This window comes from Eleutherodactylus coqui, chromosome 1, assembly GCF_035609145.1.
Source record: "Eleutherodactylus coqui strain aEleCoq1 chromosome 1, aEleCoq1.hap1, whole genome shotgun sequence".
Classification (NCBI taxonomy): domain Eukaryota; kingdom Metazoa; phylum Chordata; class Amphibia; order Anura; family Eleutherodactylidae; genus Eleutherodactylus; species Eleutherodactylus coqui.
In genome coordinates this window covers 264,434,518-264,578,696 of record NC_089837.1, presented here as the reverse complement: position 1 = coordinate 264,578,696, position 144,179 = coordinate 264,434,518, and the positions used below count along the sequence as shown (strand labels likewise).

The following is a 144,179-nucleotide window of genomic DNA, read 5'->3' as shown; positions in this document are numbered from 1 at the left end:
TTGATCCAGAGGAAGGCAAAAAAAATCCAATGAAGTAGAAGCCATTTTTCCCCTGTCATAGTCCATCGTACCACTACTAGTGGTGACTGACTGTCTATGCAATAAACCCCCAGACCATAACACCAATTGTGTTGTGTACAGTTTTGGGCACCAGTACTCAAGAAGGACATATCAAAGCTTGAGTGGGTTCAAAGGCAGGCAACTAAAGTAATAAATGGAATGAATGGGCTACAATACCCAGGGAGATTATAAAAATTGGGGCTATTTAGTTTAGAAAAAAGACGGCTAACTGGTGACCTAATAACTATGTATAGATATATCAAGGGAGAATACAGCGATCTCTGCTACAACCTATTTATAACCTGGACTGTGAATGTAACAAGGGGGTATCCTCTACGTCTAGAGGAAAGTAGGCTTCTACACCGACATAGAAGGGGGTTCTTTACTGTAAAACTATTGAACTCTCTGCCTGAGGATGTGGTGATGGTGAACTGAATAAAAAAGTTTAAGAGGGGTCTGGATGCCTTTCTTGAATGTTGCAATATTGCAGGTTATAGTCATTGATTACTTCAGAAGGGTTGTTGATCCAGGGATTACTTTGATTGCCAGATTGGAGTCGGAAAGAAATTTTGGGGTTTGTGCCTTTCTTTGGATCAATATTGTGGGCTGAACTGAATGCGATGATGATGATTATCAGTTCAGTCGCATCCGACCCTCGGTCACTCCATGGATCAATGTTGTCTACACATTTCTGTCTTTCATGGCTTCCTTCAATTCCATGATTGACATGTTGTGGTGGCCTTGATTGTATCTAGCCATCTTGTTCTTTACCATCCTGACCTTCTCTTTCCACTGACCTGGCCAAGCATCAGTACTGTTTCCAGTGAGTTAGCATGCATCACGCTAACTCACTGGAAAGAGAGCCGCTGTTTGATGATTTTGCCCTCTAGTGATATTTTTGGTTTGACATGATCAAACACTACCTTGTTCGTTTTCATGGCAGTCCAAGGTATCCATAGCATTCTTCTCCAGCACCACAGTTCAAACGCATCACTTTTCCTTCTGCCTGTTTTTCTGAGCGTCCATATGCTGTTATGGGAAAGACAATTGCATTTACCAGTCTGGTTTTTGTTGCAATGCTAATATCCTTGCTTTTCCAGACCTATTCCATATCTTGCATTGCATTCCTACCAAGTGCAACCCGTCTCTTGATCTCAGGTCTAGATTGCCCGTTGCAATCGATTTTGGATTCAAGGAAGATGAAATCTTGTACTGTCTCGACTTCTTTCTTATTAATTTTTTATGTTCACTGTATCGTTGCCTACCGCGTCCCATGCGTTCGCTTTCCTTTTGCACTCATTTGATAAGGTATTCCAGGTCCCTTTCCCTTTCTGCAAGCAGGCTGGTGTCATATTGGAGGTTGTTGACATTTCTGCCACCAATTTTGAGTCTGATTTTAAATTTGTCCAAAATGCATCGCCTCATGATCGTTTCTGCATACAGATTGAAAAGGACTGGTGATAGAATAGAGCCTTGACGTACACCTTTCTCAATTCTGAACCAATCCATTTTCCACAAGCTGTCCGGAACTGAACGTACATAATTTTTTTTTTAGACTAACATACTATGTTAGTTCATTATTATTGGATATACATACATAAAAATGAACCAGAGTGTATTATGAGTTAAAGGCAATATAACAGTATAAATAGTATATTTGTAGAAAAGCATTGCAAAAAATAACCAAACTATTTTATTTTTGCAATGGGAGTAACATGCTACACATTTCAATAGGATATTTCAACAGCTCTTTGGATGGAATACTATGTAATAGTCTGCAGACCTTATTAACAGCATAATCAATTTATAGCAAATGTGTTTTAATGCCTCTTTACATTAGTTTAGAGACTAATAACCATATTTTTTAATGCTCTACATATAATGCCTGCTGGGCCCTATTGTAAGGGAATAGCAGAGATATTGTAGATAATAAATTATACCTCAAAGGTGTTTCAGATCATGAAACATGTTTCCAAATACTATGGTGTCTTTGTATGGTTATTGTATTGGAACTGAACTGTACCTGAACTCTGAGTTCACATTGAGAATTAGTGATAAAATAAACATTTGTTCCATTGCTTAAATTGTATTTGGCAACACTTAACTTTGAAAGTTAAAGTGAAATGTTCACTGCCATATAATACTGCTTTTACACTTAAATTAGGCCTAATTTCAGTGTTTCTGTCTCTCTGCTCTGTTTTTGAGGAGAGAAACTGTAATAAAACTGAAAAAAACAGATTTGTTTTTTCCCCATTGATTTCAATAGGGTATAAAAAAACAGAAAGCAAACGGAAAGGCGTTCATTTGCTTCTATTCTGTCTGGTTTCCATTTTTTAATGGAAATATAGCACAGTCTGCTGCTTGAACAAAAAGTAAAACTTAATGGAGTTGTTATATTAGGCACCTGGCATCCCCTGCAAACAGCTGATTTTCATTGAGGGGATCATGGCCAACCTGATATTTTCCCTGAAATCTACTGGAATATATATATAGTGGTTCAAATGTATGAAGACATCTGAGTAAATGGAAAACAGTAGTTGGGAATGTGATTCTGTGAGTTGCATGTTGCTACGGGCAAGGGTACAAGTCTGTGAGGGTAGGTGTTCAGCACAGTAGTCATTTTGAAAGTTTTTGGAACCAAATCAATATTCTAAAATGGGAAGGTGTAGATGTGACATGTGTATCTGATAGAGAATTTGACAAGGAATCCAAATCCATACTTGAATGTCATGTACCTTTATTCCTGCCAAAGTTAGACACCATGCCTCACAGATTTGCCACCTTCCCTTTAGCAACATGCCACACACAGGATCGCATTCCCAACCACCGTTTTCCATTTATTCAGGTGTTTCCATACTTTGTATATAAATATATCACCCTGTATATATATTTTTATGCATACACCTTTTCACACCCATTCACATCTCGTAATGAAATATGTTGGGCTGTAGCCTTTTCTCTGCTGAAAAGGTAGCCTCACACAGCAGTGAAGACAATTTGGTGTTTAAGGATTATTCAAAGTAAGCATTCCATGGCCATTGAGCCCTGTAGCAGTTATAGCACTACAGCAGAGCTGTGAGGAGGGGTGCACAGTACACACTAAGGCATTTTAACAGGCAACAGCTCAGGGGCCTTTTGCAATGACAGGAAGAGGGTGGCACATTGTCTGTCATTTGTAAGTCCATGTTAGTGGTGAGGAGGACCCTTGGGCCCTCCTAACTCATGGGCCCCACAGTTGCAACTCCTGTGACCCTGGTTACTATGTCACTGCTCTAAACGTCAACAACACTTTTTCATGTATGGTAATAAACTTAGTGTGGTTGTACTCAGTAAGAGAAACCAAGTTATCTTGTAGATATGATACGTTTTAATGGTTAACAAAAATACATGATATTATAGCGAGCTTTTGGACCTACTCAGGGTTCTTCCTCAGGCATAATGAATAATCAGTAAAGATTATGAGATATGAGAAACCCAGAGCAGAAGTAACAGGCTGACATGTTGACTCAAAAACATCAATGTAGAGACCATAAAACTTTCACATTCTTTGTCACTAGACTAATGAAGTATTTACTGTTATGCTCATCCCTTCCTGGTATTTATTTAAGTGCTATTAATCACATCATATCTGTGCCCCTTATCCTGTTCTGGAATCCGTTTCAAGTGCAAATTAAGAACACCATGTTTGTGCCCTCCCATGCCATGCACACCTCGAGGCCAATGGGGTTGCATCTAAATCGGTGTTACTACTCACTACAATCATCCTCACACACGATTATTTCTCCTTTGGCAAAGAGATATTCCTGCAACTCACCAGAACTGCCATGGGCAGTAAAATGGCACCACAATATGCCAACCTTTTAATGGCAAAACTGGAGAGTGACGTTCTGTCCTTCTGCTCCAGCAAACCATTGCCCTACTTTCGCTACATTGGTTACATCATAATCATCTGGACCAATACCAAACAAGAACTAGTAAAATTCCATGAGCGTTTCAACGCAATTCACCTCACCATAAGCCTGACATTAAGCTACTCATACACAGAAATCAACTTTTTGGACACCACCGTAGAAATTTCAAACAACTTGTTAGGGAAATTCAACAGTTTCATTCATATGCTGTCTGGCTCTAAATTAAAGAGGTAACTGACCGGTCAGGAGGATGCACACACATACAGAGATGATGCCATGTGTAACGCATTCTAGCTTTATTTACCCTATGCGCTGATTCCTATAGTATTCTGAAAAGCGAGTGGCTTTATGTCAAATACAATTAATATACATACATAGCAGTTTCTTATCAGTTGTCTTCTTCTCTGCAGATGTTATACCTTGAGTTACTTCCTGACCATCTCTTTAGTATGTTTTTGGCAACAAACATCTTAACCCCTTAATGACATGGCCTATTTTGGCGTTGAGGACCAAGCGATTTTTGGTATTTTTCCATCTCCATTTTTCAAAAGCCATAACTTTTTTATTTTTCTGTCGACACGGCCGTATAAGGGCTTGTTTTTTGCGTGGCGAGCTGTAGTTTTTATCGGTGACACTTTTGGGTACATAGACAATATCGTAAAACTTTTATTATTTTTTTTATGATAACAGGGAGAGAAAACGCATCAATTCTGACAGTTTTTTTTTTTTTTTTACAGCGTTAATCATGCAGCATACATGACACTAAATTTTTTCTGCGGGTCGGTACAGTTACAACGATACCAAAATTGTTATACTTTTTTAGGTTTTTACACTTTTTTGCAATAAAAAGCCTTTTTTTTGGAAATCTTTTTTTTTTCTCTATAGCTGCATTCAAAGTCCTGTAACTTTTTTATTTTTTTATGTATGGAGCTCTATAAGGGCTTATTTTTTGCGAGATGAGCTGTAGTCTTTATTGGTACCATTTTGGGGAATGTACGGCTTTTTTGATCACTTTTATTGCATTTTTTGTGAGGCAAAATGCTAAAAATTAGCATTTTGCCTCTGTTTTTTAGCGTTTTTTTTAACGCTTTTTGTTGTACAAAATAAAAAGCATATTTAACTTTTTGGACACATCGTTATGGACGCGTCAATACCCAATATGTGGGGTTTTAATTTTTTTCTACCTTTTTTTTATGCTAATATTAGAAAAAGCATAAAAAAGGGGTTTTTTTTACTTTTTTTTTTACATTTTTTCTTTTTTTTACACTTTTCTTTTCTTTTTTTTTACACTATTTGAGTCCCTCCGAGGGACTTGCAGCACTGTGCCTATGATTGCTGTCATAAGGCATGGCAGAGCTACTGCTCTGCCATGCCTTATCGCTTATACAGCGATCATAGGCATAGGCAATACAGGACGCCAGTGTCTGGCGTCCTGTTGCCATGGTGACAGGCCGGGCTCTCGTGATGACATCGCGAGAGCTGGCCGGAGACACAGAGGGAGCGCGATCCCTCTGTGAACTCTTTTCCTGCTGCGATCTACTTAGATCGCGGCAGGGAAGGGGTTAACAGCGGGGGGCACATCTCCGATGTCCCCCCGCTGTTGCAGGGGGACGCCGGCTGTGACTGACAGCCGGCCCCCGCTGCGGGATAGCGCGAGGTCAGTCATGATCGCGCGCTATCCCGATGACGTACCGGTACATCATTTTGCACGAAGTTCCAGGCTCCCATGATGTACCGGTACGTCATGGAGCGGGAAGGGATTAAGATAAGATAACAAGACAGGAAACTTTGTGGTGGCCCAATTAGCATCCCCAGCTGGATATTTCAAGGTATAATCTAGCATATATGTAGGTGAAAGTTAAAAACCATAGAAATATATATGTGTGTAACTAAGTATTATAACATAAGAGAGAGACATCATGGAGTCTTTTTAGGCCGCCTTTTAGGCCTACTGCCTTCACAAACTCAATACAGACATCTCTATACTGAAAACCAAGTGATCGGCCCACATACCTCAGATGAGACAGCTTCCATCCTAAACACATCAAAGAGTCCATCGTCTACAGCCAGGCCATGAGATACAACTGGATCTGCTTCAACCCAACAGAAAGAGAGGAACATTTATACCACCTTAAAAGGACATTTTTAAACCTGGGCTACCATCCCACCTCAATTAATGACCAAATTACCAGAACCACCAAGATACCCAGAAATCAACTGCTCCCATACACAGAGAAGGAAGGAAATGGTTGTGTACCTCTATTAGTGACCTACAACTCACAGCTAGAGGTACTAAGGAAAACTGCAAAGAAACTCCATCATGCTCACATGTATTGACCACAGACAGGATACAAATCCCCAACACACAAAGGGACTACAAGATCCCTGGGACATTTAAATGTTCCATGTCCAATGTTGTGTATCTGATCCTGTGTAGTGAATGTACTGTTGGGGGCCTTTATATTTTGGGAAACTGGACAAAAACTGAAAGCCAGGATCGCATTCCCACATGATTAAAGAGAGAAAGACAGAATTACCTGTGGCGAAGCATTTTTCTATAGCCCCTACCTTTTCATATCCACTCTAATGCATTTTTATTGGAAGTCCCTGAAGTCCCATAAGGTGGCAGCGTACATAGACGACTTTTCTTTCTTTCTGCACCATGTACTTCTCGCCTAATCTTTTGGTGAATTACACAGATATGCTTCTTTGTTCAATTTTAAAATAAATTACCAATTGTCTGAGGTGCTTAACGCCTACCTCCCTCATTTCATGGTCATAGAATTAATAGGCTACTTTTCTTTCTGTTGGTCTACAAATCAGATTAAGTATCTAGGTATCTATTTTACTGGTGATATATCTTGCCTCTATGTGGTAAATTACCTGAACCTCCTATAAGGTATTAAATCTGATTTAGAAACCTAGACCTAGGGGACTTTTCATGGTTTGGAAAATGTTCAATATTTGAAATGAACATCTTACCACATTTATATTTCTTTCAGGCACTGTCTATTAACGTACCTCAGCTATTCCTTAGAACCCTACTCTCCATAGTAATTAAATACATTTGTTTGCTACATACTCTTTACCCTTAAACTGGAAGGTGAGCTTGAAATTCCAGATTTTGTATGTTACTACCAAGCTTCCGATTTCATTGACTGGTACAGACATAGGAAAGTGAAACAATAAGTTTTAGTGGAGCAGGCCTTCCTTACCATGTCTCTTTCAGTAACTCACTAACTTCATACTTCTGGAAATAGCTCCATACTTCCCAGGAAGCACACATACACCCTACTGTGAAAGTATTAAGGTGATTTCTGTGTTACACTTGTTATTCAAAGGTTAATCTGACTGAGCTATCCTTGTAGTGGGGAGGGGGGCTGTAATGGTTCCTGAAGAACATATTTAGTCATTGTATCTGCATTTCTTTACTCCTCTAAAGTAATTACACATTGTGACATTATTGTGTCAGTGTTAGGGTGGACACCCACTTGCTATGCAATAGCTTTGCAATGCGTGAGTGAGTGAAAATGCATGATAATGAAACCAATGATTTTCAATGGTTTCATTCTTATTTGCAATGTTTTCACAGTAATCTCACATAGCAAAAGAGAATGGTCGATATCACCCATTGTTTTCAATGGGGCCAGCGGCAGCAGTGCTAGCCCAATTGAAAACAATAGAGAGAGCATTGCGCTCCCCTGACACAGCTGTGGCAGAGGACTCCTTCATCCCCGCGGGGTGATTGAAAATTCCCCGCCTCCAGAAAGCGCTGCCTCTGATTGGCTGAGCGATGTGGCCAATCAGAGGCAGTGCCCAGCTGTCATTGATTGGCTGAGGAAACTTAATAGCTGTCCACATATATATGAAGGGTTGTCATAGTGCAGAGGGATCAGCCCTATTCTCATTTGCACAAAGAAAGACTAGAAGCAGTGGGATGAAACTGAAAGGGAGGAGACACAAATAAGATATTAGAAAAAACTTTGTGACAGTGAGAGGAACAGCGATCATTGAGTGGAACAGGTTACCAAGGGAGGTAGTGAGTTCTCCTTCAATGGAAGTGTTCAAACAAAAGCTGGACAAATATCTGTCTGGGATGATTTTGTGAATCCTGCACTGAGCAGGGGCTTGGACCCGATGACCCTGGAGGTCCCTTCCAACTCTTCCAGTCTATGAGTCTATATATATACGCACTTAGTCATTCACCACGTGATCAATGCTGTTAGAGCATATATCCCTTCATTGTGGAGAGGTTACGACACCCCTCTTGACCCACATCACAGGCCACTCACCAGCCAAGCCAGAAACCTACTGCACACTGATGAGGAGCAAACACCTTGAAACAGCTTTCTGTGTACGGTTTTCTGGCTTGGTTTCCTATTCCCAATCATTGTTTTACAGACTTGTTAAAAGGTGTACATTGATTCGAAGGAATGCTGTCATCCAATGAATGGTGCTGCAGAGGTATTTTTTCATATTCCTTATTGCCATTCATTGTGGAGACAACTTTCCCTCCATCAATTTTGTTGTGGCTCAACAAAATACAGGACATCATGAGGATGCAGGATTTTACAGCTTCTATTAACCCGTTGGTGACTGCCCCATAGTGTTTTTACATCCTGGCTTTGTGGGCTTTAATCCCCAGGGCCATAAAAACATGGTGCTGTTGTTAGGGGTGGCCTTGCAAAGGAGACCAAAGTGCTGATGTCGCCTGGGTCCAAATTGGTATAAGCAATCAACGAGCGCTCGGAGAATACACGCTGACCAGACAGAGTGTGATCAAAATGGCTTCTAGTTTATTCAAGAAAAATACATTACATTATATAGACCACAGACTCTTATCTAGTCAGGATGCGCTTGTCTCTTGGTCAGCATTTTTATTACATCAACACATTCTTTCTTAATGAACTACTGAGAAGAGAAAACTGGGGGCCAGGACAATCTGTGAATGTACCATAGATAAGCAGAAACCTTGAACAATTCAGAGGAGTCATTTCTGGCCACCTGGCCCCCTATCTTTCTTAATCAACGCACATTTTGTATTTCAACTATTTATTCGTATTTTGATAGCTTAGCAATAGAGATGAGCGAACGCGTTCGTCCGAGCTTGATATTCGTGCGAATATTAGGGTGTTCGGGATGTTCGTTATTCGTAACGAACACCATGCGGTGTTCTGGTTAATTTCACTTCCTTCCCTGAGACGTTAGCGCGCTTTTCTGGCCAATTGAAAGACAGGGAAGGCATTACAACTTCCCCCTGCAACGTTTAAGCCCTATACCACCCCCCTGCTGTGAGTGGCTGGCGAGATCAGGTGTTCGCCTAATATAAAAGTCGGCCCCTCCCGCGGCTCGCCTCAGATGCCTGGTGAGTTAGATGAGGGACAGTGCTGTTTATACCGGAGCTGCTGTAGGGAAAGAATTGGTAGTTAGTGTAGGCTTCAAGACCCCCCAAAGGTCCTTATTAGGGCCACTGATAGCTGTGTGTTGGCTGCTGTTAGCAGTGGCATTTTTTTTTCTCAAAATCGGCTCTGCAGAGCGTTGCACCTGGCATTAGGGACAGAAGTGCTGCATAGGCAGGGAGAGTGTTAGGAGTGAGTGTAGCCTTCAAGAACCTCAACGGTCCTTTCTAGGGCCATATTTATCCGTGTGCAGTACTGTCCAGGCTGCTGTTAGCTGTGCTGCATTTTTTTTGGGCTTCTCAAAATCGCCTCTGCAGAGCATTCCACCCTCCATTGATACTGCAGGGAAAGAATTGTATAGGCAGGGCCACAACACAGTTATTATTCATAGAATATACGCAGTGCTGCCTTTTGGTGGAAAAACAAGTGAAAACAAATCTATTTGTCCTGCCTCTGTCCGTCCTAACGCCGGTGGACACGTGTGAGCTGCGTGAAAAACATTGCTAAATCATACGCACCCAGCTACGCTTTACTGCTGGCTTCGCCATTTGCTTTCCTTAATTGGGAAAAAAAATACCTGCTCTGCCAGAGTTATAATAACTCTGCTACCCTCACGTTCTGTGACACATTAGCAAGGACACAGCACAGTTATTAAACTTCTCATGTTCATTGAATATACGCAGTGCTGCCTTTTGGTGGAAAAACAAGTGGAAACAAATCTATTTGTCCAGCCTCTGTCCGTCCTTACGGGCGGTGGACACGTGTGAGCTGCGTGAAAAACATTGCTAAATCATACGCACCCAGCTACGCTTTACTGCTGGCTTCGCCATTTGCTTTCCTTAATTGGGAAAAAAAATACCTGCTCTGCCAGAGTTATAATAACTCTGCTACACTCACGTTCTGTGACACATTAGCAGGGACACAGCACAGTTATTAAACTTAGATTATTCATTCACTAGAGGCAGTGGGGCCTTTCGTTTTCCAAAAAGGGAAAAAATTATATTTGGCCTGCAGTCTTGCGCCAATTTATTTCCTGCCTGTTAAATCAAATCACTGGTAATACAGCATGCTGAGGGGTAGGGGTAGGCCTAGAGGACGTGGACGCGGCCGAGGACGCGGAGGGCCAAGTCAGGGTGTGGGCACAGGCCGAGCTCCTGATCCCGGTGTGTCGCAGCCGACTGCTGCGCGATTAGGAGAGAGGCACGTTTCTGGCGTCCCCACATTCATCGCCCAATTAATGGGTCCACGCGGGAGACGGTTATTAGAAAATGAGCAGTGTGAGCAGGTCCTGTCCTGGATGGCAGAAAGTGCTTCGAGCAACCTATCGTCAACACGCAGTTCTGCGCCGTCCACTGCTGCAAATCCGAATCCTCTGTCTGCTGCTCCTCCTTCCTCCCAGCCTCCTCACTCCACTACAATGACACCTGCTCAGGAGCGGGAACACTCCCAGGAACTGTTCTCGGGCCCCTGCTTAGATTGGGCAGCAGCGGTTCCTCTCCCACCAGAGGAGTTTATCGTCACTGATGCCCAACCATTCGAAAGTTCCCGGGGTCCGAGGGAAGAGGCTGGGGACTTCCGCCAACTGTCTCAACAACTTTCTGTGGGTGAGGAGGACGATGACGATCAGACACAGTTGTCTTGCAGTGAGGTAGTAGTAAGGGCAGTAAGTCCAAGGGAGCAGCGCACAGAGGATTCGGAGGAAGAGCAGCAGGACGATGAGGTGACTGACCCCACCTGGTGTGCAACGCTTACTCAGGAGGACAGGTCTTCAGAGGGGGAGTCAAGGGCATCAGCAGGGCAGGTTGCAAGAGGCAGTGCGGTGGCCAGGGCCAGGGGTAGAGGCAGGGCCAGACCGAATAATCCACCAAGTGTTTCCCAAAGCGCCCCCTCGCGCCATGCCACCCTGCAGAGGCCGAGGTGCTCTAAGGTCTGGCAGTTTTTCACAGAGACGCCTGACGACCGACGAACAGTGGTGTGCAACCTTTGTTGCGCAAAGCTCAGCCGGGGAGCCAACACCAACAGCCTCACCACCACCACCATGCGCAGACATATGATGGCCAAGCACCCCACAAGGTGGGACGAAGGCCGTTCACCGCCTCCGGTTTGCACCCCTGCCTCTCCCCCTGTGCCCCAACCTGCCACTGAGATGCAACCCCCCTCTCAGGACACAGGCACTACCGCCTCATGGCCTGCACCCACACCCTCATCTCCGCTGTCCTCGGCCCCATCCAGCAGTGTAGTTCAGCGCACCGTTCAGCCGTCGCTTGCGCAAGTGTTCGAGCGCAAGCGCAAGTACGCCGCCACGCACCCGCACGCTCAAACGTTAACCGTCCGCATAGCAAAATTCATCAGCCTTGAGATGCTGCCGTATAGGGTTGTGGAAACTGAGTCCTTCAAAAGTATCATGGAGGCGGCGGCCCCGCGCTACTCAGTTCCCAGTCGCCACTACTTTTCCCGATGTGCCGTCCCAGCCCTGCACGACCACGTCTCCCGCAACATTGTGCGCGCCCTCACCAACGCGGTTACTGCCACGGTCCACTTAACTACGGACACGTGGACAAGCACAGGCGGGCAGGGCCACTACATCTCCCTGACGGCACATTGGGTGAATTTAGTGGAGGCTGGGACAGAGTCAGAGCCCGGGACCGCTCACGTCCTACCCACCCCCAGAATTGCGGGCCCCAGCTCGGTGGTGGTATCTGCGGAGGTGTATGCTTCCTCCACTAAAGCACCCTCCTCCTCCTCCTCTGTCTCGCAATCAAGATGTGTTAGCAGCAGCATGTCGCCAGCAGTCGGTGTCGCGCGGTGTGGCAGCACAGCGGTGGGCAAGCGTCAGCAGGCCGTGCTGAAACTACTCAGCTTAGGCGATAAGAGGCACACGGCCCACGAACTGCTGCAGGGTCTGACACAGCAGACCGACCGCTGGCTTGCGCCGCTGAGCCTCCAACCGGGCATGGTCGTGTGTGACAACAGCCGTAACCTGGTGGCGGCTCTGCAGCTCGGCAGCCTCACGCACGTGCCATGCCTGGCCCACGTCTTTAATTTGGTGGTTCAGCGCTTTCTGAAAAGCTACCCACGCTTGTCAGACCTGCTCGTAAAGGCGCGCCGGCTCTGCGCACATTTCCGCAAGTCCCACACGGACGCTGCCACCCTGCGCACCCTGCAACATCACTTTAAGCTGCCAGTGCACCGACTGCTGTGCGACGTGCCCACACGGTGGAACTCTACGCTCCACATGTTGGCCAGGCTCTATGAACAACGTAGAGCTATAGTCGAATACCAACTCCAACATGGGCGGCGCAGTGGGAGTCAGCCTCCTCAATTCCTTTCAGAAGAGTGGGCCTGGTTGGCAGACATCTGCCATGTCCTTGGTAATTTTGAGGAGTCTACCCAGGTGGTGAGCGGCGATGCTACAATCATTAGCGTCACCATTCCTCTGCTATGCATCTTGAGAAATTCCCTGCAAACCATAAAGGCAGCTGCTTTGCGCTCGGAAACGGGGGCGGGGGAAGACAGTATGCCGCTGGATAGTCAGGGCACCCTCCTGTCTATTTCTCAGCGCGTACAGGAGGAGGAGGAGGAGCATGAGGAGGATGAGGAGGAGGGGGAAGAGACAGCTTGGGCCGCTGCTGACGGTACACCGGCTGATTGCCTGTCATCCTTTCAGCGTGTATGGCCTGAGGAGGAGGAGGAGGAGGAGGAGGAGGAGGATCCTGAAAGTGATCTTCCTAGTGAAGACAGCCATGTGTTGCGTACAGGTACCCTGGCACACATGGCTGACTTCATGTTAGGATGCCTTTCTCGTGACCCTCGCGTTGCACGCATTCTGGCCACTACGGATTACTGGGTGTACACACTGCTCGATCCACGGTATAAGGAGAACCTGCCCACTCTGATTCCCGAAGAGGAAAGGGGTTCGAGAGTGTTGCTATACCACAGGACCCTTGCGGACAAGCTGATGGTAAAATTCCCAGCCGACAGCGCTAGTGGCAGAAGGCGCAGTACCGAGGGCAAGGTAGCAGGGGATGTGCGTAGATCGAGCAGCATGTACATCCCAGGCAGTGCAACAGTCTTTAAGGGCCTGGCCAGCTTTATGGCTCCCCACCAAGACTGTGTCACCGCTCCCCAGTCACGGCTGAGTCGGCGGGAGCACTGTAAAAGGATGGTGAGGGAGTACGTAGCGGATCGCACGACCATCCTTGGTGACGCCTCTGCCCCCTACAACTACTGGGTGTCGAAGCTGGACATGTGGCCTGAACTAGCGCTGTATGCCCTGGAGGTGCTTGCTTGTCCTGCGGCTAGCGTGTTGTCGGAGAGGGTGTTTAGTGCGGCTGGGGGAATCATCACAGATAAGCGTAGCCGCTTGTCAACCGACAGTGCCGACAGGCTAACACTCATCAAGATGAACAAAGGCTGGATTTCCCCAGACTTCTGTTCTCCACCAGCGGACAGCAGCGATACGTAAGCAATACGTAGGCTGCACCCGCGGATGGAAGCTACGTTCTCTCTCACCATCCAAAACGGGGACATTTCTGCTTCATCAATCTGTGTCTAATATTCCTCCTCCTCCTCCTCCTGCTCCTCCTCCTGAAACCTCACGTAATCACGCTGAACGGGCAATTTTTCTTAGGGCCACAAGGCTCACTCAAATAATTTTTCAGAACAATTTTTATAAGTTTCAATGCGCTTAAAAGCATTGGAACTTTAACTTGAACCAATTTTTCGTTACACTGGGCTGCCTCCAGGCCTAGTTACCACTTAAGCCACATTAACCAAAGCGATTAATGGGTTTCACCTGCCCTCTTGGCTGGCCATGGCCAATTTTTGGGATGTACATTAGTACTGTTGATACAGCAATTTTTGTGGGCCCTCGCCTACAGTGTAATCAAATTAATTTTTAGGCCACCTGCATTACAGCTGACGTTACCTCAGCTGTGTTGGGCAATGCAATGGGATATTTTTGTGTACCGCCGGTGGGTTCCAGGGAGCCACCCATGCTGTAGGTGCACACTGAGTTTTTAATACATCTGTACACTTCTAAAGAACCCGTCTGACTGGGGCATGCAGTGTGGGCCGAAGCCCACCTGTATTACGCACGACATTACTACCTCAGCTGTGTTGGGCAATGCAATGGGATATTTCTATGTACCGCCGGTGGCTTCCTGGCACCCACCCAGGCAGTGGGTCCACAGGGAGTTTAACCTACATGTGTCCACTTGTAAAGAACCCCAGTCTGACTGGGGCATGCAGTGTGGGCCGAAGCCCACCTGCATTAAGCACGACATTACTACCTCAGCTGTGTTGGGCAATGCAATGGGATATTTTTGTGTACCGCCGGTGGGTTCCAGGGAGCCACCCATGCTGTAGGTGCACACTGAGTTTTTAATACATCTGTACACTTCTAAAGAACCCGTCTGACTGGGGCATGCAGTGTGGGCCGAAGCCCACCTGTATTACGCACGACATTACTACCTCAGCTGTGTTGGGCAATGCAATGGGATATTTCTATGTACCGCCGGTGGCTTCCTGGCACCCACCCAGGCAGTGGGTCCACAGGGAGTTTAACCTACATGTGTCCACTTGTAAAGAACCCCAGTCTGACTGGGGCATGCAGTGTGGGCCGAAGCCCACCTGCATTAAGCACGACATTACTACCTCAGCTGTGTTGGGCAATGCAATGGGATATTTCTGTGTACCGCCGGTGGGTTCCAGGGAGCCACCCATGCTGTGGGTCGACAGGGACTTCACAATAGGGAGTTGTACCTGCCTGTGTCTATGAATTAAAAAGCCCGGTCTGACTGGGGCATGCAGACACCTTGACAGAATGAATAGTGTGTGGCACATAGGTTCCCCATTGCTATGCCCACGTGTGCAGCTCCTGATGGCGGTGGCACAGGATTCTATTTCTCATTGCTTCTGTACAGCATTGTGGGCTATCGCTCCGCCACTTTTAAAGAGGGTCGCTGCCTAGCCGTGCCAACCTCTGCAGTGTGTGCCTGCGGTCCCTCGTCATGGCAGACGCAATTCTAAATAGACATGAGCGTGGTGTGGCATGAGGGCAGCTGAAGGCTGCCCAGGGACACTTTGGTGTGCGCTGTGGGGGGGGAGGGGGGGCGGTTGGGCAGCATGTAACCCAGGAGAAGTGTCAGTGGAGTGTCATGCAGGCAGTGATTGTGCTTTGTTGGAGGTAGTGTGGTGCTTAGCAAAGGTATGCCATGCTAATGAGGGCTTTTCAGAAGTAAAAGTTGTTGGGAGGGGGGGGGGGGGGGGCCCACTCTTGCCGGTATTGTGGCTTAATAGTGGGACCTGTGAACTTGAGATGCAGCCCAACACGTAGCCCCTCGCCTGCCCTATCCGTCACTGTGTCATTCCCATCACTTTCCTGAATTGCCCAGATTTTCACACATGAAAACCTTAGCGAGCATCGGCGAAATACAAAAATGTTCTGGTCGCCCATTGACTTCAATGGGGTTCGTTGTTCGAAACGAACCCTCGAGCATCACGGGAAGTTCGTTCCGAATAACGAACACCCGAACATTTTGGTGTTCGCTCATCTCTACTTAGCAACTAAATTAACCCTCTACATCTCCCCCATTCTGGACATAGGGTCCACCATCATGCTAGGTACTTCACCCGAGTGGTGCCGGCTCCTGCCAGATTCCCTAGAGTCATGTGGTGGTCCCAAGGTCCACCTGGGTTAGAGTTTAGCAAAAGCCTTTTCACTACATTTGTTAACACATGAGATTACAATTTTTATAGCTATATATATGCATAATAGAATCATCACAATTTGTAATATACTTTGTAGAATCCCCATGAACCAACCTCCTAGACCAGAAAACCAATTTGCAGGATTAAGGAAACTGAACCATTCCTGGTCTTTATCTTGTTTTATGCTGGCATTCCCTAAGTTATCGATTCTCTGATGTATGGATTCTGAGTGATCAGAGAGGTTAAAACAACACATCCCCTCAAATTCCTCACATCCGTGGTTTAGTGTAAGTAGCAAGGAATCTATGGTGGCCCTGTTCTATAGGGCTGCTTTTCTAACTCCTTGTATATCTAATAGGAGAAAATCCAAAGCCTGAGATGTGGCATTCAGACCTTTTACCATATCACATGCTAAGCCATTGATTACTCTTGCGTTATATTGGGCCAGCCCGGGAACACCCACAATACTGGCAGTAAGTGCCGTATGTTCTGAAAAACTAAGTAAAGGGGGTGGTCCTTCACACTCGCTATCTAGCCCCTTCACTTCCCGTCTTTGTCTATTCATGGATCCTGGGCTGTTGGGTTTTTGGTACATTAGTATACTTAGTCTGGCCAATGCACACGGTCCACCTGAAATATTACCAGGGATGTATGTATAAGTCAGGTTGCCACAGGACAGGACCCATCCTAACGGCAGCTTGACATGTCTAAAATGGCTGGGACTTCGGACTGTGTAGTTGCAGAGCATAGGGGTCTGTACTCTCCTGCATTGCTCAGTTGTACGGTTACAAAGTATCTGGGAATCATTAGTCACTATATGCCCCGGCGCACAACCTCCAATATACTTTTTATCACATGTGAAGTCATAACACACCTCAGCCGGAGCAACATTTCTTACCCGAAACCGAGTCATATTTGACCAAAGTGTATGTTCAATAGCATCGCAATGGGGACAATATTCATATACATTAAGGAAGGTATTTTCTTGAAAAACATTACCCTCTTCCACATCGCTATCATTATGCACTATTAAATATACTATATCGCGAAGTGTCTTTATGGGAGTGGGGATAGACAGTAAACAAGTCCGCAAAATATCTTCCCCACTCCGAAGGTTGGGCATGCACATGTGGGAAATATTTAATACGTCTTTTGCAAGGTATTCCCACGTGTTGGGGTGTCCTTCCGCCCATCCAGTCCATCTTTTTCCAATATTGATCGTTGGTGAGGGGGCATCCCGATGAAAGAACAGTCCAATAAGACAGAGTGCAGATATCAGAGTCAAAGTACACAGTGTTGCCCACCCTGGCATAAATGCAGCATCCCACCCTGGTCTCCTGACCGCAACCCTCCCTCTCATTTTGTAACAGGCTCGGGCACTTTCTTACAATGGGAGGCGTGAATCCAAGTGGCCTTTCCTTCAAGTTTAACTGAAGTGGGAGTGGTCAGCAGCACTTGGTATGGTCCGTCAAAGCGGGGTTCCAAAGTCTTTCTTACGTGTCTTTTTACGACCACCCAATCTCCAGGCTGCAAGGAGTGAGTCCCTTCTAGGTTATCAGGGTCTGGAATTGAAGAAAAAACTAGATCGTGTGTTATTTTCAGCTTACGGCACAGTTCTTGTACATATTCAGTAACTTTATCATATCCCTGCTGAAGGGCCTGTGGGTGGTACAGGCCTAATCTTGGCACTGAGCCAAACAGTATTTCATATGGAGAAAGTCCTGTCTTTCGATTGGGGGTGGTACGTACAGAGTAAAGGGCCATCGGAAGACACTCTGGCCATGGCTTCCCTGTCTCAGCCATGGCTTTTTGTAACTTCAATTTCAGGGTACCATTTAGTTTCTCAACTTTCCCTGAACTTTGTGGATGGTAGGGGGTGTGGAACGCTTGTTCTACCCCCAAAGCAGCCATTACCTGCTGCATTACTTCACCAGTGAAGTGAGTTCCTCTGTCACTTTCAATTGTTTCTGGCACCCCAAATCTACACACCAATTCCATCACCAGTTTCTTGGCGGTGGCTTGAGCGGTGGCGCTTCCCATTGCGTAGGCCTCAGGCCATGCAGAGAAGAGGTCCACACATACAAGCACGTACTCATACCTTCCTGACCTGGGCAGTTGGATGTAGTCAATTTGTAGTCTCTGAAAGGGGTACAAGGGCCGAGGTGTACATTTCTTGGGAGTTTTAACAACCTGCCCTGGGTTGTGTAATGCACACACTTCACATGCTCTGACACATGCCTTTGCCATCCTGTCAAACCCTGGAGCGTACCAAACCTTGTCCACAAGAGCTACCATGGCATTGCGAGAGGCGTGGACCTTTCCATGGGCTAGGGACGCCAAACTAGGGTAGCCAGCCGCCGGTAAACATGCTCTCTCTCCCATCATCCACACATCCTGCACTTTCTTCCCTCCTGCCATGGCCCATCTCTCCTCTTCTCTCCTGGAGGGTTGTAGTACCACCTTCACCTCGGTAGGAGCAGCAAAAGAAGAAATGCTGGCAGGTACCCCGGTGTCCTCCTCAGGTGGGCAGGATCTTTGCCGGGTACTGACCATGTATACATGGCCCTCTCTATTCAGCAGAGCTGCAGCCTTGGCCGCTGTATCTGCTCTCTCGTTGCCCTTGCTCTCCAGGGACTGACCCTGAGTGTGTGCTTTAACTTTTACTATAGCCACCTGTTCTGGCAACATGATGGCTTCCATTAGCAAACTTACAGCTTTCCCATTCTTAATCGGCTTGCCTTGAGCTGTGAGGAAGCTCCGCGCGCGCCAGATAGGCCCATAGTCATGCGCCACACCAAACCCATACCTGGAGTCAGTGTAGATGTTGGCAGCTACGCCCTTGGCTAGTTTACAGGCCTCAGTCAGAGCGCACAGTTCCGCTTCCTGTGCTGACACGTGTGGGGGCAATGGTCGACTTACCAGTACCTCATGCAGAGTTACTACAGCAAAACCTGTCACAAAGCTGCCCTTCTCATTCAGGTATCTAGATCCATCCACAAACATTTCAAGGTGGGGGTTTAGGAGAGGTTTGTCAGTGACATGTGCGAACCCAGCTGTCTCCTGCTCCATGAGCGCTGCACAATCATGCTGGTGTTCTGTGTCAAAGGCCTCTCCTTCCTCAGTCAGGGAATTTGCAAAAAGCTGGTCCCCTGTACTTACTCCCCCCTTTGAATCAGTGTCACCTAATGGTAATAAGGTGGCCGGATTCAAAGTGGTGCAACGTTGAAATGAGATATTGGATGAAGAGTGTACCGCAAGTTCCATTTTAATCTGTCTAGCAAGAGACAGATGTCTACGGCTCACTTGTGTGAGGATTCTGTGTACATCATGGGGTGTCAGAACCACTAGAGGGTAGTCTAGGAGCACCTCAGAGGCTTTCTCAAGTAGTGCTTGTACTGCCAGAACTGCTCTTACACAGGAGGGTGAACCCCTGGCTACTGCGTCAAGATGTGCACTGTAGTATGCTACAGGGCGCTTTTTGTCACCATGCTCTTGTGTGAGGACGGCAGTAGCATGTCCCGCCATCTCAGTCACGAACATTTGAAAGGGCTTGTCATAGTCTGGCAGGCCCAGTGCCGGAGCACTGGTAATCTGTATTTTCAGCTGATGAAAAGCTGACTCGGCTTCCGAGGTCAAAGCAAATGGCTTAGAACCCAGGCAGTCGTACAGAGGCTGCAGGGTCATGGAGGCAGAGCGAATCCACGGCCGACAATATGAAACTAGCCCCAGAAATGTTCGCAACTGAGCATGGGAGGTAGGGAGTGGCATGTCCTCCACCACCTTGGTACGTTCTGGTGTGAGGTGTTTTGTACCAGGACCTAGGCAGTGACCAAGAAACACAACATGAGATTTGCAAAACTGCAATTTGTCTTTAGTGGCTTTACATCCGCTGTCTGCAAGGAAACAAAGAAGGCTCAGGGAAGCATCTATGCATATGGACCTGTCCAGTGCACAGAGCAGTAAGTCATCAACATAATGTACGAGGGCCACTCCGGGTGGGGCGGCCCAAGCGTCGAGCACTAACATCATACATCTGGTAAACTGATTGGGACTATTCTGCGCCCCTTCGGGTAGAACGGTCCAACAATACTGCTTCCCTCGGAACGTAAATGCAAACAGATACTGACAGTCAGGGTGCAATGGAACGGAAAAGAAGGCGTTGGCAAGATCCAACACTGTATACCAACAAGTTCCGGAAGGTATAGTTGACAACAAAGTATGTGGGTTGGGAACCAACGGTGTTTCTAAAACAGTTACTTTGTTAATTTCTCTTAAATCGTGAACCATACGGTAGGTGTCTGGTTCGCCCTTCTTTCCTTTCTTTTTTACGGGGAAGAGTGGCGTGTTAGCGGGGGAGACACAAGGTTTTAAGGCATTCAAGGCACATAATTCTGTGACAGTGGTGGCTATTGCATCTTCTTGTGCCATGGCAAGAGGATACTGGCGAATCATGGGAGCTTTTTCCCCATCTTTGAGGTACACCATGACCGGGGGCACCTGGAGACGCCCCAAGTCCGTCTTCCCCCTTGCCCATAGAGTCTCTGGTACTATTGAAAGAGCCTGTGTATCTTCTGGGGTTAACATATAGACAGCACAAGAAGGAGGCGGAGTGACCAAGTCTGCTGCCATGAGACAGAATACCTGGTGGTCGGCCGCAGTGGTGCTGACATGAGCCTCACCCGAAGGATGAAGCTGTATGCAGCACCCCAGGGGTCCCATCACATCGGTTCCCATGATGCAATCCCCAGCAGGTGACACCACGAAGTGAGTGAGGACTCGTGACCCTTGAAAGCAGACTTCCACGGGCTCCGTTTCTCTCATCGGGGTGGGATCGCCAGAAATACCAAATGCCACATGTATAGTATCAGATAATGGTAGTTGAAGGTCCTGGACTTTCTTTCTACTTATACAAGACTTAGTAGCCCCCGTGTCTATCAAAAAGGGCACCTCCTCCCCCGCTACAGTCAGAGGTTGAAAAACTTGTATTCCACATTCAGCCGCTGCCATAAGGGCTATGGGGGCAGGATTGCCGGACCTTCATTGATAATTTACATAACCTCCTGGGGCTGACGGAGGTGGTGGCATGTCCGGTTGCTGGGGTGTGGCGACGGGCGGCTGTTGATTTCGCGGGCGTTTAGGGGCTCTACATTTACGTGCTAGGTGACCGGGTCTCCCGCAATTGTAACATTTACGGGTCTCTCTCTGTTGGGGCTGGTCACTTATGCATACTCGGTCACCATTCGTAGTATAATTTTTAACTGCCACACCACCGGATCGTTTATCATCCATGGAAAAGCCCACCGCTTTCTTGTAAAGGTCGCGGGGCTTGGCCTGACGCCAATCAGGGGTGCAAGCTTTGATCCTATCGGCCAGGCTCTTTTCTATGCCTTGCATAAAGGCTTCCGTAAACAAGGTGTCACGTATGTTATCAGGACAATCTTGTAGATTCATGTCTCTAGCACTCTATTCTAGCCGCCCATACTAACAATCAATAGTCTCATTTTTCTCTTTCTTACAGGTGGTTAAGGCTACCTGTCTGTCTCTTGCTTGTTTTTCTAGCCAGGGATTTAGGTGGTCTAAGAATGCTCTGCCGCTGTCAAGGGTGCGTGTATCCCGTGGCGGGCTGTCTAGTTTACAATGGGTGGAAATGTTAGCATACAACCCATCGGGACATTTAGTGCGCATTAGACAGTCCATGTCTGTCCACGCGGCATTGTAATTTTTCTGTATTACTTCTAATTTTCTACGGAAGGCTGCTGGCTCAGTCTCAGGGTCTGGTAACTGTTGGCATAAGGCCATTTGGTCCGTGACTGACCAGGGACGCCATGACGAGACAGTTTTAGTCTGTTCAGTCTGTGTAAAGGAGGGGGAGGTCGCTCCCCCTGCAGCTCCTTTTTCAACAGCAATAGCATCTACGTTAGCTGTGACACCTTTTCCCGTGGTAGTAGTGGAGGTTACAGGGAACATTTGGTGGGTAACATTAGAAGGGGGTCTATTGCCGGGGACACATTGTCCACGGGGTCTGGGGCCACCACAAGCAAGACAATCTTCCCGATAGCAGGGATTCTGCTGCCCGCATCTGAGACAATCCCAAGCCGGACCCCTAAAAGGATTATTGTCTGGTCCTGGGGGAGCCGTAGAAGATGCGGGAGTTGGGTAGGCAGGTGGGAGTTCTTCTGCAAGGTTTGGATAAAGACCCATAGGAATTGACGGGGTTGGTGGACGGGTCAGAGGACGATAAACAATTATACCTTCCCTGGCCTCCGTGTCCCAGTGTTCGTTTTGGGCTTTTCTAGATAAGTCTATTATGGCCTCGATACCTTTTTCCAGTTTTAAATCACGTAGCATTTTAGCATTTTTATCTTTAAATTGTTACCAAAACTCATAATTGAAAGTTCCCGCCTTTTTAAGTCCTATTTGTTTGTATATCTTATAGGCTTGTTTACCGATATCCTCCCCTTCCCTCTCTCTTATTATCTCTCTAGGGGTAAAATAGTTTTTAGACTGTTTTGCCCCCATCTCAATGTGCTCACTATTCTTCACTAAGTATACAGGACACTATATCACACAGTACTTTTATAGGAAGACACACAGTTTTCCTTGTCCTGGAATAGTTTTACAGCGTCTTCCAGCAATCACACAGATTACTTCGGAGGGTTAAGGGGAGATCACACTTCAGCTCTCAGGGAACTTTTGGTGATGTTATAACAAATCCAACAAAAACAGATAATTGCCAACGTGATGCAAACAATCAGTACAGAAACTTCAAGAATTTCCTCAGGCGACATGGCGTAAAACAACAGGGTATGAGTTCTTCTGTCTATTACAGTTTTATGAACACACGTTAAAACATGGCGGAGTATTCTTATAAATACATGCAGCGACTAACCTTCTGTCAACAATGAGCCCAAAAATCACTGGAACCCAGAATCAAAGTGGCAAGTCAAAGGCTTACCTTTCACCGGTGATTTTTGGAGTCTGGGGTCCCGTGATCCTGGTCCCGTGGCGTTGGCAGTTGGCGTCATCAGATATCGGCTGCAGGTAATGAATAAACTCCGTCCCACGTTGCTGGCGCCAAGTAACTGTTAGGGGTGGCCTTGCAAAGGAGACCAAAGTGCTGATGTCGCCTGGGTCCAAATTGGTATAAGCAATCAACGAGCGCTCGGAGAATACACGCTGACCAGACAGAGTGTGATCAAAATGGCTTCTAGTTTATTCAAGAAAAATACATTACATTATATAGACCACAGACTCTTATCTAGTCAGGATGCGCTTGTCTCTTGGTCAGCATTTTTATTACATCAACACATTCTTTCGTAATTAACTACTGAGAAGAGAAAACTGGGGGCCAGGACAATCTGTGAATGTACCATAGATAAGCAGAAACCTTGAACAATTCAGAGGAGTCATTTCTGGCCACCTGGCCCCCTATCTTTCTTAACCAACACACATTTTGTATTTCAACTATTTATTCGTATTTTGATAGCTTAGCAACTAAATTAACCCTCTACACTGTCATGGGGGGCCCTGGAACTACTCACCTTCCAGGCCTGACGCCGTCTTTTGTGCATGTGTGCTAGACGTAAACATCAGGCGCATGAGCAGAAAGCCTGGTGGCCCAGGACATTTAAGATTTCCTTGCTTCTAGCTAGCATGAGTAGCCAAGAGCAGGAAAATGTGACTGGGGACTGCTGTATGGGGCTCCCGGCACATGATCGCCGCTATCCAATGGATAACAGCGATCATGTAAAGTTAAAAAAAATGTGAAAAAAAAGTGTAAAAAGTTTAAATTTCAACTTCCCTCACAGATCATATTGATGAGGGGAGTTGAAATTACATAACTAAGGCCCCTGGATCTATGCATGAACCCTACCTTGGCTTCTGCGCATGGGTCCGTCTCGCAGAAACAGGTGCAAAAGTCACGAACTGCTGGGGTTATTTAAAATCTCCCTGCTCCTGGGTGCCTAATGAAGCCGAGAGCCTGGAGATTTCACGGGGGGCCATGGTATGCAGTCCTTGGTCACATGATCGCCATTATCCAATGGATAACAGCGATCATGTAATAGAAAAAAAGTTTAAATTTAACCTCCCGTCACAGATCCGATCCATGGGGGAAAGTGAAATTTCTTAGTTAAGGCCTCTGGCGATATTCCCCGATGAGATCTTTCTCCGTGGACCTTTCCCCAACTTCAGTGCATGCACCCTTTGGCGAAATGGCAGACATAAATGCAGAAGCTGGGGAGGGCCTGGGAATTTTAAAATATTCTTGCTCCTGGCTACTAAAGGCAGCCGAGAGCCTGGAGCAGTGACCGAGGCCCCTGGTGAGCTGTCACGTGATTGCCAAGTTTATCCAAGTTTAATACTCCTTTCAGTTTGGGGCCCATTGTACATACGGACATAAGATTATGGCCACAATGGGAATGTTTCTGAACACAAGACAAACAGGGGTATCAATTTTGGGGTGAAAGTCTTCATTCATATGTGTGCTGTACAAAAAAAACAGTTTTTAAAATGACACGTGTCAAAAAAATAAAAATCATAATACTTTCCTATTGCTTTGCTTAGATTCATTCAAAAACTGTGAGGTCAAAATATGCAGTGCACCCCTAGATGAATTTGTTAAGGGGTCTATTTTTTAAAATGGGGTAATTTGTGGGGATTCTCTATCGTTTGGCCGCTTAAGCGCTCTACAAGCGTGCTATGGGGCTTGGAGCACCTTCAAGCAAAATGTCTGTTCTGAAAGGCATTGACTGCTCCTTTCGGTTTGGGCCCCGTTGTGCATACAGACATAACATTAGGGCCACAATGGGTATGTTTCTAAACACAGGACAAATAGGAGTATCAATTCCGCTGTGAAAGTATTCATTCATATGTGTTGTACAAAAAAAACTATTTTTAAAATGACACAAGTGCCAAAAAAATGAAAATTGTACTTTTTCCTTATGCCTTGCTTAGATTCATTCAAAAACTATGGGGTTACAATACGCAGTGCACCCCTAGATGAATTCATTAAGGGGTCTAGTTTTTAACATGGGGTAATTTGTTGTTTTAGCAGCTCAAGGGCTCCAGAAGTGTGCTATGGGGCCTAAAATGCTTTCAAGCAAAATGCCTGCTCTGAAAGCCACCGGCTGCTCCTTGACGTTTTGTGCCCTGTTATGCATGCATACATAATATTACGGCCACAATGGGTATGTTGCTGAACACAAAACAGGTGTATCCATTTTGGGGTGCAAATCTTCATTTTCATGTGCACTATAGAAAAAAAAAAACCTGACTTTAAAATGACATATTTGCAAAAATATGAAATTTTATTTTTTCTCCTCTAAATTGCATTAACTCCCAAAAAAGAAACTGCAGGGTTAAAATAGTCATGACAACTCTCAGTGAATACACTAAGATGTGTATTTTTTAAATGGGATCATTTTGTGGGGGTATCTATCATTCTGACACCTATGAGCCTTTGCAATCTTGGCTTGGTGTAGGAAAACAAAATGTTCCTCAAAATGTTAAATTTGTATGTCTCCTAAATGGTTAAAAAATTGAAAGTTTTTCCAATGTGCTTCCAGAATAAAGTAAACAGATGGAAATATATATCTTATCAAAAATGTATACAGTATGTTTGCACATATTTGACATATTGCAGTTGAAATAGTGAAAAAATGATAATTTTTTTCAAAATGTTCACAATTTTGGCACTTTCTATAGGTATACACAGAATTTATTGGTCTATTTTTACCACCTAAATGAAGTGCAATATGTGGTGAAAAACAATGTCAGAATTACTTGAATATACAAAAGCTTTACTCTTATTCTTTGTTAGGCCTTAGTCAGACGGGCGATTTTTCGCGCGATTTGCGCATGCGCATGCGTCCGGCGATTTTATAAAACCATTGCTTTGCAATGGTATCGGACACATGAGGCGCTTTTTATGCGCTCGTCCGATAAATTATTGAACAAAAAAATCGCAAATCGCACCTATCTGCGATTCCTGTTCTCTTCTCTATATGTGCTCAATGGGGCCGGCGGCAGCAGCGCCAAACCCATTGAGAACATATAGAAGACAAATCATTCTTCTCTGCCACAGCTGTAACAGCTGTGACAGAGAAGAACGATGTTTGCCCATTGAATTCAATGGAGCGGCAATACAGCCACTCCATTGAAAGCAATGGGCTGCCGGCGTGCGCGGGGTGAATTGTCGGGAAGGGGTTAAATATATAAACCCTTCCCTGCAATTCATTCTAAAATGTGTTAAAATAAAAAAAAATTGTATACTCACCTTTCCGCTGCAGCCGGAGTCCAGCCGCGGCCGCTGTCAGTTCTCCTGAACTGCTTCTTGGCACTATTCAGCCGGCGGGGCTTTAAAATCCCCGCCTGCTGAATGATCTGCCTCTGATTGGTCACAGCCCTGACCAATCAGAGGCTGAAAACACTCACACACCCATTCATGAATTCATGAATGGGTGAGTGACTGCTGCCTCTCAGCGCTGAGCCAATCAGGGGCAGGTCTGACTCACATCCATTCATGAATTCATGAATGGGTGTGAGTGAGGCATGCCTCTGATTGGCTCAGCGCTGAGCCAATCAGGGGGCAGGTCTGACTCACACCCCCTTCACACCCACTGCAGGACGGCCTCGCGGAGCTCCGGCTGCCGGGAGAAGGTGAGTATACAATTTTTTTTTATTTTAACACATTTTAGGATGGATTGCAGGGAAGGGCTTATATATTTAAGCCCTTACCGACAATTCATCCCGGGCTCGCCCGCAGCGCATTGCTTTCAATAGAGACGGCTGTATTGCCGTCTCCATTGAATGCAATGCGCTGGACAGCTCCGGCCCGTTTCTAATGAAACGCGGCTAGGAGCAGATTTTCGGGCGACTTGCGCGCACCGGTCACGCGATTTGCGGATGCGCATCCGTCATGCGATCCGCAAATCGCGCGAAAAATCGCCCGTCTGACTGAGGCCTCAGAGTAATACATGTCAGATTTCCAAAATTTGGCCTGGTCAGTAAGGTGCAAACAGGCTTGGTCACTGCGGGATTAAAGGCACTTGTGTTAAATGTTTGAATCTTGGCATTACTGGATTCATTTTTAAATTTCCCCTGAAAGGAGATCCCTGTCTATTCACTGCCGTTATCCAGGCTTTTCCTTATAATTCCTTCAATCCCTCGTGTTTGCTCTCATCTTCCCCCCTTTGTTTTTCTCCCACGTCGTTTCACTATTTTTTCTCTTTATTGTTCCTTTTTAATGGAGCTACATTTTTCTCAGTGGCTGAAGAATGTACTCTTTCTGACTTACTTTCTGTCACATTACATATGGTATTATGTATTTCACTTGGTACATTTCATCAATCAATGTGGCCTGCATGCTGACATTTTCATAGGTTTATTTCCTGTATATGCATATGTTAAACTAGCTGATATACCCGGCTTCACCCGAGTTAATTTGGTACTGGTGTTTATCTGGTGTTCACACGGAAAATCTTATGAAGTCGTGGTTACTTTAGAGATACCTGAAAAACATATGTTCACCATTTTGCATAGTTCTCTGCGTTACCCAGGAAACACCACGTGGAGGTAACCATGCGATGTTTCCTTTATATAAAATGACATCAGGAAGTGAGAGAATTAGATTCCATACGTAAAATTTGGACACTAATTTTTTTGCACTTAGAATTGAATAATCGAGTTGGGACCCATTAACTTTTCCTATGTATGACATAATCAATGCCCGTGCCAAATTTCAAGTTTCTCTGACATCGGGAAGTGAGAGAATTAGATTTCGTACGTAAAATGTGGACGCTAATTCTTTTACACTTAAAATTGAACAATCGAGGTGGGACCCATTAACTTTTCCTATTTATGACATAATCAATGCCCGTTCCAAATTTCATGTTTCCATGACACCAAGAAGTGAGAGAATTAGATTCCGTATATAAAATTTGGACGCTAGTTCTTTTGCGCTAGAATTGAATAATCGAGTTGGGACCCATTAGCTTTTCCTATTTATGACATATTCAATGCTTATGGCAAATTTCATGTTTCTATGACATTGGGAAGTGAGAGATTTAGATTATGTACGTAAAATTTCGACGCTAATTCTTTTGCGCTAGAATTAAATAATCGAGATGGGACCTATTAGCTTTTCCTATTTATGATATAATCAATGCTTGTGCCAAATGTCATGTTTCTATGACACCGAAAAGTGAGAAAATTACATTCCGTACGTAAAATTTGGACGCTAATTCTTTTGCGCATAGAATTGAATAATCGTGTTGGGACCCATTAGCTTTTCCTATTTATGACATAATCAATGCTCGTGCCAAATTTAACGTTTCTAAGACACTGGTAAGTGAGAAAATTACATTCCGTACGTAAAATTTGGATGCTAATTCTTTAGCGCATAGAATTGAATAATTGAGTTGGGACCTATTAGCTTTTCCTATATATGACATAATCAATGCTCGTGCCAAATTTCACGTTTCTATAACACCGGAAAGTGAGAAAATTACATTCCGTACGTAAAATTTTGACGCTAAATCTTTTGCATATAGAATTGGATAATCGAGTTGGGACCCATTAACTTTTCCTATTTATGACATATTGAATGCCCGTGCCAAATTTTAATTTTCTATGGGAGAAAATTACATTCTGTACGTGAAATTTGGACGCTAATTATTTTTTTGCACATAGAATTGAATAATCGAGTTGGGACCTATTAGCTTTTCCTATTTATGACATAATCAATGCTCGTGCCAAATTTCACATTTCTATGACACCGGAAAGTGAGAAAATTACATTCCGTACATAAAATTTGGACGCTAATTCTTTTGCGCATAGAATTGAATAATCGAGTTGGGACCGATTAGCTTTTCCTATTTATGACATAATCAATGCTCGTGCCAAATTTCACGTTTCTATGATACCGGAAAGTGAGAAAATTACATTCCGTATGTAAAATTTGGACGCTAATTCTTTTGCGCATAGAATTGAATAATCGAGTTAGGAAGCATTAGTTTTTCCTATTTATGACATAATCAATGCTCGTGCCAAATTTCGAGTTTCTATGACATTGGGAAGTGAGAGAATTAGATTCCGTATGTAAAATTTGGACGCTAAATCTTTTGCGCATAGAATTGAATAATCGAGTTGGGACCCATCAACTTTTCCTATTTATGACATATTCAATGCTCGTGCCAAATTTTATGTTTCTATGTGAGAAAATTACATTCCGTACATAAAATTTGGACGCTATTTCTTTTGCGCATAGAATTGAATAATCGAGTTTGGACCCATTAACTTTTCCTATTTATGACATAATCAATGCTCGTGCCAAATTTCGAGTTTCTATGACACCGGAAAGTGAGAGAATTAGATTCCGTATGTAAAATGTGGACGCTTATTCTTTTGCGCATAGAATTGAATAATTGAGTTGGGACCTATTAGCTTTTCCTATATATGACATAATCAATGCTCGTGCCAAATTTCACGTTTCTATGACACCGGAAAGTGAGAAAATTACATTCCGTACGTAAAATTTTGACGCTAAATCTTTTGCATATAGAATTGGATAATCGAGTTGGGACCCATTAACTTTTCCTATTTATGACATATTGAATGCCCGTGCCAAATTTTAATTTTCTATGGGAGAAAATTACATTCTGTACGTGAAATGTGGACGCTAATTATTTTTTTGCACATAGAATTGAATAATCGAGTTGGGACCCATTAGCTTTTCCTATTTATGACATAATCAATGCTCGTGCCAAATTTCACATTTCTATGACACCGGAAAGTGAGAAAATTACATTCCGTACATAAAATTTGGACGCTAATTCTTTTGCGCATAGAATTGAATAATCGAGTTGGGACCCATTAGCTTTTCCTATTTATGACATAATCAATGCTCGTGCCAAATTTCACGTTTCTATGACACCGGAAAGTGAGAAAATTACATTCCGTACGTAAAATTTGGATGCTAATTCTTTTGCACATAGAATTGAATAATCGAGTTGGGACCCATTAGCTTTTCCTATTTATGACATAATCAATGCTTGTGCCAAATTTCACGTTTCTATGACACCGGAAAGTGAGAAAATTACATTCCGTATGTAAAATTTGGACGCTAATTCTTTTGCGCATAGAATTGAATAACCGAGTTAGGAAGCATTAGTTTTTCCTATTTATGACATAATCAATGCTTGTGCCAAATTTCGAGTTTCTATGACATTGGGAAGTGAGAGAATTAGATTCCGTATGTAAAATTTGGACGCTAAATCTTTTGCGCATAGAATTGAATAATCGAGTTGGGACCCATCAACTTTTCCTATTTATGACATATTCAATGCTCATGCCAAATTTTAAGTTTCTATGTGAGAAAATTACATTCCGTACATACAATTTGGACGCTATTTCTTTTGCGCATAGAATTGAATAATCGAGTTTGGACCCATTAGCTTTTCCTATTTATGACATAATCAATGCTCGTGCCAAATTTCGAGTTTCTATGACACCGGGAAGTGAGAGAATTAGATTCCGTACGTAAAATTTGGACGCTTATTCTTTTGCGCATAGAATTGAATAATCGAGTTGGGACCTATAAACTTTTCCTATTTATGACATATTCAATGCCCGTGCCAAATTTTAAGTTTCTATGACATTGGGAAGTGAGAGATTTAGATTATGTACGTTAAATTTCGACGCTAATTCTTTTGTGCTAGAATTGAATAATCGAGTTGGGACCCAATTACTTTTCCTATTTTGGAGATAATCTATGCTCGCGCCAAAATTCATGTTTCTACGACATCGGGAAGTTGGAGAACGTTTGGCGAGTCAGTCAGTGAGTGAGTGAGTGAGTCAGTCAGTGAGTCAGTGAGGGCTTTCGTCTTTATATATATAGATTAGAGAATTTTTAAAATTTTGCTATTACTAAATGTAGAATTATTAAAATATGCATTTGACTATATCTAGACTTAACCCAAACTATCCACCCTCGAGTACCACAGCAGAGAGAAAGAAGAAAGTAACCGTTCCAGGTTTCAATTCAATATTACTAAGCTGGGAAGCAGGCGATTCAGAGGTCTGTAAGCAAAATGGAACTCTAACCGATATAAATGAATATGCAATTAGTACAGAATTTTGGATCAAGAAAAAGCTTAACTTTTAATTATAACAATTTGAGTTAGACTTTTTATGAGCAAATGAATAGTGTTTTACTAAAATGCCCTGTCTGCTGCTTGGGTTATATGAGTATTTATGTTTTTTGTGAGTAGCACAGATTCATCAATTGATCTTTTTGTACTTGTTTTTACTATAGTTGGTTTGATCAGAATTGTCTTTTACATTTCACCACCTCTTCTAATAAAATGTTCAAGATATAGCAATACCTTCAAATACGTAGCTACCTAATAAAGATTAAACCGAGCTCGGGATGGAACACGAGCTATACTCCCTTCGAGAAGCTATGCTGTGCCACGGAAACCCCTAGACACACAGTCTCAATACTGTACAATCAGTTACTGGACGAGAACCTGGGAAGTCATCAACCCAGGTGGATAAGAGCCTGGGAGGAGACGCTGGGCAGGCCGGTCCCCGAGGAGCTCTGGAGTAGGGCATTCCAACGCACACATAAAATGTCTGTCTCCAGTAGGCTTCAAGAGCTAAATTTTAAGATCATATCACGATGGTACATGACTCCAGAGAAGCTACACGCATTGTTCCCCTCATCCCCGAACGTATGCTGGCGTTGCCGGGCAGGAGCGGGCTCAATGCTACACATCTGGTGGGAGTGCCCTATGGTGGCACCCATTTGGCAGGACATGGAGCGCCTGTTTGTAGCAGTAAGCAGAGAACCACTCACATTAACACCTGAGCTGGCGCTTCTATCCATTTCATCAGGTGACGCTCCATCACTCCAAAAAGGTTTATTGAGATTCTTCATCATGGCTACAAGGCAAGTGATACCGAGATTCTGGAAACAGAGTTCAGGTATACCCAGAAGCGCTTGGGTGGGGGCGATGGATGAGATAGAATGCATGGAGAGACTTAGGCTGGCGGAGGAGGTGACAGGATATGACCAGTTCTACCGAATGTGGGCAGCTTGGATAGATATACGCAACACCCCTAGATTCCTGAGGTGGTTAAATACCGGTTCATGTGAGTGACAAGGATAAATCATGAGTACCTACGACAAAACAACGTACACAAGCTAGTGCCCTGGCACTAACCCTGCCCCCCCCCCCCCCCCGTTTGTCTTCCCCTCTCCCTCCTACCTCACTAACCCCGTCCCCTATTGCAAAAGTTAACTGCAAGTTACAGCAGACGAAAGAAATTGGATGTTATAGAAAGTTTATTATTTGAAGCAGACAGATATATTACAGTTTAATCTTCATAAGTTGTATTTTCATAGCGGTATCTAAGTCAGTTGAAAGAATTGTATAAGTGATGTTAACAAAAAAGCAATAAAAATACTTTGAAGAAAAAAAAAATAAAAAATAAAAAAAGTTGTATAGATCAAAAAATGGTACTTTTGTAAAAGGAATAACTTGGCCCCCGAAAAAAACTCAGCCCTGTTGATGCAAAATGTTTGGGGTCTTTGAATGCAGTGATAAAAAAATGTATATTTTTAAAATATATTTTTTTCTAAGTGTAAAAAGTAGCAAATAAAGAAAAAAAACTATATAATTTTGGTTTTAACGTAATTGTCCTAACCCGCAGAATTAATTTAACATATTATTTATACCACACAGTGAAAATCTTTAGAAAAATAAATAAATAAAATGCCGTTCCAGAATTGCAGGTTTTGTTAAAAATGGAAAAGAAATTTGGTATGTTCCCAGAAATGGGATAAATGAGAACTAGAACACATCCTGAAAAAAAAAAAGCGAGCCCACAATGAGCTCCTGCAATGAAAAAAATCAAAATGTTACGGCTCTTGGAAAGCAAGCGACTGGGGATGGGCGAGCATGCTCGGTGGGGCTGGCTGCTCGAGCTAGTGGTGCCTTGTTTGGGTGCCTGCCTGCTCGTCTCTGGGGATTCGGGTGCCGGCGGGGGGCAGGGAGCGGCGGGGGAGAGCGGGGAGGACCGGAGGGGAGATCTCTCTCCCTCTCTTCCCCCCGCTCCCCCTGCTCACCGCTGCAACTCACCTCTCGCCCGTGCCGGCGGCCGGGTCTTTGGGGACGGGCAGGCAGGTGCTCTGGTGGGGCGCTGCTTGCTCGGGTGGTTTGCCTTGTCGAGTGTGCTCGCTCATCTCTACAAGCGACATATAAGCACGTCTTTAAAAAAAAAAGGGTTTTAGTGTACAAAATATCAAAACATAAAAAAACTGTATAAACTTGGTATTACCTGAATCCCCCTAAAAATAATAAGTTAGTACATTGTATAACTACAAAATGATGCCATTAAAAGATACAACTCATCTTGAAAAGATAAGCCCTCACATGGCTATGTCAACAGCCCTAGGAGTAGGATGATGACAAAAACTGAAAAATTAGTTGATCATTAGGACGCAAATGGGCTTCGTCACTAAGGGGTTTATCTTAAACAAATTTAGGAAATTTTGTTCTTTTTTTCCCTCTAATTTTCAATGTCATGATCAATAAAAAAAAATCCTAATGTTCTGCAAAAAAAAAAAAAATGTTCAAGATATAATTATTTATGATTCATATGAAAGATTAGGCTTTGTTTGGTTGAGGACACATTTGCTTGTGTGCTTTATCATTCAGTGCATTTTCAAAATCTTTGCACTGAAGTTCAAATCTGTTTTATGTTCAAAATCTTTATTGTCCAGCTTTTACATTCAAGACGAGATAAAGAAAATGATATCAGCTGGTTTTTGCAATTACAGACACATCACTGGAATAAAAGATTTTTTTGTAGGTCTTTCATCCGATACTGGTGCATTATGCCTCCAACGGATGTATGGGTGGAGACATGGGTTGGCCGCTGTCAGTTACAGGGAACTCCCAGCCCACGCCCCGCTCGGCTGCAGTGGATCTGTGGAGCCTTTGCTGGCCGGGAAAAGGTGGGATGAGTGGGAAACTGCAGGGTGAGAGCGGTGTTTACGGGTCTCAGTGAGCCACTGGGGAAAAGGTGGGGTGAGCTGCGCGATGCAGGGTGAGAGCGGTCTTTGTGCCGGCGGCACAGCGAGTACACTGACAGCACCGCCGGGGGGACAAGGTCAGAGAGCGATGTTTGACAGCAGTGACATGCAGGGTGACAGCGGGAAGGAGAGTGGCACTGGGGGTACATGTACAGAAACAGCATCCCCCTCCATCTGTACCTGTACCTATACCTATAACGTGCTAGCTTACAAACATGATCGAGCCCCTTGGCATAAGCCTTCTCATTATGACTCCTTTCCTTGACTACGTAAAAACCTGTCGGTAATGTCTTCGGCTGCTTTCACACGGCCGCAAAAATTGCGCAAGATTTGTGTGTTGCAAGACGTACAAATTGCACATGAATATGAACCCCATTCTTTTGACTGCGATCATACACAGGAGCGTTTTTTTTTTTTTTTTTTCTCTGCATCGCATGAGAATATGATGATGTGATGTGAGCTGGTTGTAACACAACAACCCCTCACATCCGCGGGGACGGCACACGTTGGCGAGTGTGATAGGGGGCAGAGTTTCACGGCCCAATATCAGACTCACTTGTGTGAAATTAGCCTAAGGCCGGCTGTACACAGCTGGATCTGCATTCTGAAATATGGAGCGGGCGTCCGCCTACGGATTCCGCAGTATGTACCGCCCATAACATGCTATGGAAAAGCGTTTTTTCCTCTACACGAGCGGAAAGCAATTGCGGTTTTCCGCTCACAGAGGAAAAATCACGGCATGCTGTATTTTAGTGCAGATTCTGCCCGGACGGTCTCCGTTGAACTCAATGCAAGCCGTGCGATCTGCTGCCCTGACATTGCGGAAAAGTCGCAGGCTCACGCATCATCTCCTAGCGACGGCGCTGGAAAGTCAGTGATTAAAAGAAAAAAAAAACTACTGTATACCAGCTGCACATATATAATTATATACAGGAGATACACAGGTTACACCAGCATGGTACATATCACTATATACAGGACGTATATCCCCCTGTATATAGTGGTATGTCCTATGCTGGTGTAACTTGTGTATCTCCTGTATATAATTATATATATACAGGAGAGGTATAACTTATACCAGCTGCATATATATAATTATATACAGGAGATACACAGGTTACACCAGCATGGTACATATAATAATAATAATAATCTTTATTTGTATAGCGCCAACTTATTCCGCAGCGCTTTCATATACAGGAGATACACAGGTTACACCAGCATGGTACATATAATAATAATAATAATCTTTATTTGTATAGCACCAACTTATTCCGCAGCGCTTTCATATACAGGAGATACACAGGTTACACCAGCATGGTACATATCACTATATACAGGACGTATATCCCCCTGTATATAGTGGTATGTCCCATGATGGTGTAACCTGTGTATCTCCTGTATATAATTATATATATACAGGAGAGGTATAACATACCAGCTGCACATATATAATTATATACAGGAGATACACAGGTTACACCAGCATGGTACATATCACTATATACAGGATGTATATCCCCCTGTATATAGTGGTATGTCCCATGATGGTGTAACCTGTGTATTCCCTGTATATAATTATATATATACAGGATAGGTATAACTTATACCAGCTGCACATATATAATTATATACAGGAGATACACAGGTTACACCAGAATGGGACATATCACTATACATAGGACGTATATCCATCTGTATATAGTGGTATGTCCCATGATGGTGTAACCTGTGTATCTCCTGTATATAATTATATATATACAGCTGGTATAACTTATACCAGCCATACATATATAATTACAATTCCTTCTCTACTCACCTCTGCAGCAGTCTCTGGGCAGCCTGTAATGGAAAGTCCCCTGTCTTTTGATCACATGACCAGAGCCTGGTCATGTGATCTGCAGCCACAGGTCCTCTCCCAGGTCCTGTGCATCCAGCGCTCCGGAGGTGAGTAGAGCCGCATCAGCCCCCCCCCCCCGGTAATCGCTGGTCGGCAGAGACTGATAGACTGCAGCTGTGACCATTCACAGCTGCAGCCTATCAGTGGGAGGGCCGCGCCGTGGGAGTCTGCAGCCTGTAATTGGCTGCCGACTCCAGTTGTAACAGCCCTCCCATCTGCTCTTGCCGACCTGCGGCGCTGCCTCCCGTCTCTCTCCTCTCCCTCCTCCCCTCTCAGCCATCATGCGGCCGATGGCGCCGGTCCCCTGGGCCCCCTCAGCTCAAGGGCCGGGTCGCGGTTGCGACCCCTGCTCCCCCCCACCGTACGCCAGTGGGTATGAGTGTCGTGGCGGGGGAATGTCAGTGCAGATGGGACTCCGGTGGGGACATGTGTCAGCTGCCACAGCCATGGGGGGGCTAATAGGCTGTTCTATAAGGACATATGCCTTTTTTCAGCCTAATATATGCATTAAGATCATATAGAGCACCTACCCTGACAAAGGTGACCCCATACAGAAGCCTCATCCTGTTGTATCCTCCACGAATCACTAAAAAATGGGGCCAAATGATCGTAGCATGGCTGGGATAATGGAATTAAATTTTACTTTTTATTAAAGTAAGTACATAATAACATATTACACTAGGCTGAAAAAAGACAAATGTCCATCCAGTTAAGCCTGTTTCAATAGCTCCTCCCACCCCCAAGTTAATCCAGAGGAAAGCAAAAAAAAAAAACAATGACGTAGAAGATAATACCCCATTTTGGGAGAAAAATTTCTTTCCACCTCCATAATAGCAGTCAGAATAATCCCAGGATCAACACTCTACAGAGAAAAGTTCCTTCCTGACACCAAGTCCGGCAGTTGGAAGATCCCCGGATCAACAAAGTGTTAAGTTTCAGAATGCAATAAGTGTATGTTTCTTACCTTGTATTGGACTATTGACCCTTAAATAGAAGACTAAAACCTATGCTTTGTAGTGCCGGGAACTAGGATTTTAAGATAAGAAGTCAACAGACAAATTAAATAAGGCTAAGCTATGTTAACAGAGAAGACACACAACTATTGCAGAAATGTTGTCTAATGCAACAGCAATATCCTGACTTAGGTAATTTCTATGTCTGAGATGGGCCTTAAAGGAGATGTCCCGCGCCGAAACGGGTTTTTTTTTTTTTAAACCCCCCCCCCCCGTTCGGCGCGAGACAACCCCGATGCAGGGGTTAAAAAAACCACCCGCACAGCGCTTACCTGAATCCCGGCGGTCCGGTGACTTCAATACTTACCGCTGAAGATGGCCGCCGGGATCTTCTACCTTCGTGGACCGCAGCTCTTCTGTGCGGTCCACTGCCGATTCCAGCCTCCTGATTGGCTGGAATCGGCACGTGACGGGGCGGAGCTACACGGAGCCGCTCTCTGGCACGAGCGGCTCCATAGAAGAAAGCTGAAGACCCGGACTGCGCAAGCGCGGCTAATTTGGCCATCGGAGGCCAAAAATTAGTCGGCTCCATGGAGACGAGGACGCCAGCAACGGAGCAGGTAAGTATAAAACTTTTTATAACTTCTGTATGGCTCATAATTAATGCACAATGTACATTACAAAGTGCATTATTATGGCCATACAGAAGTGTATAGACCCACTTGCTGCCTCGGGACATCTCCTTTAAGAGCTTTGAGAATATTTGGTAGATGTCAATAAGTCTTATGATCAATAAGTATTTTCACCTTTGTAACAGTAAACTACATAACACTAATCTTTGTACCAAGCAACATTTAGATACGCCCTTGTCTTTCTGTATAAGAGTTGGCAATGTTGATAATAAAATAGAATTTCATTGATATTCTCACTGGAGAAGTGTCTTGACATAACATGGAGTGATTTCATGCTATTGATAGATAATTGCTAGCAAATCTTCTCATCACGGGCTTCCATATCTACCAATTTGGCACCTGGCAACGAAGTCATCAGATCGGTACCGGTGTGGTCCGATAACACAACCCTTCTGACTATTTAATGTCTATAACCTGTTATGTCATAGTACTCTAAAAAGACGTCTAGTCCCTTCTACCCAGCTACACACGTTTTCACCCAGACCGAGCTGTCTCATTTCATATATTAACCTTTTATGCAGCACGGTGTCAAATGTTTTAGAAAAATCCAGATATACACGATCAATAGACTCTCCCAGGTCCAGCCTAGAACTTATTTCATTGTAGAAGCTGATCTAGTTAGTCTGGCATGATTGACCCCTCCTGTACCCATGCTGATGAGAAGTTACACCATTGTTTTCCTTGAGGTACTCCAGGATGTTAGAAACCCTCAAATATTTTTCCAATTATTAAAGTGCGACTTACTGACCTGTAATTACCAGGTTCTTTTCTTGACCCTTTTGTATATTGGAACAATGGCAATGTGCCAATTCAGTGGTACAACCCTGGTCTCAATAGAGTCCCTAAATATAAAAAATAGCGGTCTGTGTATCACGTCAGTTAATTCCTTTTAGAACCCTTGGTTGTATTCCATCTGGACCCAGCGATTTGTCAATTTAATCATTTTTAGCTGGCTCTGCTCTTCCTCCTGAATGGTTTCTCCATGAATTATTTGTTTAAGTACTTTCAGTGCAAATCCTTTTACCAGTTATATAATTGCAAAATAGTTTGGGGTTATTTTTGCTCTCTTTGGCAATCAGTCTCACTGCCTCCTCCTTTGCAGTTGTTATCTTTTTCTTACATAATGTATCTTTTTCCCTGTAAGATTTTAGTGCTTCTTCACTGCCTTCTTGTTTTAGTAATTTAAATGCTTTCTTTTTTTCAATTATCGCTCCCCTTACAGTCTTGTTCAGCCACATTGGTTTTCTTCTATTTGTAGTTCTTTTATTTTTGAAGAGTATGAACTGTTCACATGAGGTGTTTATAGTGTTTTTAAAGTTCTCCCATTTGTTGCCTACAATGTTATTTTTGAGGACATTGTCCCATTTAATGTTGCAGAGAGTAATTCTGAGCTGATCAAATTTTGCTTTACTAAAGTTTACTTTTTTTTCTTACTCCCTGATAGGGCTTCCTATTGAATGACAACTGGAAATTAATTATATTGTGGTCACTATTTCCCAAGTGTCCCTCCACCTCCACCCCCATGATTCTGTCTAGTCTGTTGGTTAATGAAAAGTCCAGAATGGCCCATCCTCTAGTTAGCTCCTGTACAAGTAAAGTAGTTATCTTTAATTATTCTCTCTTATACATCCAGAGCCAATGCGACATTTCAACAGATAAGCTACCTTTTTCTGTCTAAACGTCAGGCCATGTGAAGCTGCACCCAATCAGCCAATGAACAATCAAATGCTCTTTCATCAGCTGATCGCAGCTGAAAAAATGATCATTGTTAGCAGCACATCTGCCTCTGTGAATGGGTGACTTGGACAGCCAGGACTGTATGGAGGACAAATGATCAAATGTTTGACTAATTATTCCCTGTATATTCAGAATCAGTCTTGGTGAAGACTAGATAAACCAGTGTCAATCTTATTAATTAGTGCTCATCATCATCATTATAATTTGCAGTGTAAAAACACCATAATGGCCCTTCTACATGAGCTGACAGTCATTTAAACGACTGCACAAGCGCTGAAGTCACCGTCAAGGTCATCAGCGGTCGTGCAGAGCGTTTAAAAAGAGAGACTTGCTGTTTTTCCCTCAGCGTTTCACCTCGTATATGAAGTGCTGAGCAAGGAGCGTTTAGGCCTCATGTCCACTAGGAAATTCGGGCCCGGGCGGATTCTCCATGCAGAATCCCGCAGCGGGACCCTCCTTTCCCAGGGACATGAGGCCTGAAAAATGATTTAACTTACCTGTCCGGACGGTGCGAATGCGCCGTGCACTCATTTTTTCTTTTGAACTCCTGCTCTCCCGCGCCGGAGAGCAGAAATTCAGCTGCGGGTGTACCGCGGGACTGGATGGCTTCCATAGGTGTCTATGGAAGCCTGCGGGAGACCCACAGAAAATGGAGCATGCTGCGTTTTTTCTCCCGCATGTGAGAAAACACAAATCCATTAAAATGCCATCCGCGGGTGCAAATTTCAATTAATTTGACCGCGGACGGCTAATGATTCCCTATGGGCAAAATTGAATGCGGATTCCGCAATTCAATTTTACTAGTGGACATGAGGCCTTAGACATGATATAAAAGCCAGTGAGCCAACAATGTTTTCTAAGCTGATGAAAAGTCAGCTTAAACTGCATACTAATAGTGTGCAATTTTTGTGCATTTACACTGAACCATTATGGCCGCCTGCAGACGGGCGGAAATTCTGCGGCGGGATTTCCGCCCCTGGAAGCTGCTATAGGATTGCGTTAACAAACGCAATCCTAGGCAGACGGCCGCGATTTGGCCGTGCGAAATCTCGCACGGCAAACAAATCGCGGCATGCACAGAAATGTCACTCGCCGGTCGCTGGCTCCGCTCTGCGCATGCGCCGGCTGCCCAGCAGCCGGCACATGAAAGAGCCAGGGCCGCGGGAGCAGGTGAGTGACATGCTCCTCTCTGCAGACGCTCGGGTCAGGTCCCGCTGCGAGAATTCTCGCAGCCGGATCCGACCAGGCCGTCTGCAGGCGGCCTATATCCCTCAAATTTGTTCGTTTGGCAGCGGATCACACTATTTACAAGAAGTGATTGGAACAGCTCACCCCTACCCCCATCCCTGCACACCAACCACTGCATAGGTCACAGAACAAGCTCAGAAAACTCTTCTATAGAAGTTAATGAACAATTACAACACACCAGTTTTCTCTGTTTATGTGGCAGAATTAAAGCAAATCTCTGAATTGCTGTTCACAGCTCATAATCATGTAGAGAAAATAAAATATACAATCAGAAAATAAAAACAGTTAAAATAGTTTCAGTATCTGGTTTTAATTACTCAAAATAGATTACACATCTCCATTAAAGCCATTGTAAAGATGCATTTAAAGCAAAATAAGAAAATTAAAACATACTGTATGTGAACTTGCATTATACAATTGAAGAATCATCACTGAAACATCAGTAGTTACAGAAAATAGGAAGAAAAATAGGAGGCTGTTCCTAATGAGCATGAACCTTGTGAACCATGCAGAACAAATTAATTAACATGATATAATAAACTATGATGTAGTTAGTTATATTAAAATCAACATGACCTTTTTAGCTAAAAACTGTGTACCGGAAAGGGATTAACAAAAAACTGCATGTATAAAACTAATATAATTCTTGTAATGTCAAACGAGAACAAAATGTCATAAAAACAACTAAATGAATTGATGCTAAGTACTTCATTACTGTATTTTCTAATCCTTATCTACAGTTATCATGAGTGGGGGGTTCACTTTCTATTGTTTTTATAATCACTTGTAATACATTTCTGAACCAGAGCTCAGGAATAAGAAGAAAAGGCTGATAAATGGTAAATCGGGGTAAACTGAGGTAAAGACAAAATCAGGGTATGGTTTTAATTAACATTTTTTGTTTCTTTAGATTTCCAGTCAAAATGGTTTCAGATGACTTTCTGAAATAAACTGACGTGTTTGCACCTGAGGAATAACATTATTTATGGTCATTATATGATTTTTATCCTGTATTTTCACCAGTTTTCTCCTATGCAGGCTCCACCTCTAATTCTCAGTTTACCTGAGCTGGTTGGAGGAGACTGCTGCTATGATTTCATTGACTGCACATGGAGAAAAGGGAAATGCTGATTCTAACTCGGTCAGAAGAAGCAGCACCACCACCACATAGGACATTCAAAGGAAGTTCTAAATAGTATTAATATGAATAAAGTACTTGCAGTGAGATAGAAAACTCACATTAGCTGCAGCAGCCCACCTTTTTTTGTGTCTCACTTGGCTCCTCTTTCTCCTCCTCCATAGACATTTATGGGCAGTTTGTTATATAATCTGCCAGTGAGCTGTTAAGGCCCATTTAGATACAACGATTATCGCTCAAAAGCCATCTCTTGAGCAATAATCGTTGCGCGCTGATGTGCCCACCTTTCACTTTTCTGCCGAACGAAGAATTTCAGTTCCGCATGAAATCCGCCACTTGGCAGAACAGCTGATAAGACGGACTGCACGCTGTGTTCTGCCCGGGGAGCGCTGATAACATTGTCTCAGCTGTCCACCCCGTGGAAGAACAAAGGGAATTTATTAATAGAGCAGTGGGTGGTCTGTTCACTAAATACAGCTCCCAACAGCTCACACAGCGCTAATTGGTATTAATGGGCATTAGTGCTAAGTAGTAGTTTATAGAAAATGATCGCTCAAAAACCATCTTTTGAGCGATTATCATTGTGTGTAAATGCACCTTTAGTCTGTCCTGTTTACAAAACAGATTTTAGTACTTTGTCAGAGTGAGTGAACAACAAATTGCCTAAAAATCTGAACAACTAAGTGTAATTCATAATTATCAGCATTAATATGTTCAATCAAAAACAAATCACCAACTTGTTTTACACAGCCTCAAACTTGTACTGATCCTCCATTATGCTTGACTGATGGTTGTAGTCATACATTATAAGGGCAAAACTACATTGACACCCCAACTAATTATTCAGTTTGGGTGTTTAAGTCACATATTGCAGATTGGTGCATAAAATGAAGCACATAACCATGCAATCATTAGAAAAATCGCATGGATTCGTCCCCGAGACAGAGCTCAAATCCTATCTACCAATTACCTATTGAAAGAGACACTTAAACTCTGGGACTCGAAAATACAAAAGCAGATCCTATCAAGGCTAGATAGTCTCCTCACACTACTTTTCTCCAACCCAGCATTCCCACCAGGTAACAGCCGAGATCGCTTCATGGGGTGGGAGGCTAGAGAGGACCCCCGGGTTCGCAGTGTCCTTGGTGGCCCCTCGGTGCCTTCCTTTCAAGAATTAAGATCTAGGTTTGGTGAACTGAATCTCTCCTGGTTTGAATTTCACCAACTTCACTCTTTTCTTAATACTCAAGGGGATAGAAACACTTTCCTAACAACCCTCACACCTTTTGAGAGTCTCTTTTCAGGAGGGTCCCCTCCGACACATGTAGTATCCCTAATATATGGTCTGCTGATCCAAGAAACATATACCACAGATCCTGGTTTCAAATGCGCTTGGGAACAGGAAATTGGAGTCATGATTTCAGAGAATGAGTGGCAGAAGGCATTCATCTTTACTCAGAAACTGTCTATGGCCTGTGCTGCACATGAAAAAAATTAAAAAAGTCTTACAAGATGGTATAGATATCCTACCCGCCTCCATGCTATATTCCCTTCGGTGTCTGAGATGTGTTGGCGCTGTGGAACCGATAGGGGTACAATGATGCACATCTGGTGGAGCTGTGACTTGTTGAGACCTTTTTGGGACAAGGTATTCTCCACATATAACTTAATCAGCCGGGTAAATATTAACAATAATGCCCAAATTGCTCTCCTATCCATACTGCCGGGCTCAATAGGTTCACAGAAAAAGGGTTTACTCAGGTTCTGCCTAGCAGCAGCAAGAGCAGTCATCCGGTGCCATTGACGTTCCCCACAAATTCCTTCCATGACTGAGTGGCTTCAGGAAATGTCTCATCTGTGCCGTATGGAGGAATTAAAGGGGTTGTCCCGCGGCAGCAAGTGGGGTTATACACTTCTGTATGGCCATATTAATGCACTTTGTAATGTACATCGTGCATTAAATATGAGCCATACAGAAGTTATTCACTTACCCACTCCGTTGCTGGCGTCCCCGTCTCCATAGCTCCGTCTAATTTCAGCGTCTAATCGCCCGATTAGACGCGCTTGCGCAGAAGGGTCTTCTCCCTTCTGGTCGGTCCCGGCACGAGCGGCGTTCTGCCTCCACCCCCTTCTACGCGTCATCATGTAGCTCCGCCCCATCACGTGTGCCGATTCCAGCCAATCAGGAAGCTGGAATCGGCAATGGAACGCAAGGAAGGAGAAGAAAATCCACGGTGCACCGTGGGAGAAGACCAGCGGCGCCATCTTTAAAAGAAGAAAAGAAGAAGCTGCAGAACCCTGATGCAGGTAAGCGAAATGCTATTTTTAAAAACTAACCAATGCTTTCTTTTTAACAGGGCAGAATGCGGGGGTAAGTGAAAAAAAAAATTTTGATTTCCCCGCGGGACAACCCCTTTAAGTGCAGAACGTAATAGAGAATCTGAAAAATTTCTGTCGGTATGGCAATTGTGGATCGACTTTGAATCTTCTTCAGAGCTTCGAGCGCGGTTTCCCTAGTTGCTCCCTCCCCGCGGGGATAAGACGGGTTATTAAAAGGTAGTAATCCGGATAGTAAACACGCCCGGGGGTGGCCCTGGATTTCCCCCCTCCCCTTTCCTCCCGCTTCCCTCAACCAACTATCTACCCCTTCTTTTACCCAACCTTTTTTTATTCACTTATTTAGATGTATAATTTATTTTTATTTATTCATTTTACCTTCTTGCTCTTCCTCTTCCCATAACTCATCTTCTCTCTTTTCTATATCTCATTTTTGTTTTCACTGTTGCAAGAGGATAAGGCCTCGGGCTTCTTCCCGAAGAATACAGACTGCAAACATTTTATTCTCAAATTGCATGTTCGGGTATTATTATTATTATTGGGGTCACCCTCTAGGCCCCTCCAAAAGTTTTATTTAGATGGATATTTTCAAGAGGCCGATTTATATATGTTATTTCTTTTGTTGTTATACATGTTTTATAGGTCCTGTGAGACCTTTTTGAGATTTGTATGTTTTGTAACCTATCCTATTGAAAATTTCAATAAAAGCGGATTGAACATCAGTAGAAAAATAGTAGTATTAGGCTAGAGCACACAACTGTAAATGAGAGTTGTGCCAGAAAAACAACTGAATGTGTGCTCTTTAATCTGCATGGACCTTGCAAGTTGGAATGAAAACATACAGGAATAGGACGTGCCATGAGATTTGTGCATGTGAAAAATTGTTTATGTGTATAGCCTCATAGGCTATGATGGGGCTCTATGCTGTCCGTGAAATTAAACGAATAGCTCAGCTGGATAATATATCCATGTTTAGCCCTATTATGAGTTGCATTGAAGTGCACACTTTAAACTTGGCACTGTCGTAGAATCCCTACTTAGAATCATGTCAGTTTGTAAAATTTCTAATGTGCTGAATATGCCCCCAGACAAATGTACTATTGTTTTGAAGTGGAGGTGTCTGGAAATAACAGCAGCACAACGTTCACAAATTCCAGAAGCACATGGCACCTAAAAATCACCTATCCTCTATTGTATTGTATAAGGGTGCATTCACAGGAGCGTGTGCATAGATAGGTGCGCACAAAACCGCGCAGCCACGTACGTGCACAAACACACGTGAATGCAGGTCTGTGCAGCATTGCTTTCAATGGGGTCGCTAGCAGCCCCTATTGACAGCAATAGGATGCCAGCAACCCCTTCAGTGATTTTCAGAGAAATATAAGCCCTTCCCTGAAAATCTTCCCTGGTTTGTGTAAAAAGAAAATTATATATGATATACACACACACACACATACATTATATATATATATACATACATACTTACCTCTCCGCCACTGCCGTGTAAATATTCCCTGCGGGGAGTGAAGAATCCCCTGCCACAGCTGTTACAGCTGTGGCAGAGGATCGCGATGTTCTCCCATTGCTTTCAATGGGACCGACAAATTCAATGAATGGCCAAGCACTGCCTGTGATTGGCTCAGCACTCAGCCAATCAGATACAGCCCTTTCAGCAGCCGGGGATTTTAAATCCCTGGCTGCTGAGATTCAGAGCACTGCAGGGAGAAGAAACGGCTGAACACACCTGAGCCCCGGCAGCTGCAGAGAGGTGAGTATATAGTTTTTTTTATTTTTAACACGTTCAAATGATGATTTTCAGGGAAGGAATTATGTTTAAAGCCCTTCCCTGAAAATTCCTGCAGGGCTTGCCGGCAGTCCATAGCTTTCAATGGGGCTGCAAAAGCGCCAGTCCCATTGAAAGCAATGGGAGAACATCGAGATCCTAGAAAAAAGACGGCTAAGGGGTGATCAAATAACCATGTATTACATGAGGGGACAATACAAGGATCTCTCCCAAGATCTGTTTACACCCAGGACTGCGACGGTAACAAGAGGACATCCGCTACGATTAGAGGACAGTAGGTTTCATCACCAACATAGAAGGGGATTCTTTATTGTAAAAGCAGTTAGACTGTGGAACTCTCTGCCGGAGGAAGTGGTGATGGCAAAATCCATAGAGGAGTTTAAAAGGGGACTTGATGTCTTTCTGGAGGAGGACATTATAGGATATAAATCTTAGGTTAATTGTAAATCCGGGTATATAGGCAGGTAGGAACTATTAGGGGTTGATCCAGGGATTAGTCTGATTGCCATTAGGGAGTCGGGAAGGAATTTTTTCCCCAAAAGGGATAATTGGCTTCTGCCCTTGGGGTTTTTTGCCTTCCTCTGGATCAATACAGGAGGACAGACAGGCTGGACTAGATGGACATTGTCTTCATTCAGCCTTATATACTATGTTACTATGTTATCCTCTGCCACAGCTGTGACAGGGGATTCTTTACTCCCCGTGGGGATGAAGAAATCCTCTGCCACTCTGTGGCAGGGGATTCTTTGCTTCCCGCGGGGATGAAGAAATCCTCTGCCACAGTTGTGCCAGCTGTAGCAGGGGATTCTTTACTCCCCGCGGGGATGAAAAAATCCTTTGCCAGAGCTGTGACAGGGGATTCTTTACTCCCTGCGGGGAGTCTTGTCACTGAACGCTGTGACAGAAGAGGACTCCTCGCTGGGGAATATTGACATGCACCACAGACCTATCGTGCACCCATGTCCTGACAGAAGAATCCAAAGGATTGAATGGTCAGGAAGCGAATAAAATGTAATTTCTTGGCAATAACTAAAAATTCACCTTCTGGCCAAACCCGTGGAGTGTAACATGAAAACCAAATTTAGATTGACGCTAATAATGATTTCATGATGTCCTTTACTGAAGCTGCAGCATGAACCACTTGGGAATATTGGAATATTTTTAATTCAATAATTTTATAATTAGAACAATTCTGTCCAAATCAGTGCTATTTACTGAATACAACAGTTTCCGCCTAATTTAGTAAATGGTACGGTTTTAGAAGGAGCCACAAGACTGTACACTGCCATGGGGATTGTGGAAGGATGTGGGGGATGCCAGGGTGCATATATCTATATTACTCCCCAAATGCACACCATTCGCAACTTGATTGGTTGTTTGGATTTACTCATTCCCGATGATTGGTTATTTGAGTTGCCTGATCCACGGTGATTGGTTGCTTAGCTTGGCTCCCATAGCAGTGGGGAGTAAAAAGCTAATATGCTGCCAGGACCGCATCAACAGGAAGTTCACACCAGACTCCTGGGGGAGTTAGGCATTTGAATGTACAAAATAGTGCAGCTATAAAAGGTCTTTTTTTAATTCCACATTAACAAAAATATGTTAGTGGCCTACTAGATTAGCTTTTTTTTATATAAGAAACATTTCTTTATTAAACATTAAACTAAATACAGTGGCAGAGCACTGAATTAGAGCAATTTCCATAAATATCTTATCTTTTGAAAGCACACCTGCATAAAATTTCTTTTAAAATCTGCAAATGTCAGTGGTCGATCAGCAGGCAGGCCCGTCTCTTTAGGCCGGATTGTTAGCATAAACCCTGCCCAATTTTGTTGCAGGGTTCAGGTCACCTACGGGAGTGCTTTGATCTTTTTTTTTTTTACACAGATTTGTAGCTTCCATCTTCGGATTGGTGCATGCGCAAACTTCTGGTGCATCTGAGAGGAATCAAAGCACTTCAGTGGATAACATGAACTCCGCAGCAGTAGGGGCTTATGCGATCAACTCTGGTCAGAAGAGATGCTGCAAGCCTGCTCGCAGGACCTAGCCAAACACATTTTCATACACATTTTCATACAGCGCTGTGAGATAAATCGCGGTGAGATAATGCTCTCCTGCGGCAGTATATATAAAAAAAAAAAGTTAATATTGCTTTTCAAAAAAAAAAAAAAAAAAAATTGGAAACCCTAAAATGGCATCAGCAAGTCTGCAAAAATCTATATTATTAAAACCGTACACTATCCTGCATACTGAATTCCATTAAAAAAAAATAATTACACAATGCCAGAATTGTGTTTTTCGTTAGCCAATCAGTCCCGTTTCACTATAGGCATTAGGTTCTATTGAACCTAGTAGCTCAATGTACATGCTGCGGAATTCCGTGGCATGTCCTATTTGCCGCGGGAGTATGCGCGGACGGCTTCCATTGTAGTCAATGAAAGCCGCCCGTCACACTATACTTCCGCTGTAGCACAGCGGAAGTATAGCGTAAATACGCGACCCGTCGCGTCATGCGCTGTACTGCGCATGCGTGCTGGAGTGTCATGCGGGACTTCGCGCAGTGGATCCAGAGGTATGGGGTCTTTGGGGGGCAATTCTGTTAATCTTCTTTACCTTTCTTATATTCTGGAGTGCCAGAATGGAATGTACTTAAAGTGTAATTAAACTTTCAACATATTTATTTAGACATGTCATAGTGACCTGTCAGAAGTTTTGATCAATGGAGGTCTGGCTGCGGAGCCTCCAGCGATAACCAGAAGAAAGGGAAAGTAGCATTTATTTGATTGCTGTACTGACCTGCCCTTTTTTGCAGTATAGGAGCGTAGTAGAACCACTGCCAATAGTGAAGAGGTCTGCTCCTGTATTTTAGTGATTGGAGATGTACTTCGTACTTGGATCAAGTCATCTGACATGCCACTAAAGTTTAGTTACACTGAGGAGCCTGATAAGTCCTTACTGTCAGATTCGTGGAGGTGCTGGGAGCCAAGGAAGCATACCATTTGTGCTATAGTTCTGTCACTTAGAGGAGTCTCATTCTGATTCAGGGGCTGGTAAACAGTACCTTGCTCGAGATAGCATCATAATCAGTTGTTCATATAATAATAATCTTTATTTGTATAGCGCCAACTTATTCCACAGCGCTTATCAGCAGTGCCCATCGATGGCTGGGCACACTGACCTAGGGGGTGGTATACAAAGGCTCCCGATAAAATAAGCGTAGTAGTACTAATTGATGCACTGGCTACTGCTGTCATACAATATCACAGAGTGTGGACAGAGCAGACACCGAGATCTTTACGGAATAAAACTGCCTCCCTGCTTGTCCACTCTTTACACTGCCTCACATCCTGCCCTTGACTGAAGTGAAGACAGCCCTCCCAGCATGGATCCGAGTACTCCCCTTTATACACCTGCTAACTCTGGTTTATTAAGCGGTACTGCAGTGTACATAAAAGGTACGTTTGTTTCTACATGTAATACAATGGGACTGAGACAGTATTTATTAGTAAGCGCAGCATCAATGTGGCACATTATGGAGTCCAACTGCCCACATAGCACATTTTATGATGAACTAGCTTACCCGTCGCGCGTTGCTGCGAAGACAGACATACATTCATTTGTTTTTATATATCTAGATAACAACCAATCACAGCGCAGCTTTCATGTTACCTCAGTGGTATAATATATAACAACCAATCACAGCGCAGCTTTCATGTTACCTTAGCAGTATAAAATATAACAACCAATCACAGCGCAGCTTTCATGTTACCTCAGCAGTTAGAGAAATAACCAATCACAGCGCAACTTTTATTCTGCCTCAGCAATATAAAAAATAGCAACCAATCACAGCGCAGCTTTCATGTTACCTCTGCATTATTATATATAGCAACCAATCACAGCGCAGCTTTCATGTTACCTCAGTGGAATAATATAAAACAACGAATCGCAGCACAGCTTTCATGCAACCTCAGTAGTATAAGAAGTAGCCACCAATCACAGCACAGCTTTCATGTTGCCTCAGCAGTATAAGAAATAGCAACCAATCACAGCACAGCTTTCATTTTACCTCAGCATTCTCAATACCCAGCAATTGTCTTGCGAAACGTTCGGCGGTGCATCATTTTGTAGTTGAACACTCATCCCGTTGCTCGTAATGCCTTTTGCTTTCGTGCTTGAGATGGAAATCAAACGATCTTTGTCTGGGGGGCATAACTGTCGACGATGCTCGCACGCGCGGCACCTATCGTAGGATAGTTGTACTATGCCAGTAATCTTCGGAGGAGTGTACTCAGCAACTTCCCAAAGTCTCATGGCAATTGGATGAATGGTGTAGTAATGCATAAAGGACAGACAGACGTAGACAAACATTCATTTATATATATCAGGAAGTGAGAGAATTAGATTCCGTACGTAAAATTTGGACGCTAATTGTTTTGCGCATAGAATTGAATAATGGAGTTGGGACCCATTAGCTTTTCCCATTTATAGCATAATCAATCCCCGTGCCAAATTTCAAGTTTCTATGTGAGAAAATTACATTCCGTACGTAAAATTTGGACGCTAATTCTTTTGCGCATAGAATTGAATAATCGAGTTGGGACCCATTAGCATTTCCTATTTATGACATAATCAATGCTCGTGCCAAATTTCAAGTTTCTATGACATTGGGAAGCGAGAAAATTAGATTCCGTACGTAAAATTTGGACGCTAATTCTTTTGCGCTTAGAATTGAATAATTGAGTTGGGACCTATTAACTTTTCCTATTTATGACAATCAATGCCCGTGCCAAATTTCATGTTTCTATGACATCGCAAAGTGAGAGAATTAGTGGCAGTGATGGAAATCGGACAATCTACGTGGGGGTGGGGCGTAACTGTCGACGATGCTCACACGCGCGCCATTTATCATAGGATAGTTTTACTATGCCTATAATCTTCCCAGGAGTGTACACAACAACTTCCCAAAGTTTCATGGCGATCGGATGAATGGTGTAGTAGCGCATAACGGACGGACGGACGGACGGACAGACATTCAATTTTATATATATAGATTTACTACCAATCAAGAGGTGATAACATTGTTGTGGAGAAAAAAAAAAGGCATGAGCCTATAAACATTATAAAGTATATAAGGCCGTACTTTCCTGGCTACTTGGTATGGAATCCCTCCAAAAAACACAATATAAGCAATGTAATGTTTACAAGGCCATGCTTTCTTGGGTTGCAATGAGAATTTTATTAATCATTCCAATTAAAGTTGCAAGTTGTAAAAGGAGCTTTAGCAAGTTAAAACATACTTGCGTTTTATTATGTCTGAAGACAGGTTACCAGCTCTGGATATTTCATCCATGGAAAGAGAGTTGCCAGAAAACAAAAAAAGGGCGATTCTGCAGCAATAGATTCATTTTGCAGCAGCAAAGTCGAGGGAAAAAAGGCTTTGTTTAAATAATGAAAATTTGACTGTACAAGTGTATTCCCATTGTGTTATTTTCTTCTTTTTGGGGTGGGGGTGTTTGATCCCTGTTGGTCAAATTCCCTAAAAACGTTCTTTGCCATTGATATCTAAGCCCTGGATACTCTTACCCCTGTTGCTCTTCATCATACCTGTTAAAAAGTATGCGATCATTGACAGGCAGCAGGCACAGTTGGTACCAACTGTAACACATGGTGGTGTTTTGCTGCATCAGGTCTTTGGCAGCTTACCATCACAGAATCCACCATGTATTCTTCATTGTACCAGGTTGTGCTTGGAGAGAATGTGAGACCATCTGTCTGAAGACTGAAGCTTAGGTGGCAATGACCCTAAACCTACCAATAAATTCACCAAGGAATCGCTTGGGAAGGGGGGGTTCTTGGGTAAATTTAAATTCCATTAACATGGAGAATGAGGAGTCTCTTGTATGAAAAGTCAGATTTAAATTCAAACAATACAGCATAAAAAAAACATGTAGTGGGAGGCATAGGGACAGAATGATTTCTGGCAGATGTTAGATATGTATATCTAACAAAAGGGTATTCTGCAAGAGGAAACGCTACATCTGTAAAGATTTTGTTTAACGCAATATTGAAAAGTCAATGTATTGCTGTTTTTAGTTAAAGGGGTTGTCCCGAGAAAGCAAGTGGGGTTATACACTTCTGTATGGCCATATTAATGCACTTTGTAATATACATCGTGCATTAAATCTGAGCCATACAGAAGTTATTCACTCACTTGTCTCCGTCCTCGCGCTGTCTCTGTGTCCCCGTTGCCATGGTGCCGTCTAATTTCTTCCTCAGCAGTCTGTTTTAGACGCGCTTGCGCAGTCTGTACTCTCCCCGCTGTGAACGAGCCGCTCCAGCGTGCCCGCGCGATACAGCTCGTCTGTGTGGTCAAGAGAAGGGAGAAACAGCTGTTTGCTGTATTCTCCGGCAGACTCCACCTCCCGCTGTGATACGTTCTGCCGACCAGCCAATGGGGTGGCTGGATCAGCGTTTCATTCATTACAAGTGCACGCCTCCACCGATGACGTCAGTCACCTGCTCACGTGACCGGCGTTTCGGGAGCGCGCATGAAAGCCTCCTGGAAGCGCGGTGCACCGTGGAACGCACCCTGGGACATCACAGGCGCCATCTTAGATGAAGAACTTTATAAGTTATTATTTCTTCTAAACAGTAAGTAGGAAGCGGTTTATAACCACTTTAAAGGGCTGCTTTATGCCGGGGGGTGACAGGGGGAATGGGCTAATTGAAAATTTTGAGGTTTTGGCTCGGGACAACCCCTTTAAATCACCTTTATATACGGTCTGAATTTCTATCAAATATTGATAAGGGTAACATGGCTTATCACTACTTTTTCACATATATTGAGAACTACAAACAAATCCTTTTCATGGCTACAGTCCACTGCCTGCGAATAACTGCAATTAGATTACTTAGGCCTCATGTCCACAGGCAAAACTGAATTGTGGAATTTGCGCGGATGATCTGAAGTTCAATATGCCCATAGACCTTCATTGGGCATCCGCAGGTAATTAAATACCTGTGGATGTCATTTTTTTCCCAATGTGTGGATCGCAAGCATGGGAAAAAAATGCAGCATGCTCCATTTTATGCGGTTTTCGCACAGAGGGCTTCCATTGAAGTTGATGGAAGTCGTCCAATCCGCAGCACAGATCCATGGAAAAGCAGGAGATTTAAAAAAAAACAAAAAAAACAAAAAAACAAAAAACGGTGCATGCGTGCAGCATGCCAACCGGCGTGCTGAGCGCATCTGCCTTGCAGAAGAAAATAGATCCGGCCGCGACAGAGAAGACCAGCACGGCGGCCGAACAGGTGAGTAAAGCCTCATGGCTGCAGGCATGGCAGGAATCCGCTGCGTGCCCGTGCACATGAGGCCTTACTCTTCAGAATAAATGCACAGACCATTTGTTCCATTTAGGAACTTTAAAAGTAGAATATCAATAATTAATGTAAAAATATCCCATGAACCAACAAGCTGGGAATGATGTTACTTTACTGTACCTCAAGTTCAGATTGAAGGGAGGGGGCAAGAAGTGATTCTTCTTGAATGTGTATGCAGAATTTATTATTTTATTTATTTTACAAACCTGATTTTATTGTTCAACATCCCACCACCCTACCAATTCTTATCTCTGCACACTGATATCAAAGAATAAGGTAAGGCCCATTTACATGGAGTGATGGTAGGTCAAAGATCGCTCAAACCACAGTTTGAGTGACAGCTTTGAGCGATCATTTTGCATAAACTTTTAAGTAGCTACTCAGCTACTTAAGAGCAATTAAGTGTGCAAATGAAGCCTTAGCTGAAAGAAGTTAATAGCCGGAGGGCTCTTATCAGCTTTTAGTTTTTTTGTTCTCCAGCGGGAAACAATGCTATCAGCACTCTCTGTGTAGAACTGCCGATAAGGCTGAACAACGATTTTTAGGTTAGACTGAATTTAACAATCTGCTAGCAGTGCACAATGGCCGCGCGTTTAGACGCAATGATTATCGCTCAAACGATCGCTTTTTAGCGATTTTTGAGCGATCATCGCTCCGTGTAAATGGGCCTTTACTGAACTACAGGAATACAATGAGCCATAAAATATGTGAAATGACATGAAAAGGGACAATTTGTAAACTGGAAATAGTGTTAGGGAGCGGACTAAAAAGCATTTTGTTACCAAAAAATAAATTCCTTGAAAAGCAGGATCTTTGACATTCTTTAAGAAGCAAAGTTCAGCATTACATATAAAAGATTAATCAAACTATTCATATATATATAACGTACTGTATTACGACCTTCCACAGGCATGAAACATGCATACACCAATAGTTCACATCAATCCCTTAATAGCCGTGTTTTATCCAGCAGCTTCATGTGTTGATCCAACAAATATATCCATTTTCATGCTGAAAGTAACAAAGAAAAGTTTGCAAATTGTCCTTATTTGCACAGCAGCGAGAGGTTCTCTGGTAACGGATCTGATTCAGGACGTTCCTTGCCGTTTCTGTTGCTGGCTTCTGATGACGTCCAGCTGTTTCTTGCACTGCTGATAATATGTTGAAAGGCTTTTATTTTCATCTAAAAGCTTTTTATGCTCCTGTACCAGACGAGATGTATTTTGTTGGTCTTTTTCATCCTGGTCAAGTTCTGCTATCAGTTCTTGCCTACAACAAGATAGTAAAGTAAATGTATTTTGCATTGACACCCAACACCACGATGCAGGCAGTAGTAAAAACTCCCAGCTCTGTGTCAGGCGAGCTGCACATGACCGGGTTGGGTTCCGGATGCAGGATCCCGCAGCGGAATCTGACCCACTGTTCGGCTGGTGACCATGCGGACTTGTCTTTTCTGTGCAGCGTATGGTCCGGACGGCTCGCTGTCGGACATGCGCAGTACAGATTTTCCCGTGCCATCGCGGAATCTGTGACTTGTCCACAATGTCCCCCAATGAGACACACCGACAGACAGATGATGAATGAATGAAAACTGCAAATCTTCACATTTACTGACAGCAAAAAAAAGATCTTTAACAATATAAATGAGGGAGGTCTGCATCTTTATAATTTGATTTTTGAATTTCCCACCATTTTCATTTATATAAAAAAAACAAACAAACAAAAAAAAAAAAAAAACACACCTTAAGGCCAGCTGTCCACAGGCAGTGCGATATACTGCCGCAGGAGAGCATTATCTCACCGCGATTTTCCGTGAAGAACCTATCATTATGATAAGTTCATTACAGAAAATCACGGCAAATCATGGCATGCCGTGATTTTTATGCGCGATTTTCTGCTTGTGTACGTCAGGCTGTGCTTTTCATAGTTCTCCTATGGAAAGCGTTCAATGCGTTACCCACATGCGGATTATCACCACGGGTAAGGCCGCCTGCAGACGAGCGGAAATCCCGCCGCGGGATTTCCCGCGGGATTTCCGCCGCTGAAAGTCTGCATAGGAGTGCATTACAATACGCACTCCTATGCAGACGGCCGCGGTTTGGCCGCGCGAAATCTCGCGCGGCAAACAAACCGCGGCATGTTCTAATTTTCTGCGGGGCACGCACTCACCTGGCCGCCGGCTCCGGTCTGCGCATGCGCCGGCTGCGCGGCAGCCGGCACATCAAAGAGTCGGGGCCGCCAGGCGCGGGTGAGTACGCGCTCGTCCCTGCAGGCTCTGGGGTCGGATCGCGCGGCGAGATTTCTCGCTGCCGGATCCGACCCGCTCGTCTGCAGGCGGCCTAACGCAGTAAAATATCACCCGTGGACAGGAGGCCTTAAAAGCGAGTTATCAAACTTTACAAAAAAATAAAAATAAATAAATCTATATTTACAAGCAAGAAGCAGTGATGTTTCATGTGGCTGGTGACCAAATAAGAGGCTGCAGCAGACACATGCTGTACTCCTTGCATCAGGATTCTGGTTTACTGATGGTGAGGCCAGTAGCAGTCAAACGTGCCCCACCTGTGGAAGGTTGGGTGGACTGGCAGAAACAAGAGGAGAGTACTGTTTTGTCTTTCATTTCATACAAATGGCAGCGGTTTTTATGTATTTATTTTTAATCAGATAAGCCCTTTTAGTTTATTGATCATTGTGTGTATAATAAGTTCGATAGTTGTGGAAGTTAGAAATTTATCATGGGAACCTAAAGTTGCTGATAACAGCATAAAGCAGACCTATTACCCAGAGCGGACGTGCACTTACTTTCGTTGCAGTAATAATGCAATCTCTGTTTGAACTTTCATATATTCTTGTGCCATTTTGCAGTGCTGTTCAAATACAGCCATAGATTCTTTGGAGTTTGGACATGGCGCTAGAGGCTGAAAAAAAAAAAAAAAAAAAGAAGAAAGTTACATACAGATAAAACAGACTTCACAAATAATGAGGGCATTTCACATGCTATAAAGAGAAAATTATAAAGATTGACAAACTATACTTTTTAAAAAATAAAGTCAAGCACCTAGAAGGAGTTGTCAGAATCAAAATCAAAGTTTATATGTATGATTTCAATATTGATATAAGTAATTTCAATATCAGAATAGAAGGATCATTTATGGTGTGAAACTGACCCCTTGAAGGGAGGCTCTAGTATCCTGTTGGGCCGCATAAAGGCATGCAGATTCCGTATGGTATCCTACAGCGTATCTGTCCACATTTGCTGTAACTGAGCCTCTAGATCGTATGAACTCGTAGGCTGTTGAAGTTGACGTCCCAGATGGCCCCATACATGTTCTACTGGCGGTAAATCTGGCAACTGGGCAGGCCACGGAAGTGTGACAATGATGCAAGACCCTGGCTGTGTGTAGCAGAGAATCTTTCTGCTGAAAAATGCCTCTTGGAAGCCGCCATGAGAGACAACACATGTGGCGGCAGAATATCCTGAACATATTGCTAAGCTGTCTTTGTCTCTCGTACCACTATCTGGAGTGAACGACTGTCAGAATTGAGGCGCTTACACCAAGGTCTTCAGACACAAGCACACGTGTCATCAGTGCCCTAACTAAACCTGGATTTGTCCATCAAGACAACCCGATTCAACTTCATAGCAATGCAGTTTCCTCATTCACAACACCCCTGCAAACGGAAGCCACAGTGGGTATGTGTCAAAGACAGTAGAATTAATGGGCACCATGAGACCAAATGTCCTTCAGTCAAGCACCTGGAAATCGTTCCAACAGCCACACGCGCCTGTAACGATGGAACCACCTGTCTCTGAATGGCAACAACGAAACAGTTGGAGCTGTTTATCAGACAATCCTATCTACAAGATGGTCTGTTCCAGGGTGTTCTAAGCCTGGTCGCCTTATTTGCATGCCCTCAAGTGTCAACTGGTCCCAACACCTAACAGTCTGATGTGAATGACCCAGGTAGTGGGCAATTCGTTAAGACCATCTAGCCTCATGCACCCCAATAATGCGCCCCCTCAGACTGTGGTAACTGGGCAAAATCTTTTTGATTACATCGTAGAGGCATCTAGTGGTCAACAAACTCTACACAAGCGTAAAAATAGGTCCACTACACACAAGTAGCCTTTGAGAGCCTTTTTATAGGCCAAGAGTGGAACCACTATTAGGACCCCAGAGGGTAAGACTGTTCATCTAATCACACCACAACTCTAATCATTTGTATATCGGAGATGTAACTGCGTGGAGTTTTGCAGCGAAACGACAACTTCTAGGAGCTTAATTTTTTCTTGACAAATAGTGTATATACATTGGCATTTTCGTAACTGCTATGGGTTTACATTAGTCATTAATGATTCAGTCTGCTGATCAGTTCAAGTAGAATTAAACTTTAAAAAACTTTGATTGGTGGGGATCCGGGTGGTCATGCACACTGACCACTCTGTACTCCTGGCAATGACAGGAGAACTCAGACTTCATATTCTTTCTATGGAGCCCCTAAACGGCTTCGAGCAGTGACAAAAACAGCCAAACAGTACAGTGCTCAGAATACAGCTTCTGCCCATTAGTTTTAACGACTGGTGCAGGTCTGGAGCACCTGGAACTCCTACCAATCAAAACTCCAGAAACAGAGGTTTATAAGAAGTTTAGTTACCCTTTAACAGTGTGTTTAACGGCTACTTTAAAGATAATGGTATGTTTATATAGTGTAATTTTGTGTGCTTGAAAAAGGCCAGGCGGATGTAATTATTTTTAATACAAAGATTCCTGTGTGCTGCTTATGAAGTACCCTATGCTATAACTTTACGCTGGATTCTAATGAAGTCAGGATCCATCTGGATTGCTGGTTGTGCTTCTGGGGATCACTTTGAACATTGGATGTCACTATTTTGATATGTTTTTCCCCAATTCATATTTAAAATTCACATTGTGCAAAAAAACAAAAAAAGGCAGAGTCACTTTTCGTTTTACATGTCGTTTTTTTGCCATATAAATAAATGGGATTTCAAAATACCCGCTAAATGCATGTCAAATGCAAAAAAATGCGCCTAGCAGTATTTTTTCAGCCCCATCAAATACTCTGTGTGAACATACATTTCCTCTTCTGTACTGTTAGCGTAACAATTTTGGAATACTAACTTGTAACTGATGATCCAGAGTAAGGTATGCCATTGGTATTGAATTATCTGATCCATTGGTGTCTGAAACATAAATGTGGGGAAAATGTTTATATAATAGAAAAAACAAAAACACAGTTCAATAAAGACATCTCAACATAAGTGAGCCGAGTGTGAGCTACCATATTTTGGGAATCTTTACAAACTTTTGCAGTCTTTAACGTTCAGACCATGCAATTTTACAAAAGTTTACAGAAGCAGCCACTGTAGTGAGCACATGACAAACACTGTCAAATTTACCAGTTAAGAAAATGTATATTATTACACACATGTAGTAGTGAAAATCCAAAGCACCAACTCACTCATGTAAAATCAAGGTAAGAGACTTCAAATGACTTCTGCTTTTATTGTGTCTCATGTGGATCCCATCCCATATGGAGCAGACACTTCTTCCATCCCTAAAGGGGTTTTCCGACCACTTAAAACTGCTTCACGACCACTCTGTCCTCACTGGTTCCTGCTTACCAGGACCTCTGACTGCTACAACCAATCACTGGCTAAAGCAGTGACCATTTACTGCCAGGGATTAGCTGCAGCAGTCACATGCCCTGGTCAAAGAGCAACTAGGAAGAATAGAGCGGTTGTGAAGAAATTTTAAAAAGTAGTGAGAAAACCCCTTTAACTCCTTGAGTTGCATGCCCGGAAATTTTCACATAAGCTGTGGCATTGTGCTCTGCCTGCACAGTCCCACACAGAACAGTGCAGGACTTTGAAAAAAGAAGCAGGAAGATATTACCGATCTGTTGGCAACTCCCCGCTTCTATTTTCAAACTCCTGCACTGCTTTTTTCTATAGGTTGTCACGGAGACCATCAGCCGATGGTCTCTGTTGCAGGGAGAGCTGGTGCTTGGCTGTCAGAGGATAGCCAGGCACCAGCTCTTACACAGCGGAGAATGAAAAAAAAACTTCGATCTGTGTTAACCCTTTACATGACGTGGTCTAAGGGCTATCACTATGGGACCCCCGGAATGTGATCAGGGGGTCCTGATGGGTCTCTGTGAAAGTCCCCCAAATGAACAAAAATAACAAAAAGTTAATTAAAAAAAAAAACAAAAAACAAAAACACTTTTCTCCCTTTCTTTGCAAAAAATTAAAACAAAGTTACACGTGTGTTATCCCTGCGTCGTAATGACCCAGAGAAGGAAGTTAGTACATTATTTAACCCCTTAATGACACGGCCCCTTCCCCGCTCCTTTTCGTTTTTTCCTCCCCAGTTTGAAAAATCATAACTCCCCAATTTATTTATTGACGTCGCTGCATGAGGGCTTTTTTTGCAGGACTAGTTGTATTTTTCAATGGTGCTATTTAAAGTACCATATAATGTACTGAAAAACGTTTACAAAATTCGAAGTGGAGTAAAATGAAGAAAAAAAAAAAAAAGACATTCCACCAACTTTCAGTGCATTTTGTTTCAACTGCACACAAACTGCAACAAAAATTACATGATAACTATTCTATGGGTCGGTGCGATTACTACGATACCAAACCTGTACAGTTTTCTCTTTTAGCTGTAGTACTTGTATTTTTTTTTCAAAGATATTTAATTTTTTTACATTATTTTCTGCTGCATCTTAACTTTTGTATTTTTCCGTCAACGTACTTGAGCAAAGGCTCATTTTTTGCGGGATGTCCTGTAGTTTACATTAGTACTAATTCGGAATGCATACGACTTTTTGATCGCTTTTTATTGCATTTCTAGCAGACAAGGTGATTGAAAGTGCTTTTCGGGCGGTCTTTATTTTTTTTTTCTACGTTTACCGTGTGGGGTAAATAATGCGATACTTTGATAGATCGGACTTTTACGGATGCGGCAATACCAAATATGTATTTTTCTTTTATGATTTAGATTTCTTTATTATAGATATGGCAAAAGCAGGGTGATTTAAACTTGTATTAGTGGGTGCGAGAGTAACTGATCACAGATACAGATATATTGCTTAAGAAAGAGCAATATCACCTGGTTCAGCCTTCAAATATTCTGACCGGGATATCAGTTATAACAGCAGCTTATCCCAGAGTCAGGAGGTACATTTTTCTTTACTTTGATATTGGCCACATTACGCCACTACATACGGCCATGTAGTTTATCTTAGTGCCATAGCAATCCTCAGAGCCTCAACAACGTAAAATCAAGTAAGCAGTACCCCAAATCCACAAAATTAGTGAGATGTACCCCTCCACTTCTTTAGACCCCCAGGAACAATCAAATTAGTATGAAATATTATTCCCAGTTTTCTGTCGTCTAAACGTGCGGGGTCTTATAATTCCAAAAACACGGTAATAAATTGTATAATTTTAAGTCAACATATACAGCAGCATTTTGCAAGTCAGAGGGTACATGGACAAAAATCAGACATTACGTAAAGTTTAAACTAAGAAACAATCTACAAGAAAAGAGGGGCGATACAAGAGGTAGCAGTGCGTGTTCTGTACAACGGTCCAGACGTTAGTTTTTTTTTTTTTTTTTTAACATCGTGGTATACATAAAGTTGTACAAGCGGCTCAGCAATCAATATCTGTATGTACAGGTATGAAGTATGATACTGTGATCAGGTTCTGAGGAAGAATGTAGAAATAATGGATAATGAGAAATGTGGCATGCTCCCCTAAACAGACATGTTTTTAAGGCATGTTTAAAATTGTGGGTGTCTGGGTTTAACATGATTGTCCGTGGTAGCACATTACAAAGAACAGAGAAAATTTTTGTATTTCCTTTGGACTATTTTTAAAGGAAATTCAGAAATAATTATTGCATTCGATACTGCATGAATCCTGCCTCTCAGAAATGAAATTACTTAATATTGTGCAAAGCGATTGACAAATCAAAGTCTGCAGACTGACAGGCATTGTATACAGTCACGTCCATACAATGGAAATTACTCATCATCCAATTCTGTGATATTACTTTGGCTCCATAGCATAGCTGTAGAAAACATTACAATGGGTGTTTTGCTTCAGGAAAAAAAATAAAACAAGTAAAACATGAAATTTCAATTCTACCTGAATCATCAGGAACCCATGGAATACCACGTGCTGGCTTGTCAGGGGTTGGTCCTGAGGTAGTAATCATCCTCACGCTAGGACTTGAGGATCGGCTGCTACTTCTACTTTCCTGAATGGTTTGGGAAAATATAGGAACAAAGTTCAAGTATTTTGTCAAGCATCAGAGTTAACAATAGTTTACCAAGCGGTGTATTGAAAAGCATTATTTACCAAACTACTATTGCTGTAAAAAGTGAATGTCCATCTTTCAATAGTAGGAAATATTGTAGTTTTCTACCAACTTCAGTAATCACATAATAAAAGCATGCATCAAAAGTAGGTCATATTTTTTCCTTTTACAAGGGTTAGACAATTTGTACATATGCTGAGACCTACTTTAGAGAGTCAGTCCAGCTAATCCAAGTCTAGTTCTTTAGCAATTAGGTCACATGAAAACCAACACCCAAAAACAAATACTTCTGATGGAGGCTCCTTACCTGATTGGATTCTGTTCCGACAATTCTGAGGTCCTGGACAGAGCTGCGCCTCGGCTGTCCGTTGCCTGCTGAATATCAAGCAAGAATGAATTTACCAAACTCTGCCCTCATATGTAGCTGAAGGGACACAACAGGGAAGCTTGGTATTTGTACAAGTCCATAGGCAGAAAAGAAGGGAATGAGACACAGCTGCAATGTTTTAACTTGAGAAGCACTGGCCAACAGAAAGTATGTACAAAATCTATGACCATTGCTATTACACGAATAGCAGTTCTATATTCCATCATCTACTGCCATGTGTTTTAATAGGCTGAATATTTGCTGTCCAAGGCTGATGACGGCATCTATTTCCAGGGCCTTACATAATATTGTTTCTACAGCAGGATTGCTGACCCAATAAGCCAGTTGGGAACTTCAGCACCTCTGCTCAGCTTTACAATGCCCACCTTAATAGATTCATGACAAACACTGGTCTCATTTCTTAAGCTCTCCAATAAAGCCAGGCATTGAGTTGCAAAAAGAAACCTTCAACATTGTACTCTGCCACTCCCCACCTTAATTCTACATAACCAACCTTGGCATCAATACATCACAAAGAACACAGTAATTATTCTCTCCAGCCGGACAGAAAATAGTTGCTTTCAAAAGGACAAATTCTAATCGGTTTAGAAGAATATGTACATGTGTCAATTACAAGTTCGTTTCTTGACTAATACCTAAATGTTTACACTGGGCATTAACATATCAGTTGACCATAAGGAAATCCCGAGACTGCTGAGAAAGAAACAGCTGAGAAAATGCTTGACATTCTTGGTTCACCATACTGGATTACATAACATTTCATTATTGAATATACACGACAGTTGCTGCAAGGTCCAATGCCCTGTAGTAGCAGTTTGTAAACAGCCTCACTTGACGCGTGTGTAACAAGCCAAAAAATTAATGACCACCACCAACTAAACCTACGCAACCAAAGTGAAAGGCTGCACAGAGACCATAAACCTGTGTCGGGCAGCCCATTCCAAACATCATATAAAGAATCAAGCCAACATCTCTAGATATCTTTAGTCAACTAGAGCAGATCATGATCGCAGAAGCAATAAGTTCCACCCTTGTTTTCGAGTTTGAAGAAAGACTGGAGCCTTAAAAAAAAAAAAAAAAGGAACCAGCTTTTGGTGAAAAACAACTTTTAGAGAGTGGATATGAAATATACACGTATATACGTACTAGAATCCACCACAACACTGTCACAGAGCACACCAGTTCACAACTCACCACCCATCATGCTGTGTTATAAACGGACATGTACAATGGGCTCCTCTACTGCCAGGTATAAAGAACACCAAACCTGCCCTAACAGTCTGACACTTCCCAATGGATGCTAAACCAAAAGGTTTAAGGGTACTGAGGGTACTGAAGTGCTAAATAAGCTGTGCCAATAATGTGTCATCCTGCTACTGTCTTTTCTTAAAAAAAAAAGAAAAAAAAAAAAAAGAAAGGGAAATCAGGTCGCAAGCCATGCTTTTTTTATCATATGATGTGAACTGGGCCTTACTGTAGCAGAGTGCCAAGGTAAATTAGTTATATAGTGGATCAATTCAGCTTCTACCCTTGTTTCATTGGCATTTAAAGGATGTTGTCCTTCTAACTAATCACAGCAATTAAAACATCATGTTACTACTTATTTAGCAAACGTACTCATTCAGCAACAACATCGATCTAAACTTAGCAAGAAAAAAAAATGTGGCAGAAATATTTATCATTCTTCGTTCAATACAGCAGCACTTGTGCACAAGGTGGAATGGCATGAGAAATGAAGTCAATTATTAGGGAGGTAGAAAAGTAAAAACCAGTGACATGAAGTTGGCTCACAAAAAATCTTGATCCACATCATTAAGAACAAACCAATAATAAGGGGAGTGCACGGAGACCACCACCAAGCCGGGGTCTCAGGAATGCAATGTGAAGAAAACAATGTCTACAGCTCTAGCACTTCTCATTAAAAAGAAAGAAACGAAATAGAAAAATCCTTATAATAGCCATAGAAATGTAAAGCTGCACACGTGTGCGAACAGGGACCTACACGTTTCAGCAAGAAACTAAGCCTTAGGCTGCATTCAGACGACCGTATATCGGCTGGGTTTTCATGCCCAGCCAATATACGGCGTCTCTCTCTGCAGGGGGAGGAGGCTGGAAGAGCCGGGAGCAGTGCCCTGAGCTCCCGCCCTCTCTCTGCCTCCTCTCCACCTCCCTGCACTATTTTCAATGAGGAGAGGTGGGGCGGAGCTAATTCCTGTAACTTAGCCCCACCCCTGTTCCGCCTCCTCATTGCAAATAGTGCAGAGGGGCGGAGAGGAGGCAGAGAGTGGGCGGGAGCTCAGAGCACTGCTCTCGGCTCTTCCAGCCTCCTCCCCCTGCAGAGAGAGACGTCGTATATCGGCTGGGCATGAAAACCCAGCCGATATATGGTTGTCTAAATGCACCCTTAATCCTAGTTTATAGCCTGTACAAGAAGCAAGTAATTTAAAAGGTAACAGGATATGAAATAACAAAAGCATGACCACGCCTACTAAATAAATAAATGTGGAAATTAAGAAGAAAAAAAAACCACAACATGCATAGGAGAATAGTATCCATTGTTTCCAATGGGTTCATTCACACTTTCGCTTTTGCATGCGTAAAAGGAAAGAGAAAAAAAAACCTAGGGGGGTGGGGTGGGGGGTTTGGTTGTGTCACCTGAACCCCATTGCAATGCACTGTGCAATTTTGCAGGGAAATCAAAAAACACCAGGAACTAATTGGGCTGCACAGCCGTTTAAATTACAGTGCGGGTGTGTCCCTCGCCGATGTAAGCGCAGAAAGTACAGTAAAAAGACCAGATATGCGCGCAGTAGCATGAATTTTTGCAATGTGAAGGTCACACTATCTTGACTGTTTCTGGGCTAACGTGTAGGTCCCTGCTCACACGTGAGAGATTTTACTTTTCTGTGGAAATATTCAAATAAAGATTAATTATTATGAGACGTTATAATTATGAGACGTGTTGGAGCTATATACACATGCTAATTTTTTTACAACATGAAGGGAAGGCAAGGAAGATTAATTAGCATGGTTAGTGGAGGACGATTATTTTAGAATAGGCATGCATGTTATTTTAAACACTCCTAAATTCCACTAATAACAGAAGCGTAAAGAATCAACATCAAATGCTCGTTACTCCAATTATGCTGCAGTCACAGATAGAATTGTCAAACATGTAGTAAAGTGCAGTAAAAGCTGTAAAAAAATGTTATTTTAATGCGAGATGACTAAAACATTTGAATGCTTTAGATTTGAATTCACTATGTAGTTTTGTCCTTTTGGCTATAGCTAAAACTAGCAAATACCCTTTTCTACTGCTAGTCACATTTCTGAAAAGACGTCATCTAAATGGAACGGGCCTAGATGTACAGAAACAAGACTGCAATGCTGTGCAGATTGCACACAAATCCCCCGATCATTGGAGCGCAGGAATGCAGAAACACACAAAAGGACGACATGTGGAATTGGTTGATCATCGTGATCTATGATGGTACTAGGCTTCTCCAATATGCAGGGGGGGGGGACGGGGGGGGGGGACTAAGCTTCCATTCATGGGAGGCAGGAGGGACACAGGTAGCGTATCTCCTACATGTAGGGGTTTTTTTTTGTAGATAAACCCTGAAGACTTTTCAAAATGTGCAGATCACTGCTGAGTGGGATGCAACACAACTGAAGAGGTACAGGATTGCTCCCTAGCAATATCATTGTTCTAGTCAGGATACTGGACAGTTTGGAATATAGGAGTACCGTATATACCGGCGTATAAGACGACTTTTGAATCCCGAAAAATCTGCTCTGAAGTCGGGGGTCGTCTTATACGCCGGTAATACAAAAAAAAAAAAAAAAAAAGTGTCAAAAAAAAAAAAAAAAATCAGTACTCACCTCCCCCAGCGTTCTGTCGCGCTCCAGCAGGCTGTCGCTCCCTCCTGGTCCCCGGCAGAGCATTGCTTTCTGAATGCGGGGCTTGAAATCCCCGCCTCCAGAAAGCTAATACACACGCCGTCAGCCAGTTACAGCCATTCAATGACATCATTGAATGGCTGTGATTGGCTGAAGGCGCACGTGTGTTAGCAATCACACCCATTCAATGATGTCATTGAATAGTGTGATTGGCTGAAGCCACGTGTGTTTAAGCCAATCACAGCCATTCAATGATGCCATTGAATGGCTGTAACTGGCTGACGGCGTGTGTATTAGCTTTCTGGAGGCGGGGATTTCAAGCCCCGCATTCAGAAAGCAATGCTCTGCCGGGGACCAGGAGGGAGCGACAGCCTGCAGCTGCGCCGCAGAACGCTGGGGGAGGGGAGTACTGATTTTTTTTTTCTCCACTGTATTACCGGCGTATAAGGTGAAAGTTGGGGGGTCGTCTTATACGCCCCGTCGCCTTATACGCCGGTATATACGGTAGGTGAAAAAACAAAAATAGCAAAATGAAGAATTTTCCCTGATTTCCCTACATGACATTAGATGGAAACAAACAATTTCCAGATTGTGTAAAGAAAGAAAAAAAATTAGTACCTGTAAAGTTATTGCATGCATACAATGGCACACTGATGTGAAGTTGTTGACAACTATCCAGGTTAAGAAATTGGAGCAAGAAGCATTAATTTGATTTGCTGTCATTAACCTTTGCCTCAAGATTATCATCCTGTAGTACCTGTTATGATGATCTCAGGGACATCCAGAATATTGCCAAATGAAGCAGTTTTACGGTGGCCTCGTTTAGGCTTGATATAGGCTGCAAAAACACATACACATGCAAACAACTAAAAGTGGTACAGGGCACAATTCACAAAAGCATGGAAGTGTAAAGCACAATGATGTTAAACAATGGAAAAGCATGCAGAAAAATAACTGTACATGCTATGGACATGTAAAATGAGAAGAGGCATAAATGAACATGCACAGAGATCACAACACTGAAGGTCAGAAGTTTTACAACTTAATGTATACTTGGTAGGGGTTAATTGGTTACTAATTTAACTACATGCAACTTATTGAAGTATATAGCCCTGTAGGGTTACAAATGGATTGTCTTTAACTAATACAACAATCCTCCTAAAGAAAGCATAATAGAACACTGGCATTCTTTGTGTGAAATTTGATGGCAAAAGTTAAGTAAATAGTTGTTCAGATTCATGACGGAGAATGATAGATTTTATATCACACACACACGCACTCACGCACACACGCACACAGTAATGAATAGACAAATGAAGAGGAGGTGGCAGCTTTTATGACATGCCCTTGTAAAAAATACTTGTATTCTTCATAAAATACACTCATGGACTTTAAAAGAAAAAAAAAAAAAAACACCTAGAAGTTGTTAAAAAGTTGAATAACTGCACAATGCCTGAACTTATTACTGAGCTGTCATTGTCATTCATACTGCTGTTATGGGTGACAGACTGTCATATAAAATGGACCTCACCCCCACCCCCGGACCATCGAAGCAGCACTGGGGGCAGTATGCTGCTCCACAGCAAGGGCAGGATTAAGGCCCTCAACCCCCTAGGTCTCCAGGCACAAACATAGCTGTTAGCCATGCCCAAGCTAAAGCTGAATTTATTGCTGCATACAACCCAGTTAACCTACATAGCAGTCCAGGTTATCATTTACAATACCCGCGAGACGATCTTCTCTATAGCTGGTCTGTTGAGGGTGTCCCGAGCCCATTACCTTGTATGTGCCCTCACACATCCGCTGGTTCCAACGCCTTCTAACAGTCTAGTTAAATATCCCCGGTAGAGCGCAATTCATAGATATGAACATTCAGCTTCTCACATTCCAATAATGCGCCCCCTCTCAGACCCTGTTAACAGATCTAAATCTCTGCAATTGAGCAAAGGAGGCAAGTCTGGTGGTCAACAAGCTCTACAAAAGTGGAAAAAGGTCCACCATACAAAATTAGCCTTGGAGAGCCATTTTATAGACCAATGGTGGAACCACTTTTAGGGCCTCAGGTGGCAAGACAGTTTATCTAATCACTCCACAACTCTAATAATTTGCATATCTTTTGCAGCGACACAACTCTTAGGTGTTTTTTTTTTTTTTTTTAAACAAAGAGTAATTCTAGAGTATATTTTTTTCAGACTTGTGCATTGAGCTATAATAATAGTTGGAGGTTATCATTGCCCTCTGTCCATGGTGTAGTTTCCTACATAGTCGGATATTGTCCAATTGGTGCTGGAAGTTTAGAGGTATTTAGAGATGTACAGTTAAACCAATGGGAATGGTAACAACCAGTTGTGAATTTAGTCACACATTTCCAGCAGAAATAACAAAGGAACAGCACACTGCAGAAAATGTGCTCCAGGATTGTGGGGCACACATTTACAAATATACTAAAACAGACATGACAGGAAAGCGAAGAATTCATCTTTTAGAAAGAAAACAATGGAAACCTTTACATAAAAGCAAGACAAGTGTGTTAGAAAGCTCAACACAGCAGGTTCTTGAGTCAGAATTGGGCAGGTTTATTGATTCCAATGCTGTGAACACGTGTTTAGCACATATGGGTGATTTGGATAGAAACGCAGACCATTGAATTTTAGTGTAGAAATACAAGTAGTAATCATTTTTATTTAGCACTGTGCTGCAAAAAACTTTGAAAAGCAGAAAAATGCCAGTAAAAATAAACTAAATGACTCCTCTTTAAAGTAAAACTCCTTTCATTATTTTTGTAATTTACAGAATAGACGGTAAGCATTTTTCGCAATATGCTTAATCAGCTTATTCTATACATTTTCAGTAGAAAACCTCCTGTTTAAGTTACAAGACGTATTGCTAAGGAAAGACGTCTTCAGCTACCTGCATATGTAGAATAAATATGGAGCTCTGTTCTTCAGTGTGCCTGCACTGTTGTCTGTAGTGCAGGCACTGCAGTTTACATAGAATAGTTTATTAAGTTCTGCAGGTTATGTGATTTATCTACAAATTTCCCCCAACATATGTTCCCCTCTTCCTGCTGCTGGTCATCGATGCTGTGTGAGGAGAAACAGTCGCATGCTGCATATGGCTTCTCCTCCTCACATTGCATCTTATGCGTGCCGGCACCCAACGCACCATGTGAGTATTTTAGCACATCAGGTGTAATATAACCCATTGCACTGAGACACCGACAGTGCATTGGGACCCAACAGGGAGGAAGTGCAACATGAGAAGGAGAAGCCATATGCAGCACGGGACGGTTTCTCCTCCCACAGCACCATTGGCCAAGCAGGAGGCAAAAAAACTGCCTAGCTGATTAGACGTTTTTTTATTTTGTTTTAAGTACAAATGTACAGAATAGGCTGATTAAACACATTTTAACAACAATTCTAATAATTGCCTGTTCTGTGCATTAAAAAAATAAAAATAAACTACAGTTACAAATTAAACTGTGCAACAATATATCAGCAAATATTACTGGAGCGCATCTCCGAGCCTGGTTTACTGCATTATATCGCAGAAAACTTGTCAGCTGCTTCCTATTATAGCAATACACTGTTGCCATTTTCACCTTTCATTGAACTCTGCAGAATTTATATCATAATATTACGTTTCTATTATACTCAACATCTCTGTGGGTTTATCTTTTACGGCAAATTAATGGCACTTAAGTGGTAGTTTGCCATAACAGCTCTTTTGTGTTTTAGGCCTGCTTTTTTTTTTTATTTTTTAATTCTTTTGTTATGGGATCTATAAGTTTTTCATTAGATTTGTGTATATGTGTTACACTTTATTTTTGTTCTACACCACCCTCCTGCCTCGAATATATGCCAAAGGGTATATTACACTTAGATGTACTTGCCATATGAAGCAAATGATAAAAATTAATAGCTTGGTAAAGTTAATTACCAGTAATAAAATAGGCATTAGGTACAAAAAACTGCAACAAAGCTTAAAATCTGTGGGAAAAAAACCCCACTGGAGTAAAATTAAGATTCTGATATTCAGCAGTCTAAACTTATCACCTTACTGATAAGATACTACTATGATGGTTTGTCCATCACTTCTACATAATCTTCAGCCAATAGTAGTGTAGGCATAGTCAGCTCTAGTTTGAGAGTTTCCTCGAACCAGTTCTATTAATGTTATTTTTCCTCTTTACCTGTACTTGCAGAAATCCTTGCTTCTAATTCAGACATGTCTGCACTCATTCGTTTGTTTTCAGGTGTGCCCAGCATTGAAGAGGGCTTTCCTCGTGTGTCCGATAGGCTTTCTACGCTGCTTCCCCGAGAAGGTGGCAAACTCAAGCGTCCTGGTTCACCCTGCATGAGAAAAAAAAATTTCCAGTAGAAAACTAAGACTTAATAAGCTATGTGAAGAAAAAGTTAAATACAAGGCTTTTTCTAATATTTACAGCAAATTTAAAAAAAGCGCCAAACCTTTATGTAATTGAAAGTTTATTTATGCGCTTATCCAATTTCTAACTATTTTCAAGATATCTGCTTACAGTTAATGAATGGAGAGATTCTTACAAACATCCAGGAAGTTGAAAAACCTTTTCTAATAATTCTTTTGAAAGTTTCTACTAAAAGTCGTACATCCATCATGGCTCAGATACCAATACTCCACTGTACAGACAGTATAAACCACCATTGGTGTTGTCTGACATGCATTTTTTATGCACAGAGGACAAAAACTGCAGCATGTCTTATTTTGGTCTGTATTACAGACCAAAGTCTCCCATTTGAGTCTATGGGCGGTTTTTCTTTTGTACGCATTAAAAGCGTAGTGAATATGCACAAAAAAACCCACATGTGCACATATATGCTCAGTGAAAAGAGTGTGATTTTCACGCACCGTAACTGCATAGCCCATGTGAATTGACTTAAGGATCCCACAATACATTTCTAGTATTCAATTTTACTAAAAATGAAGTATATGTAATACAAAATAATTGAACTGAACTCTTCTACTTACTCCCTGCTTTGACTGATTTTTCAAATGTGCCAATTTGGACTCTATTCGTTTAATTGTATCATCAGCACTAGCTTGGATATCATCACTCTTATTGCTGGTATTTGTAGAAGTGATGTCAATGCAAGAGCCTGTAGAAGAAAACACATTAAGGTCATGTTTTATTCTGTTGTGACAGTTCATTTCTATCACCGAACAGCAAATCTTTACTTCACTAAATCAGGTTCTGAATGGCTCCTATTAGTTGCTTGCACGACTACTGACACTTAGATACCGCTTTACTAGTCTGTGCACACCCTCCATTACCAGGAATACTGGGGAGCACATAGTTTGGCTTCTCCCTCGTGCAATTGTGATTATTATGGGGACTTTAACTATCCGGAAAGTAACTTGAAACCTGCGGATCTCATGAAGATCTCATCAAGATTCTGTTAATAACTAACAATAATCACCTCACCCAACGTGTACAGGACCTGACTAGAGGGATGGCCATTTTGGACTTAATATTAACCAACAGACCTGACAGCATAACAGGGGTGGAAGTTGATGGGCACCTGGGCAAGTGACTAGACTATAATAAATTTCCACTTTTTTCAATAGGGTGTTTTATTGGGGGAGCTACAAAAATACTATATTTTAAGGCAGGAAAATTTTGTTCACCTCAGAGATGACCCTAACCTTACTGACTGGGACAATGTCCTCAAAAATAAGAGTACAGACAATAAAAGGGAAAGGTTTCCAACCATCTTAAAGAGACTATCACCATCTTTTTGTAGTCCTCACTGAGAGCACCATAGAGGTAGTGCTTCTCACAGTTATATGTATGACATGCGTATCTTTTGGGAAACTTTTTACCAGTAGCAGACACAGAACTAGTCCTGCATACTCATGAGCTGCAGCCTAGCCACATCCACCTCCACTCTCCAGCCAATGGTTGGCAGCTCTCTCAATATTTGCAGAGGATACAAAACTGTAATTTACACAAGAGTACACAATTGCAAATGGATCTGGATAAGCTGGAGTCTTGGGCTGAAAAGTGGCAAACTAGGATTTAACACTTGCAGTAGCCACCGGCGCTAGGCGAGGACGCGGATCCTGCAATACTTCCACAGTGCTCGCTGCGATTTCCATGCTGTGATTTATTCTCCGTAAGGCGGAAAATCACGAATCGATTTACGCATGTGGAGATGAAAATCGCGATTTGCCATAGCATGCTATAGGGCGATTTTTGCTGCGGAGGCGGACGCCCACAGTGGACTTTGCAGTGCAATTCCACCCGTGTGCAGGAGGCCTAAATGGAAAACCACTGGGTAAAACGGACATGGAAAAGGACCAACTGTAAACTCAACTGGAGCAACCAGTTTCAGGCAGCGGCTGCCAAGGCAAATAGGATCATGGGGTGCATCAAAAGAGGTCTAGCGGTATGTGACAAGAACATGGTTCTTCCTCTTTACAAATCTTAGTTAAACCACACACGGTCAATGGTACTCAAGGCCGTGTCGGAGAAGTTACTGATTTTGCAAATATGTCAGTTCTCAAATCTGCAGTGACTTGGAAAAGAATACAAGCCATACAAGTCGTGGCAAAAGGTTTTGAGACCAACACAAATTTTAGTTTCCACGCAGTTTGCTGCTTCAGTTTTTATAGTGGCAATTTGCAGTAATTCTAGATTGTCATAAAGAGTGATCAGATAAATTGCAGTAAATTGCAAAGTCCTCCCTTGCTATAAAAAATTAACAATCACAAAAACCTAATCTTCACAGAATTTCAGCCGTGCCACAAAATGTCCCCAAGTCCACCAAGTTCCAGGATTGTCACCTATGGGTTTAGTTCAACACCAGTACAGAGCTTACTCAAGTATGCATCAGCGCACACAGTGAAGAGAAGGCTTTTGGAGGCTGGGTTGGTGTTAAGGGCAGCAAAGCAGCCACTTCTCTTCAAGAAAACCATCAAGGACAGACTGGCATTCTGCAGGAAGTATAGGGATTGGACTAAAGAGGACTGGGGTAAGATAATTTTATCTGATGGTGCCCCCTAAAAGGCTGTTTAGGACATCTGGAAGAATGATTGTCCAGACAAGAAAAGGTGAGCGCTACCACGAGTCCTGTGTCAAGGCCAACAGTCAAGTATCCTGAGACTATTTTTTGTGTGGGGTTGTTTTTCTTCCATAAGGAGTGGGCTCAGTCACAATTTTGCCCAAGAACATTGCCATGAGTCAAAAATGGGAGAAGTTTCTCTTAAAGGAAGTTTGGATACCAACGAACCAGGAGCAATTTGGTAAGAAACAATGCTTTTTTTCCAGCATAAAGGAGTACAATACCACTAGGCAAAAATGATAACCAAATGGCTCAGTGAATAAAACATTGCAATTTTGGGTCAATGGCCAGGAAACTCTCCAGATTTCAATCCCATTGAGAACCTGTGTTCAATGGTGCTCCAGCAAGTGGACAAACAAAAACACAGACATTGTGATATACTTTAAAGCAGTGTTCCCCAACTCCAGTCCTCAGGGACCGCCAACAGGTCATGTTTTCAGGATTTCCTCAGTGTTGTACAGGTGATGTAATTATCATCAGTGCCTCAGACATTGCCACAGGTGTTCTTACCATAGGATATTCTGAAAACATGACCTGTTGGTGGTCCCTGAGGACTGGAGTTGGGGACCACTGCTTTAAAGTACTGATTAGGCAAGAATGGGTTGCCTTCAGTCAGAATTTGGCTCAGAAGCGGATATTCAGCATACCAGGGTAAATTGCACAAGTCTTAGGAAAAAAAAAATCAACACTGTAAATATTGATTCTTTGCCTAAACCTGGAACATTAGGCAATAAAAAAAGTTTAAATACTTATGAAATGCTTATAAAATTGTACTTCAGTATACCATACTTCAGAAACATTCGACTAAAAGAACTTAAAACGCTGAAGCTGCAAAACTTTGTGAAAACCAAAAATAGTCAGCCTCAAAACTTTTGGCCATAACTGTAGATACCAAACAAATCAGAAATTGTTAATGGAAACCAATTACAAAAGGTCTTCATTTCCAAAAGATAGATTAGATAAAAAAATAAATAAATAAACAAAACAAAAAAAAAAGAATGCAAAAGGTGTACATAGCCTTTAACCCCTTGAGTGGCGGGTTTCCTACCATCCTGTCGTGCCCACCAGGGCAGGTTTTTTAAAATGGTCTAATCATTGAATTTCAACTAATTTTGCAGTTGCGTCTCAAGAGCCATAACTTTTTCATTTTTCCATTGACACAGCCATATAAGGGCTTGTTTTTTGCGGGACAAGTTGTGATTTTTTAAACAGGGGGGAGGAAAAAAAGAAATGGGGAAAAAAGAAAAAAAGGGGCTATGTCATTAAGGGGTTAAATAATGTATTAACTTCCTTCTCTGGGTCATTACGACGCATGGATACCACATGTGTGATTGTATTTTTGATTTTTTACAAAGTAAAGGGAGACAAGTGTTTTTATTATTTTTTTTACTTTTTTTTAATTTTTTTTTTTTCTTTTGTCCCTTTAGGGGACTTCCACAGGGACCCATCAGGACCCCTGATCACATTCCGGGGGTCCGATGGTGACAGCCCTTTACATGCTGCAGTGACAGCCCTTTACATGCTGCAGTCACAGACTGCAGCATGTAAGGGGTTAACACAGCAGACATCAGAGGTTTTCTCTGATCTCTGCTGTAAGAGCTAGTACCTAGCTGACCTCTGACAGCTAACAACCAGCTCTCCCTGCCACAGAGACCATCGGCTTGCTTCTGACAAGCCGATGATCTCTATGGCAACCTGTAAACAAACCAGTGCAGGAGATTGCCGGCATGTCGGCAATATCTTCTGCTGGTTTTTCAAAGCCCTTGCTTTCTCTGTGGGTCTGTGCAGGCAGAGCACACTGTCACAGCTTGTGGCATTGTGCTCTGCAGCTCCCATAGTGATACATAGCCCGGAAATCTTCCGGGCTATGTCACTATGAGCAGTGGAGCTCGTCCCGGAAAATTTCCGGGCGTGCCACTCAAGGGGTTAAGCTTGTGCTCCACTTTTTGCATAATGTTCTTCAAAAGGGGCAGATTCATTTTAAATGTCACGTGATGGGAGAGGCACTTACAAAGTGGGTTGAAATTTTCTTCTTGAAATTCTAACAGGGGCAGATCCATTCAATATACATGCAGCATGGATAGATTTTTAACTAACTCCGTGGATACTAATTGTACCCTTTACTATACAGCTGCCTGAAATAAAAAGGAGTCCAATTGGTGGTGTAATAACCTGGCAACTCAATAGTATCAGGCTATTTTGCAGAGCAATTTGTGGCTCCTCCAAGTTTGAACATTGGCTACGCATGTGGTAGGAGCAATTATAGCCCTACTTTTCAACAAAACCTGAACGTTTACAAGCTGCCAGCAGTGTATAGTAGACATTAAATTATGATATATCAGGAGCTCTCCATTTGACTAATTTTTTATTAAAAAGGGGTGTTCTAGTTTGTATTTCTCTTCATTTATCAAAAAAGAAAACCAAAATAAAACAAGCACTTAGAAGGAGTTGCATCTCAGGAAGATATATAAATGATTTAGAGTTGTGACATGATTAGATGAACGGTCTTGTCACCTGAAGCCCAAAAAGTGGTTCAACTCTTGGCCCATAAAATGGCTCTCAGAGGTTACTTTTGTGTAGGGGACCCCTTTTTCCACTTGTATAGAGCTTGTTGACCACTAGACATACAGGATAATGTTTGGCCGCAGACAGCAAGGGTGTCACAGTAATGCTTCCACAATATTGCCACACTACCGTGGCCTGCCAAGTTGCCAGATTTATCAACAATGGAGCATGTATTGGACCATCTGGAATGCCATATTTTACAGCCTATGAGTTTGCACGATTAAGAGGCTCCTTTACAGCAAATGTGGACCAATATGCCACAGGATATCATATGGAACCTGTATACCTCCATGCCCGCCTGTATCACATCTTGTATCCAAGTTAGAGGCGGTACAACGGAGTACTAGAGCCTCCCTTCAAGGGTTCATTATTTCACGACAAATTATCCTTTTGATATATTATAATCACTAAATTAAAATAAATGATGCAACTCCTTTGTTTGACAATGAATATATCAAAAGTAGGGTGAGCCAGAACAGTTGTAGAAGGAAAATTACTAACCTGTACTTGTGGCAGAATTGCTTTGTCCCCCGTCAGAGTACTGGCATGGATACTGTAAAGGGTCATCAGCTCCGCGAAAATACTGCAGAAAAATTTCAAAATCAAGAAATACTCCACACAGAAATAATAAACAAACCAAGAAACAAAAGTGAGCCTACTAATGGAAAATGTACTTTATAGTGGTTGATAGGGACTATAAATCACAATCTCCGAATAACTCATTCAAAAGGGCATTTCTACAAATATATATTGTGGACTAATATTTATCCCCAAGCGAATTGGTCACTACGTCAATTCAAATGGCCATATTTTTAGGGCGTGTGCCATTGGTGTGTTCCACAGATGACACTTGGCCCCATTATAGCCAATGAGGCTAATCACATGAAGTGTTTTTAACCCAAACCACGGGAGGGGAAAAAAAAAATCTAACCCTCATAATAAATATTTATATACTTTGCACGCACATATCAAAAGTCATAGGAGAGGAACAACATGTAGAACCCTCTCCAGTTCGGCAGCAACTCAAGTGACATGAATTCCACAAGTGGACAAAAGACGTCTAGAGAGGTTTGAGCCATTCAATCTTGATAACCACCCACAGCTCCATGGTATTTGTAGGTGTAGAATCTCGGGTGTCAATGGACCTCTCCACCAAATCCCATAAATGCCCCATTGGGCTCATATCGAATTCTCCAGAATGCTCATCGAACCAATTCTGGGTATCTTTGGCTAGATGGCAGAGTGCATTATTCTGGTTTATCCAATCATTGTGGTGGTACATGTAGTCCACGAATGGCTACAAATGGTCACCCAACAGTGAAACTTAACAGGCACTGATCAATGACATGCTTACATGGACCCAATACACCCCACACTAATATGGAACCACCACCAGCCTACACTGTACCTGAGGGCTCAGGTCCACGGGAGTTTTCTCGTTGCACGCACACGTGATGCAAAGTGAACGGAAGCAACGAAAGTCAATGAACTTTCATTCTTCCATGCACACCAGCATGTGTACACAGCGTATCCATACGTAAGAGAAATAAATTGCAGCATGCTTTATTTCTCTGGGATAATATGCAGCCCCTTCTTTCTATGGGATGCCCATGACACCCTGCCCCTACGCAATAATTAAGGTAAATAAAAAAAAAATTGCACTGTGCATGTCCGTGACATCAGATTCCCAGGCATGCGCAGCTTCATACTCAGCCCATACGCAATCTCTGCCGGCTCAGCGTGTATACGTGTACACCACGGGAGGCCCGTGGTGTTTTACGCATATGCCCGTGGGTATGAGCCCTTATTGACAGCTAGGGTCCATGGTGTTGAGGTGTGCGCCACACACAAACCCTACCATCAGCCCAAAATACTTGGTACTGACTCATCCTACCATGCCAGATGTTATTCCTCTAGGGTCTAAATTGCAATCTCATGAGCTCAGGAGAAGCAAGGTGTCCTGTATGCATATATAACATATACACACGTGACAGGAATATTAACGAATAAAGTAAGCAATTTACAAGAAGCCATAAAACACCTTGCCTGCATAAGATGTGTCATTATCTTGACGATCTCTTCCATTGAAGGTCGTTGAGATGGATCTTTTGACCAGCAGCGAGTCATTAAGCTTTCAATGGGCTTAGGTAAATTTTTAATTAGAGGTGGCCGAGTACCTGGGAAGTCATAAGAGAAGGTAATTAAGTGGATGAATTAAACAACTGGTGAACACAAAAGGTATTCAACATATTAAGTAAGCCGAAAGTGTGTTAATTTTAGCAAAGCAAACTGCACAAAAAAACCGTAGAAACAAACAAACAAAAAAAACCCACTCAGCTAGGTCATCAGTATTGCAAGTGGTTAAATGCCCGGAATATTGATTTAATAGGCAAACATTTACAGCAACCCTAGGGACCTTCCAAAGGCTCCACTCTGCCATGACAAACAGCACCTTGTAATTTCAGTGTGAGTGCCATTCAGGGGACACACAGAGACCCCTCCTCTATTGGGCTATTTAAATGCCACCATTAATATTTAAAGGGGTTGTCCCGCGCCGAAACAGGTTTTTTTTTTTTTTTTCAATAGCCCCCCCGTTCGGCGCGAGACAAACCCGATGCATGTGTTGAAAAAAAAAACCGGATAGTACTTACCCGAATCCCCGCGCTCCGGTGACTTCTTACTTACCTTGCGAAGATGGCCGCCGGGATCTTCACCCTCGGTGGACCGCAGGTCTTCTGTGCGGTCCATTGCCGATTCCAGCCTCCTGATTGGCTGGAATCGGCACACGTGACGGGGCGGAGCTACGAGGAGCAGCTCTCCAGCACGAGGAGCCCCATTCAACACGGAGAAGACCGGACTGCGCAAGCGCGTCTAATCGGGCGATTAGACGCTGAAAATTAGACGGCACCATGGAGACGAGGACGCTAGCAACGGAGCAGGTAAGTGAATAACTTCTGTATGGCTCATAATTAATGCACAATGTACATTACAAAGTGCATTAATATGGCCATACAGAAGTGTATACCCCAACTTTGTTTCGCGGGACAACCCCTTTAACAGTTAATGGCCAGGATCGGAGTTCTGAGGCTGGGTGACAGCTGTCAAAGTCTGCCAACACCTCAAGTGTATACAGCAGGCTCAATTCCCAAGGCCACAGCATATATACACTAGCATAGTTAATTACACTACAGTCAAACCAAAAAGCTAGAATCAAATAGAAACAAGCCAAGTATGAGACCAAGAGAAGAGAAAGATGGAGTGACTCTTAAGGATGTAGTCCTAGTAGTCAGAACAGTTTGTTGTAGAATAGTAAGTAGGGTGCTGCCAGTCCAATTATGGTCACCATTAACAGGGCATAGAAATGCTTAAATGTAAAAAGGAGAAAATGATGGACCGTGGACACCGATCCATCTTTCCTGAGAGTACAGGACAAGAATTTCCAGTAACATCTCTATATTCTTTCCGTCCATTTCTGAAGGGGCTGTATTCCCGAAATGCGCTATTTGTACTGGTTAACAATTAATTAAAAATGAACATGTGGTGTTAATCTCTTTGCTTTTATGCACTACATAAGGAAGACCAAGGCTTGCAGCTTTGGTCTCCATTTCAGTAACAGCAGTCAAAAGGTTCCTTCTGGATGCAGTTTTCAGCCATGCAGATGAAGCCCTGTAACAAAACCTCTGAATGGGGTCCCAAAAGCTATAGGAATGTAACTAGAGATAAGCGAGTTTACTCGCTAAGGGCAATTGCTCAAGCGAGCACTGCCCTTAGCGAGTACCTGCCCGCTCGGGAGCAAAGATTCAGCTGCTGGCGGTGGGCGGGGAGCTGCAGGGAGGAACGGAGGGGAGATCTCTCTCTATCCCTCTCTCCCCCCCGCTGACTGCCGCAACTCACGTCTCACCCGCACCCGAACCTTCTCTGCCGAGCGGGGAGATACTCGCTAAGGACAATGCTAGATCGAGCAATTGTCCTTAGCAAGTATACTCACTCATCTGTAAATGTAACCAAAGTGACAGGATTTGGAAAGTGAAAACCTAGTTACACACCCCTCTGGTATATTTCATGTCTTTGTCATGACTTTTACATATCACAATGAGATAACTTATGGATGGGTAATGTAGAGACACAATAAGTGGGAAGTTATCATTTACCATTATGGACAGCCCACATTATCCGAAAAGCAGGACCTCCAATTTCATCAAATGGTTTCCGCCTGGTAATTACTTCCCAAAGAATGATGCCCCAACTGAAGACATCACATTTTTCACTGTAGTTGCTACCTGAAAATATAAAAATAGGACAATACAAGATTTTTGCAAGCCTAAAATATAACTGAACCTGCAACTATGCAACCAGTATACTAGTGTTCAAACAACTATCACACGTCAAGACATTTATTTTGCTTGTTCTCCAGATAATCCCATTCTTGACGTGGGGCTTGGACCAATAGTAGTCACTTTACCAAACCTGAGTTTAGGGATACAGGTTTTAAAAAGTAGACTCTAGTGCTAGCCATTCCTCAGTAGTAGGAAAATGGCTTACGAATCTCTTGAACATCACTACAAACATAAATAATAAAATTACTAATTCTGAAGGAAATAGTGGAAACAAAAATGTAAAAGACGTTAGGGCTCATTCACATTATTAAGTTTTCAGGCCAGTTAAACAATAGCAGGTCTACCATTGTGCACTATTTATCATTATAACACTAACAAAGAAAGGGAGACCCCCTATAGGATATTTAGGATATTACTTTAGAGGGATTTTTCAGCACAAAGACGTAATTTTGGGTAAATATTTTCACTATTGTTAGCCATCACATACACACAAACTGTCTTACAGTGCAGTGACCATTTAAGTAAGGCTTAAAAGAGGTAATTTGGCAAGAAAAAGATTAAATTAAAATCTGCTTAGTCATGTGTAGAAAGTCATAGTCCCCCTTACCTTCTCTTGGATGTATTAAGAGAAGCATATAGTCGATCACATGAGGTAATTATCCCTCTCTACTCTTCCTTAGTCAGAACTCATCTGGAATACTGGGTCCAGTTCTGGGCACCCCACTTTAAAAAAGACAGACACTGGAGCAAGTCAGGGAAGGAGTTACCAAGATGGTGGGCAGTCTGCAAATCATGTCCTATGAGGAACGGTTAAAGGATCTGGGAATGTTTAGCTTGCAAAAAAGAAGGCTAAAGGGGAGACTTAATAGCTGTCTACAAATATCTGAAGGGCTGTCACAGTGCAGAGGGATCAGCCCTATTCTCATTTGCACAAGGAAAGACTAGAAGCAATGGGATGAAACTGAAAGGGAAGAGACACTGATTAGATATTAGACAGTGAGGGGGATCAATGAGTGGAACAGGTTACCACGGGAGGTGGCGAGTTCTCCTTTAATGGAAGTGTTCAAACAAAGGCTGAACAGACATCTGTCTGGGATGATTTAGTAAATCCTGCACTGAGCAGTGGGTTAGACCCGATGACCCTGGAGGTCCCTTCCAACTCTACCATTCTATGATCCCCTCTAACTGCCCTTTCAATGTTGCTTGGTCCCCCACTGGCTCCTCTTTTAGCTCCACCAATGACGTTTCGTCACAGTGACATGTGACCGCTGCAGCCAGTTACCAGCTCGACCTGCGTTACATACAGCTGGTAATTAGCTGCAGTGGTCACATGTCCCTGTGATGAAACATTTCTGGAGCCAAAAGAGTGCAGTGAACCAGATACAATCCGAAGGCAAGTATGGCCTTTCTATTTTTATCCAGGACTGAGCAGATTTTTATTTTAAGTTCTACAGCTGTAACCCAGATAACTGCCATTTTTTTTTTTCTTCGTCATACTCGCCTATATTTCCGCCTAAGGGTTCTTCTTAAAAGACATGGATTAAACTACATCTTTATATTTTAATCCCTTGAAAGTCGATAATCTAGCTATTTTTTTCTGGTTTGTTTTGGTTACAAAACCCTACCAGGACATTCAACATTTTAACCATTCTCTTCAGTGCATTGGTGAGTTGTCCTGATTTTCAACTTTTTTTGCTACAAAAACATTATGCTTTTATTAAAAGGGATTGGGACAACATACACAGCCCCTTTCAGAATGTGGGCCGATCAGCTGACTGCTCCGCACACCCCCAGTAAGTAGCTGAACTTGGAGGGTAGCAACGACTAGTGAGACATATGCCTGCAGTGGCCACAGCATGGGAAAATCTGTTACAGGACGGTCATTTACATAAATGGCTGTCCTGTGTAGTCATGATCCATTTGGACAGGAGTTGCCCTTACAGAATGACACCAGGAAACCAAACACAGTCACCCGATCAAAGGACATGGTTGACAATCACGCAGTCACTCTTGAGGAATCTCTGATCCCAACCTTAGTAAGAGCTCAGGTGGCATGTGGATCTCTCTGCAGGGATTATTTTATTGCGCAATAGAAAGGTGTAATTTTCTTATACGCACAAGTCAAACTGTATAGGATCACTTAAAGCCACAGAAAGAAATACCCCCTCATTACCACCCCTGCCCCAACTAGATCACAAACATACTGTTAGATGTATACACTCGAGTCTGCTGAACAAGTCCTTAAAAATTTTAAAAAAAGTTACCTTCAAAAACTTCAGGAGCCATCCAAGCTGCACTCCCTTTGTTGTTTGTCATATGAGTCTGAATGTCACAAGCTGTACCAAAGTCACAAATCTTCAGAACAGTGCCTCCAGCTACCAGCAACAAGCTGCAAAACAAAGGAATTGCACAACCTGTATGATAAATTACAATTTCTTTTCAAATGAGATACTTGGATTGCATAGTTTTAGCAGACTGTTAGTTATCATGCCTATAAAATACAAAGCTCTCTCCACTTTACAGGGGTAATCCCACAAGTGACTCATCTATCCAGTGGATAGTCTGACCAGTAGGGCTCTTTCTGCTAGTAGCCCCACATTCCTGATGTTGTACTTAGCCCATTGAGATGACTACTGTGGCAATGCTCATGCTTGACCACTGCTCCATTCAAACTTCTCCCCACATGGGTGCATTAACTCTGACACGTTTGGTCGTAAATGTACACCCTCCAGTGTCCGGGTTTGTATGAAGCAGGATTGGGAGCCGATCCCACTATGTACAAGGTGGATGCTGGCTGTTTCTAACAGCTGAAATCCGCTGGCAACAATTCTGAAAGTGGGGTTTAAATGCGCCGATCACAGTTTGGGGGTCCCTAAGGCTCCTCTAAACCCCCCACGATGAGATCCCGAGGTGCCATTTGGTTGCCATGGCAGCTGCAGGACTCCTGAAGGCCCACTGGGCGGCCACTGCTGATAGTCCATCAAGCCATGCATGTGTGACTATATAAATTTGGTATTATTGCAATAGTACTGACCCACAGAATACAGTTGAGCAATTTTTGTCAGTGTGTACACCATAAAAATACCTCCTCAAAGATGGCGAAATTGCATTGTTTTTTCCCCCATTTCATTCTACTTAGAAATTTTTCATTACATTATATAATACGTTAAATAGTAACAATGAAAAACTCGACCTGCAAAAACCAAGCCTTCAGACTAGCTGTTGACGGAATTAAAAAAAAAAAAAAAAAACTGAGAAGGAAACGACATTAAGGGGTTGGGGAGTACCTTCAACTCCCTTTCTTTGAATTGTTGGTGCTCCAATGGAGAGACGCCTACTGATCTGAATAGTATCACCTTTCTTGTGGATAAAGTGGCATGTCTAGAGGGTTATCCCGCAGTAGACTTAAAATATTAGGAATTGCTGCTTATACTGTCCATAATGCAGCTGATACAACACAATTTGAAGTGAAGGTCTGCCTTTGGCTAACCTTTCCATATTGGGGTTTTTCTAATGCATTTACCTACTGTATAGCACTTAAAGAGCACCTGTACTTACATGCTGGAGCACTTATGCTCCATCGGCCCTTTTTGACTCCTCCTTGCAGCAGAAGACAGACCCATATGGTGCTATAAGCGGCAGTCTTCAGCTGCCAGGAATAGCCGAAAAGGGCTGAAAGAGTACGAGCTCTTGAACAAGAAAGTGCAGGTACTCTAAGGCCAGCTTCACACGAGTGACAAAAATAACATGGGATTTGTTCATTGAGAGACACACAAATATAAACCCCATTCTTTTGAATGCGGTCATACACATGAGCAGTGTTTTCCTGCATGGCACTGCGATGTGATGCTATGCAGGAAACAAATTGCGGCACGTTTTGTATTGCTGCGTGCTCTCGCATCACATCGCCCATTGTTCTCAATGGGGCCGGCGGCAGCTTCGCAACACGTGCTAGGTGCACAAGAAGTGATGTCTCCCACTGAAAACTATGGGGGAAACTCGCTGCACTTGACAGCCACGGTGGCAGATTCCCTTCTTCCCTGAAGTGATGCGCGGCTGTTCTCACATGACAATGCCTTGTATCCTTGGGGAACTCACATGTTAGGGAGCGTGATATGGGGGCAAGATTCACGGCCCCATATCACGCTCCTCAGTGTGAAGTTAGCCTAACTAAATTGGTACAGCTTTCAAAAGTGAGCAATCTAGCCAATATTGGAGGGAAGACTGAGAATTGACTAAACACAAGCCTCATTATGGTGGCTATATTCTGTAGACAGCACTCAGAAGACTTCCTATCTGAAGTTTGATTTCCCTGTGTTTGCTCTCATTTATAAGCCAAATATGTTGTTCTCTCCTATTCATTAAGGGATATCCGTAAACATAAATTTCTTAATATTTACCCAGAGTATAAGGCCTCCCTCACACAGGCGCTTGCAAAAACGCTGCGTTCTTCAACACTGAGTTTTCAGCAGCGTTGGCATGCGTTTTGATAGCGTTTTCAGCACAGCTGAAAACATAGCCAAGGAAGCTAAAAAAGCCAGAACCGATCCAACTGGCATAGCAACATGCGTTTAACGCTATAAAAACGCAGTACAAAGTTGTGCCGTGTTTTCAGCAGTGCTGAAAATGCAGCCCATTAATTTCAATGGGAGACACAACTGAAAACTGCCAAGAATACAACATGCAGCGCTTTGTGTGAGCCTAGTGTGAGCAGCCCTATTGGAATGAATGGGAGCGTTGTACAGCGTTTAGCGCAGCGCTGAAAAGGCACCGCTAAACGCTGTACAAAAATGCCTGTGTGAGGGAGGCCTAACACAATGGTCCCCAACCTTTTTGGCACCAGGGACCGGCTTCAAGCAAGACCATCTTTACAAGGCCTGGCAGGGTTGGGTGGGACATGGGCAGGGCTTTAGTTTGATGGGGCGGGGTTATGAAGGGGGTTGGAGTTTAGTGCATTCTTATTTAATTATGACATTTAGAATGTCCTGGCAGTACACACATAGGGCAGTATATAATCTATCCCCCCCCCCCCCGCAGCACACACATAGGGCAGCATATAATTTATCTCCTCCCCCAGTAATACAGCCCCCACCCCTGAGTAATTAGCAGCCCCTCCCTCTGTAATAAGTAGCCCCCACCCCTAGAAATAAGCAGTCCTCCCCCCAGTAATAGGCAGCCCCCCCCCAGTAATAGGCAGCCCCTTCCCCTGTAATAAGTACCCCCCCAGTAAGCAATCCCCCCAGTAATAAGCAGGTCCCCTCCAGTAATAGGCAGCCCCTCCCCAGTAATAAACAGCCCCTTCCCCTCTAATAAGTAGCCCCCACCTCCCAGTAATAGGCAGCCCCCACCCCCCCTCAGTAATAAGCAGGTCCCCCCCAGTAATAGGCAGCCCCTACCCCGCCCCCCCCAGTAATAAGCAGCCCCCACCCCGACCCCCCCAGTAATAGGCAGCCCCCCTCCCCCAGTAATAGGCAGCCCCCCTCCCCCTGTAATAGGCAGCCCCCCTCCCCCTGTAATAGGCAGCCCCCCTCCCCCTGTAATAGGCAGCCCCCCTCCCCCTGTAATAGGCAGCCCCCCTCCCCCTGTAATAGGCAGCCCCCCTCCCCCTGTAATAGGCAGCCCCCCTTCCCCTGTAATAGGCAGCCCCCCTTCCCCTGTAATAGGCAGCCCCCCTTCCCCTGTAATAGGCAGCCCCCCTTCCCCTGTAATAGGCAGCCCCCCTTCCCCTGTAATAGGCAGCCCCCCTTCCCCTGTAATAGGCAGCCCCCCCTCCCCTGTAATAGGCAGCCCCCCCTTCCCCTGTAATAGGCAGCCCCCCCTTCCCCTGTAATAGGCAGCCCCCCCTTCCCCTGTAATAGGCAGCCCCCCTTCCCCTGTAATAGGCAGCCCCCCTTCCCCTGTAATAGGCAGCGCCCCTTCCCCTGTAATAGGCAGCGCCCCTTCCCCTGTAATAGGCAGCCCCTTCCCCTGTAATAGGCAGCCCCTTCCCCTGTAATAGGCAGCCCCCTCCCCTGTAATAGGCAGCCCCCTCCCCTGTAATAGGCAGCCCCCTCCCCTGTAATAGGCAGCCCCCTCCCCTGTAATAGGCAGCCCCCTCCACCACCACCATAATATGCAGCACCCCTCCCCCCTGTAATAGGCAGCCCCCCAACCCATATACTTACTACAGTGTCGCTCTGTCTGCTTGCCCTGACGTCAGTGTGCAGCCCGGAACGCTTCCTCCCCGAGTCCTCTCCTGCGGAACTAATGAGCAGGGGATTCGAGGAGGAGAATCCTGGCTGCACAACCTCAGTGTGCGCCGGGATCAGCCCGATTACCAGCGGGTAATCGCTTCAGTGGTGAGCGGCGTCGGTACACCGCGGGCCACATAACACAAGGCAGCGGGCCTTGTGTTTAGAGCAAAAGTTCCCGGCGGTGCCGCGGAACCGGCGCTAAACACCCAACGGCCGGGTCCGCGGCCCGGTGGTTGGGGACCCCTGGCCTAACAGACAAAACTTCCAGGTTTTGTCTGGACAGTTAAATAACAAAGTGGTTCAAAAAAAAAGAAAAAAGAAAAAAAAGAAAAAAAAAAAAGAAAAAGAAGCGATCATACTCACCTTAACAACTGCAACCAATCACTAGCTGTAGCGGGTTACCTCTTTAAATTTATCATTGTTTGTTATCAATAGGCTATGTTGCAATATATTCTAGATGCCATTTACAGTACATAGAACATAAAATCTCTATGCACTGTGTTATAACACCCATTACTAATCCCACCAATAAAACATAATTTAAATATTTAAGTTTAACAAAAAAGCAAGTAATACAGAATATCAACCTACTTTGGTGGTTTAAGGTCCCTGTGAATAAGAGCCTTTGGTTTCATGCTGTGTAAATATGCTACCCCTTGGGCACATTGTAAACACCAACTCATGGCATGAGCAGCTGTGTAGAAAGGCAGGGGCTCAGCACCGTGCAGTACTGTAAAAATAAGGACACAAATACATAGGTTTATGTGCAGAACAAAAAGGAGAACAGATCATCCAGGTCTTAGAACTAGTGCACAATAAGATAACTTCTGTCTCTTGCTATATTCATCTGTACAGTAAAGAAGTCAGTAAAAGAATATTGTGAGTTAGGCCGCCTGCAGACAAGCGGGTCGGATCCGGCGTCGAGAATTCTCGCCGCGGGACCCGACCTGAGCGCCGGCAGAGACGAGCGCGTACTCACCCGCGCCCGGCGGCCCCGACTCTTTCATGTGCCAGCGCCTGCGCAGACCGGAGCCGCCAGCCGGGTGAGTGACGTGTCTGTGCAAGGCTCTGCGAGCCCCGCACAAAAATAGGACATGCCGCGGTTTGTTTGCCGCGCGACATTTCGCGCGGCCGTCTGCATAGGAGTGCGTATTGTAATGCACTCCTATGCAGGCTTTGAGCGGCGGAAATCCCGTGGGAAATCCCGCCGCGGGATTTCCGCCCGTGTGCAGGCGGCCTAAATTTTAGTTCAACTAAAAAAAAAAAAAAAAAAAAAAATAGATATATATCTATCCTGTTTACAAACACACAAAAAATTAGAGTGGGATGCTGTGCTTATTTACTTATACACACGCATTTAGGCGTACAGCAGACTTATGCAGAGAGAGCAATGTACCAAATGTATGAATATATGATCCCCTCTCCTGCGGCTTAGTATCAGATTACATTTCCTTCTCTTTTTACATCTGGTATATACCTCAGGAAAAACTGCTGATTTAAGTGCTGAATTTAAAGGCCCCAAATAAGCCACTGTATGCCACATGTCACCCATCCAAGCTAATGTTCAAAAAGCATATAGCACGTGGTATAAATGTATAGGCTTTTGCATATTCCCATACAATAAGAGGAAGGGGACTGGGGGTGGGGGGGGTGGAGATACTACAGTCTAAAGGAGGGCATAAGGTCACAACAGACTTCTGGTCTCCACCAGGTGAATGGGAGACCCAAGTATACATTTGGTGTTGGCTCCTGGAGCTTTCCTCACCACGTACTGAATTTAAGGAAAACACAAAATACTAACAGTCTTATATTGTATTATAACTCAAACTAATTTTAGCATTAACTATATAGCAAAGTAGAAAAATAATGCCCTGTTTTGGCGACACATCAGCTATTTGGAAAGATTTTGTTGCATGATATTTAGGGTTTTCCCAAGCTAAAGTGTAGGTCTGTTTTTGATTATATGTTTTCTTTTAAAATCCAAGCACCATCCTGGGCAGTCATTAGGTAGTGTATTCTGGTGCAGATTGGCACTAAACCTGCAGCAAATTTCACCCTTGTAATTGAAGAGGTGAAGTCTGCTGCGTACCCATGGCAAAAACCACACTAATGATGCAGATTTTCTGCTGCAGTAAAAGTCCCACCAATTCCACCAAGTGTGAATGTACCCTAAGTGACAGTTTGCCAGCACACACGGAAAAGAAACTGTCAGAACACCAGATGAAAAGCAACAGGTCAATGACAAGGCTTGCATTATACCACAAGTAAACACCATTTTAGATTTACTAAATAAGCAAGGAACATGGTAAAAAATATTAATTTTCAAACCATGTGGAATTAAACATAAATTTAACCCCGTAGTGACAGCCAATATGCCTTGTCACCGACCTCAGTAAGGGGGTTTAAACCTATACATATGTCCTAAGGTGGTAGCTTGGCTGACTGAAAGCCAGGCTCCTGCTCCAACAGCCAGAAACTAAGGTGGCCCTGGCAGTTTCCCCTTACATGCCACAATCAACAGAAACTGCAGCATGTGAGCAGATGACAGGGGTTTCTTATCACCCATTATCACCCTGCAATGCAATCGCAAGGTATCAATGGGTTCCCATGGCAGCAGGAAGAGAAAAAAAGGCCTCCATGTTTACATGTAACTAGTGGACCGTTTACATGCAACGAATTTGAATGATAGTCGTCGCATGTAAATGCATGCAAAGACCGAACAACCAGGCAAGAGTTGTTCAGTTTCTGCATGCAGAAAACTGGACTAGCTATTCAGTGTAAACAGCAGTCATTCAGTTCTGAACAAATGTCTGCTTACAGTGAATGGAGCCGACATTGAGCGATACTCGCTTCTGTGTAACAGGAGCGAGCTTCATTGGGACGCGCTGCTAGGCATAGTTTGCCTGACAACTCGTCCCCTGTAAATGGGACTTCAGTCTATTAAATCCCACCTCTGGCAGCCTAATAGGCTGCTGTCATAGGCTTAAGAGAATGCACTACATAAGTAATGCAGTGTACTATCCCAGCAATTGAACGATCGCATCTTCAAGTCCTATTCAGGAATTAAAAATAGTGTCAAAAAAAGTTCAATAATGTTGAAATTCAAAAAAAAAAACAGAATAAAATTATTTTTCCTACACAAAAGCCCATTTAAAATGGATAAAATAGCAAAAAAAGATTTTTAAAAAGCTACACTTCATTGGTATTGCCGCGTTAAAACAATTAAAATATTTAGTTATGGTGCAATAGTAAACTCTGATAAAAGGCTTTCAAAAAGAAAAAGGTACCAATAAAAATTACAACTTTTCCTGAAAAAATAAAAAAAACACTCACATAAAGTAAAAACGTTACGGCTCCTGTGATATCTGGCTGTGATTCACCTGGATCCGTGGCGTTTAACATGGAAATAGCCTTGTATCCCTTTCATCCCTGCTGCAGCTGTCACAGCCACAGCAGGAGATCACAAAGTTCTCCCACCATTTTCAATGGGGCCGGAGCTGCTACTGCCGCCGGCCCTATTGAAAACCTGTTGAAACCCCTGGATGCGACAGCCTCACATTCCTTCGGGGCTAAAGGAATCCCCCACTACAGCTGTCACAGCCGCAGCAGGGGATTGCAATGTTCTCCCATTGTTTTCAATGGGGATGGCGCTGCTGCTGGTGGCCCCATTGAGAACAAGAAAGGAAATGCTACAGCATCATAGGAGTGAAAACATTGCAAGAAAACAAAAAACAAGCCCTCACACTGCTGTGTCGATGAGTTCTGTTTCTTGCAATGCAATGATGAAAATTGCTTAGTCCTTAAGACACAGAACAGGCTTGTCTCTAAGGGGGTAAAAAACAGGCACAACATACAAATAAGATATAAAAAATAAAGGGCATGCAATTACCATTATACAAGGAGCCGCCTTCTGCATATTCCATAACTAGACATACCTAAATAATAAAGAGCATTAGTAAACATGTGATCTGTATACATTCTGCGAGATATAACAAAGGTTACAAGGTGGGGGCTATAGGTAGTCTGTAGTGAAAACCAGGCAGCTTGTTTGATATCATGCTCCAGGTGACCATTCATTAAAGTGGTCAGGAACTCCAGGTACTAAAAGTTGGGACTTCATAAGATTCTATCTATCTTTCTGTTGAGCTCCTTCAATGAGGGGCAAGCAGTTAATTCTTGCACCGTGCTACTAGCCTTACGTTCCATTTATTTCTCCTGCACAGGACAAGTTTTGTGGAGGAGAGTGGTTTCCAAAATCAATATTGGTTTAAAAAAAAAAAAAAAATCTCATTAAAGACAAGTAAATCTTACCGGATTTAGACAAGCTCCGTATAGCTTTACAATATTTGGGTGATTGACACGTGACAACTGACGAAGCTGAAATAAAATAAAAGCCATTTTAAATGGGCTGAAAGAAAAGTGAAAAATTACCACTGAAAGTGGCATGGCATTATTGTTACAGTCATGAAAATATGTGAAATGTAGACTTTGGGCAGACAGCCTTATGCCTGAAGTTTGGTGGTCATACACCATTACTCCTTTCTGCTAGGATATGTATACGTTTTACCTTGAGATTGTTTTAAGCTTCAGTCATTTAAGAATTGTGAAGAAGCTTTAGTTATAACTAATAGACTCTGCCATTGTGGACTATAGTGGATGTGGGCCAATTATTGCCTTGTTATGGTCAAAAAAAAATAAATCCAAAAGCACCCTCCCTCCCCATAGGGGGCTTATATAGTACATAGTTATTATACATCATTGCTGCTACACTAGGATTACCACCACTCATACAGTAATTAAATATTACGGATTTCACTAAACAGAGCCCAATATTACCAATGATGCCACTGTGCAAGACCCAAATACTGCCACACCATGACCACCATAATTAGCACTAATTGCTGCCCCACTAAACAAATGAATCTTACCACACGGTTAGTGAATAAAAAAAATTAAAAAAAAAAAAAAAAGCTTATAACCACTAAAAGAGTACATTGTGACTGAATCATATTAACTTACTGTTGCATATTAAAATCCACCATACAAAATAATATAACTATATAGTGGTAGATAACAGTTCTACACAGGCAATCTGCAGACTGTATAAGCAAATACAGTATAGTTCTAGCCAGTGACCAATTGCAGTGGTTCACTTTTCTTGTCTTTTCCACCCAGATCATACAAGACTTCTTCAAGACATCACTTATGTCTGCAGAATTTGAGCCTGGATATCTTTGGTTTTCCACTTTTTCAGCACCCACCTTAGCTTAATCTCACCTACACAAACTCCCTATCCTGCTGCTACCTTCAATTCTGTGCCTATTGCTGCCCCATTTACCCCCATTACTCTACTTGTTGTGTTGCACAGTGAAATAAAAAACTGCACTTGAGAAATACTGTTATAACTTAAGTTACCACCAAAGTAAAGCATCACACAGACAGTGCCAGATTGATAGCCCCCCACAATACGTACCCCATGTTGTTCCGCAAACATTAGTAGTGCCCCATTTGGTAATACTGCACCTCACAGAAAAAGGGCTATCTATGCAATGTAAATAACTCTTTTGTGCCCTCTAACAGACTGTTCCTAAAGCCGCTTTTTCAGACTGCTCCTCGTGCCCCATCTCAGACTGCTCCCCAAGTCTATAGCTGGAAACTGAATACTGAAGGTAGTTTCCCGTTTCCTCCCTGCAAGAAAGAACTGTGCAGCTACTATATCGCTACTCCCTTCCAGGACTGGTCACATTCCGCAGTTGGATACCCCTGCTGTATGGATTCACACTCGCTATACCACAGGCTGACTGACATAGCCTAGCTCACATCATAAAGGCATAGGATAAGGTTGAGGTCAGGACTCTATGCAGGTTCTTTCACACTAAACCTGGCAGTTCTCAATTCCTATTAGCAGTTTGATAGAAAACGCTTGTCATGATATACTTATATCAATCTGCCAATTCCATTCCTTCATCCAGAAAGTGTATTATACAGCAGTGGCAAAGGCAGCCCTGTTCAGGTGGCATTAGTGTGGGTTGGTCCAGACCAGCACTCTCTCCCAAGTTTGTCTTTATTATCCCTATGGAGTAATGCCATTCTAGCAATGCCATTATGAATTACCTCAACAATAAAGGCTTTCCTCTCAGATTCACTTTCAATTTGCTTGATAGCGACATCTTTTCCACGCCATTTTGCTTTGCAGACAACACCAAAGGTTCCTCTTCCCACAACCTGTTAAGAAAGAAGTCTTAGCCATGTCATTTATAGACTGTAGACTAAACATTAAGTAGTGTTCATTATTACCCAGAAAGCCAAACTCCCAAAATAAAACACCTAATGGGCAAAAATGCATAGATCAATACCATTACTATGGAGTTCTACTAGAAATACACTCATACAATTCAGAGCTTTTCTGTGATCTTACTGAAAATGTACAGAACACTGCATTCACGCATGCTACATAACAGATCTGAAACATTGACAGTATCCCCAAATGTTATTATGGGTTCCAAAATAAAGCTTCTGCATTGTATAACGAGACGTTAAAGGGGTTGTGCCATGAAATACAACCACTTTTCAGAACAGCCAATTGCCTTGGGTCAAACTCGCAAATAGCCGGTTGACTGCAGTCATTCCAGAAAAAAACGTAGTTTAGGGCGTACGTTCAGATAATCGCCGTGTTGTAGTACAAGAATTAGGGTGGCTTTTTTTACACGCTGCAATATCGCTGTATTTTTTTCACGCGATTGTCAAATGGGACTTTCTAATGTTAACAACGCATCGCACAAAAATCGCAAGCACAAACTTTGAGATGACAGCACATACTCGGTAAGGCAGATACTTGCTCGAGTATCTGTCCTTACCGAGTACGCTCCCTCATCTCTACTTAAGACCCATTTAGACAACGATTATCGCTCAAAATTCGCTCAAAAGCCATCTTTTGAGCGATAATCGTTGTGCCTAAATGCATAGCCACTGTGTACTCTTCATGCACTATTCGTTCATTGCTAACTTTTAGCAAGCTAGAAGTCACTTATGACTTATCAGCGCCACGCGCGGAGTACTCAGCAGGATACCGCTGCTACTATTGTTTCACCTGGTATTCTGCTCGGAGCTCTCAGCAAGAGCTCCGAGAACAAAGCAGCTGTCAGTGCTCCTGCTGTTCTCGGAGCTATCAGCTCATAAAGATACCAGCTGATAGCTCCGAGAACAAAGCAGCTGTATGCAGAGGACAGCGCTCCCACTGTCTTCTGCATACAGTGTCTGCCTTCATTTACACAATAATAAAATCTTAAGTCGCTAATTAGCGACTTAAGAGCTTATGCAAAGTGGTCGCTCAAAACTGTCACTTAAACTGCCATTTGAGCGATCATCTTTCCTTGTAAATGGGCCCTTACTGAGGATGTGTGGCAAGGAAAAAGAGGCTTTGTCCATTGTCTTTCCACTGAAAGTCACCTGTCAAAAATCAAAGGTCAGCAGCAAGTAGCCCAACACAGGGAATATAAGGCCTCATGTCCACGGGGAAAATCAGGCCCGCCGTGGATTCTCAGCGGGTCCCTCCTGCCCCGCGGACATGAGGCCAAAAATAAGAATAAACTCACCTGTCCGGACGCTGCAGACCTTCCCTCCGTCGCCGCTGTATCTCCTTTCTTCGGCCTGGCGGATGTGCTCGGCACACCGGCAGCGCGCCGCGCGTATGCGCCAGGCTGAAGAAAGAAGATCTGGCCACGACGGAGGGAATATCTGCAGCGTCCAGACAGGTGAGTTTTAATTCTGGTACGGGTGTACCACGGATCCGGACGGCTTCATTAGACTTCAATAGAAGCCTGCGGGAGCCGTCCCCGCGGGAGGCCCGCACTAAAATGGAACATGTCGCGTTTTTTTCCCCGCACGCGGATCCGCGCCTGAAAGGGAAAATGACATCCACAGGTATTTAACTACCTGCAGGTGTCCAATGCATCCCTATGGGGCGCTAATCTGTGTGCGGGAAAAACACTGCGGATTTAAAATAATCTTTTCCCTGTGGACATGAGGCCTAAGTAAACATAAGTCATATGCAGAGCCAAGAGACCATAAGTCAAAGGCAGATCATTGAGTCACAGACAAAGCTCAGCAGCCACAAGCCTACAGGCCAACAAGTATAGGTGATGCTCAGATGCCACAAGACCTAGGCCAAGCAGTCACTATTAGTACCTAGGGCCCACACGGAGTCGCTAACTAAAACACAAAAAGGATATAAGCAAGGCCCAAAGGCTATGGACCATAGGTAAAAAAAAAAAGTTAAGGCCAAACCCGGAAAGGCTACTAAGAAAAAGTTAGTGAAAAAAAAGAGGTATTAAAAAAATAGCTCTAAGTGTCACAGAAAAAAACAAAACACAGAAATAATTTTGGTAGCTGAAGAAAAAAATAAAAAAATAGGGGAATAAAACCACGAGTAAAATCTCCTAAGGCCAGTTTCACAGGGGCAACAAAATCATTTTCTTGCAATGCGACAGCGCTACAAATCGCTTGTATGTGAAGCCCATGCTTTCCAATGGGTTCCTTCACATTAGCAATGTTTTGTAGCCTGCTACATTGCGAGAATTGCCGCAATTTGCGAGGTTTTGCAGCCCATGCTTCCCTATGGAGCCTTCCTATGTGTTGCATTGCACGAAAACACGGTTTTTGTGTGGTGCAACTTTTACAGTAAGAAATCCTACTGTAATAGCCCCAAAATAAGCCCTAGCTGCATAAGAAAAATTATATATATATATATATATATATATATATATATATTATTATACACACACACACGATAATAATATATATAATATCCTAAGAGGTGCTGTCCGTCTCCTCAGGTCCCCAGCAGACTTGCTTGTAGTTTTTCCTCAGCACTTCCTTGTCAGGAGTTTGAAAAATAGGCTGTGATTGGTTCTCGAGCACCACGGCTCAGCAATTTAGAACCAGTGCTCAACGAGCCAATCACAGCAATCCATTGATCAGGAAGCAGCAATATTGCCACGAGAAAATGCAGCAATATCGCACAGAACAGCGATGCAATATCGCTGCGATTTTCTCGTGGCGATTTTGCTGTTGCCCGTTTGAAAGAGGCCTAAAAGTGTTTGGTCTTTTCAGACAGAACGAGAATATCATGATTCTTGTTTGCCTAAATAATCACATTATCCTACCAAAAGTAATGGGATACCTGAGCAAGAATTAAAAGTATCTAAAACCGTCCTTTCCCGTACCTGGGATGCTAACAAAAATATGAAGCTTTTGAACCCCTTCGTTACCAAGCTTTTTTGTTTTTCCCCTTTTTTCGGTTTTACCTCCCCAGCCTTAAAAAAATCATAACTCCTTTATTTATCCATCGACGTCGCTGAATGAGGGCTTGTTTTTTGTGGGATGAGTTGTATTTTTCAATGGTACTATTTAATGTACCATATAATGTACTGAAAAACTTTTAAGAATTTTTAAGTGGCAACAAAAATGAAATTCCGACATATTTCGGAGCGGCTTATTTCTACGGTGCACAAACACTACCGTAGAAAACTGATGATCTGGATCAGCCCTATTCTCATTTTCACAAGGAAAGACTAGAAGCAATGGGATAAAACTAAAAGGGAGGAGACACAAATTAGATATTATTGTCCTCCTAGGGGGACCCACAACTTGCGATGCTTTGATCGCTCCTGCAGTATGATGTACCATAGCATTACGTCATACTGCAATCTGACAGGCATTCTTTAATGGGGATGGCTTGATAGGCATTCTTCCATGACAGCCCTAGGGGCCTTTCAGAAGGCATGACACCTGTACGGCTCTCTTTAAATGCCGCTGTCAGAATTGACAGTGGTATTTACAGGGTTAACAGTCCGATGAGCTGTGCGGCTCATCGGTGCGGTTACAGCCAGGTGTCGGCAGTAAGAAATAGCCGATGCCTGCAGCGTATGGTGGGAGATATCCGTGCAATTTCTCTCTCCATACAAGTCCTGCAACGGCATGACGTAAAAACACTTTTAGGCCCAATGTCCACGTGCAGATTTTAATTATAAAATTCGCAGCTCCAGAAGCCCATATGGATGCATTAGCATCTACAGGGCAAATAAACGCATGCGTTTATGATTTTTTCCCGGCATGTGGGTCGCACATGTGGGAAGAAATCGCAGCATGCTCCATTTTCTACGGATCTCACGCACGGACGCCTCCCACGGCTTCCATTGACTTCAATTCAGCTGTCATCGTGCTGTGCCGCAGACCAGCGTGAGAGCAGGAGATTATAAAAAACAAAAAAGTATGCACTGTGCATGCGTGCGGCATGCTGCCAGCGTGCCGGGCAGAAGAAAGAAGATCCGGCCGCAACAGAGGGGAGACCCGCAGTGTCCGGACAGGTGAGTATAATGACATTTTTGGCCTCACAGCTGCGGGCATGGGTGGAAACCGCTGTGGGATTCCACCGTGCATGCCCGTGGACATGAAGCCATAGGTCGGTCACTAAGGGGTTAAATAGGGGTGGTCACCTTTTTTTGTTCAGCACAACAGAAATCTTAGTTTTGTTAAATTAAGGCCCCAAGGTAATCTTGTAGATATGATACCTTTTAAAGGAGATGTCCCGAGGCAGCAAGTGGGGTTATACACTTCTGTATGGCCATAATAATGCACTTTGTAATGTACATTGTGCATTAATTATGAGCCATACAGAAGTTATAAAAAGTTTTTTACTTACCTGCTCCGTTGCTAGCGTCCTGGTCTCCATGGTGCCGACTAATTTTTGGCCTCCGATGGCCAAATTAGCCGCGCTTGCGCAGTCCGGGTCTTCTGCTGTTCTCTATGGGGCTCCGTGTAGCTCCGTGTAGCTCCGCCCCGTCACGTGCCGATTCCAGCCAATCAGGAGGCTGGAATCGGCAGTGGACCGCACAGAAGAGCTGCGGTCCACGAAGATAGAGGATCCCGGCGGCCATCTTCAGCGGTAAGTATTGAAGTCACCGGACCGCCGGGATTCAGGTAAGCGCTGTGCGGGTGGTTTTTTTAACCCCTGCATCGGGGTTGTCTCGTGCCAAACGGGGGGGGGGGTTTAAAAAAAAAAAAAACCCGTTTCGGCGCGGGACATCTCCTTTAATGGCTAACAAAAATACATGATGTTACAGCATGCTTTCGGGTTCTTGCTGTAACATCATGTATTTTTGTTAGCCATTAAAAGGTATCATATCTACAAGATTCCCTGGTTTCTCTTACTGAGAACAATCACACTTTACTGTACTGGCTAACACTGTACAAAACCTTTTTCCTTTTAAGGCCCCTCAGCGCTTTCCAAGAGAACAGAGAGGTTCTAAGGACAAGACAGGAAGGAGAGATGTATCTATCTATTGGTATTATTGCATCTTGACGCCACCGGAAGCTAGGGGTTTGACAGGACTTTGATGCGGGAACGCCCCCATCACACCCCTAGCATCCGATTGGCTACATTCAAGCAGGTTCTAGCAGCAGCGTTTGCATAGCTTTTTTGCCTGGGCTTCAGGGTTAGGCTTAGGGATTCGGGTTTGTGTTAGGCTTACTTTATTAGCTACTAATGCTTCCATGTTAGAGCTGTAACATAGAAGCATTAACCCTTTCCAATCCACTGTCTGACGTCTAAAGACATTCTAATTGAAGGCTGTACGACTCCAATGTCGGAAGACGTCCGGCAGGGTATTCTTACTGTAGATTACGCGCTGCTCTGTTGTCGGGGGGCCTCTCTGGCGTGTCACATATTGCAGTACTGGCTCTAGCCAGCAGATGGCACCATTGTGTAATGGCAGAAAGAGAAAGCCCCCTAGGAAACCCTGAATCTAAAATTGGATTGCAAAGGGTTAACCGAAAAGAATGTAAGGCTAACAGGAAAAGTAATCCCAATCCCTGCAGCCCAGGCAAAAATGCATGCACACTGTAGGCTGGGAGCATGTATCCCTGCGCTGCTGCTGGCAACAAGCTCTGCTCTTTACACTGTGGCTTCCCAGCCCACTGGTGCCGTTGCTGGCAACAAGCTCTGCTCCTGCCCCCCCCCCCTCTCCGCCGATGACAATGCTCCCCCACCTCCTTACCCGCTCAACACCGCTCCCAAGTGTAATCTGCCGGGTGCCACCTTCCGCAATGCCCAGCGCTGAGATGCACAGCAGCGCTCAGAGTGCCGAACACCGGCTCTGCCCTTCCTGCATGCCCAGTGCAGATAAATGCCGAGTCACTGTGGAGCCGCTACAAGGGAGCGTAGGTCATCAGATTCAGGGTTGCAGGGAGGCCGCCGGCACCTACAGGACCTGTGAGGCCGAGGACGGGGAGACAAGCGCCCAGCCAATCACGAACATGGGGCGTCAACCTCCTGTCAAGCACACTATATCTTGGCTCCATCAGTACTTCCGGTGGCGTCAAGATACAATACCACCCTATCTAATTTTTTATTTTTTTTTACATGAAAGTGGATTCCCTCCCGAACTGATATTTCATACCAGCAAGCCAATGGATGAAACAGCAGCAGCAACTGGTAAATGAAAGCAGCCTATTCAGATTTTTCCACTATGACACAAATGGGATCCTAATGCAGTTCTAGATGTCAGTGGGGTCTAAGAGGTTCCACCCTTTTTCAATCAGGCTTGAAAATGGTATCGGGTTTTCCATTGTAATATTTTACAATCGTTATCAGATTTACAATGTTGATGAATAAGAAATGAATTGCTCCATGTCACACTAATGACATCCCCCACTGATAACATATGAAAAACGCATGCATAGCTTACATACAGTGAAGATCTTAAACAGGGCACAGTTCTTGGAAAACTTTTTAGAACCATTTCAGTAAATGCCTTTCAAAAAAAAAAATAAATAAATAAAAAAATTCACCCAATAGGCACCATAAGGACTCATGCGGGAGCCCACAGCGGAACCAGACCCTGCCCGCGCCAGAGGACCCTTCCTACCCGTCTGGGTCTTCTTTTTTCTGTACTGCGTATGTGTGCGGAAGAGCCAAGAGCAGTGCTCTGAGTTCCCACCCCCTCTGCACTATTTGCAATGAGGAGAGGCGGGAAAGGGCGGGGCTAATTCTTCTAATTTAGACCCGCCTCCTTTCATTGCAAATAGTGCAGAGGGGCGGAGAGGGGCTGTAGAGGAGGTGGAGAGGGGCTGTAGAGGAGGCAGAGAGGGGGTGGGAGCTCAGTTCCTGCTCCTGGCTCTTCCATCCTCCCCTCCCCCTGCAGATGAGGACACCGTATATCGGCTCGGCGTGAAAACCGAGCCGATATACGGTAGTCTGAATCCACCCAAAGGTCCACAAATCAAATTTGCATGCTTTAATTCAGTTGCGGACGCCCATGTTTCCCTATGGGCAGCTTGAACTGCGGATCATCCACGCAGGTGCCCAGCGGAGATTCCGCAATTCAAATTCGCCCATGGATATTGGGCCCAAGATGATTTATTTTCCCCTCAATACACATGGAAAAGCAGGTCGCAGACATATTAATGTCACTGCCTTGTAGACAATATGATTAGTTCGATGTGCAAGTTGCTTTATTAGCAGCACTGGCATCACAAACACTAAGATTTTTATTTCCATTTTTAATTAGTTAAATTGGGAGTTTTAGTGGTAGCTATAAAATTATACTTATTATAGGAATATCCTTTTCCCATAAAGTTGGTAGCAAGCCAGCCTACACATCCCGAGTCAGAATTCTGATTTACAGCTCATGTACATTGCTGTATTACAGCTCAGTGAAAGAGCTATGCATTTAGTATCAAGAACGGTACCGAATCCTTCCTGGGATATCAAGAAAGGTTTTGTGAAGGAACGGCTCCCTGGACCGCCCAGGTTGGGATTTGGTCTCGCATTTAGCACTGAAAATACGTCTCCTGCTCATAAAACCAACTGCATGAGCTGTTACTCATGCTTGTGAATCAACCATCCAGATGAGACTTCTTGACCAGGAATATTAGCATTCTAACAACAGGGATGAGGTCCAAAAAGGCACAAGTGCGATATACAGTACATCTCTACTCTACTGTCAGAAGCAACGTCACTGAAGCCCTATGAACAGAAAGCCTAATGGCCCTTTCACACACAACGAGAAATGCTGCCTTCATCATCAGCTCGTGGAACCCCTTTAGACAGGCAGATCATTGTTGAGAATCGTTTGGTTCTCATGAACTAATTTTCAATGTTTAAACACAACGGGAAGTAAAACAAGACAACGATGATTTTTATGCCGGCTAAAATTGAACAATGAATAAAAAGCAAGTCTCATTTGCCATTCAGTCGTTGGCTCACACTTAGACTGAATGATTATCATTGTAAAAAATTGTTAAAACGAATAATAATTGTTACATCTAAACGAACCTTAAGGCCTCATGTCCACGGGCAAAAGAAGAATTAAAATCCACAGCAGATTTTAACTCTTCTCCTGCCCGCGGATCCGCATCTCATAGGGATGCATTGACCACCCGCGGGTAGATAAATACCCGCGGATGGTCAATAAAAGTGATTTTAAAAAAATGGAGCATGAAAAAATCTGGACCATGCTCCATTTTCGTGCGGGTCTCCCGCGGGGACGGCTCCCGCGGGCTTCTATTGAAGCCTATGGAAGCCGCCCGGATCCGCGGGAGACAAAAATCATATTTTACTCACCCGCTCCGTTTCTTCTCTTCGCCGCGGCGCCATCTTCTCTCAGTCGCGGCCGGATCATTTTGCTTCGGGCCGGCGCATGCGCGGGGCACGTCACCGACGTCATCCTGCGCATCCGCCAGGCCGAAGAAAGAAGATCCGGCCGCGATGCAGAGAAGATGATGCGGCAGCGAAGGAAGGATCCGGAGCGTGGGAGAGGTGAGTTAATTCTGATTTATTCTTATTTTCAGCGCTCATGTCCACGGGGCAGGAGAGACCCGCTGCAGATTCTACATGTAGAATCCGTAGCGGGCCTGATTTTCCCCGTGGACATGAGGCCTAAGAAGTAAATGACAATATGGTTATGTGGCTTGACCCTTGGTGCACTGCCCCTTAACTAATACCTTATGTATACATAAGCCGTTCTAAACCTTGGTAATCCCAGACATACAGCACACACCGCAATCCGCTTAGGACAAAAACTAAAAATTGCCAATCCTCGAACAAGGTGATTGCAGCAGAATGGAATCCGTATTACTGCATTACAAAATGTTATCATTTAATCAGTAAACTAAAGGCCCATTTAGACAATGATTATCACTCAAAATTCGCTCAAAAGCCGTCCTTTGAGCGATAATCGTTGTGTGTAACTGCACTGACATTGTGCAGTTTCCGTTAAGCCGTCGCTCATCATTGTCTTTCAACAATGAGTCTTAATAGGGATTCACAGCGGGATACAGCTGTATCCCACTCCCTGATGACAGCTGGGTATGAAGAACAGAGCGGTCAAGCTCTATTCTCCATACCTGGCACGGAGCGCTCGGCTGTATAACAGCTGGGCGCTCAGTGCAGAAAACAGCTGGATGCAGATAACAAGCGGGGACACCCCATTTGTCTTCTGCATCCTCCACTTCGAGCGCTTGGCTGTATAACAGCCAGGCACTCGGAGCGGAGAACAGCTGGATGCAGAAGACAAGCGGGGACACCCAGCTTGTCTTCTGCATCCTCCGCTGGCAGGGCAAGGTCATCACTCATCTTGAGCGATCATCTTGGGCTGCAAGTGATATAAGGATTACCGCTCAAAAGTCGCTTGAGAGACATCATTTGAGCGATGATTGTTGTGTCTAAATGGGCCTTAACACATGGTGCTAAAATTACATACAAATGTGTTACTGGACTCAAAAGGAATGTTTTCCACTTACAGGGTACACAACTGCAATATACTATGACTGCATCTGCAGCAACTTGTATGGTTCTATCCATTCTGGCCGAGATGGCAATATCATCTGCCTGCGACAGACGGGAATGTGGAAACAGCTGAATGCGCTGTGCTACGCCATTTCTGCAACTCCCTTTCACTTCTGTAGGAGCTACGTAAACGGGTTAAGACCAGTCAACTGTTTTCATACTTCTGACCATCCCCGGCTGCCACCTAGAACCAGAGCGGAGAGGTTAGATCTGGAGAAAGGGGCAGCTAAGACTGTTTTAGGGCCCAATGTCCATGGGCAAAATAGAATTAGTAAATCTGTGGCCCACGGATCGCATGCGTGGGAAAACACCTGCAGCATGCTCCATTTTGTGTGGTTTTCCCGCATGGACGGCTCCATGGAAGCCTATGGAAGCCGTCCGGTCCCGCGGCACACCCCCAGCTGATATCGTGCCGTAAGACCACAGGAAAGCAGGAGTTTATAGAGAAAAAAAAAAAGTGTGCATGGCGCATGCGCGCGACATGCTGCCGAGCACATCCACCGAGCAGAAGAAACAAGGTCCGGCTGTGACGGAGGGGAGACCCACAGTGTCCGGACAGGTAAGTATAATCTATTTCTTGTCCTCGTGTCTGCAGGCCAGGAGAGACCCGCTACGGGATTCTGCACTGGGAATACGTGCGGGCCCGAATTTTCCCATGGACATGAGGCCTAAGGCTAGCAATATTCCAGAAAAGTCTCAGATGGGGAATAACACTAATTTCTGTGCTCCTGCTTCACAATCCCTCTAAGAAGTTGGAGCTTTCCCCAGACACAAAAATAAGGCTCTGTTCACGCCACACTTGTGGTGCACATTTGGCATGTAGACTTCTATGGGTCAGGCGCATGTTAAAAAATGTGGCAAGCTGCTAATAGTCAACGAATTCATAGTGCCCATGGTTTGAACAGCATGTCCCTGGCGAAAGGTTCTATTTAACCCTTTAACGACCGCCCGTATGCCTGCGTCCATTAAGGGGCTTAATTCTGCAGTGCCGTTAAGAGACGGCACTGCATTAGAAACTTAGTCCGGGGCTCCCATGGCAGAGAAAGCGGACGCTTGGCTGATGGATGACAGCAGGGCACTTGCTCTAATATTGAGGACCGGAGAAACTTCGGATCAAGGGTATTATAACCTTGTACATGTTGTGGTCAGTGCAGCATGTAAAAGGCTAACAGAGGGAGGGGGCTCCCTCTTTCACCCATCGGACCCTCACGATGTGATCACATGGGCCTGATCGGTTGCTATATCCAAGCCTCTGGGTCTGCCAGCCTCAGTGACCTATGAGGGTCAGCCTTTGGCTAAGCTTCGTAGGCTTTCTAATGCACTATTATACTGATGTATAATAGGGTATTAGAAGAATAAGAAAAGATGGTGATATTTAGTTCCCCTACTGGGACAAAAGATATGTCAAACCCCACCACATAAGCGGTAACGCTGTGTTCGTAATGACCCAGAGAAAAAAGTTAGTACAATTAACCCGCACAATGCAAGCCATGAAAAAGATACAAAAAAACATGGTGAAAAAAGCTAATCTTGCATATCTCACCTCCCAAAAAAAAAACGAATACAAAGTGATCAAAACATCACATGGATCACCAAAGGGTACCATTAAAAAGTACAACTCATCACACACAAAAAAAAACAAAAAAAAACACTTCACATAATAGTTGACAAAAAAAAAAAAAGAAAAATGTTAGAGGTCTTTGAATGCCGCGATAAACATAAAAATACAAAGAGTGAAAAAGTTGCAAACAAAAACAAGCTTACATAAATTTGGCATTGACATAATTGTACCGGCCTGCAGGATCAAATTAACATATCATTTATACTACACTGTGAACGCAATTAAAAATAAAAGACATGCCAGAATTGCGGATTTTGTTAATCTTGCCTCTAGAAATAATGGAATAAAAAGCAATCAATTGTTATATGCTCCCAAAATTTAGATGAGTGAAGACTAGCGTTCATCCCATGAAAAACAAGCCATTATGGAAAAATACAAATGCTATGGCTCTTGGAATGCGGCAACACAAAAGCAACATTTTTTTTGTGTACAGAAATAGCAACACAAACTTTATAAGCTTGGTGTCGCCAGAGTCATGCTGACCTATAGAATAACGTTATCACATTATTTTGCACACTGAACGCCGTTAAAATGAAATCCAAAAAACAAAAATGACAGAATTTATTTTTCTAACCAAATCAGATTTTAAAAAGTTAAGAAAAGTTAAGGCCTATTTAGGAAACGATTATCGCTCAAAATTCGCTCACTTGCAATCTTGAGCGATAATCATTGTGTGCATTTACACAGCAAGATGATCACTCAATTCACTCAAATGGCAGTTTGAGTGACAGTTTTCAGTGTTCACTTTGCATAAGCTCTTAAATAGCTAATAAGGTACTTAAGAGCTATGTAAAGAAGGCTCCCGCTGTATACAGAAGACAAGCAGGAACGCTACCTTCTGCTTACAGCTGTTGTCTTTTTGGTAGACAGCTGAGCGCTCCAAGCGGGGGATGCAGAACACAGCAGGAGCGCTGTGCTTGCATACTTCTGCTGTGCTCTCTGAGCGGGATACCAGCTGAAACAATAGTATCAGCGGTATCCCGCTGAGAACGACTCATTAACGAAAACTGCACGATGTCGGTGCGTTTAGACCCAACGATTATCGCTCAAAAGACACCTTTGAGTGAATTGTTAGCGAGAATCGTTGTATCTAAATGGCACTTTATACAGTATATTATATGTACCCATCTTTCTTATTTGCATATATGTACCCAAAAATGATGCCATTTAAAATACAACTTGTCCCGCAAAAACCAGGCCCTCATATGACTAGGTCAATAGAAAAATGGAAAAGGTTATGGCTGAAATGCAACAATGTAAAAAAGTAAATAATTAGTTGGTCATTAAAGTGCAAACAGGCTGTCACTAAGGGGTTAAAATGCTATCCATTGCCGGATTGTACTGCTGTCTTTTACCATGCTTCCTAAAATGTAGGTAATTTGGTCACACTTGTCATAAACACAGACAGTGATCGGGGGACCTTGACCCACTGCTCGGACAGAGCGGCTGAAGAGCTATGTTGGGTGTCTAGCCTCTCTGGTTTAAGTCAGCTTTCTGTAGCTAGCCATTAGGTAACAGCCAATGAAAGGAAATAATATCCGTTTGCTTTTATGGCATGTCAAGAACTGTGTAAAATGAACACTACCTCATGGAACACTGATGTGATTGGCAGAACCCAACTTGAAGGGTTTTCCAGGCAAATTTTAATGATGACCTATTCTCAGGATTGGCTGGGGATCCGCCACTTGGGACCCAGGCCAATTGGATATAGTGGGTGGCACACATTTAATTAAAATTAATTAGAGCTGCACGGTACTGTTGTATCTTGTCTCCACCAGAGGAATGGGTGGAGACATGGCTTGGGAGTCCTCAGCTTGAGCTACGTCCAGGTCATGGCCAGAGCTGGGGATTGGCTTGCGAAAACACACCTCCCCACATGCACCGCCCATTTCCCTTGCCCAGGTCACACCTCTGGCAGGGAGACTCCCCGCTTTCAGTGTTTTTGTCCCCCCGGCGACACAGCAGCAACAGGTGGCCCCACTGTAACGGTGATCGTTGGGGGTCACCAGCTGCTGTGTGCCAGAGACAGTGACAGGGGAGGATGGAGCATTCAGCCACAGACACACACCCCGTTCAGATGCCGCATCCTCCTGTGACATGGACATGGCCCTGGCAGCGGACACCTCTTACCTCTCTCTCCAAGCTGGCGGGGAGAAACTGCACTGACTGCCACTACAACAGGGAGAACAGTGTCATTGGGGGCACCATGGAGAGACAGCCCACGGCAGGACGAAGGATGACCGCAGGAAGCAATAGGGCATCAGAGCTGTGAGCACGGCAACAGAGTGGGGTGGGGGGAGAGTGACAGCCTGGCCGTCTGCAGCGGCCGCAGGAAGAACTAGAGCTGAAAAGAAGAAGTAGGAAGCTGAGGGGGGCATTATCAGGGAGGTAACAAGGCGTTACCTGTCACTGGCCGGGTCTCCACCCATGTTTTTGGAGGAGACAAGATACAACAGTACCGAAACTGCACATGCAATGACCAGCGCCGACCACTACACAGGAGTTGGGAGCAATCAGCTTCTGATCTGTACCCAGTGTTCTGATTGAGACAGCAGGTGCCGGAACAGCTGATCGGTGAAGGATCCCAAGAAGTGGACCCCAGCCAATCAGCTATTGATACTCTACCCTGAGAATAGGTCATCAATAAAATTTGAGGGAAAAATCCCTTTACCCCCTTAAGGACGCAGCCTCCTCCCCCCCCCCCCCCATTTTCATTTTTTCCTCCCTGCTTTTAAAAAAGTCCTAATTTTTATATTTATCCATAGAGATAGATGTCTAAGTGCTTGTTCTTTGAGGGACGAATTGTATGTTTCAATGGTGCTATTTAATGTACCATGTAATGTACTAAAAAAAACTTTCAAGATTCTTAGAGTGAAATGGGGAAAATGAAAAACCGTAATTCCGGCATTTTTGGGTGTGTCTTCGTTCTATGGCAACAAAAGTGACATGATAACTATATTCTTTAGGTCAGTGTGATTACTGCTATACCAAATTTATATTTTTTAGCTGTACTACTTTTATTTTTTTCCCAGAGATTTTAATTCTTTAAAATTATTTTCTGCCACAATTTTCTGACAGCCACAACCTTTTTATTTTTTCCATCGACGCAGTTGTGTGAAGGCTCATTTTGTACAGGACATCCTCTAGTTTCCATTGGTACCATTATGGAGTAAATACAACTTTTTGATCGTTAATTACATTTTTTTTAATGGAGATGGAGTGACCAATAAACGCGCCATTCTGGCGTGCTTTTTTAAAATCTGTTTTGACAATGTTTACTGTGTGGAGTAAATAATGAATTACTTTGATAGATCAGACTTTTACAGACACAGCGATACCAAAATTTTTATTTTTGTTTTATTAGGCTGTCTGTCCACTGGCGATAAATTGCACGCTGAGCTCGCATGACACGCTTTCCATAGCATAACTATGGAAAGCGCAGCCTACTGCACACAAGTGGAAAATGATAGTGATTTTCCACTTACATGATTAAAATCGCAGCATGCCACAATTCACAGCGGTGAGCCTATCATTAATATAGGTGCATTGCACAGATTTTTTGGAGCTCCCACCGTGGCGGAATATCGCTAGAGATATTCCGTCGCGGCCTTAGACAGACGGCCTTTGTTAGATTTTTAATATAAATATGGCAAAATGTTTTTTTTTTTAACACATGACTTTTTTTTTTTTTTTATAAATTAGTAAACCTTTTTTAAACTTATTTACTTTTTTGCTAGTCCCCATAAGAGACAAGAACTTCCAATCCTTTGATCGCTCCTGCAGTAAGATGTAATGCCATAGCATTACGTCACACCACGATCTGACAGGCATTCCATTTAGCCATGGGCATGGCTTGATAGGCAAGCTGCAATGGCAGTCCTGGGGCCTTTCAGAGGGCCCCCGGCTGCCGTGACAACCTCACGGGAACCCGCGACCTCATCATAGGGGGCCATATAGGACCCCCGAACATTGGTCAGGGCATTTAAAGGGTTAACAGCTCTGATAAGCAGCGTGGCTTATCGGAGGTCTTACTAGTGGGCGACAGCTGTAAGAAACAGCCAGCACCCACATTGTATGGAGCGGGATCAACCCCCGATGTCCCTCCATACAAACCCCGAATCTGCAGGATGTAACTGTACCTCCTACGTCATTAAGGGGTTAAATGGCATGGACACTGTTGCAACCAAGATTTCTACTGCTCCAATGTATGCAACCCCCCCCCCCCTTCCCCCTTGTACCCAGCGCTATACAAATAAAGATATTATATTTCTCACACGAGGGCTTCTTACTGCTTAATTCCACATGCGGGTTTTGCACGCATAATACACAGTAACAAGCTTCACATTACTGTCACGTGTGCCTCTCTCACATTGCGCACATACGCCAAGATAGTGTATGGGAATTGTCGGCAGGCAAGCACAAATTCATTGTGGGAGATATACCTGCAGTGCGAAGGAAAAAGAAAACGCTCGTGTGAGAGCCTTGAAGTTCACAGGAGGCATAGAGCTTAATAATTACAGGCACAATAGGCACAAGGCTTGGCGGTTACACAAGTACAATGCCTTGCAGTTACTACTGGCACATAGAATATTAGTTAAATTGGGCAGGGCACGCTGGGCTCACACTGTAGTAGCTGCTGCTCACAACAGCAGTATTTCCAGGGCTTTGATGAGCCCACAGAAGAGTCCATCTCTCCAGGTAGCAGTCTGAAACCTCCCCAATTGGTTCTCCTCAGGTCCAGCACTCTTAAAGGGGTTGTCCCGCGATAGCAAGTGGGGTTATGCACTTCTGTATGGCCATATTAATGCACTTTGTAATATACATCGTGCATTAAATATGAGCCATACAGAAGTTATTCACTTACCTGTTTCGTTGCTGGCGTCCCCGTTGCCATGGTGCCGTCTAACTTCAGCGTCTAATCGCCGATTAGACGCGCTTGCGCAGATGTGTCTTTTCTCTTCGGCTTGGCTCGGCATCATCGGCGTTTTGGCTCCGCCCCTTGTACGCGTCATCGCGTAGCTCCGCCCCCGTCACATGTGCCAATTCCAGCCTCCTGATTGGCTGGAATCGGCACATGTGACGGGGGCGGAGCTACGCGATGACGCGTACAAGGGGGCGGAGCCGAAACGCCGATGATGCCGGAGGGAGCCGAAGATAAAAGAACCATCTGCGCAAGTGCGTCTAATCCGGCGATTAGACGCTGAAGTTAGACGGCACCATGGCAACGGGGACGCCAGCAACGGAACAGGTAAGTGAATAACTTCTGTATGGCTCATAATTAATGCACGATGTACATTACAAAGTGCATTAATATGGCCATACAGAAGTGTATAACCCCACTTGCTATCGCGGGACAACCCCTTTAAGTCAGGCCACAGCCAACACTGGTCAAGCCGACAGGGCACCAGATTACTACCCAACAAGATCCCAAACTCTAGTGATCTTACTGGCCAGCCCCAACTACACGTCTTACAGACCAGGCTGGTGGATAATTCTAGTCAACCTCATATAGACGACACAATTGACACGTATGCTGCGTTTAGATGGATCCATTATTGTTCAAACGAGCGAAAGTGAACAATCATCATTCGGTTTAAATGCAAGCCAATGACTGAATTCAGTTTCAGCAGGACTAAAAATCATTGTTGGCTCTTTCACTTCTTGTTGTGTGACGTAGGGATGTGGAACACTGAACAAGAAGTGAACGATTCTCAACAATGATCTTGCTGTCCAAACAGGCTGAACGCGGGCAAACAGGTTAGCGGTGACGTCACTCGCTCAAACAACAATTGTCGAGCAACAGATGTCCGACAGCTCGTTCAAACAAGAATGGTTTCTGTGCTTTTACACAGGAACCAGCAATGCTGACACGGAGCAAGCCGGGGATCCTTGCAGTCCACCCACCTCCATTCATAGCAAGCAGGGAGACAAAACTGGCGAGGGCTACTGCTCCCTTCATTTCAGCAATCAGCCGCACTCAGTGCTGGACCCGGACCACTCATCAAAACTAGACATTTTGCCACAATTTAAAATCCCCCAAAAATTATCTTTAAAGAGCAGTTACTTATTAAAGGGAACTTTTCATTAAGTTTTTACAATGTACCTTTAACAGTGCTACTAATGAGATTTCCTTATCACTAATTAGTTTTGCAATAGATGTCCCTTTACAATCAGCTATTGCACACTGTATTAAAATGAGCAGTTGAGTCAGATTCCTCCCTCAGCACCGCGCCATTCACGCCCCTAATTTCTCTTCTGCGCAGTGATCCCACACAGGCACCTCAGCTCTCCCTTACCTGCAGTGACTTCAGCGAGGTACTGCACATGCTCCTTCACGATAGTTAAGGCCCTTAAGGACAGAAAGATTGAGCGATCTATTTGTATAAAGTGTTAATGGCCATTAGCTCTTTATCGTCTTCATTTGCATGTAAAAGGACCTCCCAGGATTTGTTTGCAGAGCTCAGCATGTGCTTAAACACGCTCAGCTATGCAAACAGCTGCTAACACATTCCAGTGTTCTCCTCGCGGCTAGTATAAACATGCGGCAGCGAGACCAGTCAGTCTTTTGAAAGATGAGCAAAATACAATCAAATGGAGCGCATTTGCTCAGGTTTCCTTCGCACGGTTGTTTGCAAAGATGCTGCGTTTTTTTAATGCTGAGCTTACTGCGGATGCAGCAGCATTGACAAGCTTTTTGGTAGCATTTTCAGCTGCAATTTCTGCCCAGTTGAAAACACTGGAGAGCGAGAGAGAGGGCACACACTATTGAAATGAATGGGAGCATTGTACAGCATTTAAAGCGGCGCTGAAAATGCAGCGCTAAATGCTGGAAAAAAACGCCCATGTGAGGGAGGCCTCAGTCTTTTAAAGGTATGAATGATGAATTTTAGGTGAACTAAAATACTTGTTCAAAAGAATAATGCGTTTACATGTAACGATCACTCATTTTCGGCCATTTGGATGAATTTTGAGCAATAATTGTTGCATGTAAAAGGGCCTTTACCCCCACAGTCATATGAACTGGGATGCAGTGGGAATAACAATCCTCAAGGTGCATGCACAGTACGCCAATTAAGTTACAGCTAGTAAAGGAGGCAGGGCTGGCCACGGCATTACAGCAGGGAAGAGAAAGGAGTATGGATGCCAATCAAGAACAGAGGAGTGCACGGCACTGAGGTAAAAATCTGACTCTTTTCAGCTCATTTCAACGATTATTTTTGTGACTGCATAATTAAACGGTGAACAAAGGAAACTATTTATCGGTCAGCGTTTGATTGTCACCTGCGTTTAGTGAATGACCATTCATTTTCACCATTTTAAATTATTTTTTAAACGGTGATCATTCCATGTAAAAGGGCATTTAAATTGACCGGTTTTGACCATTTATTGCTGTCACTCACCTTTCTCACGTGACACGAGAGAGGGTCAGCCACGAACTCCCAAACAGTTCTGTGACAAATCTCATCTGTCATTCTGGACTTCTTGGTTTTGCTCGGTGCCATATGCAGGTGTTGGTAACAACTGTCAAGTGCTTTGCACCAAACAGATTTCCACTCAAAAGGCCGGGCCATCAATCTGTCATCATTTCTGATGTTGTCACCTTCCACAACCGCCCTCACGGACCAGTCATGGGAGACAAGTCAGGTAGGCTACATTCACATCTGTGTTTGGGGATTCTGGTTGAAAGGACCCATTCTGTGATGGAACCAAAAGATGCCCAACGGACCGCATTGTCCAACGGGGTTCATTCAGTTCCATTTGGCCATCCGGAATCTTAGTTGACAAAAAGATCCTTCGCTCAGGACCTCGTTGTCCATCATTTCATGCCAGAACCTCCGAATGGAGATGTGAACATAGTCTTAGAAAACGGAGATGTAGCGCGAGGCCAGATTAACGCCCATGTCAGCCAATCAGGAGAGTCATATAGAATCAGGACACGCCTACACAGTATTTACACAGGTGAACGTGATGCACAATTTTCCTGCATGTACGACACATGCATGAGACAAAAAAAAATAACAAAAATCGTATATGGTTCCAATAGTAATGCTTGAAAACACACATTACACGCATCACATGGCATATGTGGGCAATGCGGGTATTTTCATGCTCCCAAAGAGAATAATCGGTAATTCGTGTAGTAGAATTGCAGGAAGATGCTTCAAGTGTTCAATCCCCATCAGTCTGAGGAAAAACAAAAACTGCACTTGTGCATTATCCCACTGAAAACAATGGATTCTTTCCCCATGCGAGTCAGTCTGGCAGAGCTTGCACAGGAACATTGCCCACGAGCGTGCGTTCACAGACGCAATATAGCTGCGCGAGTTCTGTCCTAGTCGGATCCGCCAGGATCTACACAGGGTAACCATCCATCTGAATGGGCTCATTTACACTGGCGATGAGAATGGGCCATGTAATGTGCGGTGTCCGTCTGCTGGGATTGGCACCTCAGAATGTCAGGCGCAACTAACAATCGCCCATGTTATATACAGCTGGAGGGCTCATTCATACCTAGCTCATGGAATCATAGAATAGTAGACTTGGGAGGGACCTCCAGGGTCATCTGCTCCAACCCCCTGGCCAGTGCAGGATTTACTTAGGCTGCCTGTCCACGGGCGTTTTTGGATTGCGTTCCCCGCAGCGATAATCCGGCCGCAGGGAACACAATGCATGCTTTCCATAGCGTTGCTATGGAAAGCACAGCCCCCCTGTCCACAAGCGGAGAAACATAGCGATTCTCCACTCACAGGCGGCAAATCGCAGCGTGCTGCGAATTGCCGTGATTCTCCGCAGTCAGCCTGACAGCAGAGATCCGTCTGCAGGCTCCTGCGGCGGGGTACCGCAACGCCCGTGGACAGGCAGCCTAAATCATCCCAGACAGATATTTGTCCAGCCTTTGTTTGAACACTTCCATTGAAGGAGAACTCACCACCTGCCGTGGTAACCTGTTCCACTCACTGATCACCCTCACTGTCAGAAAGTTTAGAGAATCATCCGCCCATGCCCAGCTCATCCTGCAGATTTTGGTGCGATTTCAGATCTCATCATTTCAATTGGATTTAAATTAAAGAAGTGAAGTCTGCAGCAGCTGAGGGTCAGGCTCGTCCCAGGACCTCCAGTTGTGCTGCCTGCAGTCCCCGCAGCAGCCCGGCTCACCGCACTAATGTCAGGGCGGACAACTTTGGTCACCAACTAGCCCCCCGCCAGCTCTCGCCGTCCCGCACCTCCTCTCGTCCCCCAACTCACCTCTTCCACCTCGATCTCCTTGAAGTCGATCTCCTCGAAGTTCAGCACTGGAGGGGTCTCAATCATGTCAGCGGAGGAGGCAGACATGCCGTTCCCTCACCAAGCCGAACGGGACCTCGGCCAGATGCCGAGAATACAAACAGCGGGGTTACCGGGCCCGCGGATAGCAGAAGGTCCGGGGCCACCATACACTGGGGCTACACGGGCGGCCCCGGCCCTGCGATATCCAGGTAACCCCCAGTGGGCAGCCCGCTGCTGATCTGATGCGTGACAACGAAAGCAGGGCAACAGCGGCGCTGGCAGCCGGCCGATCCGACCAGACATGTAAGCGTCGGAAGCAGCAGAGGCCGGGAGCACAGTAGCGGTGAAGGGGGCGGGGCGTCCCTACGTCATTCCCGTACGGCTGCAGAACTCGAGGAAAGTTTTTTTTTTAAACTTTATTGAGACCGCAACAAGACGCAAATGTATAGGTGAGTATCAGAGCTAATGTCACCTGACTGCTGGATGCCCTGCGGATTAACAACTGCTGGAATACAAGAAAAAAGCCGCAATAGATTTAATTTTGTAACTTTGGTTTTTAACGATGAAAAGAAAATAATAATAAAGGAACAAAATGGTTGTTTACATGTGAGGGAGCATTACAGAGCACGACTACCGCCAAATAGTTACTCCAAAGAGTGAATTGAAGCCCTGAGTAGAGAAGCCTGCTTGTGCCTTAATGACTAACGGATTCTTCTGATTTTTCATTGTGGCATTCCAGGAGTCATAACTATTTAGTTATTCCGCCGACATGACCAGATGAGGGCTTGTTTTTTGCGGGACAGGTTGTGTTTTTAATGGCATCATTTTAAGGGCTTATTCACTCGTCCGTATATCGGCTGGGTTTTCACGTCCGGCTGATTTAGGCCCCCTGCAAACGGGCGGAAATTCTGTGGCGGGATTTCCCGCATAATTTCCACCCCTGGACGCCTGCATGGATTGCATTGCGTGATTTGTCAGCGTGTAAACAGACACGGAAAACAAATCGCGGCATGCTCTATTTCTGTGCAGGTCTCGCAGAGGCCCACACAGAAATGTCACTCCTGGGCCGCCGGTTGGGTGGCAGCTGGCACATCACAGAGCCGTGGGAGCAGGTGAGAGCCGCACTGCTCACTGCAGGGGTGCCGGTCGGATCCGACCTGGTCGTCTGCATGTGGCCATACGGTGTTCCTTTCTGCAGGGGAAGGAGGCGGGCCGGGACCGGGAGCAGTGCACTGAGCTCCTGCCCTTTTTGGATTCCATTTATACGGCGTTCAGTTTGCAAAATAAAAAAAATGAGATATTATCATTCTCTAAGTCAGCACGATGCAGGCGATACCGGGCTTACAAAGTTTTTTCATGTTTTACCATTTTTGTACACAAAAAACATTTTATTTTTTTTAAATTTGCTTTTGTGTCACCGTCATCCAAGAGCAATAGCATTTTTTGGAGCATATAACATTTTGTTAAATTTTTTTCTAGAAGTTCCTTTTTTTTCCCCATTTTTCTCACTTAACAAAATCTGCAATTCTGTCAATTTTTTTTACATTTTTAACCCCTTACCGCCCCATGACGTAAGGGTACGTCATGGCAGGGTGGTACTTCCCGTAAAATGACGTACCCTTACGTCATAGGGATAGCGCAAGGTCATAGCAGATCTCGCGCTATCCTGCAGCGGGAGTCGGCTGTCACTAATAGCCGGTCTCCCGCTGCAACCCCGCTGTTAACCCCTTCCCTGCCACGATCTAAGTAGATCACGGCAGGGGAAGGGCTCACAGAAGGAGCGCGCTCCCTCTGTGACTCCAGCCGGCTCTCGCGATAACATCGCGAGAGCCCGGCTGGTTGCTATGGCAACAGGATGCCAGATACCGGCGTCCTGTATTGCCATTGCCTAAGATCGCTGTGATAAGTGATAAGGCATGGCAGGAGAGAAGTCCTGCCATGCCTTTTCGCAGTGATCATTAGTGCTGTAGTAAAAGTCCCTCAGAGGGACACAGATTGTGTAAAAATAAGAGCAAAATAAAGTACAAAAAATAAAAATGTAAAAAAAATGTTTAAAAACCCTTTTTTATGCTTTTTCTCATATTAGCATTAAACAAATAAAAAATCCCACATATTTGGTATCGACGCGTCTGTAATGATGTGTACAATAAATTAAACACGCCTTTTATCCTGCACGGCAAAAAGCGTTAAAAAAAATACTAAAAAAGTGAGGCAAAATGCTTATTTTTAGCATTTTGCCTCCCCAAAAACGCAATAAAAAGTGATTTACAAAAACGTGTGTACCCCAAAATGGTACCAATAAAAACTACAGCTCGTCTCACAAAAAATAAGCCTTCCATGGAAAAGTAAAAAAGTTATAGCACTTTGAATGCAGTGAGTTTAAAAAAAATAATAATTGAAAAAAAAAGGTTTTTATTGTGGAAAAGTGGAAAAACCTAAAAAAAAAAAAGAATTTTGGTATCGTTGTAACCGTACCGACCCTCAGAAAAAAATGTAGTGTGTCATTTATGCTGCATAATTAACGCTCTAAAGAAATAACAAACAATCTATGGCAGAATTGATGCGTTTTCTCTCCCTACGATCATAAAAAAAAATAATAAAAGTTTTACAATGTAGTCTATGTACCCAAAAATGGTACCAGTATAAATGATATGTTAAATTAATTCTGCAGGCCGGTACGATTACATCAATACCAAATTTAGGGTGCATTCCCACCAACGTATATCGGCTTGGTTTTCACGCCGAGCCGATATACGTCGTCCTCATCTGAAGGGGGGGGGGGGATGGAAGAGCCAGGAGCAGGAACTGAACTTCCGCCCCCTCTCTGCCTCCTCTCCGCCTCTCTGCACTATTTGCAATGGGGAGAGGCGGGACGGGGCGGGGCTAATGCACACCACTTAGCCCCCCCTCGTCCCGCCTCTCCCCATTGCAAATAGTGCAGAGGAGGCAGAGAGGAGGCAGAGAGGGGGCAGAAGTTCAGTTCCTGCTCCTGGCTCTTCCATCCTCCACCCCTGCAGATGAGGACGACGTATATCGGCTCGGCGTGAAAACCAAGCCGATATACGTTCGTGTGAATGCAGCCTTATGTAGGGTTTTTTTTTTTTAACTCTCACAAATTTTTGTAAAAAAAAATTTTAATTGCTTTATTCAAAAACCCCTAAAATTTTTCTGTTTTTGTCACTGGTATTGGGAGGTTTTTTTCTGTATGATGAGTTTTTACTAGTACTATTTGTTGATCCATGCGACGTCTTGATCACTTTCTCTTCTGTTCTTTGTAAAGTAAGATTGGAAAAATGTAATTATTGTTTTTTCATGGCATGCATTGTGTGGATTAAATAATATGCCATCTTTTTTCTCTGGGTCATTCTGAATGCAGCGATACCAGATATGTGAATTGTTTTTTCACATAGTAAGGGCTTATTTACACAATATGCGCTTCCATCTGAGCAGTCCCCCCCTTCCCTCCCACTCACCATCTTTCTGCCTCTCTCCTTCCCTCAGAGCTGTTGGCAATGGGAGTGCGCGGAACAGGGTGGAGCTAAGATCCCACCCCTCCCCGCCTCTTGTCCATTGCAGCAATGGGAGTGGGCGGGACAGAGTGTAGCGTAGCTCCGCCCCACCCCACCCTTTCCCATTGCAAACACCCGAGTGGAGGAGAGAGTCAGAGAGCCAGTGCGGGGGAGGGAAGGGGGGTGGGGTAGAACTGCTTAGATGGATGTGTATATAGGCCGGCCGTGAAAACGTCAGACAATATACGCTCGTGTAAATAAGCGCTAAGGCTGGGTTTTCACGGGATGAAAAGCTTGCAGAATGTCTGCAGCGGGACCACACAGAAATTCCATGAGATTTCTGCAGCGGAAAGGCTGCCTTAAAACCTGCACGGGTCTGAAGCGGCTTTTCCGCCTGTATTCCGCTGCAGAAATCTCTCCCAATAGAGCAAAGAGAGCCCGCCGAGGAAACAGCAATGTAATTGATATGTCGTGGATTTGAATTCCGCACCACATATCAGTTTCTGCATGGTTTGTCCGCAGTCGACTGTCGTCGGCGTGTTAACAAGAGTTTTGCAAATCTCGCCCACTTTGCTGCTTATTCTCAGGTTTAAAAATGGCTGCGAAATTTCAGTGCGGAAAGTCTGCACGGAAATTCTGCGTCAATTCCGCCCCGTGTGAACCCAGCCTGAAGGTTGGGTTTTGTCATATTTATTTTAACTTTTTTATTTTTGTCCCACTAGGGCACTTGAATACACTGGTCAACAAATGTTAACGTTTTGTTGCTTCAGAAAGGAAATTTTTAAGGATTTTGACGTGCTGAGTTTTCCCCACGGCAGCTCTGAGTCCCCCCTGTGATGTATTGTTTACAGGCTGCAGCAAGCTGTGATGCCTTATAGACAGGCTGACTACAGCTTGTAAACACAAACTGGACATGAACATTTTTTGTTTGATGAGCTAGTTGTATTTTTAATGCTACCATTTAATGTACTGTGTAAGGGCGCAGTCAGACAAGTGTGTTTTTTTTGTGCGCCTATGTGCACGAAAAAAATGCGCTTCTCGCATATGCTGAACACAGCGCATCGAACTTTGCCTGTTTACTGGAGTAGCTGTGCTTGAAAAAGTACAGCTACTCCATGAAGAGAGAGAAGAAGCCCCGCAGGGCTTCGGGATTTCCCCAGAGCAGGGTCAGTGAGCAGAGTTATGGGTAGTTTTCCCAGAGCAGGGAGAGATGGAGCAGGGCTATGGGGAAACCCTCCATATCTCCGCTCACTTTACTACTTGGGGGAAATCCCCCATAGCAGTGCTGTCTCTCTCTGCTATGGAGAAATCCAGAGGGCTTCCCCTGAGAGCTTGGGAGGAGGTGGCGGGGCTAGAGGCTATTCAAAGTGCTATAACTTTTTTATTTTTCCATGGACGGAGCTCTCTGAGAGCTTATTTTTTTGCGAGACGAGCTGTAGTTTTTATTGGTACCATTTTGGGGTACACATGTTTTGTTTATCACTTTTATTGCGTTTTTTGCGAGGCAAAAAATTAGCCATGCCCCCTCCATGGTTTGCTATGGGAATTCACTTGGGGAGGGAGTTGGCGGGAGTCCCTTACTGCTCCCCACTGCTGGGGAATTGCCCAGCGGGGGGGTAGTAGTCAGGGGCGTAACTATAGGGGATGCGATTGCACCCGGGCCCAGGAGCCTTGGGGGGCCCATTAGGCCTCTCTTCTCCATATAGTTGGAAGCCCCATTCCAGATTTTGCATTGGGGCCCAGAAGCTTCAATTTACGCCTCTGGTAGTAGTTATACCCTGCTGCTTACAGCAGGGCATTTGAATGGTGCTGCCCAGAAGTAAAATCCTGTCAGTTCCCGCTGGGATTAATAGAACCCACGGGGCATCCCCCCCTCCCCCATGGGTACCAACAGCAGTTAACACTGGGACATGTAAAAGGTGCTTCTGGCCAGAACCTTTTAAATGCCCTGCTGTAAGCAGCAGGGAAGCTATTGGCAGCGTAGGAGTTTCCATTATCTCCTGCTACCATAGGAGTCAATAGAAACTCCTGCCTGTCATGCACCAAAGATAGTGCATGTTCTATCGTTTTGAGGTATGCGCCGTTTTGCACTGCTAATTCCTCGCATATGAACGCTTCTATAGGAACCCATTGGTTCTTTTAGAAGCTTTCATTTTCAACGCACAAAAAACATGCTCGCCTGACTGCGCCCTAATGTATTAAAAAGCTTTACATTTTTTAAAAATGGGGTGAAATGGAAAATAAAAACAATTGTTTCTTTTTTTTCGGACAAAGAGGTGTATGTTTGTTTTTACGCCTTATATCATGGGGCAAAACTTACAACTTTATTCTTTGGATCGGTACGATAACCCCTATACCAAATTCATATACTGTAGGTTTTTCTTTGTTGTACTACATTTAAAGGAATAAAATATGATAAACAAAAAAATACTTTCTGTTACTATCTTCCAGCATTGCTTTTTTTATGACATCATGGAATGGCTGTGATTGGTTAAGCCACCGCCGGCTTGGCTGACGCCGCACTGAGTTAGCTAATCAGAGCTTAGTTTGCTAGAGGCAGTGCATTCAAGCCCCGCTTCCAGAAAGCAATGCTCTGTGCCGGCGTGGAGGAGGGAGTAACAGCCTACAGCAGCGCCGCAGACCATTGCGAGGACAAAACGCCAGCGACAGATGAGTATAGACCCTCCTCCCCCCGAGCCTCAGCTTGCGAGTTTTTTGACTTGCAAGCAGGCTTGTAAATCAGAGCGAACAATCACAGAAAATGGCCATATACTTACTGACTAAAATGTGATTGTTCTCAGCAAGAGAAACGACGTAATCTTGTAGATATGATACCTTTTAATGGCTAACAAAAATACATGATGTAATAATAGCGAGCTTTCGTACCAACGCAGGGTACTTCTTCCGGCTTAAATGGATTGGATCTGAAGAGGCATGCATATTTATACACACTGCGAACCAATCACATCCATATCTGTGCCTTGTCATAAGTATGTATGTTATAAGTGTGTATAAATATGCATGCCTCTTCAGATCCAATCCATTTAAGCCGGAAGAAGTACCCTGCGTTGGTACGAAAGCTCGCTATTATTACATCATGTATTTTTGTTAGCCATTAAAAGGTATCCTATCTACAAGATTATGTCGTTTCTCTTGCTGAGAACAATCACATTTTGCTCTACTGGCTAACACGGTACCAGATCTTTGTTTTCATTATACTTACTGACTAAGGAATGCATATAGATGCATCCTCTCACCATACACCCGTGACAAAAGACTGTAAAGATAAACCACGTATTGGGTTACCCATGTGCAAGTCCTCTCCAGCGGCACCTGGGATAGGTCCTGCGCTACCCTCAGGGTGGGAGATGGTAGAGCCCTGTGAAAAGGCCCAAATTCTACCCTGCTGTCTCCTAGGCTGTGGGCCCGCTCCTCGGATGCTGCACAGAGACCAGACACCATCATAGTTAATGAGGACCCCTTTCCTGCTCTCATAAAGGAGTAGGATAACGGAAACCTCGCACACAGATATATACATAGCCTTAATTCCATTTCTCTTCTTAAAAAACGGAATAGAGAGGTGGAATTATGACTGAAAGGCAAAATGCAGGTTTGAATGTACCCGAACACAGAAGATAAAGAATGCTGAATTTGTGCATCGGTCAATACAATACAAAGAAGATAAATACATTAGGCAAGATTCACGTAGCATTCCCCCCCCCCCCCTACATTTAGTGTCTACATCAGGGAAACTCCACATGTGCATGCTAGACGTATGCATTATCAAGATGGAGGCCACACAAGTGTCTCTAAGACCTCTGTCTGGCCACTATATGTCAGTATACCACAAAAAAATGGAATAGCTGAGTGGACTATGTTTTTCTATCCAACAGAATCCTGTAAAAAATATATCTATTAAGCTGATACCATGTTAATCTATGGGTGACGGGTGCTAAAGGCTGGTTTAGACAGAACGATTATCGCTCAAAAAATCTTTTGAGCGATAATCGTTGTGTTCTTTTTACAGCATAAGGTGATCGCTCAAAAGTTGTGCTCTAAGAGGAGGATGCAGAAGACAAGCGGGGTGACCCTGCTTGTCTTCTGCATCCAGCTGTGTTTTGCTCAGAGCGCCCGGCTGTTATACAGCCGGGCACTCTGAGCGGAGGATGCAAAAGACAAGCGGACTGCTCTGTTCAGCATACCCGCCTGTCAACAGGGAGCGGGATACAGCTGAAACAATAGTATCAGCTGTATCCCACTGTGAATTCCTTATAACTGATCGTCGCTGATCGGCTTAAAGAAAACTGCACGATGTCAGTGCAGTTAGACACAACGATTATTGCTCAAAAGATGGCTTTGAGCAATTTTTGAGCGAAAATCGTTGTGTCTAAAAGAGCCTTTACGTAAGGTATCTGTGACAGCCCCCATTTATTGTATACAGCTAGAGCTTTTTTTGATGTATACATTAAATATAGGCCAAAAACAAAATGTAAACATAGCCTAATATAGCATGAGCTAGTTTTTCAGGCAGTATGTGTACCACCATTGATAAAAATGCACTGTAGTATATCAGTATAATGCATAATAAATCAGTGTAATGCACTGCAGTATATCAGTAGTTATAGAACTAGGTTACAGGTTAGAAACATAGAAGGAAATGTAAAAAGTGGTTTCCAATAGTTTAATTTATTATTAACTTAAAGGGGTTGTCTCGCGAAATCAAGTGGGGTTAAGCACTTCTGTATGGCCATATTAATGCACTTTGTAATGTACATCGTGCATTAAATATGAGCCATACAGAAGTTATTCACTTACCTGTTCCGTTGCTAGCGTCCTCGTCTCCATGGCTCCGTCTAATTTCACTGTCTGCTTGCTTTTTTAGAAGGGTCTTCTTCTGGTTCGTCCGGGCACGAGCGGCATTTTGGCTCCGCCCCTTCTACGCATCATCGCGTAGCTCCGCCCCCGTCACGTGTGCCGATTCCAGCCAATCAGGAGGCTGGAATCGGCAATGGAACGCACAGAGCCCATGGTGCACCATGGGAGAAGACCCGCGGTGCACCATGGGAGAAAACCGCAGTGCATCCTTGGGAAAAGAACCAGCGGCCATCTTTGGGAAACGTTTTATAATTTGATGAAACACAAGAACTGTGAGTAGAAACCTGCTTTAAAAGCCATTTACACTGGTGCATAGTAATGTATGCTTAAGAAGGGGGACTGGGCAGAAAAAAAATCACTGTTGCCTCGAGACAACCCCTTTAATAACATCATGAAAATATATTAAAGTTACAAATGAAAATAAAAAATTACAGATGAAACATATAATTAAAATTAGGTATATGAAAAGAAGTTTTTCATCATTGGCCCCAATAATCGTTATCTAATGAGCCAAAAAATATTAATTTGCTCGCATGCTCTCCCTTCAAAATGCTTCTTCGAACAGATGAACAAACGCATGTGGAAAAGGGGCCTAAGACCCCACTTTTTCTGAGAGTCGTTTTGCCTGAAGCAAACCTGATTGGTGACAAAGAGTGACCTGACACTTTCCAAAAGTTTCTAGAACTTGTTTATAAGTTCATTAGTGCCTCCAGCAAAACTACATCCTGTACCAACACAAAGGAAAGGGCAGAATCTAAAGAAGGAAAATATGGTCACTAGACCACAAGACACGTTTCTTCTTTACAAAAATCGATATTATACTGCCCTAAACTATTGATGTTACCGATATATCGCACATAACAATATCAATGAAAAGTATCGCCAAAGCATTAGCGATATATCGATATTTCGGTTTTCGATGTCCCAACCTTAGTTTAGACAGCTTTGCTCTGGTAGTCCAAACCAGACCACATGTGCAGCATGGGAAAAGAGGAATGAGGTGTGACTGCCAATCATCATATATGAGAAATCCGCAAGTTTAATGAAAGAGAGTAACTTTATGAATATCCTTGTCATAAATCTTGTTATGGGCAAGTACTAATACTTGATACACAAAATTTTGAATAAAAAGCAATTTAATCATCAATCTTATAATCACCCAGCTTTGGCTTAACAATATTCTATTTGTAATGCTTACTGTATGCTAGCCATTCATTAATGTTAATAAGTGGGCAGAGTATTGAGTAGAGTTTGTAAAATGTTGCTTATTAATTAGTTCTAATAAAGATATCACCTTCTACATCGTAATTTCCACTGTTACTAATTATAACTTTATTTTTATTCAAGAGTTGGAAGAGGTGAGGAGGTGAGACCGTACCGATTTATAACATCAGAGTTATTTTCATATATTGATTTATACAATAATAACACACTCAGAGAATATTGTTAAGATGTATCTCAGCTAATGAAGGTCAGCTGAGAACAGAGTGAAATATTGTACTGTCATTTAGGAAACAACACATTTAAGAAGCCAATTCATCATCTACAATTTCTACACTGAAAGAAAATGTGTTATTCCCTCTTATAGTAAATTAGGAGAAAATGTACTTTGTAGACACTAAAATAAACCATAATGGATATTTGATAAAAGTCATTATTATGAATTGCTGTTTCCATGGTAACTAGAAAAATAAATGCCAACAGCATGCCTGCACTCAATAATGAATACATCTTCTTGTTTTTCTTTGGCACTGAGAGTTTAGAAGACATATAATGTACATTAGTATTTTCTTTCCAATAAATTCTACCTACACTGAATAGCCACTTTATTAGAGACACCTGCCCTTTCACAATTAAAGCTTACCTATGTTAGTGAAAGTTTAAGGCTGGGTTCATAATGGGGGAGAATTGCCGTGGAAAACTGACATGCGGCGCGAAATTCAATTTTTTCTCTTTTCCGCAGCGGCCTCCTCTCTATAGAGAGAGAAAGCCGCAGCCGAATGCCGGCCGCAGGTTTTGAAGTTGTGCTTTTCCAATGAAATTCTTGCGTTTTTTCGATGTGGCCATTCCACCAGAAGTCCGCTGAAATTCCGTCCTGTGTGACCCCAGCCTTAAAGGGGTTGTCCCGCGAAACAAAGTTGGGGTATACACTTCTGTATGGCCATATTAATGCACTTTGTAATGTACATTGTGCATTAATTATGAGCCATACAGAAGTTATTCACTTACCTGTTCCGTTGCTAGCGTCCTCGTCTCCATGGTGCCGTCTAATTTTCAGTGTCTAATCGCCCGATTAGACGCGCTTGCGCAGTCCGGTCTTCTCCGTGTTGAATGGGGCTGCTCGTGCTGGAGAGCTGCTCCTCGTAGCTCCGCCCCGTCACGTGTGCCGATTCCAGCCAATCAGGAGGCTGGAATCGGCAATGGACCGCACAGAAGACCTGCGGTCCACCGAGGGTGAAGATCCCGGCGGCCATCTTCGCAAGGTAAGTAAGAAGTCACCGGAGCGCGGGGATTCGGGTAAGTACTATCCGTTTTTTTTTTTCAACACATGCATCGGGTTTGTCTCGTGCCGAACGGGGGGGCTATTAAAAAAAAAACAAAAAACGTTTCGGCGCGGGACAACTCCTTTAAGATTGCTTTCCAAAGTATGTATTTGGGTTTCAAATTAGGTCATTTATAGTGGGGCCTGGAAATAACCTATCAAACTACATACGACTGGATGTGATCAAACGTTATCTATCTTTTATTGACATGCTTCAATTGCAATAATTCAGAATCATTATAATTCCTTTATTACCATCTATATATATAAAGACGAAAGCCCTCACTGACTCACTCACTGACTGACTGACTGACTCGCCAAAAGTTCTCCAACTTCCCGATGTCGTAGAAACATGAAATCTGGCACACGCATAGATTATCTCCAAAAATAGGAAAAGTAATTGGGTCCCAACTCGATTATTCAATTCTAGCGCAAAAGAATTGGCGTCGAGATTTTACGTACGTAATCTAAATGTCACTTTCCAATGTCATAGAAATTTAAAATTTGGCCCGAGCATTGATTATGTCATAAATGGGAAAAATTAATAGGTCCAAACACGATTATTCAATTCTATGCGCAAAAGAATTAGCGTCCAAATTTTACGTACGGAATCTAGTTATCTCACTTTCCGGTGTCATAGAAACGTGAAATTTGGCAGGAGCATTGATTATGTCATAAATAGGAAAAGTTAATGGGTCCCAACTCGATTATTCAATTCTATGCGCAAAAGAATTAGCGTCCACATTTTACGTACGGAATGTAATTTTCTCACTTTCCGCTGTCATAGAAACGTAAAATTTGGCACGCGCATTGATTATGCCATAAGTAGGAAAAGTTCGTAGGTCCCAACTCGATTATTCAATACTAACGCAAAACAATTGGCGTCAAAATTTTACGTGCGGAATGTAATTTTTTCACTTTCCGGTGTCATAGAAACAGGAAATTTGGCACGAGCATTGATCATGTCATAAATAGGAAAAGCTAATGGGTCCCAACTTGATTATTCAATTCTATGCGCAAAAGAATTAGTGTCCAAATTTTACGTACGGAATGTAATTTCTTCACTTTCCGGTGTCATAGAAACAGGAAATTTGGCACGAGCATTGATCATGTCATAAATAGGAAAAGCTAATGGGTCCCAACTTGATTATTCAATTCTATGCGCAAAAGAATTAGTGTCCAAATTTTACGTACGGAATCTAATTTTCTCACTTTCCGGTGTCATAGAAACGTGAAATTTGGCACAACCATTGATTATGTCATAAATAGGAAAAGCTAATGGGTCCCAACTCGATTATTCAATACTAGCGCAAAAGAATTGGCGTCGAAATTTTACTTGCGGAATGTAATTTTTTCACTTTCCGGTGTCATAGAAACAGGAAATTTGGCACGAGCATTGATTATGTCATAAATAGGAAACGCTAATAGGTCCCAACTTGATTATTCAATTCTATGCGCAAAAGAATTAGCGTCCAAATTTTGCGTGTGGAATGTAATTTTCTCACTTTCCGGTGTCATAGAAACAGGAAATTTGGCACGAGCATTGATTACGTCATCAATAGGAAAAGCTAATGGGTCCCAACTCCATTATTCAATTCCATGCGCAAAAGAATTAGCGTTGAAAGTTTACGTGCGGAATGTAATTTCTTCACTTTCCGGTGTCATAGAAACGGAATATTTGGCACGAGCATTGATTATGTCATAAATATTAAAAGCTAATGGGTCCCAACTTGATTATTCAATTCTATGCGCAAAAGAATCAGCGTCCAAATTTTACGTACGGAATCTAATTTTCTCACTTTCCGGTGTCATAGAAACGTGAAATTTGCCCCGAGCATTGATTATGTCATAAATAGGAAAAGCTAATAAGTCCCAACTCCATTATTCAATTCTATGCGCAAAAGAATTAGCGTCCAAATTTTACGTACATAATCGAAATCTCTCGCTTCCCAATGTGATGGAAACATGAAATTTGGCACGGGCATTGATTATGTCATAAATAGGAAAAGTTAATAGGTCCCAACTTGATTATTCAATTCTAGTGCAAAAGAATTGGCGTCGAAATTTTACGTGCAGAATGTAATTTTTTCACTTTCCGGTGTCATAGAAACGGGAAATTTGGCACGAGCATTGATTATGTCATAAATAGGAAAAGCTAATGGGTCCCAACTCGATTATTCAATTCTAAGCGCAAAAAAATTAGTATCCAAATTTTATGTACGTAATCAAATTCTCTCACTTCCTGATGTCATTTTATATAAAGGAAACGTTGCATGGTTACCTCCCCGTGGTGTTTCCTGGGTAACGTAGAGATCTATGCAAAATGGTGAACATATGTTTTTCCTCGGTATCTCTAAAGTAACCATGACTTCATAAGATTTTCCGTGTGAACACCAGATAAATACCAGTACCAAATTAACTCGGGCGAAGCCGGGTATATCAGCTGGTCTATATATATATAAAGACGAAAGCCCTCATTGACTCACTCACTGACTGACTGACTGACTGACTCGCCAAAAGTTCTCCAACTTCCCGATGTCGTAGAAACATGAAATTTGGCACAAACATAGATTATCTCCAAAATAGGAAAAGTAATTGGGTCCCAACTCGATTATTTAATCCTAGCGCAAAAGAATTGGCGTCGAAATGTTACGTACATGATCTAAATCTCTCACTTCCCAATGTCATAGAAACTTAAAATTTGGCACGCGCATTGAATATGTCATAAATAGGAAAAGTTAATAGGTCCCAACTTGATTATTCAATTCTATGCGCAAAAGCATTAGCGCCCAAATTTTACGTATGGAATCTAATTTTCTCACTTCCCGCTGTCATAGAAACTCGAAATTTGGCAGGAGCATTGATTATGTCATAAATAGGAAAAGCTAATGGGTCCCAACTCGATTATTCAATTCTATGCGCAAAAGAATTAGCGTCAAAATTTTACGTACGGAATGTAATTTTCTCACATTCCGGTGTCATAGAAATGTGAAATTTGGCACAAGCATTGATTATGTCATAAGTAGCAAAAAACTAATGGGTCCCAACTCAATTATTTAATTCTATGCGCAAAAGAATTAGCGTCCAAATTTTACGTAAGTAATCAAATTCTCTTACTTCCCAATGTCATAGAAACTTGAAATTTGGCACAAGCATTGATATTGTCATAAATAGGAAAATCTAATGGGTCCTAACTCGATTATTCAATTCTATGCGCAAAAGAATTAGCGTCCAAATTTTACGTGCGGAATCTAATTTTCTCACTTTCCGGTGTCATAGAAGCGTGAAATTTGGCACGAGCATTGACTATATCATAAATAGGAAAAGCTAATGGGTCCCAACTCGATTATTCAATTCTATGCGCAAAAGAATTAGCGTCCAAATTTTACGCACGGAATGTAATTTTCTCACTTCCCGGTGTCATAGAAACTCGAAATTTGTCAGGAGCATTGATTATGTCATAAATAGGAAAAGCTAATGGGTTCCAACTCGATTATTTAATTCTATGTGCAAAAGAATTAGCGTCCAACTTTTACGTACGGAATCTAATTTTCTCACTTTTCAATGTCATAGAAACGTGAAATTTGGCACGAGGATTGATTATGTCATAGATAGGAAAAGCTAATGGGTCCCAACTCGATTATTCAATTCTATGCACAAAAGAATTAGCGTCCAAATTTTACGTACGGAATCTAATTTTCTCACTTTCCGGTGTCATAAAAATGTGAAATTTGGCACGGGCATTGATTATGTCATAAATAGGAAAAGTTAATAGGTCCCAACTCAATTATTTAATTCTAGCGCAAAAGAATTAGGGTCGAAATTTTACGTACATAATCTAAATCTCTCACTTCCCAATGTCATAGAAACGTGAAATTTGGCACGAGCATTGATTATGTCATAAATAGGAAAAGCTAACGGGTCCCAACTCGATTATTTAATTCTATGCGCAAAAGAATTAGCGTCCAAATTTTACGTACGGAATGTAATTTTCTCACTTTCCGGTGTCATAGAAACGTGAAAAATTGGCACGAGAATTGATTATGTCATAAATAGGAAAAGCTAATAGGTCCCAACTCGATTATTCAATTCTATGCGCAAAAGAATTAGCGTCCAAATTTTACGTACATAATCTAATTTTCTCACTTCCCTGTGTCATAGAAACTCGAAATTTGTCAGGAGCATTGATTATGTCATAAATAGGAAAAAGCTAATGGGTTCCAACTCGATTATTTAATTCTATATGCAAAAGAATTAGCGTCCAAATTTTACGTATGGAATCTAATTTTCTCACTTCCCGGTGTCATAGAAACTCGAAATTTGGCAGGAGCATTGATTATGTCATAAATAGGAAAAGCTAATGGGTCCCAACTCGATTATTTAATTCTATCCGCAAAAGAATTAGCGTCCAAATTTTACGTACGGAATCTAATTTTCTCACTTTCCGGTGTCATAAAAACGTGAAATTTGGCACCAGCATTGATTATGTCATAAATAGGAAAAGTTAATGGGTCCCAACTCGATTATTTGATTCTAGCGCAAAAGAATTAGCGTCCAAATTTTACGTACATAATCTAAATCTCTCACTTCCCAATGTCATAGAAACATGAAATTTGGCATGAGCATTGAATATGTCATAAATAGGAAAAGCTAATGGGTCCCAACTCGATTATTGAATTCTACGCGGAAAAGAATTAGCGTTGAAATTTTACGTACGGAATCTAATTTTCTCACTTTCCGGTGTCATAGAAGCGTGAAATTTGGCACGAGCATTGATTATATCATAAATAGGAAAAGCTAATGGGTCCCAACTCGATTATTCAATTCTATGCGCAAAAGAATTAGCGTCCAAATTTTACGCACGGAATGTAATTTTCTCACTTTCCGGTGTCATAGAAACTCGAAATTTAGCAGGAGCATTGATTATGTCATAAGTAGGAAAAGCTAATGGGTCCCAACTCGATTATTCAATTCTATTCGCAGAAGAATTAGCGTCCAAATTTTACGTACGGAATGTAATTTTCTCACTTTCCAGTGTCATAGAAACGTGAAATTTGGCACGAGCATTGATTATGTCATAAGTAGGAAAAGCTAATGGGCCCCAACTCGATTATTCAATTCTATGCGCAAAAGAATTAGCGTCCAAATTTTATGTACGGAATCTAAATCTCTCACTTCCCGGTGTCATAGAAACGTGAAATTTGGCATGAGCATTGATTATGTCATAAATAGGAAAAGCTAATGGGTCCCAACTTGATTATTTAATTCTATGCGCAAAAGAATTAGCGTCCAAATTTTACGTAAGTAATCAAATTCTCTTACTTCCCAATGTCATAGAAACTTGAAATTTGGCACAAGCATTGATTATGTCATAAAAAGGAAAATCTAATGGGTCCTAACTCGATTATTCAATTCTATGCGCAAAAGAATTAGCGTCCAAATTTTATGTACATAATCTAATTTTCTCACTTCCCGGTGTCATAGAAACTCGAAATTTGTCAGGAGCATTGATTATGTCATAAATAGGAAAAGCTAATGGGTTCCAACTCGATTATTTAATTCTATGTGCAAAAGAATTAGCGTCCAACTTTTACGTACGGAATCTAATTTTCTCACTTTTCAATGTCATAGAAACGTGAAATTTGGCACGAGGATTGATTATGTCATAGATAGGAAAAGCTAATGGGTCCCAACTCGATTATTCAATTCTATGCGCAAAAGAATTAGCGTCCAAATTTTATGTACGGAATCTAATTTTCTCACTTTCCGGTGTCATAAAAATGTGAAATTTGGTACGGGCAGTGATTATGTCATAAATAGGAAAAGTTAATAGGTCCCAACTCAATTATTTAATTCTAGCGCAAAAGAATTAGGGTCGAAATTTTACGTACATAATCTAAATCTCTCACTTCCCAATGTCATAGAAACGTGAAATTTGGCACGAGCATTGATTATGTCATAAATAGGAAAAGCTAATGGGTCCCAATCGATTATTCAATTCTATGCGCAAAAGAATTAGTGTCCAAATTTTACGTACGGAATATAATTTTCTCACTTTCCGGTGTCATAGAAACGTGAAATTTGGCACAAGCATTGATTATGTCATAAATAGGAAAATCTAATGGGTCCCAACTCGATTATTCAATTCTATGCGCAAAAGAAATAGCGTCCAAATTTTACGTACATAATCTAATTTTCTCACTTCCCGGTGTCATAGAGACTCGAAATTTGTCAGGAGCATTGATTATGTCATAAATAGGAAAAAGCTAATGGGTTCCAACTCGATTATTTAATTCTATATGCAAAAGAATTAGCGTCCAACTTTTACGTACGGAATCTAATTTTCTCACTTTTCGATGTCATACAAACGTGAAATTTGGCACGAAGATTGATTATGTCATAGATAGGAAAAGCTAATGGGTCCCAACTCGATTATTCAATTCTATCCGCAAAAGAATTAGCGTCCAAATTTTACGTACGGAATCTAATTTTCTCACTTTCCGGTGTCATAAAAACGTGAAATTTGGCACCAGCATTGATTATGTCATAAATAGGAAAAGTTAATGGGTCCCAACTCGATTATTTGATTCTAGCGCAAAAGAATTAGCGTCCAAATTTTACGTACATAATCTAAATCTCTCACTTCCCAATGTCATAGAAACATGAAATTTGGCATGAGCATTGAATATGTCATAAATAGGAAAAGCTAATGGGTCCCAACTCGATTATTGAATTCTAAGCGCAAAAGAATTAGCGTCCAAATTTTACGTACGGAATCTCATTTTCTCACTTTCCGGTGTCATAGAAGCGTGAAATTTGGCACGAGCATTGATTATATCATAAATAGGAAAAGCTAATGGGTCCCAACTCGATTATTCAATTCTATGCGCAAAAGAATTAGCGTCCAAATTTTACGCACGGAATGTAATTTTCTCACTTTCCGGTGTCATAGAAACTCGAAATTTAGCAGGAGCATTGATTATGTCATAAGTAGGAAAAGCTAATGGGTCCCAACTCGATTATTCAATTCTATTCGCAGAAGAATTAGCGTCCAAATTTTACGTACGGAATGTAATTTTCTCAATTTCCAGTGTCATAGAAACGTGAAATTTGGCACGAGCATTGATTATGTCATAAATAGGAAAAGCTAACGGGTCCCAACTCGATTATTTAATTCTATGCGCAAAAGAATTAGCGTCCAAATTTTACGTACGGAATGTAATTTTCTCACTTTCCGGTGTCATAGAAACGTGAAAAATTGGCACGAGAATTGATTATGTCATAAATAGGAAAAGTTAATAGGTCCCAACTCGATTATTTAATTCTAGCGCAAAAGAATTAGCATCGAAATTTTACGTACGGAATCTAATTCTCTCACTTCTTGGTGTCATAGAGACATGAAATTTGGAACGGGCATTGATTATGTCATAAATAGGAAAAGTTAATGGGACCCAACTTGATTGTTCAATTCTAAGCGCAAAAGAGTTTGCATCCACATTTTACGTACAAAATCTAATTCTCTCACTTCCCGATGTCATAGAAACTTGAAGTTTGGCATGGGCATTGATTATGTCATAAATAGGAAAAGTTAATGGGTCCCAACTCGATTATTCAATTCTATGTGCAAAAGAATTAGCGTCCAAATTTTACATATGGAATCTAATTCTCTTACTTCCTGATGTCATTTTATATAAAGGAAACGTCGCATGTTACCTCCCTGTGGTGTTTCCTGGGTAACGCAGAGAACTATGCAAAATGGTGACCATATCTTTTTCCGGTATCTCTAAAGTAACCACGACTTCATAAGATTTTCCGTGTGAACACCAGATAAACACCAGGACCAAAGTAACTCGGGCAAAGCCGTGTATATCAGCTAGTCTATATATATAGAGACGAAAGCCCTCATTCACTGATTCACTGACTGACTGACTCACTGACTGACTCGCCACTAATTCTCCAGCTTCCCGATGTCGTAGAAAGATGAAATTTGGCACGAGCATAAATTATATCCAAACTAGGAAAAGTAAAGAGTTTCCAACTCGATTATTCAATTCTAGCGCAAAAGACCTAGCGTCCAAATTTTAGGTGCGGAATCTAATTCTCTTACTTCCTGATGTCATAGAAACATGATATTTGGCACGAGCATTGATTATGTCATAAATAGGAAAAGCTAATGGGTCCCAACTCGATTATTCAATTCTAAGCGCAAAAGAATTAGCGTCCACATTTTACATACGTAATCTAATTCACTTCCTGATGTCATAGAAACTTGAAATTTGGGCACAAGCATTGATTATGTCAGAAATAGGAAAAGCTAATGGGTGCTAACTTGATTATTCAATTCTAAGCGCAAAAGAATTAGCGTCCAAATTTTACGTACGGAATCTAATTTTCTCACTTTCCGGTGTCATAGAAGCGTGAAATTTGGCACGAGCATTGATTATATCATAAATAGGAAAAGCTAATGGGTCCCAACTCGATTATTCAATTCTATGCGCAAAAGAATTAGCGTCCAAATTTTACGCACGGAATGTAATTTTCTTACTTTCCGGTGTCATAGAAACTCGAAATTTAGCAGGAGCATTGATTATGTCATAAGTAGGAAAAGCTAATGGGTCCCAACTCGATTATTCAATTCTATTCGCAGAAGAATTAGCGTCCAAATTTTACGTACGGAATGTAATTTTCTCACTTTCCAGTGTCATAGAAACGTGAAATTTGGCACGAGCATTGATTATGTCATAAGTAGGAAAAGCTAATGGGCCCCAACTCGATTATTCAATTCTATGCGCAAAAGAATTAGCATCCAAATTTTATGTACGGAATCTAATTCTCTCACTTCCCGGTGTCATAGAAACGTGAAATTTGGCATGAGCATTGATTATGTCATAAATAGGAAAAGCTAATGGGTCCCAACTTGATTATTTAATTCTATGCGCAAAAGAATTAGCGTCCAAATTTTACGTAAGTAATCAAATTCTCTTACTTCCCAATGTCATAGAAACTTGAAATTTGGCACAGCATTGATTATGTCATAAAAAGGAAAATCTAATGGGTCCTAACTCGATTATTCAATTCTATGCGCAAAAGAATTAGCGTCCAAATTTTATGTACATAATCTAATTTTCTCACTTCCCGGTGTCATAGAAACTCGAAATTTGTCAGGAGCATTGATTATGTCATAAATAGGAAAAGCTAATGGGTTCCAACTCGATTATTTAATTCTATGTGCAAAAGAATTAGCGTCCAACTTTTACGTACGGAATCTAATTTTCTCACTTTTCAATGTCATAGAAACGTGAAATTTGGCACGAGGATTGATTATGTCATAGATAGGAAAAGCTAATGGGTCCCAACTCGATTATTCAATTCTATGCGCAAAAGAATTAGCGTCCAAATTTTATGTACGGAATCTAATTTTCTCACTTTCCGGTGTCATAAAAATGTGAAATTTGGCACGGGCATTGATTATGTCATAAATAGGAAAAGTTAATAGGTCCCAACTCAATTATTTAATTCTAGCGCAAAAGAATTAGGGTCGAAATTTTACGTACATAATCTAAATCTCTCACTTCCCAATGTCATAGAAACGTGAAATTTGGCACGAGCATTGATTATGTCATAAATAGGAAAAGCTAATGGGTCCCAATCGATTATTCAATTCTATGCGCAAAAGAATTAGTGTCCAAATTTTACGTACGGAATATAATTTTCTCACTTTCCGGTGTCATAGAAACGTGAAATTTGGCACAAGCATTGATTATGTCATAAATAGGAAAATCTAATGGGTCCCAACTCGATTATTCAATTCTATGCGCAAAAGAAATAGCGTCCAAATTTTACGTACATAATCTAATTTTCTCACTTCCCGGTGTCATAGAGACTCGAAATTTGTCAGGAGCATTGATTATGTCATAAATAGGAAAAAGCTAATGGGTTCCAACTCGATTATTTAATTCTATATGCAAAAGAATTAGCGTCCAACTTTTACGTACGGAATCTAATTTTCTCACTTTTCGATGTCATACAAACGTGAAATTTGGCACGAAGATTGATTATGTCATAGATAGGAAAAGCTAATGGGTCCCAACTCGATTATTCAATTCTATCCGCAAAAGAATTAGCGTCCAAATTTTACGTACGGAATCTAATTTTCTCACTTTCCGGTGTCATAAAAACGTGAAATTTGGCACCAGCATTGATTATGTCATAAATAGGAAAAGTTAATGGGTCCCAACTCGATTATTTGATTCTAGCGCAAAAGAATTAGCGTCCAAATTTTACGTACATAATCTAAATCTCTCACTTCCCAATGTCATAGAAACATGAAATTTGGCATGAGCATTGAATATGTCATAAATAGGAAAAGCTAATGGGTCCCAACTCGATTATTGAATTCTAAGCGCAAAAGAATTAGCGTCCAAATTTTACGTACGGAATCTCATTTTCTCACTTTCCGGTGTCATAGAAGCGTGAAATTTGGCACGAGCATTGATTATATCATAAATAGGAAAAGCTAATGGGTCCCAACTCGATTATTCAATTCTATGCGCAAAAGAATTAGCGTCCAAATTTTACGCACGGAATGTAATTTTCTCACTTTCCAGTGTCATAGAAACGTGAAATTTGGCACGAGCATTGATTATGTCATAAATAGGAAAAGCTAACGGGTCCCAACTCGATTATTTATTTCTATGCGCAAAAGAATTAGCGTCCAAATTTTACGTACGGAATCTAATTTTCTCACTTTCCGGTGTCATAAAAACGTGAAATTTGGCACCAGCATTGATTATGTCATAAATAGGAAAAGTTAATGGGTCCCAACTCGATTATTTGATTCTAGCGCAAAAGAATTAGCGTCCAAATTTTACGTACATAATCTAAATCTCTCACTTCCCAATGTCATAGAAACATGAAATTTGGCATGAGCATTGAATATGTCATAAATAGGAAAAGCTAATGGGTCCCAACTCGATTATTGAATTCTAAGCGCAAAAGAATTAGCGTCCAAATTTTACGTACGGAATCTCATTTTCTCACTTTCCGGTGTCATAGAAGCGTGAAATTTGGCACGAGCATTGATTATATCATAAATAGGAAAAGCTAATGGGTCCCAACTCGATTATTCAATTCTATGCGCAAAAGAATTAGCGTCCAAATTTTACGCACGGAATGTAATTTTCTCACTTTCCAGTGTCATAGAAACGTGAAATTTGGCACGAGCATTGATTATGTCATAAATAGGAAAAGCTAACGGGTCCCAACTCGATTATTTATTTCTATGCGCAAAAGAATTAGCGTCCAAATTTTACGTACGGAATGTAATTTTCTCACTTTCCGGTGTCATAGAAACGTGAAAAATTGGCACGAGAATTGATTATGTCATAAATAGGAAAAGTTAATAGGTCCCAACTCGATTATTTAATTCTAGCGCAAAAGAATTAGCATCGAAATTTTACGTACGGAATCTAATTCTCTCACTTCTTGGTGTCATAGAGACATGAAATTTGGAACGGGCATTGATTATGTCATAAATAGGAAAAGTTAATGGGACCCAACTTGATTGTTCAATTCTAAGCGCAAAAGAGTTTGCATCCACATTTTACGTACAAAATCTAATTCTCTCACTTCCCGATGTCATAGAAACTTGAAGTTTGGCATGGGCATTGATTATGTTATAAATAGGAAAAGTTAATGGGTCCCAACTCGATTATTCAATTCTATGTGCAAAAGAATTAGCGTGCAAATTTTACGTATGGAATCTAATTCTCTTACTTCCTGATGTCATTTTATATAAAGGAAACGTCGCATGTTACCTCCCTGTGGTGTTTCCTGGGTAACGCAGAGAACTATGCAAAATGGTGACCATATCTTTTTCCGGTATCTCTAAAGTAACCACGACTTCATAAGATTTTCCGTGTGAACACCAGATAAACACCAGGACCAAAGTAACTCGGGCAAAGCCGTGTATATCAGCTAGTCTATATATATAGAGACGAAAGCCCTCATTCACTGATTCACTGACTGACTGACTCGCCACTAATTCTCCAGCTTCCCGATGTCGTAGAAAGATGAAATTTGGCACGAGCATAAATTATATCCAAACTAGGAAAAGTAAAGAGTTTCCAACTCGATTATTCAATTCTAGCGCAAAAGACCTAGCGTCCAAATTTTAGGTGCGGAATCTAATTCTCTTACTTCCTGATGTCATAGAAACATGATATTTGGCACGAGCATTGATTATGTCATAAATAGGAAAAGCTAATGGGTCCCAACTCGATTATTCAATTCTAAGCGCAAAAGAATTAGCGTCCAAATTTTACATACGTAATCTAATTCACTTCCTGATGTCATAGAAACTTGAAATTTGGGCACAAGCATTGATTATGTCAGAAATAGGAAAAGCTAATGGGTGCTAACTTGATTATTCAATTCTAAGCGCAAAAGAATTAGCGTCCAAATTTTACGTACGTAATCTAATACTCTCACTTCCTGATGTCATAGAAACTTGAAATTTGGCACGAGCATTTATTATGTCATAAATAGGAAAAGTTGTTGGGTCCCAACTCAATTATTGAATTCTAAGCGCAAAAGAATTAGCGTCCAAATTTTATGTACGGAATCTAATTCTCTTACTTCCCAATGTCGTAAAAACTTGAAATTTGGCACGAGCCTTGATTATGTCATAAATAGGAAAAGCTAATGGGTTTTAACTCGATTATTCAATTTTAAGCGCAAAGAATTAGCGTCCAAATTTTATGTACGTAATCCAATTCTCATTCTTTCCAATGTCATAGAAACTTGAAATTTGACACGAGCATTGATTATGTCATAAATAGGAAAAGTTAATGGGTCCCAACTCGATTATTGAATTCTAAGTGCAAAAGAATTAGCGTCCAAATTTTATGTACGGAATCTAATTCTCTCACTTTCCAATTCGTAAAAACTTAAAATTTGGCACAAGCATTGAATATGTCATAAATAGGAAAAGGTAATGGGTCCCAACTCGATTATTCAATTCTATGCACAAAAGAATTAGCGTCCAAATTTTACATACGTAATCTAATTCTCTCACTTCCTGTCATAGAAACCTGAAATTTGGCATGAGCATTGATTATGTCACAAATAGGAAAAGCTAATGGGTCCCAACTCGATTATTTTTAATTCTAAGCACAAAAGAATTAGCATCCAAATTTTACGTACGTAATCTAATTCTCTTACTACCCAATGTCATAGAAACTTGAAATTTGTCAGGAGCATTGATTATGTCATAAAAAGGAAAAGCTAATGGGTCCCAACTCGATTATTCAATTCTAAGCACAAAAGATATAGCGTCCAAATTTTACGTACGTAATCTAATTTTCTCACTTTCCGGTGTCATAGAAACGTGAAATTTGGCACGGGCATTGATTATGTCATAAATAGGAAAAAGCTAATGGGTTCCAACTCGATTATTTAATTCTATATGCAAAAGAATTAGCGTCCAACTTTTACGTACGGAATCTAATTTTCTCACTTTTCGATGTCATACAAACGTGAAATTTGGCACGAAGATTGATTATGTCATAGATAGGAAAAGCTAATGGGTCCCAACTCGATTATTCAATTCTATCCGCAAAAGAATTAGCGTCCAAATTTTACGTACGGAATCTAATTTTCTCACTTTCCGGTGTCATAAAAACGTGAAATTTGGCACCAGCATTGATTATGTCATAAATAGGAAAAGTTAATGGGTCCCAACTCGATTATTTGATTCTAGCGCAAAAGAATTAGCGTCCAAATTTTACGTACATAATCTAAATCTCTCACTTCCCAATGTCATAGAAACATGAAATTTGGCATGAGCATTGAATATGTCATAAATAGGAAAAGCTAATGGGTCCCAACTCGATTATTGAATTCTAAGCGCAAAAGAATTAGCGTCCAAATTTTACGTACGGAATCTCATTTTCTCACTTTCCGGTGTCATAGAAGCGTGAAATTTGGCACGAGCATTGATTATATCATAAATAGGAAAAGCTAATGGGTCCCAACTCGATTATTCAATTCTATGCGCAAAAGAATTAGCGTCCAAATTTTACGCACGGAATGTAATTTTCTCACTTTCCAGTGTCATAGAAACGTGAAATTTGGCACGAGCATTGATTATGTCATAAATAGGAAAAGCTAACGGGTCCCAACTCGATTATTTATTTCTATGCGCAAAAGAATTAGCGTCCAAATTTTACGTACGGAATGTAATTTTCTCACTTTCCGGTGTCATAGAAACGTGAAAAATTGGCACGAGAATTGATTATGTCATAAATAGGAAAAGTTAATAGGTCCCAACTCGATTATTTAATTCTAGCGCAAAAGAATTAGCATCGAAATTTTACGTACGGAATCTAATTCTCTCACTTCTTGGTGTCATAGAGACATGAAATTTGGAACGGGCATTGATTATGTCATAAATAGGAAAAGTTAATGGGACCCAACTTGATTGTTCAATTCTAAGCGCAAAAGAGTTTGCATCCACATTTTACGTACAAAATCTAATTCTCTCACTTCCCGATGTCATAGAAACTTGAAGTTTGGCATAGGCATTGATTATGTCATAAATAGGAAAAGTTAATGGGTCCCAACTCGATTATTCAATTCTATGTGCAAAAGAATTAGCGTCCAAATTTTACGTATGGAATCTAATTCTCTTACTTCCTGATGTCATTTTATATAAAGGAAACGTCGCATGTTACCTCCCTGTGGTGTTTCCTGGGTAACGCAGAGAACTATGCAAAATGGTGACCATATCTTTTTCCGGTATCTCTAAAGTAACCACGACTTCATAAGATTTTCCGTGTGAACACCAGATAAACACCAGGACCAAAAAAACTCGGGCAAAGCCGTGTATATCAGCTAGTCTATATATATAGAGACGAAAGCCCTCATTCACTGATTCACTGACTGACTGACTCACTGACTGACTCGCCACTAATTCTCCAGCTTCCCGATGTCGTAGAAAGATGAAATTTGGCACGAGCATAAATTATATCCAAACTAGGAAAAGTAAAGAGTTTCCAACTCGATTATTCAATTCTAGCGCAAAAGACCTAGCGTCCAAATTTTAGGTGCGGAATCTAATTCTCTTACTTCCTGATGTCATAGAAACATGATATTTGGCACGAGCATTGATTATGTCATAAATAGGAAAAGCTAATGGGTCCCAACTCGATTATTCAATTCTAAGCGCAAAAGAATTAGCGTCCAAATTTTACATACGTAATCTAATTCACTTCCTGATGTCATAGAAACTTGAAATTTGGGCACAAGCATTGATTATGTCAGAAATAGGAAAAGCTAATGGGTGCTAACTTGATTATTCAATTCTAAGCGCAAAAGAATTAGCGTCCAAATTTTACGTACGTAATCTAATACTCTCACTTCCTGATGTCATAGAAACTTGAAATTTGGCACGAGCATTTATTATGTCATAAATAGGAAAAGTTGTTGGGTCCCAACTCAATTATTGAATTCTAAGCGCAAAAGAATTAGCGTCCAAATTTTATGTACGGAATCTAATTCTCTTACTTCCCAATGTCGTAAAAACTTGAAATTTGGCACGAGCCTTGATTATGTCATAAATAGGAAAAGCTAATGGGTTTCAACTCGATTATTCAATTTTAAGCGCAAAAGAATTAGCGTCCAAATTTTACATACGTAATCTAATTCACTTCCTGATGTCATAGAAACTTGAAATTTGGGCACAAGCATTGATTATGTCAGAAATAGGAAAAGCTAATGGGTGCTAACTTGATTATTCAATTCTAAGCGCAAAAGAATTAGCGTCCAAATTTTATGTACGGAATCTAATTCTCTCACTTTCCAATTCGTAAAAACTTAAAATTTGGCACAAGCATTGAATATGTCATAAATAGGAAAAGGTAATGGGTCCCAACTCGATTATTCAATTCTATGCGCAAAAGAATTAGCGTCCAAATTTTACATACGTAATCTAATTCTCTCACTTCCTGTCATAGAAACCTGAAATTTGGCATGAGCATTGATTATGTCACAAATAGGAAAAGCTAATGGGTCCCAACTCGATTATTTTTAATTCTAAGCACAAAAGAATTAGCATCCAAATTTTACGTACGTAATCTAATTCTCTTACTACCCAATGTCATAGAAACTTGAAATTTGTCAGGAGCATTGATTATGTCATAAAAAGGAAAAGCTAATGGGTCCCAACTCGATTATTCAATTCTAAGCACAAAAGATATAGCGTCCAAATTTTACGTACGTAATCTAATTTTCTCACTTCCCGATGTCATAGAAACATAAAATTTGGCACGAGCATTGATTATGTCATAAAAAGGAAAAGCTAATGGGTCCCAACTCGAATATTTAATTCTAAGCGCAAAAGAATTAGCGTCCAAATTTTACGTATGTAATCTAATTCTCTCACTTCCCGATGTAGCAAATAATTACACAAATTTTTACCACACAAATGTGAAATTTGCCATGACCATTCTTTGCATACTAAATATTGAAAATTTAAAGGGTTGCAACTTGATTATTCAATCCTATGCATAAAAGTAAGTGACCCCCTATGTAATGTAACTAATAACACACATCTGTAATGCACAAACTTGAAATTTGGCATGACCATTCCTATGTTATGTAACTAATAACATATCTGTACTCCGCAATATATGAGACAGTTATCTTCTCAGCAAAACAAAACGCATTTAGAAATATGAGTATATACTGACAGGAATAAAACTGACTGTCGTATGTATTGAAAAGCTGTAAAGTACAAAAGGAAGTGGACATGGACTGCTGGGATGGAGTATGCCTTTAAGTATAACAAGGGGCTGCAACCTTCAGTCTGGGTAGGAAATTTGAATAAAAAGGGGCGTTACCTTTCAGGGTAAAAATGAGGAGAGTGTGTGAGGTGGCACATTCTGTGGGGTGACATTTGCACATACAGTCTGAGATAAATCTCTCCTATCTGCCTATACACCGGTATCCCATCTCATGTCTCTACGTTAGGGGCAGCAGTGGGTAGAGGACTATTGCTCTAAATTTAGACTGTATGCAGGTGAAACCTCTTGGAACGATACCGCTCTTAAAGATTGTTTTTGTTGGGTCTTTTTGACGCGGTCAAGGGTCCACTCATTTCTCATCCCGCTCCCGTGACACTCAATGATGCAATGGAATTGGCGGTCAAAGCTGACTGGAGATCTAGAAAAGAGGAACATCAGGCCTGTAAGGCTAGGGAATCCGGCAGACCCAATGGAATTGGCGGTCAAAGCTGACAGGAGGCTGAGATCTAAAAAGAGGAACGTCAGGCCCGTAAGGCTAGGGAATCCCACTTCTCCTATGCCAACTTCTGGTACCGAGCCTATGGAAGTGGATCACCTAAGTCCCGAGGAACGGTGACAGTACCGGATGACTCATCGCCTCTGCCTCTATTGTGGAAAAGCCAGACATCATGTAGCGACCTGTCCTCAAAAGCGTCTACAACATCAGTCTGAAAACTTCAGATCATAGGCAATTTTTGGGAGGATTGCCTAGGATCACAGGTACTCCCTAAGTTGTTGGTGCCTTGTCAGATTGGCTTCAGGAATTTCACTCGGTCTGGTCAAGCTTTTATTGATTCGTGGGCTGCCGCCAACTTGATTAGTTTAAGTTTTGTCAGGCCTCTGATGACTGAATTCTCGGTGTTAAAGATTCCCATACGCTTCACTAGTATTGATTCTACCCCTCTGTCTGCAGGGGTTGTACAATGGAGGACTCCCATGTTAAAGTTCACTGTGGGTGTTCTGCATTCTGAGAATATGTCGTTCTTGGTAATGGAAAGGATGTCTGTTGATGTAGTACTTGGTATGCCCTGGTTGGCACTGCACAATCGCCGATTTGATTGGTCCACTCGGGAATTGACACATTGGGGGTTGTCTTGTCATAGTCACTTAGCTACCATATCCATGTGTTCAGCAGATACCATACTTATTCCTGAGTATTTGTCTGATTTTCATGATGTATTTTCCAAGAAACTGTCTGAGACTTTGTCTTTCCATAGGGAGTGGGACTGTGGTATTGATTTGATCCCCGACAGTCCCATTCCTAAGGGAGCCATCTTCAATTTGTCTGGGCGTGAGCACGAAGCCCTCAAGTCCTATATTTCGGAGTCTCTGGCCGAACGGCATATCAGGCCGTCCAGTTTCCCTGCCGGGGCAGGTCTCTTCTTTGCAGAGAAGAAGGATGGGACATTGAGGCCTTGTGTGGATTATCGGGCTTTGAATAAAATTACAGTGAAGAACCAGTGCTCCTTGCCCCTGATTCCTGATTTATTGAATCAGTTGGTAGGGGCCTACTGGTTTTCCATATTGGACTTAAGGGGGGCTTAATTTAATTTGCATCCGAAAGGAAGATGAGTGGAAGACCATGTTCAACACCTCGTTCAGACATTTTGAATGTCTAGTCATGCCCTTCGGACTTTGGAATGCCCTCGCTGTGTTCCAGGGATTTATGAACGCGGTCTTCCACGACTTTCTGGGGGTATTTTTGGTCATATATCTTGATGACATTCTGGTGTACTCCCCAGACTGGGATTCACATGTGCGGCACCTGAGGCTGGTTCTGACCCGTTTGCGTGAGTACCAACTTTTTGTCAAGTTGGAGAAATGCATTTTGGTACTAAACAAGTGCCTTTCCTTGGTTGTGTGATTTCACCCATGGAGATTCAAATGGAGTCCGATAAAGTGGCAGCAATCTCCCAATGGGTCAGACCAGATAAGCTGAAAGCTCTCCAGTGGTTTTTTTGTTTTGCAAATTTCTACCGTAGATTCATTAAGAATTATTCTGTTATTGCTCAGCACCTGACCCATCTTACCAAGAAGGGTGCCGACTTGGTAAGATGGTCGCCAGAGGCCCTAGAGGCTTTTAGTTGTCCCAAAAGGGCGTTTACTGCTGCCCTGGTGCTAGTACAGCCTGACGTGTTTTACTGCTGCCCTGGTGCTAGTACAGCCTGACGTGTGGCGACCGTTCTTCATTGAGGTCGATCCATCTGAGGTAGGGGCGGGGGCTGTATTGTCGCAGGAAATCAGCGGGAGACCTGGGTATAATCCATGTGTATTCTTCTTGCAGAAGTTCAGTTCAGCGGAACGTAACTACGTTCTCTAGAAGATTGGCGTCACCATCTTGAGGGGGCAAGGCATCCCATTACCGTGTATTCTGATCATAAAAACTTGGTATATCTCGCCAATGCCAAGAGACTCACAGCTCGTCAGGCCAGGTTGGCGTGGTTTTGTGCCAGGTTTAACCTCGTTGTTACATATATTCCAGGGGAGAAGAATGTGAAGGCACACACCCTCTCACTGAGTTTTGGTTCGCCGGAAAGTGAGACAGTGGCTCCCAAGAATATCTTGGCACCTGGGGTGGTGGTGGCAGCTGTAGAATCTGATCTCATTCCTTAGCTACAAAATTGTCATCAGGACGCTCCCTCGGGGGTGCCGGAGGGCAGATGGTTTGTGCCAGAAACCCTGCGTCTCAGAGTCATTGAAGAGTCTCACTCATCTGTTCTCGAAGGCCATCCGGCGGTTCAGGGGACGTTAGATCTTTGTACTAGACACTACTGATGGCCAGGCATGTCTCGGGAAATCCGCGACTTTGTTAAGCGATGCTCTGTCTGTGCACGCAGTAAAAGTCGTCGTCATCGTCCAGAGGGCCCTTTTGAGACTGTTACCGGTGGCTTTTTGTCTGTGGTCGCATATATCGGTAGATTTTATCACTGATCTGAGTCTCAGAAGTTCACCATTATTCTAGTTGTTGTAGACTGTTTCTTAAAGATGGCATATTTCGTGGCGTTAAAGAAGCTACCTTCTGCGATAGAATTTTCCAAGATTTTTGTAAAAGAAATCATTTGTCTACATGGGGTTTCCGAGAACATTGTATCTGATCGCGGTGTTCAGTTTGTTGCGCAATTTTGGCGAGCCTTCTGTAGAAACCTGGGAACATCGCTTTCCTTCTCGTCAGCATTCCACCCGCAAACTAAGGGTCAGACTGAGCGTAAGAATCAGGATTTAGTGCAATATTTACGGTTGTGCTAGCGAAAAGGCTCATCAGTGGGCAGAATTCCTGCCGTTGGCAGAGTTTGCGCTAAACAACCGTACTTGTTCTTCCACTGGGGTATCTCCATTCCTGTGCATATATGGTCAGCATCCTGCTTCCTTACAGCTATTTCTACTCCGTCTGCCTGTCCTGAAGCTGATGTCGCCACAGATGTGCTGCAGGGGGTAT

At 42.9% G+C, this 144,179-nt stretch overlaps 1 protein-coding gene across 3 annotated transcripts; it reads right to left on the bottom strand.

Moving 5' to 3' along the window:
- Positions 1-53,538: 53,538 nt before the first annotated feature.
- MAP3K7 (mitogen-activated protein kinase kinase kinase 7) lies at positions 53,539-113,337 on the bottom strand. 3 transcript variants are annotated; one of them, XM_066608397.1, is made up of 17 exons: positions 112,956-113,337; positions 92,356-92,466; positions 90,553-90,618; positions 90,131-90,176; positions 86,833-86,971; positions 82,273-82,397; positions 79,823-79,951; positions 77,718-77,848; positions 76,173-76,254; positions 71,014-71,141; positions 70,199-70,358; positions 66,764-66,844; positions 62,026-62,093; positions 61,547-61,658; positions 58,509-58,570; positions 56,170-56,285; positions 53,539-54,636 (listed from the first exon to the last, which is right to left on the bottom strand). In XM_066608397.1, the coding sequence occupies exons 1-17, from the start codon at positions 113,040-113,042 to the stop codon at positions 54,456-54,458; spliced, it is 1,824 nt and encodes a 607-aa protein (XP_066464494.1). In that variant the 5' UTR covers positions 113,043-113,337; the 3' UTR covers positions 53,539-54,455. The 3 variants fall into 3 exon arrangements, with proteins under 3 accessions (XP_066464494.1, XP_066464502.1, XP_066464512.1); XM_066608405.1 differs by lacking the exon at positions 66,764-66,844; XM_066608415.1 differs by lacking the exon at positions 66,764-66,844 and having other exon boundaries at positions 62,026-62,090.
- Positions 113,338-144,179: the final 30,842 nt, after the last annotated feature.

Coding starts and splice junctions, on each gene's coding strand:
- MAP3K7 (XM_066608397.1), bottom strand. CDS start 113,042: ATGTCTGCCTCCTCCGCTGACATGATTGAGACCCCTCCAGTGCTGAAC. Junction 92,467..112,955: donor AGGAGATCGAGGTGGAAGAG/GTGAGTTGGGGG, acceptor CTTTCTTAACAG/GTTGTGGGAAGAGGAACCTT. Junction 90,177..90,552: donor ACGGAGCTTGTCTAAATCCG/GTAAGATTTACT, acceptor TTTATTATTTAG/GTATGTCTAGTTATGGAATA.